We start from the raw sequence: 144179 nt of genomic DNA on the forward strand, positions 1-144179 counted from the left end.
ACAATTTTTATTAATTCTAGTGAGAAAAAAAGCAGTCAGGAACACACTGTAAACAGAAACTGCTTCATCAATACTTCATTCAGTGACTGCATGTGAATGAATTTGTTTATGCATGTCACACTCTGCACTAGAAACGCTTACCACATCTTCTGTGGTGTTTCTTTATTTCACAGGGGAACACAGGGAGGAACGTTATTATTTGATAATGCCATTTGGTCCAAAAGGTCACGAGGATGGGAGGAGAGAGCGAGAAGAAGGAGGAGGAAAAACGAGTAGTATGAGGCAGTTATGGTGGAGTGGTGTTGGTGGTCAGTCCAATGGGAAACCAGGTGCTGATGTTGGGATAGTTTCCATAGTAACTCCTCCTCCTCCTCCTCCCTGTCTGGTTCGCTCCTCTTCTCTCGCCAACACTCCCGTCACACATAAGAACACCCACTGAAACAAGTGCACAACTGCTCGCTCAGACCTCCCATCTTTACCTCATCGCGGGGTTTCTGCGGTTTTGCTTTGATATCTGTTGCTCAAATCAATTTGAGCCTTTGTGTGGTCATATTTATTTACCATAAAGCTGCCTTCTTAACAGTCGTCTGCCTTGGTGGAGCAAATGTGTACATAAGCAAATATCTCAAACAGCAGTCAGACTGTGCAATCCTCTCCAAACAAACACAGCTAAAGATGGTAGATAGCGTACAAAGACAGGATTAAAGATGGAGTGCATTTAACAGCTGAACATCAGTGTAAGGACTCCATTCAGTGTTTCTTTAAAGTGCATCTTGAATCAGCTCCTCCAGTAAGGTCAGGGCTGTTCTTTTTACAGGAGGCGCCAACCTTCAGCTGCCAGTTTCCCAGTTCTATAACTCATTCTCCTTCCAGCACCTGATGAAGGTGTCGGTATGACAAAGTAGTAGTATGGCCAAAGTATGGCTTGTACTCTCAGTTGAAATTTAATAATGCCTATGTCAAGTTATATGTAACCAAAGTCCTTCTAGAAGACATTTAGTGACACAGCAGTCATCTTATTAACTCCCTTTATTTTGAGGCTTCTATCAAAATTATACTATACCCATATTAACAGCAGGCAGATACAGTAGGCCAAGATTTTTTTTAAAATACACTGGACTTCATGTTTAGTATATAACAAGAAGATGTGCATGCTACTGCACAGTTGAAAGGGCTCTAATCCCTTAATAGTGCACAACTAGATGATTGGCTCATATGTTTTCCAGTTCAGCTGTTGATTGGCTCCTTGGGGGCAGAGCGAGGACAACCGCCATCCAGAACTGTACCATAAATTTCTATTGAGGATTCTTTGTTCCATGTTAATAGGAGTGTGGTTTTCAAATAGAGTCATAACATAGATATGAGATATGAACCTCAAAAACAAACAGCATTCACATCACCATCATGCCTGATTAGAACAAAGAAAATCATCTTTGGCTTTGGATATTTGCTTACAATAAACACTAACACTTCACACAAAGACATGCATTTGTTCTTGACATACATGAAGTTTGAACTATTTGCACATTGTGAATGACAATAATTACCTATAGGTGTATGGAAGTCAATTTCAGATGTTTTAATTTTAGTCATTTTGTTCTTGAGCTGGGCTTGTATATAGATCCAGTAGAAGAGAGAGAAGAAGAGCAGCAGCAGCAGCTGGCCCAGGGAGCCCAGAGAGAGCACCTTTGAGCTGGGCTCAACACAGCTGGAGTCCCCTCCCTCCCGGGGATGGGCTGGAAAAAAGTGTTTGCTCTGCATGTGTGTTTGCTGAGGAGCTTGGATGGGATCCCAATCTGTACAACTAGTTTACACCACATGCCCCAAGTATGTGGAAGCCTCAACTTTTGCGAATTTCAAAAGTGGATGCTAGTGCATGTCTGTGCATTACACAGTTATACATAGTGATGAATTAAAACTACAAATTACGCTCATTTTTATATTTCAGGGTTTTTTTAAGCCTCAGTTATCTTACAAACATAAAAATATTTCCATTTTTTGGTGGAAATGTAAAGCAAAAGCACTTTTTGTTGCCTGTTTTGGCATCTGGAAGTGCAACTTTTGTGAGTTTTGCCACTTTCGTCTAAGGTTTCTGTGATTCAGTGCTTTTACTCAGACCAGTGAACAGCCTTGCTGACACTGGATTAGACCCATTTTACCTTCCTTGCATGAAATGTATGGACATAGCCCCTGTGAGCTCACACAATGTTTAGAGAAGTCCTGTTAGAAAGCCTTGTGCTGAGCTTTTTGATCATCTACATATTGGTGTTTTTTTAAACCTGACATGACATCAGAGAAATGGTTCTGACTAAAAAAAAACAAGGACAGTGCATGCCACATCCCCTGGATCTTCCTCCTTTACCCAGGTCATAGAGAAAGGGTGCTGAGGAATCTTTCCCATCGCCTTTGTTTTAAAACCTTGTAGCCTTTTTGCAACCTAAGAAGACCTCCATTATGGCTGTTAGAAAGAATGCAGGTTCAAACTTCATTCTTCAGAGCAGGAAGCCAATCCATCTTTTATACTATCTATGAATACTTGAAATTGTATTAGCATTGTCCAACTTTTCCCAACAGATCAGGGACTTAACACCGCATGCTTCTCTGTGTCTGGCTGCAATATTCCCCACAATCTGACAATGGTGCGAATGGACTTTAGCAAAAGTCATTTGTAGGAATTTTCCTCTGTATAAGAAATGAATGCATACAAAGTCCTGGCACAGTAAATTACCAATTCCATCATAACTTTAGTGCTTTAATAATGTATGGTTGGCGCGCCTGAACTTACCTCACGGCACACTGGCGTGCATGGGCATACCATTTGAGACCCACTGCATAACACACACAAATCATGAGTCAGGGGGATTTCAAACACTGTTCTGAAATATATGCACACCGAGGTTGCTAACTGAAACAAAAGTTGAAACTAAAACTAGTTGTGGAAAAAAAAGTTACACAGAGTGCTTGTCATGTTTCGGCTGTGTGAAGGCAGGCAAAAAGGTGGACCCAAGAGCAGGACTCACAGAGACACAGGTGAACTCAAAACCCTCAGCTTTATTGAGGAAAAGCAGACTGAACAAAGAACTCACTAGACTGGAATGCAAATAAACTAGCAGGACGGCAAACAGAACACACGGGGGGGAGGGGTAAGAGGATGAACAGACGTTAACGACGCGACACTGACACAAAGACACACTGGGTTTAAATACACTGAGGCAGTAATCAAGGGACGAGAGACAGGAGGGGAACACACCTGGGGAAAATCACAACTGACGAGGCAGGGGAAACGTAACCTGAAAACACTCACATAAGAGAAGGACCTTCAGAATAAAACAGGAACCCTGGACAGACAGAGGGACATACGGGCAGAGAAGACTAAGCACAGGCAACCTAAACTAAAAATGAGGGCAAGATAGCAAGACCTAAACCAGAAATAATCATCATCATCATCGGATAGCTAAAGGAACAGAACATAATTATAATCAAAACAGTATCACCAGAGAATAAGAAATGATCCATAATGCAAAAATAAACTAAAACATAAGAAACTCAAAATGCTGGGTCGAACCAACCCAGGACCGTGACAGTGCTGTAAAAACGTATTTGCTCTCCTCCTGATTTATTCATTTTTTGCATATTTGTCACCCTTGTTTCAGAGCATCAAACTAATTTTAATATTAGACCTGAGGAAATACATGGTGCAGCTTTTAAATGAAGATTTTTTTTTTGTCTAGCATGAACAACCTGTTTAAGGTAATGCCAAAGCATTTCAACCTGATTTAAGTCAGAAGTTTAAATAGGCCACTCCAAAACCTCTTTTTGTTCATTTTCACTTGTTTAACATTCAGAGGTGGACTTGCTGGTGTGTTTTGGACCATTGTCCTGCCACATAAACTAAGTGAACTTGAGCTTCAGGCTGGACATTCTCTTTCTTATATAGAGCAGAATCTATGTTTCCATCAATTACAACAAATTCTACAGGTGCTGAAGTAGTAAAGTAACCCCAGACCATCACACAACCACCACCATGTTTGACTGTTGGCATGATGTTCTTCATATGAAATGCTGTGTTAATTTTATGCTAGATGTAGCAGGACTCAAAACTTCCCTGAAAACATTATGCCTTTGTCTCGTCAGGCCACAGAATATTTTTCCCAAAATGTTCAATGTTGTTCAAGTTTATTTTGTGACCTCCTGGATGGGTCGTTGATGTGCTCTTTGAGATATTTTAATAGCCTGGCCACTTCGGGGAAAGTTCACCGCTGTTCCAAATTTACTCCATTTGTGGATAATGGTTCTTACAGTGGTTTACTGGGGTCCCAAAGCTAAAAGTGGCTTTGCAACCCTTTCCAGATTGATAAATGACTTTGTATCTCATCTGTTCTTGTTCCTTTAGATCGTGGCATGATGTGTTGCTTTTGAGATCTTCACTTCGTCAGACAGTTTCTATTTAAGCAATTTCTTGAGTCAACGGATCTGGCGGCAATCAGGCCTCGGTGAGGCTAGTGAAATTGAACTCAACTTTCCCCCAAAATTTGGATAATTAACAATAAAGTTAATTAATAATTTAAAACCGGGAGGCAGTTAATCTGTCACATATAGGGCCAAGTAGATCTGGAGAGCTTTATTCTCTTAATAAATTCAATAATCTTTTTAAAACTGCATTTTGTGTTTGCTAGGGTTATCTTTGTCTAATATTAAAATTTGTCTGATGATCTGAAACATGCAAGTCAGACAAATATGCAAAAACTAAGAAAGAAATACTAAAATCCACTAAAACAAAACATTGTGCTCATAAAACTGGAAAGGAAATGTATTTCTTTTTCAGCTTGTTGCATTTGACAACAACCTGCCCATTGAGGTGTGGGTGCATCTCTTTACCTAGACCCAGGATTTCAAGATGAGTGTGATTCAACTGTGTTTGTTTGGAATACCTTTTGTAAGGTTCTTAAATCTTGACCCTGACAAATACCCTCATTATGACAAATAAAAAGACTAAAACTAAAACTGAAACTAATGAAAAGACAGCAAAAACAAAGTGTTTTAAAACACTTAAAAAGAAAATTGAAACAATAAATTCCACTGTGGGAACAATAACTAAAATCAATTAAAATCAGAAACTGAAAATAAAATAAAATAATAATAATAATAATGCTCAGATTCTTATCTAATATATGGCAGCCATAAATTATTGTTGAACATCTCAGTCTAATGTGCTGACACTATATGGTTGTGGATTTGTTCCAGTTCAGTCACTAGAGCGTGAGATTAACACTCCTGGCACAGTTAGTAAGACACTGGTGGGCTTTAAGGCCTGACACAGAAATGGCACTAGCTCATCCCAAAGGTGTTGGAAGGGGCTGAGGTCAGAGTGTTCAAGGGCCTTATCCACCCTGAAGGTTTCTCTTAACTGGAACTAAGGAGGGTGTGAACAGTAATATGTCCGTGTGGTGTCTGAACACCGTATGTAATCTATTTTCAGATGGATTATGTTTTCTCTGTGTGAGAAGAGAAACAGATTGAGAGAGATCTGTAAACTGACACGGCCTCTTCAATCCGTCCTTCCCCCCACAGTTCACTGAATCGCTGTCTTTACTCTCGCTCCTGTGGCGCCAGTGAAGTAAAGGCCATCCTCACTGTCACTCACGGATTTAATCATTCGGATCTACCCAGGCTCTCGCCTCATTTTCTGCCTCCGGTAATAGCGTTTCAGCTTCGTACGGGCGGTGAGTGCGCGCTGTCCAAGGTGCTGCAGCGGCGCGCGGCCCCGCCCATCCTCTCCTCTCACTCTCTCTCTCTCTCTCTTACACACACACACACATACACACAAATACACATTCACACTCCATCGTTCTCCTGCGACCACGTGACGTTCCCTCTGTCGAGTCTCGCGGAGAGCATCAGACTGCACCTTTTCCTCCTCAGGAGAACGGAGAGGGGGAGAGCGGCATTGAGTCACAGAGAGAGAGAGAGAGCGAGCGAGAGAGAGAGAGATTGAGCGCGAGAGAGGAAAGGGGAGCTAGAGAGAGTGTGTATGAGAGAGAGAGCAATAGCACCTTGTCGCCTGGAGGCGATCCTATGATAGTTTCGTCCCTGTCCGGTAGACCGACTCAGTCTGCCACCAGGCGCGCGCCTGCTCTCTCCTCTCTCGCGAATTCGGGGGAGATTCTCCTCAAATGGAAGGGAAATCGATGAGCCGCGCGCGGCACTGTTGCCACGGAACCACAGGATGCGCGTGAGGTAGGTCGGTTTTCTAGTGTAATATGTGCCTGAGCTGAGGGAACACCGCGGTCGGTTTGCCTTTTATTTACCGGGGCGAGGCTGCCACGACACTATTACAGGTGTAATTCCAATTAAAACAGCAGGTTAACCGTATAAAGAAAAAAAAAGAAGTAATTAACATGTAACCGGTGAGCTAAGCTGTAGTTAACGCCAGGCGCTAAGGGCTCAGGTGATGAGACCGAACCCCCGGTGTAGTCGAGAGGGAGAAAAAAATGGAGAGAAAATATAGCCGCAAATCGAGAATCGATATTTCAACCGCATTCATTCACCCCGTCTATCAATAACTGTGATGTCGCCGCTTTTCGCCTCTCAAAGACTCCGAGAAGACGCTACGTGTAGTCCACTGTGCGTGTGCATTTGCTGCCACTGTGGGGTTGTGCCGTGTGTGCGCGTGTGAATGTGTTCAACTGTTTGAAATGGGCTCTGAAGCCGTTAATTCGATAAAAGCGAGGCGGTTTGAGTCATCCGCCGCAGCGCGCGGTGCTGCTCCCGCTCTTTGTGATGAACCTAACACAGTGTTTGACGGTGCCGCGAGGTAGCCTCGTTAAACCCATTTACAAAATAAACTGAAACACGAAAGCTGTTGATTAAAATCTGTAAGAATACCGCCAGTGTCAGAGTGGGTCCAGCTGTTCTTTTTGGACATTAAGGCCGCCGCAGGTATGGCACCTTATAAAAATCTCCTGCGGCATGATGGGAGCTCTGCTGAAGGAGGTGCTGTTTGTGTATGTATGTATGCGCGTGCCTATATACTGTATGTGCTTGGCTTAAACCACTGCCGTGTGGGCTGCGTGGAAGTAAAATTTCTACGTGTTAATCTGTATGTTTATAAAGAGTTATGTGGGCCTGCTCCTTGTGTAGTGTGACAATATGATGTCTTTGTGTGTATGCGCGCAGAAATGCACGAGAAAGAGTAATCTGAGAACAACAGCGGGATCAGGTTGTGTATGTGTGCGCGAGAGTTTGTGTATTGTATATATGTATGCGTGTGTGTGTGTGTGACCCTGGTTGATTGTGCCGTCTCTGTTCTCTCTGTAGGTCGCTGGAGAGAGTGATGACGCGGCAGTGAGAGACACACATACCTCACTTGCACACACACATACATTCGAACACACACACACATATTTTTTTTTTTGCCCACACACACTTTAAGTCTTGCCCTACTAAGAAAGGGAGGAGGGGGAGAAAATACTGCTATGACGGTGTCATTTCTCTCCATTACCAGTGTGTGAGACACACACACACACACACACACACACTTGCACTTGTACTCCGTGGGGAATTGCCTGCATGGGGGATAAGGCCCTATCTAGGGCACAAAGATGGAGTTCACATACGATTTGTCACATATCTAACACTCACACAGACGTTCGCACAAACACGCACACCTGGAATCTCATATGTCAGAAGATAAGAATAAAGACTGAATGGAGAGGAGACACTGAACATCTCAGAGACGACACAAACAAGAGGCCAAGGGAAAAAAAGATGTCCAAAGCATACTGAAAGGATGGCGGGAGCCGCTGTTTGACCCCCTCCCTTTCCTGGAGCTGAATCCTATAGGAGCCAACCTTTGAAAGGAGCACTTGCAAGATAGAAGGGTCACCTGAGAAACCCATAAAGAGTTCTTCAAAGGCCCCTACAGTTGTCACCATGAGCTGTAGGCTAGAGGGAACACCCCAGCTCTAGCCACTATCTCCTCCCGTGTGTGTGTGTGAGTGTGAGCGTGAGTGTGTGTATGAGTGTAATGGCGGTTTGTGTTTGGGCGGCAGCCCCACTGCTCTTCCTGGGGCTCTGCCTGTGCAGCGTGGGGGGCCAGGCCCAAGGCGAGGTCCTGGAGTTTGGAGGCGTTTCCAGCCAGTGGGGGCGGTTCCCAGTATGGAACGCTTGCTGCGAGAGTGTGCTGAGCTTCAGCCTGCGGACTCACAGCCAGGAGGGCCTGCTGCTCTACCTGGATGACGAGGGATTCTGCGACTTTCTGGAGCTGCTGCTTCTCCACGGTCACCTTCGGCTGCGTTTCTCCATCTTCTGTGCTGAGCCGGCTGAGCTGCAGTCAGGTGTGGCGGTGAGTGATGGGCGGTGGCACGCAGTGCGTGTCAAGCGGGATTGGAGGAACACCTCGTTGGAGGTGGATGGGCGATTGGAAGGATGGGCGGAAGTGAAGAGTAAGAGAAGAGACATGACAGTATTCAGTCATACCTACATGGGCGGGGTGAGCCCAGAGCTACATTCTTCGCCCCTCCGCCTCACCTCTCCTTCAGTGCGGGAACACCCTGCCTTCCGTGGCTGGATCACGGCAGTGAGCATCAACGGCTCACTGGTGACGCTGGACGGCTCAGAGGGCGTCACAGTAACAGCTGGCTGTGGCCCAGACCATCAGTGCCAGAACGGAGGGGTGTGCAATGTGGTCAACGACCAGGCTGTCTGCGACTGCTCCGACACCGGCTACCAAGGCAATGACTGCAGCGAAGGTAAGGCCCAAAATCATGCTGACCCATCATATACATCCCATCCTTTACACATACACATGTACACCTCAAAAGACACATGCACATACGCTTACATATGTGGATTAACATCTCAAAATTTATACCTCTCTTTACAAACACCAAGTCCTTCAACAAAGATATCTATTTCTCATTCACACCTTCACATTTACCTTCAATTTGTGTGTATGGACCAGCAGCCTTCACAAACAGTGCAAGACATGCATACTGATTATGTTTGAGATTGATTTCATACGCCTGCCGGTGGCTCCCAGTTTAAGTGAGCTCCTCCAGAACCCAAAATTAAGCCCACTCCCAGGAAGAGAAGTCAGTGTAGTGAAGCTGGAGAAGAGAGCTTGAAAACAATTTGAAACAAATTCTTGAAAGTCACTAAAATGCCTGGCTGCAGGTTTTGAGGAGCTCAGTAGGTGCATTTGGCAAAACACAATAACTATATAGATCAGTTGTGGACATGGCTGTTGGCTCATGTTGAGAAACTCTAATTGGAGCAGGGCTTAGATGCTGGAAATCAGTGGTTGTTATATGGCCGACACCTGCCTGCCTGTGTTAATGGATTTGCATTGATTCTAAATGGCCTTCAGAGGTACCATACATAGGGTGCTGAATGATGTGTGTACAATCTATCGCCTGCCATTAATTTGAACAGCTTGCAGCCTGTTAAGATGCTCTGTTTGCGTCTGTGTGATTGTGTGTAATGATTTTGTGTCAGTGCTTTTATGCATAATAAAAAAGGAGACAGTGTTGTGTTTATAAAGATGAAAAAGTCAGACTATAAACGCTTGTAAGTATGCCGCAGATCGTTTTATAACTGCTAGAAGACCTTCTCTTAATACTTCCAGTAGTGCCTTTGGTCACTACAAGTGCCAATACATTGGGCAGCGTACTGATGGCTGTTACAAAATTGAAACAGCTGCTTAATGAACTCAGCTACCAGGTTATGGTTATCATTGCAAATTCGTTAATTTCCCCCTTCTAAGTTGTGTGTGTCTTCAGATTTGCTTCAGTTCATTCAGAGATAATTTGCATTCTTAATCGATAGCTCTCTAAAACGAGTCTGTGCTTTTTTGTTTTCAGCACCAGCGATACCAATCAGCCCCCCCCAGCAATTGATTTTTCTTCTTTTTCCTCTTCTTTTTTTTAAATGACACAAATGCATCAGCCAAAAAACAGCCGAGTGGCCTTCTACCATGGCTAACCTTAAACCCCACCCAGCACCAATTTCAACATCACACATCCCCTTTAGCCACCCGTCATATCACACCCTAGCATTTAGTGGACAGTAGGCTGGCTTAGGTTACCATGGAAACAGGACTAATAAGAAGACACGATGAAAGATGCGTTCCTAACCCTCCTGCTTCCACGCCTCAGCTCCAGCCTCCCCCCTTCTGCACTCGTTTGTACCTGCAGCTCCAAATGACTTCAGGCATCATATCTGCCACGCACTCTTTCCACTCTGTTTACACGCATGTGGCAGTGAGTGGAGATTACTGCGTGTTTAATCTAGGAGGCATGTTCACAAATCGGGCCACCTGTCCTACAACAAACAAGGGAGATGCACACAAACGAGGCAATTAACAAACAGTTAATTAAAAAAAAATAGGAAGCATAAGAAGTGAACCTAAACTAATAATGACAGGTTTAGTTGTAAAGTCAACACACTGGGTTCAGGTGTTGCCAGGGTTGCCTGTGTTGTCCACCTCTAGCACCTGGAAAGAAAATAGCCACACACATTCCATAGCAGGTGCAGATGGGCATTTTAAGAAAAAATATTATTCAGTACTTATCAGTTTCAATGGTGTCTTTACAGATTTTGCATTGGACCTTGTTTTCAGTTGTTTTTCTTCAGAACTTTAACAGCTGTTGCATTTTGTGGACTCACAGAAACATTTGATTTCCCCATGTCTCACATGGTGTAGTGGTCTGGCGATGGTCATTAACATCTGTCCATCTATTTTCTTAATTGCTTATTCAAATGAGAGTCATGTTGGAGGGCTGGAGACTATCCCAGCTATCATAGGTCACACTGGACAGGCACCAGTTCATCACTAGGCTAACAACAGAGAGACAGACAACCATTCACACTTACAGTCACACCAATGTCCAAATTAGAATCAGTTAATACCTTAACATGCATATTTTTGCACAGTATCGGCACAGGCAGAATATGCAGACTCCACACAGAAAGGCTGTGTTACCTCCTACCAGCCACTGGTAAAAACAAGATGATAAATAAATGTTTTAAGACAAGAATCAGTGACATAGTCTATTTATTGATTTAGAATTTAATGACTTTGAAATGACCTTATTAACCACTGCAAAAGGCAACATATGGGCTTCTTTTCAATATACTTTTTTGCTTCCTCCTCTCGCATCTCTTTCTCGCATCTTAGCTCCTCCCAGTGAGGATATAAGGTGAAGATGCAAGGACGAGATGCAAGGACAGCGGTGCCGAAGCTTCCATTATACAAATCCATGGATCCATAGTGCCAGCCTTAAGAGCTGCTGGTTACTTATAACAGGCTTCACAGTTGGACGCCCTGTCTAACTGATTCATAAAGATTTCCTAGAATCTTCTATAAGGAACAATTTAAAATTTTACCTTTTAAAGACAGATGGATATGAAAATCTCTTGTTTCTAAATTCATGAAATATGAAAATTGTTTAATACATTGAATTAGCTGCAGCTATAATAGTAATTAAATGAACATTTTAAATCCTCTAATTCATGTATAGAACAGTGCTGTTTGTTCTGAATTGTTACATTATTATTTGCACTAAAATGCGCCATGCGGCTTCATAAAAATGTTTTCGATTGTAAATGAAAAAACAAATTGGGGCTTTGCTTGACGCCACAGCACAACGGTGCATTGCGCCTCAGTATGTGCTTTCTGTCAATCCTGTAAATGACACTACAAAGCAAGCACTGTAAAAATAAACTGCTACATGTGGAGTTTTCCGGGTCATCGGAGGAGAGGGGATGCGAGGAAGCAAAAGTTAGTGCAATTAAAAATCAGACGCAGCGCGGAGAGGGTCATCAAAGGCAATAATGAAAGTCTTGACCACCACTCCTAACATGCCACAGAGATAAAAACGGTATTAAAGCAGGTACGTTTATGTTCATTTGTGAGGAAATAATTAGTCTATATGAGAGAGAAATAAGAAGAAAATTAATTAGCAGCTGTTTTGATGATTAAAAATGAATTAATTAGGAAGAAAATACAAAGAATGTCCCGGAATGTGAGCATTTGATGTCTTTCTTTGTCATATATGAAAGTAAACTGAATATTTATTGGGCTTTGGACCGACTAATAAAACAAGCAGAGTATCTTACCTTGACTATTATTTAACTATTTTCCAATATTTTATGAGCAAAAAGCAATTAATTGGGTGAGTCATCTGCTGATTAAGTAATCATGAAAATGCGTCTAAGCCACTTCTAAAGTAGAAATGCCAAATATTCCCTTGATCTAGTTTCTAAAAAGTGAGAGATGCTGTCTTTTTTGTCATTTGTATCATTTTACATTTAATATATTTATGTTTTGGGCTGCTGGTCAGAAAAAATAAGAGTTTAAAAGCATCATCTTGTGCCCCGGTACTTAACGCCAGACAATTTTTAGTATTATTTAGTAGTTTTGGCATTTTGCAGACTAAATCATTAGTGCTAAAATAAATAGCAGTTGTTGGGCTTTTGTGCTGCACGTGTGTTCAGGAAGTGACAGGTGAAGCTATGATCAGCTCTGTGCAGAAACTCAGTGCTGCACTGAGAATTAGGTATGATCCAAGCCAGTCTAATCCAGTCTGCTGTTCTGCTGCTGCTGCTTAGGGCACAGTGGGAGACAGACAGACAGCAGTGGCACACGCATACCTGCACAAACACGTGCAACACAAAACATACAATCACACAGAGAAACACATTCACACAGTGCACTGGCTCCAGCACCAGCATTAGTCACAATACCACTGAGGTTCCTAACAGCGGTGTAGCTTTACAGGCTAAATAAGAGGTGAAGATATTTTATGTAAAAGCTCACACCAGATACAATATCTACTTTTCTCTGGCACTCGTCGCTCAACAAGAGGCCACTTATTCCTTTTAAGGGGGTGTTTTATATTCCTAGTGTTGGACTCACATTTCATCTGTGAGTGAAGCCAATTGTTTTGGAAAACATGCGCCAGAGTCATGTTTTTTTCTCTTGGCACCAGTGGCTGCTGTTAGTAATTGTAGTCACATAAATTGTAGTCTCGAGTTTGGAGGTCTGCTTAGATGGATGTGCTTCAATGTCTTAAGTAAGAAGCTTTGTAGCATTACATGGTTAAAATAATTTGGAAATTCTCTTTTCAAACTAAATTGCAGCTTCAGAGAAAACATATTATGGTGTTTTACTTTAGAGCTGAAATTTGCTCTGAGACTTGGTATTGTAGCTTAGCATTAAGTTTTGGTGTAAGCAAATCAGTTCAGACTCTTCTCTTTTTATTTTTGCAGATTAAGATTTCAGAGTTTAGGCCTAAATGTTGAATGAAAATGATGTGCAATTGTAACACAACATTTTTCAATGTTTTCATTATTTTAATTATTAATTTGCATAAAATTGCAAAACTTCTGGGTTAAAATGGCCCCCCCCAAAAAGAGTTAAAAATTTCACTGACCGGGTTGCACCCCAAGGCATTTGTAGCTGAGCTGAGCCAGGCTTTCCCCTCATAGCCATGAGGTTTGGCAGATAAGGATATAGTGCAAAATAGCATGCCTTTTATTTGCAGTTTATGCATCAGAAATGGGTTGATACGCTACGTTTTGGGGACATAGTTTTGAGAGGCATTTGCAGACAGTGAAGTTCAGATAACAAACACTGGAAATAGCATAGCTGTTTTTGTGTGCAGCTGCATTTTTGGTTTCTATATTTGGCCAGCTTTTCACGTATAGCGTCACAATTATTAATTGCTTTTGGATTTAATATATTAAATTCTTTGTGGGCAAAAAGAAAAAGAAAAGAAGAGGCAAATTCTATACCCTAAATTCTAAAGCAATCAGTCAAAGGAAAACTAGCTGATTTGTGCAGTTGCTAGAAGGGGGGGAATCAAATGCCTTGATTGATAGGAAGGACAATAACAAATTCTGTGAGGGAGGAAAATGCATCAGTTTGTTATGTGGAGGAAACTGCAGTTAACCAAAAGGGCAACTCAGCAATTAAAGAAAAATGAGAAGGTGGGTTCAGCTGTGTCAAGCATATCAGCAGCAGTTTTTTCATCTGTCAATTTCATCAGTGTACATTAGGCACAATAATTTTTTTTTTAAAAAAGCCTAAAGAAGCTTAACAGTCAGCTCTTGAAGGTTAATTGAAATCTTTTTTGGTTACTTACTGGTAGTAGTATTAAAAAAAACTCACAGACATTAGTTCTGGAAACAGATTTAATGGACTGAGCTTTTCTACTGAAAGTGCAGTTTTTCTTAGCCAGCTAACCAACACACAGACCTTGGACAGAAGAGTGCAACACCATCTTTAAATTCTCAGAATCATTCTTGGTTCAGAGATATAAAGAAGTTGGTGAGGAAAAACTGAGCAGATGATGTGTTTTCTTTGGATAGCCCACATTTTCTGGAGGGCTATTTTGTGTGTTCTGGATCTATAATATTTATTTTTAAAAAAGCTGGCCTCATGCGCTGTTGTTCATTTTGGTGTGACAAGATACCGGCACTGTGGGATATCTCAAACCCCAGGAACCGCAGGCTGAACCAATATATATGCATCAGCAACACTAGCAGTGAGTTACTCTTACGGATTTATAGTTTTTCAAAGGAAATTCTCATTCTAGATGCACTGACACACTTTAGAGGAGATAATTCTCAGTTTGTGTTTAAAATTAAGTGGATGGCTAAAAAAGAAGGGGACTAGAGGCCCAGGTCTCTTTGACTGAAGCAAAAACATGTTAATAGCATCTAAGGTTGCAAATATGTTGATTGTAGGTTGTGAAAGAGTTGTCGCTTTCAAAACTGGGATGATCATTATTTGCGAGTATATGAGCCGAGACTGTGTAGTTGTTTTGTGTAGAGTCAGGCAAAGCCGGGCATAAAGGTTTATCTTTTATATGGTACCTTGAAATTACTGTGTTATTTTGAACTCAGCAGCCTCGGTGTAGCTGCACAATAAAGCTTTGAGATAAATTATAACCCTCTAAAAATTAGAAAAAAATTCAGTTATGAATCTTTAATACAGAATGAACATGCTCTGCTAGAGGAAAATATGAATCCTTAGGACTACGTTTGAAGCTAGAAATAAGCAATTTAGCTGTGGCAGTCTTAGTTTCCGTACACGTTTACAATTACACAGTATCTTCAAGGCTCCCAAATGATCCACTTTTATTCCTGCTCATATTTTTGCAGATTTGTGTCAAGCCTAGAAGTATTTGCAAAGCGTAATGTTGTTATTTACTGTAGGCATTCTCAGCCCTGAAAAAACTGCAGTATATTACATATTTAATACCAGTGCAATGAAGGAACTATTTATGAGGGTTTTGTTCCGGAGCACATCAATATGTCACTTTGGAGAAATAAAATGATTTGAGATACTCAGAATATAGATGTAGTAAGTGAAGACAGTTTGAGCAGAGCCCGTGCATAAATGTAATTACTGTCTAAGTTATTTTGCCCTCCAGTGAAGGCACAGTGAACCTGGCTTGTTAGGCCTGGCCTGGCTTGCATTGTCCTTGAGGGCAAATCACTGTTAGCATGCTAATGGTTCCACCTGTTTCTGCCATGCCACCGGCACAAGGGCAGAGGCAAGGAAACACTCACATGAACACAAAGCTCAAGACTCACACATCCACACACAGGCACCCAAAGTTTAATGTACACAGAAGCACACAGACACACACACTCTGTCCCAGTATTGGACCATGCATGTCCCTTGTCTTCCTGCACTGCTAATCCATCCCTACATGTTTACCCTGCTATTTCACATCATTATTACTGCCATAGTCGACGTTAGTGTGCGTGTGTGTGTGTGTGTGTGTGTGTGAGAGAGAGAGAGAGAGAGAGAAAGCGAGAGAGAAAGCGAGAGAGAGAGAGAGAGAGAAGGAGGGGAGAGAGGTAAAGAGGATGTGGGAGAGATTGCGAGATTGAAAGTGTGTGTTGCATGCTATATGTCGGGGGGCTCCGGGGAGAGGAAGCGGCTACAAGGTAAGTTATGGGGTAAATGGCTCTTGAATCCAAACCTACAGGTAGGACTGTATATTTACACCAACACCCCCTCCCCACCCCTCTACCTGAATACCCCTACCTCCACCCCTGTGTACCCTACAAGTGTGGGTGGGCGTGTGTTTGTTTACGCTCTTAGATATGTGTTTTTGTACCCGCGTGGAGTCGTAGAGAGACTGTTCATCTGTATGTATAGATAAATCTCAGTTTTGGCTACCAGTGCAGCATGGTATCCATTGTGTCCGTGCGTGGACTTTTGCATGTGTGTTGCCGCGGTAACCCCGGACAGGTGTGCATGTACAGTAAGTAGCCATGGTAACCCAAGGGCTGAGCATGCATGTTAATGAATGTCTGTCTCTCTCTCTCCTCGGCCGGCCGCAACACCTTTCCAGAGCACAGCTACACTCCAGGTAGGTTGTACTATCTATCTATCTATCTATCTATCTATCTATCTATCTATCTATCTATCTATCTATCTATCTATCTATCTATCTATCTATCTATCTATCTATCTATCTATCTATCTATCTATCTATCTATCTATCTATCTATCTATCTATCTCAATATCCTGCTCTTAGTTCAAACTTTTCCTCATTCTTCTCGCTTCTTTTTCTAATCGACACCTTTCTTGCTCTTCAGTTAACTCGTAATCATGATCATCTTTTCTTTTTCATCATTCCTCTTCTCGCTTTCACATCTTTTCCATGTCAGTATTACCTTCATCTCTCACTCAGCACATTTTCTGTTATGGAAATACATTAGTCATAGATAGCCAGGTTAAAAAAAGGTAACCAGCCTAGATGTATGTTGGTCTGTGTGGGTATGTAGGGGTTGGATGCTGATATCTGGTAAGTACTACATCTCATGCGCAATCATCTGAAGTGGCTCTTGCCTCGAGGTTATGTAGACGCGCAAATACTGTAAAGTGTACGACCTAGTTTATGGCTATGTGCAAACGTCTGTGTTCATACCTGTTTGTGCGTAGGATCGGTGCCTAGGATAAGTAAGTGTCTTCAAAGCGAGGGTTGTTTTGGGGTTTTTTTTAGAGATTTTGTATAATTTAGATGACTCATGCACTCACAGATACACACACCGGCACAGAGAAATTTAGCCTTCATCAGCATGCCATTGACAAACTCCTGTATCACAAAAGCACATACATGCGCACACACACACCCCATGATCCTTTACTGTGCTGACTGTGCTCTTGTCTTCCTTTAAGGTCTGGCACACCTGATGATTGGCGACCAAGGTATGGCCTCCTCTTACCTCACTTCCTGTTGTCCTCTGCTATACCATCACCCTTCCCTCCCCCTTACCTCTTAACTCCCCCTACACTCCTCCAACACTCCTTGTATCCCTCCCCCACCTCATCGCCACCTGGAGCCGAAGAAAGTTGTCTCTCTAGGCACTGAACGAAGGTCAGTTTTTTTCTCCATGATTAAGACGTTAAACAGTCCAGAGTTTTAATTTAAGCTGAAACGAATGCAATTTGCTGAAACAGTTAGGCCTGAACTATGCCTTTGAAGATTATTTTAGGTGTTAAGTGATGAATCTGAGAGAAACTTCTTCTAAGATATATATTCAGTAGTCAAGGCTGGAGTAACGGGAGGGTGTAGATGGCTGCTGCTTCAGCGCTTGGTTGGATTAGACTTGGCAGGGCTCCAGGTCATGGAGATGGATCTATGGGCCGACTGACCGACTGACAACATGGATGGTTTGATTTGGTCTTTACTATTCACCTCATTTCATTTTCTCTCATCTGTGTGTAAGAGTTTGACTGAGAGGGATGTGAGTGCTGAGTGTGTGTGTGTACGATGTAACCATACATGTGCATGTGTGCTCTTAAAACAGGGTTTGAATCAGTGACTGGAAGCTTTCAGAGAAAGGCACATCCGCACTCCTCCATGGCTTTTCATCTGCTTCCAGCATGTCTCGCTCTGCCGTTGCCGGTGCTCACATGGGCTCCCGTTAATACGTTGGCGAGCGCATGTGATTCTGAACAGATGTTCCTGCAGCATATGAAAGCATTGCTGCTACACCTCAAAACCCAAGTTGCCCAGTGTTTTTGAAGACATCCCCAAAAACAAGTGCCACTGGTCTGCTTGAAAACTGTTCACTGATGACCAAAAAACTCACACTGCCACCTCTTTTCTTCTTGCCCCACCCCCTTCTCCTTCTCCTTCTTTGTTCCTGCCCTCTTACACTCTGTGTGGGACACCACTCTTTGTGATTTTAGGAAAGCTCAGAGGTACCTCCCATACTTTTTTATGTATCTATGGCTAATGAGCTATTCTGGATGGTTTTGAAGTTGAATGTATTGACAGGCTCTTGAATGTATGGTAATTTCAGACTTTTAGAGCTGTTCAGCTTCCAATTCTTATGTGCAGTTGCTGTTAAATTGGAATGTTTCATTTTTGGTAAGGTAAGGTGTTGACGTATGAGTGTGTGTGCATATGCGTGCGTGAGCGTGCTGTTACTTTTGCCTGCATGCGTGCGACTGAATAGAAGCTCGAGCCTACCGTGCTTTTGAAAATCGGGAAGGTAGGTGCTGCTCGATCGGTCGGCTCTGCATGACGCTGATGAATACACTGATTGGCCCACATGAAGACAGGCCTGATCGTGACAGGCTGATCTGCGTCTATTGTGCTCTTTGATTGGATGAGAGAGACGATGTGATGACGGCTGTCTCCCATTGTGACAGGGCTGCCGTGCATTCGCTGAAATGTGCCATTTAATGAAATGTTCATCCTAGCTAGCAGATAGAAATATCTTGAAGAGAACAAATGATGTCTCTAAACATCTATCATGTAAGACATCTCTATTATGACAAGTATATTTCTATCTGGGCTTTTTTTTCTGTGTTTTGATTGCTAAGTAAACTCACATTGCTGAAGTTTCTGCCTTAAAATGTCTGCCGTGAATCATCCAGGTGGCAGTGAAAATTTAATGGCTTCATCTGGCTTATGCTCAGCATTTTAAATCACCTACTTAAGGACAGACATGTATTAACATATGTTTCCAGCATTATTACACAATGTATTCAGTGTATTTGTGTATAGTGGATGCCCTCGCTATTACGGATGTTTGGATTGTGATAGGCTAAAAAGTAAAACTGTTTCTCTTATTTATTTTTTAAACCTTTGAAGCCTCTTTCAGACACTGTACACATGAAAAGGCTGCGTGTGTGTTTGCGCGAGTGTGTTTTTGCTCTGCATACTGAGATGTAAAGGCTGTCAAATGGTGCAGACGAAGCCTAGCTTAGGTTAGCTCAGCGTAAAGAGGCTTTTTGAGGAGCCTGCAAAGCTGAAATGAGTTTCTTTGAGGGGGTGGATTGGTGTGGGGAGGGGTGTCTTAGAAAGATATATAGCATATGTGTGTGTGTGTGTGTGCGTGTGCGTTTGTGTGTGTGGGCAGGAGAAATTGAGAAAAAGAGACCGTGCCTGTGAGAGAACAGCTAAAGGAATGAATGATAGAGGGAGCAGAGAGGGAAATAGGAAGCGAGGGAGAGATAAAGTGAGTCGTCTTTTCTCCTGTGATGTAGAGCAACTGCCTGTATCTGCAAAGGCACAGCGGTGCTCCTGTCTGCCCTCCCAGCCCAGTCATTCACCAAGGGAGATCAGCCCTGATGGGGAGCGCTGGACCTTTCCCCTCCTCCATAAAACACAGTTATCATTCTCCCTGGAAATGATACCCACAGATCACTAATCACTTTGAGTGGGTGAAAATGCACGAATTGTGGAGGGAAGAAAGAAAGGAGGGAGCCAAATTGGATTTTCATAAGTATCGAGCAGCCAAAGGAAGAGAGGGGAAATGGATTTTTTCATGAAAAGTATTGAGCAGCAATAATCTGGATGGAAAATGTGCTTAAAGCCAAGTAGCAGATTTTGCCCTTTTCTTTTCTCTCTGTCTCTCCAAGAATAGACCGTGAAGGGTTCTGGGTGAATGAATGATTGTAGATTCTGAATAGGATTGACGAGTGGCTCTTGGTCATAATTGGCAGCTATGCTTCGTTATGATATTTGTATGTTCTTCGAGCTCTGAAGCGGGCTGCCTAGTTAATAATGGTTGTTTGTCTGCATGTCCAAGTGTTCTCGATATCAATCCAACAATCTATACGCTACACAGACAAGTGGTCAGCCTCGCTTGAAGTGACCTTTAAAAATGCGTGTACGTGAACGGACGGACAAACAGACGCAAACTCACACACAATAACCTTTAGAGAGTGCCCGCTGAGTAGGTGAGTGAGTATGTGTTCAGTGTAAATATGCATGAGTAAGGCTGCCTGCACATATTCTTCACGGTCAGTGGATGAAGGCAGTGGAGAGCGAGGTGTGTTTGTCTGTATGTTAGTGTGTGTCTTGTGTGAGTGCATGGGTGCATGTTCAGGGGAGGTGGATTGTGAGTCATCACTTGTGACTCATAAAGCGTCGGCAATCAAAGCGGCTCATTTTAACACATTGTCTTATGGTAAAAACACGCAGATGGACGCACACTCCTGACTGTGCACACACATGCCCAATATCACAGTCTTTGGATTTCTTTTTAAATTGTCTCTTTTGTGCGTTTCCCCCCCCGCCTCTCCACCCCCTTTTGTTCTTTCATGGATAAATGCGCTTTTTCGGAAGAACGAAAAAAAAGCACACATGTACACACACATACACATACGCAGTGGACGAGCTCCGTGCTGACTCCACCATATGTGGGGTTGGGAGTGGTAGCAGACGCCAAGACAAGAGGAACCAGTCGGTACCAGCAAAGTACAGCATGTCTCCTACCTCTTACTCATCACCACCAACAGCCCTAATAATAAATCATACAAGAGCTGATTATTTTTTAATAAACTACAGGCCTGCTGAAACAAAATTTAAATACATATTTTTGTTAGTCTAATTACACTTGTATAATTTCTCAGCACACTCTCATCTTACTCTGTTATTTTAGGTGGTACTGTTGAAATGCTTCGCCCCTCATCAGAAGATTAATCAGCAGCAGTGTAAATTATTGATAAATGATGTGTTGCTCTTAGCAAAATGCCTTCCTTTTTAGTTTTAAATAATTTAGGTCTACAGATAATGATTACTTATTGATTAATTGGCAAGTTAGTTTTTTGATCAACAGATTCTGGTGCAGTGCACTTTTATTTATATCATGCCAAATCTTTTTGCCAAATCTCAGCAAAAGCCATCTAAGGGCAATATTATAGAAAGAATGTGTAGTGTAGCCTAATAACCTCGACCAATTGGTGGGGCTTCTATTTTTATCTATTTTCTTTTTTTTACCCGTTACATTAAATGAAATAAATAGAAATGTTTTACAGCCCAAGTTGATGTCTTGGATTTGTCTGACCAACAGTGAAAAACTTCAAAATATTAAGTTTACTCACATGTATGACAAAGCGAAGTAGATACAAACTCCATGGCATTACTAGTAGTATAATTAAACAAAAACATTACCAAGATTGGACATTAATTTCAGATTAATTAGCCTAGTTAAACACAATATGTTTTGGTTTAGGCTGGTTGATCCATTGTTGACATTTTACTCCCATGGTGAGTATTTTCCACCATATTATGACATTTTAAAATGATTAATCAGCAAATTAATCATCTGCAAAAATATTAGTTAGTGTAAGCGCTGTCAGGAAGCAGTGAAAGAACAGGCCCTGCGTTTATGCTTTTAGGTACAGTGAACAAGTATCAACTCAAAAATGTAAATTCACTCAGTTATTGTTTGCGTTGGCCTGATTTCTGTTCCTGCGGCTAATCCTAGCAAAGTACAATGAATGAAAGATACTCATCAGACGCACATTAGCCCCTGATGTTGTAAGGCTTACATAATTAACAAGACGGGCAAGTGAGCAGCCTCCAACTCGAGGTGAGAGAGAGAGATGCTTAGTGTTAGAAGGCAAGAAGCTGATGATTGGCTGCCTGCCTTACTGACTGGCATGATTTTGTTTCCTGATGGCCTCATCTTGAGCTGTGAAAAAAGAAACTGTGCGCCCTCTAGCAATCAGCAATGGTAAAGCAATTGCAGCAAAGTTTTTATTGGAAAATTGACAATTATCCCAGATATAAACTCTCCACTAATGGGACTAATTCTGCCTCTACTCTCCACTACTAACACCCATTACGCTACTGTACTACAACACTCATTAATGCTTAACACCCATGCAGTTCTTGTAATGAAAGTCACAGCACCACATACAGTGCTCAGCCCCCACATTATCAGGGAGATGCAGTTACTGAATTCAACATGGGAAATGTGCTGCAATCCCACTACTAAATGTATACTTTTACTGGTAATTATATGCAATTACCAGCTCATTAGCAAGCGTACACATTTACATTTTTTAGCATTCACCGCAACGCTAATAGGGAACACGCAAAGCCGAAGCACCCTATAATGGCCTAAAAATAAAGACATCAAACGGACTCTCCATTTGCAGAGGATGAAGGGGAAAGATAGAGCGGAGGCTGGCAATGAGTATGTAAGGGAGGGTGGGAGGACGGGTGGATGGGATAGGGTAAAAGAGTGCAGAAAAGTGATGGTGACGAAAGATAGGAGCGAATTCAGAAAGTGGGAAAAGAAAGGTGGAAAGAGAAGGTCGGCGACGCACGGGGAGACAGGAAGGGAGATAAGACTGCAGCGTTTCTCAGCAGGAGTGCTGCATCTCTCCTTTGGCTCCCCGACTTGACAGAGCCTCGCATCAGCCGGCATGGTATTCATCAGTGATGCACGTACCTCATCGAACACGCACACTCAGACACACACACTCCATTTTTAGAAAGAAAGAGAAAGAAACAGGGTACTTGGTGCTCCAATTGTTTCTTACTTGTCTTAGCAATTTCCATTGTGCCTGGGTGGGAACCGAGAGTAGCGGCCCAATTGGCGATTCACTTCACTACCCCATCTGGCATTTGAAGTTCATTTCTTCGCTTTTTGCCAAAACGACACATGAACGAGCATACGCACACTCAAAGGAATCGTGCATGCATACACAAACACTCATTTACTTGTGGCACTTGTCTGGCGTAACTATGACAATTAAAATAGCCACAGTGTTCATTAAAAACCCATCACATTACCTTTATGAAAAGAGCTCTTTATGTGCTTGTTATTTGTTAACAACATGCCACAAGAGGGTTTCATTAGGTGCGTGTGTGTGAGAGATGTTAAAGCATGTGTGTGGATCTAAATGCTGCCAATTGTCTGCTTTTTACACATTTTTCTAATTCTGGTGCTCTTCTACTCTACTGTGCATATGTGCCATGTTGTATGTACTGTATGTGTTTGTCTGCATGCCGGTGTGAGTGTGTCTAAAAGGGATGAAACTGACTCTGATCTTATCCAGCTTAAGACAAATACACTGTTCTGCCTGAAGACATTGTCATGGAAACAAGCCAGTTTCCCTGGGTACCAGAGAGAAGGCCAAATTTGAGCAAGACAGAGAGAGAGAGAGAGAGAGAGAGATATGAACACAGATAAAAGGAACAAAAAGGGACAAGATATAAAGGATTGAACACAATGGCAAAAAGTGTGCTGTTCATAGTTTTTTTCTTAACATGGAAATTGAAAAGGATTTCTGATGTACGATATTATTTTTGTTATGCTCTACTTCTTCTATTTCTATCTCAAAGAAATAGCACTTAAATGATTGTATCTTCTCAAAAACATTGCTAAATTTAATATGATTTGCGATAGTCCTGAGATGGACCTTGTTGTTGTTTGTCCAAGAGGTTGTCTGGGGTAGCCATGGCTAGCCCTCGGACCACCGTGCACAACTAATGACAAAGCCTGATGGGGGGGGGCTACATGTAGAGCTGTTAATACATTTAATACCTACTGACCATCTACGTGTTTCTCTGACACATTTAAATGGCAATTATCTTATGAGCCTTATCTTTATCAACAAGATAAATATCTTACACAAGCTCCTATAGTGCATTTCTTCATTGAAGTAATGCCTGAAAAAGAAAAGAAGAAAAAAGACTATTTAGGCTACATTAATTTAACACATAGCAATAAAACCGAGTCATCCATTTCTGTGCCACCCCGGCGTTTGGTTTGACACTGGCCACCCCTATAAAAAATGTCTGGCTCCTCAGTGGCGCCAGCCGTGGGTTCAGACCTTTTAATAGGCTCACTCCACCACGGTGACTGATGAAAACGCTAGTATAACGGTTCTGTTTGATAAACAGCAAACCATCCATCCCCCATTCATCGCTAATGGATGGTGCGTGGATGATTTGCTGTTTATTAAGCAAAGGCAATCAAGCAGTCCTTTGTTTTTAATATTCTAAATAAGTTTTAAATACACTACATGGGACTCAAGGAGACTCATATCTTCTTACAGATTTAATTCTTTGTTGACAAAAGGACTGCTCATAATGATTCTTTTCAGTGCTGTTTAATGTGCTGCTCTTCTTTCCAATTATTCGATCAGAACTAATTAATGGAGTGCTTAATCAACAGAAAGCAATCATTCATCCAGGGAAACAATTAATGAATAATCCAGTATCATAAACGATAATCTCTATAGACATACACCTGAATGCGAATTTACATAAACTGATGGTGGGGAAGATTTTGGGATTTGTTAGATTAAGGTCCAGATTAAGCTTGGGTTTTCTTAACCAATCATAGTTAAGCAGGCTTTGGTAGCTTAGAGATAAATCCAAGAGTTATTGGATTTATTATAATCCATTCTCAAAACCATAATTTATTTTATGAAGACATTTTGACTTTTTATTAGCTTTGCACTAGTATCCAATGACCGATTAACAGGATTGGCTAAACCTTAAGTTTTGACCTTTGACCTCAATAGTTGTGTTGTGAGCTAACTAGTAAAGTAAAGTAAAGTAAAAATATATTTATATAGCACCTTTCAAGATAAAATCACAAAGTGCTTCACAGAAACTAGAACATAAAACAACATCAATCAAAGGCAAGTTCGTCCCTACAGCCCTGTCACTGATTATGATTAACAGTAAAGGTGTGCCGGACTTGCTGGAGTATTCTGAAAGATTGGTGCCGCCACTCAAAACCACTGATCAGTGCTGCTATAGGACAAGAAGTCAAAATTCTCAGTAAAGGAATTGTGGCATTTCTTTCAAAGCGTTCTCCAAAAAGTCTTTTTAAGTTTTTGCAACATCCACATCCGTATAATCTATAAATCTCCAGGCTTCTGCATTGACCTGTCATTGAAATTGCAGCACCAACATTATCACACATTTGTGTCTTCAATCCACGCCAGCAACAAAAGAATGCAAAAGTTTCTTTCTTTTCAAAAGTTATAAAATGCTGCTGTTCACTGTTAGAACGTATCTAAAAATTCTTATGACTGATGATCATGATTATGTAGATAACACCTGGTTTCAGTTGCATCTGATTCTTTCAAGTCAATGAATCACTGCAAAAAAAATAGTTGGCTTTACTTAAAGTAGTGTGAAAATTCAACCTGAAACAAGTGAATTGTGCCATCTTTTAAGGTTTAAAAAAAGCCAACTTAATGCAGTATTAACTCCCTTATTCACAACAGGCCACAGCCTGTTTTATTCATTGGAGCAGGATCTTAATGATATGGTCTAATGCCAATCACTTGTTAGGCAAAAGTGTAAACCACTACACTATGGAGCCACTTCCAACTTAATATAGTGTACGAAGGTAAAGGAGATCTTTTTAATCTTTAGTTATATCATGCACCCAGAGCACTTGCACGAAAATATATGACCATTATTTGTTAAGCGGCAAGTTTCAGTTTTGTGTACCATATACCACAATGTTTCCAGAAAGACTTGTTTTACTGACATCACATTGACTGGGAGTCTCTGCTATGGTGGTCTATTGCTACATAAGCACTTGAAACCACCCTGCATATCCAGAAGAACAAAAAGTGTAAACATGACATAACATAAAAAATGATCACAACATTACTAGATTAATTAGCAGTCCTGTGAGTCTTACATTCCTGCTATTGCAGAAATTATATAAAACCTTCCTATCATCAAAGATTTGCAAAAAATGACAAACATTTAGAAGAAAACGTTCAGACAGGTGTCTATATTGTTGGTGATTTTTCAACTCAATCACAGTTTCTGCACTATTCTTCACTTTTAGGTCAGTATGGTATTTTTCTGTGCTGGTGTAGCATTTTTTTAAAGTGCATATTTCATACTGGGAATAAATGCTTTCAATTTAACAACAACAACAAAAAAGAAATAAGACATCAACATTGCAGACGAGCAATCTGTCACTTGTGTCCTGACAGTAATATCCTCCTCTACAGTATTGCTCCCTTGGCTGTGATGTGATAGCCCAATCGCTTTCAAAGCCAGATGCTGTATATCACCGAATAGAGATGGAAACGGCATTTGCAGCCTTTAGTGAACTCGACTGTATGAATTCTCACACTTTAACTTAATATGGAAACTATGCATATGTTAGCATACATTTACATACATTTCCAATGCTGGTCATCTATCTGTATAGTGTACGAGTGTATAGTTAATCCACCTGTCTGTTATTGAGAAGGGATGCCTTCGTGCAGGACGCTTGAGTTTATGCTGCGTGTGTGTGTGCATGTGTATTTGCATGTGTGGACAGTCTGAGAGGAGCTGATATCAGAACTGCACGGTGGGCTAAAAACGAGGTGCAAGGGAACTGCAGCGTGCTATCTTCAGAATGACAGGGCTGCCATGATTGAGGCTTGCTACACTAGGATTTAGATACACCAGCATTTTTCTGTCTTTACCTCTCTCTAGCCATCCCTCCTTCTCTGCCACTCCCTTTCCTTGTTTCGTCTTTCTTTCCTTCTACCTTATTCTCTCTTCTCTTCCATTCTGCATTGCCCATCTCAATGAGTCTCCTGCTCCCTCTTTTTTTATTCCTTCTCCTTTCAAATTCTCCAATGCATCTTCCTCTTTCCCTGCTTCTTTCCATCCTGCTCCCTCTATCAGGTGCTGTATAATGTAGGCTCCCCCGACGTGCTCCCAGCCTCCATCCGCCATTTTGATTCAGTACAGCTGTCCATGATAATGTACTGTTCACTCAATCACTCTTTCTCTCTCTCGACCTCCTTCTCCATCTCTCTTCCTGTCTCTCCCCCCTCTCTCTGTTTCTGTCTCTGAAACACATGCATGCACAAACACATTCATATTTGGTGTAGCCCCTGTAACAGTGGGTTGCCATGGAAATGACAAATTAGTGTGCGAAACGCTGAGGACACACATGAGCAGAAAAATGCAACACACACTCGCCATGAGAGCGCAAACAGACAGAAACATCCAACTGATGTGTGTTTGATCATTGGAAGGGTGGTACAGCTGCAGCTGGTCTCTGAAGCAGCAACCATCAGATCAGTTATTCTCGCTCCCTCTCTCCCTCCTCGCCTCCCCACGGACTGCTTTATTCATTAGAGCAGTAGCTTAACGATAGTCTTCAAGAACTAATGCCAATCACCTTCCATCTTTACATTTATGCTTATTCTCAATCCTTGCATAGCCTTCAAAGTTCGCTTCATTAATTTTGTACAAGTTCCTTTCATATTATCCTGTTCCTAGACAGACCTCTCCTTCTGCAAATGCAGTCGCTGGAGTGTGTTTTGGACCATTTTGCAACCCACATATATTCACCCCTGACAGCCAGCTGTAGAAAGACTTACTTTAAAGGTTCAACTGATAGCTGGAATCAATTAATAGTGACATATTTTCACAGCTTACCAGGAAGTCGCTCAGTTTATTCCAAACCGTCACTCGTTTTTTGTTCTTTCTTTCACTGTGTATGAAAGTGAAGTAATTGAAAATGCAATACAAAAGCCTGTCTTCCTCTTCTAATTGTCAGTGCTGACAGATGATGGGAGAATCTCAGCTGATAGGCTTTTGCATAACAGTGGCAATTGTATGGTGATTTTTTTAGTGAAGTTTTATACTTGTCGCCTTGTGTAAATTTGTTTTAAGGTGCATAGAGTCTTTATGTAATTGCAGTGGTCTCATTACACCATTAGTTAGAACAAGAATTGAGAAAAGCATATTTTGGTAAGCTGCAGAACATTTTCTTTGTTTATTTTTTTCAAAGTATTTGAGCCAACCACAGGGCCCATAAACCAGATTATTCCTAGCGTCCTGTCCAAGTCTGGATTAACAGGGAGGATTGCATCAGGAAGGGCACCCAGTGTATAATCTTTGTTCAAATTAAACAAGTGAATGAAAAATAAGATTTCCAAACCAGAGCAGACGAGGGCCAGGCTAACAACAACCACTAGTTACTAGGTCACCAATGAAAACTTTGCTACTGAGGAGGAAGACAGTGAGAAGGTGTGTTTGGAGTGTAGAGGTGAGACTACGGACTTAAAATGTAGGTACTACAATATCTGGAGCTTTAGTGTGACAGGAGACAATGTAACAGATAGGGTGTGAAGGAAGGGAAATAGATCATTTGCTATAGTGACCCCTAAAGGGAGCAGCCAAGAGAAGATTTGATTAGTCACCGAGGTGCAGTGGAGGAAGCTGTTTTTGATTTAGTTGTATTTTTCCTGGTAAAAAGACATTTCAGGAAAAGTGTTTTACCCTACTGACCTTCATTAGAGCATATTTTTTCAATAGTTTGCTGTTCAGTTGCTGCATATTTCAACACGTTACAAACCCCAGCAGTGCTGCATCCTTGGTGTTTTTTATTTTATTGATCATTGAGGGTTAAAAGATGAAATTAAAAATAATTGTTGGATCTGTCTACCAACAGTCGGCTTGTGTGAATTACTTACACACGAGAAGTTTCACAGCTCTGTGTCTCTCCAGTGCTCACAGCTGGAGGAATTCAAAAGAGAGCCTGCTTTGTTTTTAGCTAAAAAAAATTGTTGATACAACCACTTATTTTATAAAGTGGTAAATAAAATAGTAAATAAATACATTTAACAGCTTCCCAGTATCCAAGAAAAGAAATCTCCTTATTAATAACTTTGTAAATTCAGTGGTGTAAAATCCCAACGTATTTATATGACCCAAAGAATAGAACATTTTAGAAGTTTAGGCCAGCAAATGTTTGGTATTTGGTAACAATGAACGGCCAATTAATTTTTTTCGACTAAAAAAAAACAAGAAGAATGGATATAAAAACAATTTTTACAGTTTTCTTCAGAAATATCCTTTAATTAGCTTTAAAGTTACCCAAAGCTAATTAACTTTAAAGAGTTTTCTTTTCCCTTCTTCTATTCACTCGTTTTAATCAGGTATAATTTAGGACCGTTATTGCAAAAAGTGACCTCAGAGATAAAGTAAAGCTTAGCTTAGCTGTCCAAACACGCAGCCCACGAGAAACAATTCCCACAGTAGGGGTGGGTGATATAGTCACAAAATGATATCACAACATTTCAAGAAAACTTCTAGTATTTTTGACAAAATAGAAAAAACTCCTGAACATTTTATTGATGCTAGCAGCCTGCATTTAAGTGCAAGTTAATGACGAGTATTTTTTCCATCCTTTTTTCAATTGAGTCTACTGAACCAAAGAGCCAGCAGTAGCAGCAGCCATAGTGCAACAGTGGTGACCCAGCAGTACATTAAGTGACACCACATAAATCAAGCTGCTTTGCTAGTGTTTTCCCTGGAAATTTAAGTAATTTTATGTTAAGCAGGTATCTTAACACTTTTATTGAACGGTAACTAAAGTAACTTGACCTTGTAACTTTTCAAAAGCCGCACAAATATTATCAGATAATAAAACTGGAAAATATTTTCTACCTTTGATGGGTTGTGTCTTGGGTCAAGCTTTTTAAACCAGCTGCTTAAAAATTTCCATCCACTCCATGTGACCTTCCTGTCATGTGGAGTGCAGCTAGCTATGAACTAGCAAGTGCAAATACCCAGCACAACTAGTCAGCGCACCAACAACACATGTGGAGTCATGCGCCTATATCTGGGTTGACGTCCAATCACCAAATGCTGGAATCTCCTACTTGTAGCCTGGTTATACTCAACAGTTTGTTTTTGCATCCAGGGGTGAAACAAGTCGTTTTCACCTTTTGGGGGGAAACATTTTCTTGCATATTCTGCAAAGCACTGCTCATGATCTAAGGTTATTAAAACAGCTACTCTTTTAGATGCTAAATTATGACATGGTGCTGTTGTGCTATGATGTGCCTGGGCTAGTTTGTGTTATGTTGCTATAGCAATGATATCACAATAACGATAGTATTTTAAGATATAATAAAAGATTTAGGATGTATGGCCCAGCTCTATACCAAACTTCTACAGTACATTAATAAATATAAAGTACTAAAAATTCTCCACAGGAACATTTTTATAATTCTCATTCTTAGGCTCTCCTTTTCTTTCCCCTTCAGTTGACTGTTTCTCACTCGTTCACTGTATTCCTCCGTTCTCCGACTCGCTTGTTTTGATCGACAGTGCTTTCCACAGGATGAAGTGTGACATGTGGTGTGTATGTCAGTGTCTGTCTCACTGTTTACTCTGAGCTAATACTGACTCACTCCATTAATCTGAGCTACAGAAGATCCACTCCAACCTGCCCACTTGAGAGCGTGTGCGTCTCTGTGTGTTTTAGGTGTGTCTTCACAGTGAACACATGCATGCACGTCTTCCTTGTGTTTGTGTCACCCAATATGCATTTTCCTGTCTGAATGTGTGCGTGCACGTCTGTTGTGCATGTGATGTAATAGAACGAGGAGTGAGCGTTTGCGGGCCAGAGCTTCCAGATCGATGCAGAGATGCTTTATGTGCTCCTGTCTGCTCTAATGATGTGTCTGTAAATTAGCAACAGAATGGTGGAGCACTACACTGAAACCTAATGGCACCTCTGTAAATTACCGCTACAATGCTGCTGGACGGCTGCGTGTGTTCCCATTGTGAACAACACGCACCCACCCCTTCTCGCTCTGCCACCTCATCTACATTTGGCTCTGTTTGCGTGTGTGTGTGTGAGAGAGTGAGTGAGTATGTGTGATTGTGTTAACATTTGTGGCTGGTCTTTCTGTGTACGTTTGTGTGTGGGGGTCTCCTTTTTCTTCGCTCCTCTCAGTAAAGACTAGCCCGAGGCCCTGAGTTGGTAATAGCTTTTCTGACAGCAATACACCAATATTTACAGAGACCAGCACCCACCCACACCCCCGCACATTTCATGCACACATAAAAAGCATATAGTTGTCTACACTTTCAAACGCTTGAACGCGAACTCGCACGCAGTTTTTATTTTTCTCTTTGAGGCATGCAGACACATACTCTTAATTAACATGCTGGGAGGGAAGGAATCACACAACACAATGTGTTGTTTCTCACTCATATATTGGCATTCACACTTTGGATTTTTTTTTTCATGCAACAAAAGCAAAGAAAGACAATTTGCCACAATTGGCCTTTGAATTGTGATATATTCTCACTTTTTCCTTCTCATTATTCTCTCTGTGTTATATTCACTCAAGTGCGGCCGATTCCATTTCAACATCCCTCTCTCTGCCTCTCACTACCTTAATAACCTATTACACTTCAGTCTATTCATTATATGGCATCTTTCCCCCCCTCTTCTCCTCTCCAGCGGTTCCTCACCAAGTGTCTCTCCTGCTCCAGCTTCACCTAGCGTGTGCTAAATCCTCCTCTGTTCCCCTCGTCATTGTGAACTACAAGATGGTGGTTATGCCAGAGGCTCCACAGAGCAGAGAAAAAGAGGCCAGTGAGATGTGAGGAGAGGAATGGTGGCATGAGGCCAGGAGGGAGGTGTGAGAGCTATAGGGATGGTGGTGAGGAGAACGCTGGAGCAGATGCAGAGGAAGGGTGATGTTTTTGAAGGTGGGGGGAGGTGAAGAGACAGATAATGTCGCCCCTACTTGTCTATGGCAGCACGATAGTATGATCATTTTTGCGGATGTGTGCGTAGGTGTGCATATTTGTTCTGCTGCTGGCTTGCGTATAGAGTAGTGTGTGTAGGTGTGAGAGCAGATAAGTGAATGCGAGCTTAAGTATGATGGATTGTAAAACCTTGGTCTAGTGTCCTTGTGGGTCACTAAGGGTGTGCAAGGTAAGTTGCTACTGGCTGTCTGCCTGTTACTGAATTCTAATTGGCCACTCCTACCTGCTTTGGCTGCCATTATGCTTGCAGGCTGCTCTTCTCCATCTTCATCGTCGGTTTTTGCCATTCACTTTTAAAACTTCCCTAACCTTTGCTGCCGCCACACACACATACGCAGACACATACACATTTCTGGCATTTAACAAACATCATGAAAGGAGCCATGTTGTCAAACAAGAGCACCTCACTTTAGACTGCCAACACAGCTGTTCTCTCAAAAGAGAGACAGGTTTCGTAACGAGTTTGGAATGCTACAGACTCACGACTGTCTCCCTCACATCCACACTGTTTAATCTCTAACCCACATGAATGATCAAAGCTTGTTTACACACCACTCTGTGGTACAATTAGAGGTATGGAAGGAAGTGTTTCTTCCAAGTGCTGGCATCAGTGAGGCTTTGCTTGACAATAACAGCATTTTCAGCATCTTAAACAATATGTTTTGTACTGCATATCCGAATCAAATTTAACCAGGCCCAGCTGAGCTTTGTTTTACTCAGCTGGCTCTGATGAACACCCACCATTTTATCATCTTTGAGCATTTTGTGAAGAGCAGTGTGGGAAGAAGCAACATAGCTTGGAAAATGTACCACTCATTATGATAATGCTTTGGCAACAACGTAATGGTTCCATGCTTCTCTTTCCTCCTCTTCTCCCTCTTCCTCCTCTCCCTTTGCCTCTCAGCTCGCGAGGAGTACGTCGCCACCTTCAAGGGCTCAGAGTACTTTTGCTACGACTTGTCGCCCAACCCCATCCAATCTAGCAGTGATGAAATAACGCTCTCCTTCAAGACACTGCAGCGCAATGGCCTCATGCTGCACACCGGCAAGTCAGCTGACTACGTCAACCTGGCGCTCAAGAATGGGGCAGTGTCACTTGTCATCAACCTCGGCTCTGGGGCCTTTGAGGCTTTGGTGGAGCCCGTCAACGGAAAGTTCAACGACAACGCTTGGCATGACGTCAAGGTCACCCGCAACCTGAGACAGGTAACCAAACAACAGGAGATGGAGGAGTAAGCGAAACAGAGAGGAGAGGAGACAATTTATGTTACTGATAAGGCTTTTGGGAAGAAACATTTTCAGTCATGTAGAGAGGGACATAAAGATAACAAGGATGAATGGAAGTTTTACTGATAAAATGCTTGGTAAATGGCAGAATGAAGTAAAGCACAATTTGAAAATATTTTAAGATGTCAAGATAAAAAAAATACTTGTTCCAGCTTTTCAAATGTGACAACATTGTGATTTTGTTTGTTTGTTTTTTTATTTCATTAGCTTGTTTGTGAAGTTTAGACCTCAGCTGGGGTTTTCAGAAACTTTGCATTTAATGTCTGTTATTGTACAGGATTGTATTCAGGCTATAGGTGCGGGCAACCCAGCACTCCTCATATCTCGTGGCACTGATTCTCTGACGAGATGCACAGAAGCCAGAAGAAGCAATGAAAAAAAAACAAAAAAAAACGTGCATACTAAAAGGCTACGCCAAAACAATAATTTCGTTTGCCTGAGAAATAATTGACTCATTAACCAAATGAAGATGTTTATTAGTTGCAGAATTAATTCTGACTCCTTGTTAAATAGATTCGCTCTGTATTTGACTTTGATGAACCACAGTGCAGGTGTTCCAGGGCCACACGGGGCTGAAAAGACTGTAGTCAGCAGAAGGAAGCTAAACAGTGTAGAAACCATGGTCAGTGGTCTGTTGTCCAATTGCAGTGATGCTATGGTAGTAAGAAAATACCTGAGGTTTTGGTCTTAGTTTACAGTGGCTTTACCAGCAGACCTGCACTGCTCTCAGCTCTAGGTGAGTGCTTTTTCAATTGTGTGTTTGAGTGAGTGAATGACTGAGAGAGTGAAAGAGCGAGGGAGTGGACTAGAGAACATACAGGGTCACTAGCACCCAGGTGCTTGTAACCTACCTGTGCCCTGCCTCTACCGTTTGCCTGTCTGTACTACTAACTTGACTACTAACTTTACTAACCTGCTAGTGAAACTAACCACCATCCATGGAATGATTCATTCTACTAACCTAACCTGTGCCCTTCTCCTAGCGAAACCACTCCAACCAACCTACTAACCTCACCAGAGGCCTTCTAGCTTTCCTTTTTTTGTTCCCGAGGTTGTTCTGTTCACAGTTTTTTGCTTTCCTTTCTCCCCCTCTCCTACAAAGCACTCAGGCATTGGACACGCTATGGTAAACAAACTCCATTGTTCGGTAGATATCATTCTAATTGTTTCTTAGTTTGGGTTTGCCCCGTGTCTATTTCCTTTTGAACCATAGACATCAAAACTAAACCAATAACAGGATAAATGCGGTTGGTAATCTTTTACGCTTAAAAAGCCCACATCCACCTTCCTTGCCAACCACTTTTTTTCTATAAATCCTTTCCCTCCCTTACTTCTACTGTTTTTATTTTCACCCCATCACTTTGTGACTGACATGTAGGCCCACGGTGATTGGCTCATCCCTCACCTGCACGCAAATGACGAGCCCTCCCCTTCCCCCATCCTGCATGGCGTGACTCAAAAACCCTTCCCCTCTCTAATTGGTCCGTAAAGTGGATAGAGAGGTTCCTTCCCTTCTTTTTTTAAATTCTTTTTTCTTTTATTTTTCACCAATCCTCCACTGCATGTTCTCCATGGTGCCTCTAACTCATCCTGTCGTATGTTGTTGGGGTTTTTTTGTATTTTATTATCTATTGTGTCCTCTTTGCCAGTGCTTGCATGCAGAGAGAGGAACAGACTGCATGTTTGTATATTTATGTGTGTGGAATGAGGCGTAACCCATCTAACACCTGTGCGTGTGTGCATTAAATCTGTGTGTTTGTCATCCTGATTCGCTGATCTAACAAACCCCCCCCAGACCACTAACTAACCAACTAACACCATCATCACAATTCACCCTAACAACACAATAACATAACATCATCACAATGACTAACAGCATTGAAATCATGAACCCTGACCTCAGTAACCCAACACAGCTTGGCCTGACACAAGTAACACTTCTGTGGCTGCCAGCAGTGCAACAACTAACAACTACTAACAAGTAAATAGTACTAACACCTTACTGCATAGCACGAAGATGCCTGCGGAGACTTACTAACACCTGACTGGCTGGGCACGTTTGCCTGGCAATGATGAGCACCAGCAGTCAGAGGGAACTTATTGTAGTGGGGAAATAAAGAGCTCACAACCTTTATGGGCAGCCAGACATGGTCAGTAATGTACTGTAGAATATCAGAGAGTGATAATGTACCACTAACGGTGACTTGAGTGTGACAAGATTGGATATCAGTGACACCTAAAAGCCTCTGTACAGGCTATTACACACCAAAATGAGCTGATTAAATTATAAGAGCACCAGTGTCACTTTAGGCAAAGCATTTAGGAAAAATCTTGTTAGCATATTAGGAAATAAATCAAATTGCGTCTTCTGCCTAGACCGTAAAGCAGCTTAAGAGTATGAACCATAAACATAAGTTGGAAAATTTCACTGATATGGGTTAAGTTGGCTTTTCCTTTAATAAACAAGGCTAACCTTTTAGCAAAATCACTATGGTTTAGTCTATTTTTTACCATGCAGTCACAGAGTAATAAACTGCCTTTGAAGTCTGGGTACCGAGAGAATTGTGGCCCTGAAGCTTTGGGTTTCAGCAAAACTTTATTAATCGCATAGAGAATTTACAATAGACTTTTTGCTCTTGATAGGCTGAAGATAGAAGATTATGCCGTTTTAATTCTCAGAGCGCACAAAAGAAAAATGAGAGTTTACCACTACCTGCAGGAGTGAGCGGTATTTAGCAGTTCATAGTTACATATTTCTGAAGCCGGTTACATCAGCAAAGCCAAGAGGCGACACTACTCAGTTACACCACACAGCCAGCACTGATCCAACTGCTGCGAATCAAAGTGGCCAATTCCCAAAACCAATCAGGCCTTCTCCCTGCCAGAATGCATATAGATTGGTTACCAGAGCAACGGGGGCTAATTTGGCTGGTCAGCGCCTAGCTAGCGCTTAGCGCTGCCTTTGGTGTGAGTATATAGCGTGTCCTTTCCCTGTGCTTTGTTGTGTAGGTGACCATCTCTGTGGACGGCATCCTGACCACCACGGGCTACACACAGGAGGACTACACCATGCTGGGCTCTGATGACTTCTTCTACGTGGGAGGAAGCCCCAGCACCGCTGACCTGCCTGGTTCTCCAGTCAGCAATAACTTCATGGGATGTCTGAAAGAGGTGGGGCGCATGCTTGATAGGTAAAAAAAAAACAACCTAATTATTTGCATAGGATAAAACTTTGCATGTGTAAAACGTCTTTCTATAATAATAATAATAATAATAATGGATTGGATTTATATAGCGCTTTTCAAGGCACCCAAAGCGCTTCTAAGTGCTTAATGCTGTCCGCTTTGACCTAAGGTTTAAGAAATATTCATCTAAACTAAAATAAATCTTCTTTTCTTTCTTCTGCCACGCATCACACAAACATTTTTACACACAATATCTTATAAAGCACACATACACCGACATGCTTCCATTTGGCAGACTCACACAAGTAGTCCCAGACACACACGCACACACCCTCCCCAGCATCAGAGAGAATCAGTGATGAGTGTAGTTGAGAGAGTAGATACAGAACTAAGCACTAACATGCTAATTAGGTACGCCACAGAGATGCTCCATCCATCCACTGTGCTTGAAATGGGCCACAGCACCACAGAAACAAAAACTCACACTCTGCACACATGCATGCATGCACAGAAAACACAGTCGTAGTGTAATATTATATGCCCAAATATTTCCGCTGAAACAGTTGTTGCACGCAAATAAACATACGTATGGATACCCAGAGCTTGATACAACGAAACTCCCAAAGACATCCTCATGCCCATCGGATACACACCCTGCCTGAGTCTCCCTTTCATTCACGCAGATTCACACAGAGGCATAAACAAACAACCAAACAAGCCAACAGATGATGTGCCAAACAGAGAGCTATCTGTATCAGTAGTGAATGCACTCTGTGTTGCTTCATTAAGAGTGATGATGTTTAAATGAGGCTGCCGCTGTCAAAGTGAACCCTCCACTGGCACATTTACATATTTAATACGATGATATGATAATCCATGTGAGCAAATTAAGATGTATGCTGCGAATCATCATATGCATGAGCAATCACGGCTGTAACAGTTTTGTGCATTGGATGCAGCACAGGCACAATCCTCCCCATAAACACCCACACCGTAAGACCGTTTGAAGCACTTATTGTGTTCAAGAGCCACCCCCTTGCCTTAAACACACGCACACAATAGCACCTGACATGCAGAAAATTAAAACGCAGAGCCAATGCAGAGGAGTATTTGGTTGCTCACAGGTCATAGAAGGAGGTCTGGATTAATAAAGCGGAGCCTGTGTGCTCATCTCTCAACATCAGAATGCTCAGCACAAGCACACTCTATACACTGAGTCAGAGAGCGGACTGTGTCAGGGAAAGCAAAGAGAGAAACAGTAAAGCAAAGAAAATAGAAGATGTAAAAGCAATCATGCAGGTGGCAGGGACAAATGGGAGTTTGAAAAGATGAAGCTGGAGTGGATGCTGGTCTTTAGGTTCTTGCTTTCATATAAAAAACCCATCAGAACATTTGAATAGAAAATGTGTTTGAATAGGTTAAACATTAATCGATGTGCGCTCAAAAGTCAATCAATCTTACTGTCGCTGAACCTTTTCATACATTTTCCCCCAATGTTATCCTGGGAACTGTCACGTGTGTGTTCCCTTACAGGGAAACAGTCTAGCATCATTGTGTGTGCTAGTACATAATGTTTGGATAGCAGAAAGCAGATAGAGGGATAGTGAGACAGAGACGCAGCGAGAGAGATACATTCCCCCAGCTTACTAATAAGAATTTAGCATTACTTTAATAATTTCTCTATCAGAAATGTTATGTGTGTTGGTTAAAAGTGAAGCAGCATTCAGATATCATTATTTTCTTTCAATCCCCTCCCCTCAAGGTGGTGTACAAGAACAACGATGTACGGTTGGAGCTGTCTAGACTGGCTAAACAGGGAGACCCCAAGATGAAGGTATGCGCTTTAATCAACACGTCCCAACAAGCCAGACAATGCTGGATCCCCTCAAACACAGACACCTTTTTGTAGCTCAACCTCATGTCTCGCCCTGTGAGACTCACACTGTAGCGATGTAAATGGGATTATATATTTGAGAGGTAGCCACAAGCTTTTATCTTTTAGCCATTTCACAGCTGGAATCTGGCTTTATTTCGGTCTCAGACTACAAAGGAACCATACTGGTCCAGATAGTCACTACAGCAATTTAACAACTCAACTGTTTTCTGTACCAGGTAAGTGGGGTGGTGTCCTTTAAGTGTGAGAGTGTAGCAACGCTAGACCCCGTGACCTTTGACACCCCAGAGTCTTACGTGGCACTGAGCAAGTGGACAGCGAAGAAGGCGGGATCCATCTCATTTGACTTCAGGACGACAGAGCCCAATGGGCTGATGCTTTTCAGCCACGGCAAACCCCGGCAGCAGCAGCGCAAGGATCCGCGCACACCTCCAACCGTCAAGGTAAAAAAACATTCTAGGCTAACTGTATAATGTATAATGTATAATGTTGAAATAAATTTTAATGACAGTGTTGATGTTTAGCAGCTATATTTTGGGTCACTATAGTACAAAGTGCAGAAGTTAATATGAGTTACTTTAGTTTTGAAGGGGTGTAGCCAAATAAACAAAGTATTAGGTATTATCAAAGTATGCATTTTTCAAAATTCTGATGAAATAGTACAAAATCCAATTAGCCATCTACAAAATCCATTTATGAAGAACAGAAATTCATTTAGAATATTTTTTATAGAATATTATTGGCTGACCACTCACATACTGCAAGGTGGCTAAATTCATCTCATTAATCTTTTTAGTCTGCTGGATGTTGGAATGATTATCTAGATAGATATGAAGGGATGTTACTTATGAAGAAGGTGGAATGGTCCACTAGTAAGTATACGAACAGTAAGTGGAACAGCGTGCGGGAGTTCAATTGAGCTGTTTTAATGAAGTTTATTCCTCCAACGCACCTGTCGCTTATTAATGTGTACAAAGATTTTGCATCTGAAAATTCAGTTCATTAAAACGGCTACCTTTAATCATCCTCTCTAACAGGGCAGTGACTTTATAATCGTGACTGATATTCTGAGCTTTAGCTGCAGAATTGAGATTTTAAACAAACGAAAGTCCCCACTTCTACAAATTCAAGCTGAATAGTTTATTAATGAGAATTCAAAAAGAAGTAAATTGAACAAATTGCACTCATGTCACACCTGCAACTATAATTTGCATTTTCACAGCTTGCACAAATGTTCCTGTTTGGTTTTTTTTACACGTCTCTGGTTCATCTACAGGTGGACTTTTTTGCTATTGAGATGCTTGATGGACACCTGTACTTACTGCTGGACATGGGCTCAGGAACCACCAAGACCAAGGCCATCGACAGAAAGGTCAATGATGGAGAATGGTACCATGTTGACTTCCAGAGAGACGGACGCTCAGGTACAATCGCAGCTCTTTTAATTCTGAAGCTAATAGCAAAAGTTGAACTGACAGTAGCTGTGCACATTTTGAAGCAAGCAGCAGATTAACATAACCATTTTTGCAACCATCTGCATTCTGTATGTATTTAATTCACCTGTTTCTATTGAATCTGACTTTAAGGGGTTTTATTTTGACTATTTTAACCCAATTCATATACAGCAGGTCTGTCAAGTTTATTGTTCATGTGCTGGTATAATTACACTCAGACTAAAATTAAAGCTTTTGGTGGCCTGTTTCGTATCCAACTGGTAGACCCATTAATGCTACTTGACATCATAATCACATTTGCTCTAAACCTTTCCTTTCTGTCACAATTACTGTCAGTAGGTATGTAAAACATACTTGCACAATGTCTTAAAATCATTTTACAGTTACAGTTATGTGCAAAAGTCTTGAGCCGCCCATCATTTCTTTATACTTTGCTGCTAAGGACCCAGATTCTCTGGTAAGTCTATCGAGTGCTGTGCAAAGTCTTGAACAACACTTCCCCAGGCTTTCTTAAGTTTTTCATTGGACATTCATTGCTTGTTAATTTATTTTTAGTCCAGTTCTTGTACTTGTACTTGTACTTGACCACTGTCAGAGGAATTGTTTTTTTTTTGTTAAGCAATTTAAGACTGGCCTATGAATCACTAGATTTGTTGTGTCTATGCATAACAGAAAAATGAGCAAAGAACCCATTTTAAATTGTATCTTTAGGGATCTTTAGGGTTATTAGCTGCCTGTTGCAAAAATACATAATTTGTTCCAAATGTTTTTAAATTTAATCAACTCAAAATACCAAAGATAATACAATTTGGGAGGCATAAAATAGTATTTTTGCACCAACAAGGTGATTCCCGAAAGAGCCAAAAACTTTCTGTATGGTGCGTACTGTGTTGTAAAAAGTGTAGGGACAAATTGGACAAGTGAGGACAAAAGAAGAGGTGGAAAAAAACTATCTACAGCATCTGAACAGCATCTGACAGTTACGTCAAAAGAAAAGGAAACAAATCCAGATACAGGACCTGTGAGATCTGGCCTTTCTGCCAGATCCATCTACTTTCCTACTCTTCTTACTTGTAATCTGACAAGAGAGAGTTACACTAGTGAGTGTCTGTAATTGATGGAGGCTCTGTCATGGTTAGTGACTGCATTTCATCCAGTGATGTTGGGAATTTTGTTAAAATTGATGGAATTATGGAATTATTAAAACACTGAAAAGTACCATCAGATTTTGATCTACCATGCAATACCATCTGGAAAGCACCTGATTGCCAATGGCTTCATTTTTCAGCATGACAATGATCACAAAAACAAACTACCAATGCAGTGAAAGCATACCTGGATTAAAAAACACACAATGAAACACCATCAGTCATTGATTGCACTCCCCAGTGCCTGTACCTCAACTTTATTGAAGCAGTGCGGGGTCATCTTGACTGAGAACATTGCAAAAGGCAGCAGACATCCAAGGAAGAGGTTTGAAGTGGCCTTTAACCTCTTAAGCCCCAAGCCTACCTGATCTCCTGCTTTTTGCCCCCATATCAGGGGGCATTGGGGCTTAAGAGGTTAAGAAGCCCGGAGAACTATTCCTGAAGACTGCTTAAAGAAATTAAAAGAAAGCTTGCCACTGAGTTAAGGCTGTGTTGAAGAATAAAGGTTGTCATGTCAAACATTTACTTTTAAACTCATTAGAATTGTACAAGCTCTGTTTTTGCCTTACACATACTCTATTTTCCATGCATTTTTGCTGGTGTTTTAATGAACTGGTGCTCCTAGCAAAATATAAAGAAATAAGGGGTGACTTTATACTTTTGCACAGTACTGTACAGTTCTATTACAGATGGGGATGTTTTACACATGTCAGCCTGTTATGAGCATATAGTTATTGCTTGAAACTCTGTGTTAATTACAGAGGTCTGTAGAAGCTGCCTTTCCTCTCAGTGGGAATCTTATTTGTTTGCTCCAACCGCGCGTTACTGTTCCAAAAGGAAATATATTATTAGCAAAAAAAATGTTAAATGTGGCATTTTTTAACTCACAGGGACTACCTGAGGACTGTGTAGAATTTCAATTACTTCTGATTGTAGCTGTGATTTGTGGTGGTGGTGGTGATGAGGAGGAGGAGTACAAAGAGAGGCGCAAGGATGATGATGATAAAGATGATAATGATGGCACTCATAATAGTGGTGCTGGTGGTGGTGATGGTGGTGGTGATGACAGTGGTGATTGTGATGAGGATGTTCACGCTGAAGGTCATAACAATTACTGATACTGTTTTGATGTCTGGCGACGTGTTCAGGAACTATTTCGGTGAACAGTGTAAGAACAGCATACACGGCCCCGGGAGACAGTGAAATCCTGGACCTGGATGACACCTTGTACCTCGGAGGTTTACCTGAGGATCGCGCTGGACTCATCTTCCCAACAGAGGTTTGTGTGTAGATATCATGTGCTATGATAAGCATTCTAGCTCAAATAATTAAAAGAAAATTTCCAGCAAACATCAAACCTTTGATTCCTCACTTTTTCCTGTGTTTTAATATAGTCAGTGTGGGTGTTTAGGACTGGCAGATGATGTCAACGTCAGCTCTAGTAAAGTGTGGCAGTTGCAGACAATAATGAATAACCTAAACTCTCCATATTAAATTTTTTTACCTACATTAACAGAATGTCTGATTCTGCCGGCAATCTACTTACAATATACAGATTTTTTTCTTCTTTTTTTGTAACATTGACCAAGTTAATTTCAATAAAGTCCAGCATTCCAAAGCTGGATGAGAATGTGCGAGAGAGCTGTTAACAACTCGTGTGCAGCCTGTTACTTGTAATCTGACAAACGTGTAGGTTTTACGCGTGTTTCTCCCAGGAAACAGCATGACATCACAGACCAACGAGAAGCAGTGGAAGTTTTCTGCGGTAGAATCGGAGGCGTTGGAGGAGGTGTTTCACAAGTTCATTAAAATACGTCAAAACAGCAAGGTCCCACTTCTTACAAAGAAGCAACTTTAACACCATAGTGGGCACAGTAAAAAAGTGCCATGCAGAGAGGAAGTTTAAAATAGATGCTATGACCTAAAGAGGTACACTAAAAAGAAGTCATTGTTTATAGTGCTTGTATGGTTGGCAGTGATCTTGGGGAGAAAACTGTGTGCTGTCCATGGTCCTGAAATGTGAAAAAACAGCAGGGAGTTTGAATGTCATGAAGCTGATTTTTGGGTGCCACAAAGCCTTAAAAGGATTTATGAAAAATTAATCTTTTGAATTTTAAATCAAGAACCAGAGGGCGAAAAATAAAAGTTTAAAAGAAACATTTTGTTTCCACCTGCATTGAATGCTTTCTTATAGTTCAAGGTTTCAGGTCGTTTTTGATTTCCTCCAGCAGATTACGGAATAATTTGCCATGGCAATCAGCATGTTTTCACTTCTCCTGGCATTCAAATATATTAACACAATTGGAGAAATTTCTTTAACTTGCAGCATGTGCTCTCTGTTCTTGGCAACATCTAGCCTTGTCAAGCACAGAGTGACTTAACGTATCCTTTTATATTTCTTTTGCTGTCTTTCACCTCTTATTGTTAGTAATTTGGTAGTATTTTAACTCCAGGGTAAAACTGACCGTAAGTCTCCAGTACTTAATCAATAGTGATTTAATTTACTGACCACAACTTACTGAGTGAATTTACTGAGCAACAACTTACTGAGCACTTGTGTCTGCTAATCGAAAGGTCGGCGGTCCCTAGCTCTTCCTGCCCACATGCCGTAGAGTATTTACCAAAGACACTGAACTCCAAATTGCACCCACCAGAGTATATGCGAAAGTTAGAAAAACGTAAGGCATAGACTAAAGAGCTGCATGAATGGGTGAATTGGGCTGGTAAAATTACCATTTAAAACATATTCCCAAATATACAGATTATTTGATTATTATGTTCTTGTTTTTGTTGTTTATACTTCTTTCTCCTTTTGGCATGGACATGGAATTTTCATTTGTTTTTCCTGATGTTTTATCAGTTAATTGAGAAAATAACTGGCCTATAATTGAAATTGATTTTAAAAAATTATATTTGGGGAACTTTTTATGTTAACAATAATAATAGGTATATAAAAAAATTATTAAACTAACTTTAAACTAACTTTTGCAACACACACTGCAAGAGTTTTGACAATCCAGTAGTCATGACTCAACACTGGCATCCTCTTCTTCAGGTGTGGACGGCGCTGTTGAACTACGGGTACGTAGGCTGCATCAGAGATCTATTTGTGGACGGGCAGAGCAAAGACATCCGGCGGCTGGCTGAGGCCCAGAGGGCGGTGGGAGTGAAGCCCTCATGCTCCAGAGAACCGCCCAAACAGTGCCTGTCCAACCCCTGCCAGCACAACGGTATCTGCAGGGAGGGCTGGAATCGCTATGTGTGTGACTGCTCTGGGACGGGCTACCTGGGACGCTCCTGTGAGAGAGGTAAGAATAACAGGGTAGGAGGCTGGGGACCAAGAGCAAGAGAAATGCTAGTCTCCTTTTCACAATGGAGATGAGTAAGAGGGTTAATTAAAGTCAATGCACAGCCACATTGGGTGAAAACTTAATAATATGTCATGATGCAAATTGTAGTCATCATGACAGCTTTGTCATTTGCTTTTTTGCCTGAGAACACTGAGTAATGCCAAAGGCATGAGTGACAGATGATGTGGGGTGGAAGCACAGAAGTCTTAAGATCAAAAATAAATCAGCTGCTGAAAATGTTGTGATCACTTGGTTGTAAAAATTTTGGTTATTTGTGACTTTGAATTATGCTTTTTCACTCATAGCAGATTAAATTAGCGTGATAGGTGCATTAAAAAAGGTGCACTCGTAAAATAAAACGGTAGATAAAAATGTGACTAAAGCATTATTTCATTTTTTTAATGCTGAAATCAGATGTCCCGATGTGTTTACCTTGCACTAAATCCCTGGTGATGGAGTGTACGAAGCTGAAAATAAAAAGAGGAGTAGATACTGTATGGATAGGTGAAGATAAAAAATGAAAAAAAAAATGAGTCTGCTAGCTCACCAACAAAAATAATAACGGTGCAGGTTTTCTATCTTTGGCTGTATTTTTTGTTTATTTAAGAATACACATTTTCTGTACCAAAGAAAGAGTAGTGGAAAAGGAGAGAGGGAACAGAGGTCGAGGAGAAGAGGTGGGAAGAAGCAGGGCTGCAGACAGGACTATTGGAGTGCTATGGATGCAGTGACTGGGAATCGATGGGAGAGGAAGTGTGCAGAAAGCAGGGAGCAGGAGCTGTGACAGAGGAAGGTGGACTCACCGGGCTGGAACCGCCATATGACAGCGGGTGAGGAGATGAGGAGGAATGGGAGATGGGAGAAGAAAATCTGACAGAGAGAGAGAGAGTTATGAGAAATGGTATGAGACCAGGGCGGGGGAGAAATGGAAAGCAGGAAAGATTGGCAGAGGGACTGATACAGGCCTGTTTGAAGAAGCGAGATGGGCGTCAGACAAGAAGAAGAGAAGAAATGTTGTTTGTGCCATAACCGCTGATGCGTCTCAAGTGATGATTGTACTATCATCTAGCAGGAGATATGCCCATGCAGACTCACACACAGGCTTTCTGAAAGGAGTTGATATGAAAATGTTTTATTCTATAGGACAAACATCCACAGTGTGTATGTTTATCATAGCAATGCAGCATCTATCGCTCTCTTTTCCTTAGCTCTGTGTATATCTTACTTCATCCCACTCTGTGTGCACTGAGGGGTCACTAACTGGTGGTTCAGTGGATTAAAGGAAGCCCAGATGGAGAAGCAGATGGAGAGAGTGATTGGCCATGTTTATGCCTTCTACCTGCGGTGTCTCCCTCCCTTTTTTCCCCTCCCTCGTTCTCTCTCTCTCTCACTCCTTTGTTCCTCCTCTCTCTTCATTAATGAACAAAGATGCTCGCCACGCTCTGGCTCCGAGATTGCTTTTATTTTTTAATGACACATTTTAATGGCGAGTATAATGGGAGTAGTAAAATGACGAATTTGAATTTATGGCTAAGAATTATTACTTTTCAGTCAAAAAGATGACATGTCAAGATTTTCTAGGATAAATTGTGCTTTTTTAAATGTCAACAGGGGTTGATACTCACATCACCCTGCTGCTAGGGCGGTGTGCGTGAGTGTGTGTGAACCCTGTGTCAAATAGTGGCTATTATATTTTTATTGTTACATTGTGACCACTGTGCAAATGTTAGCAGATGTTTAGCCTGGTTTTTATTTATTGAAATGTTTTTTGGGAGGGGGGGGGGGGGGGTTCAGTTGCAGATAGTTTAGTTCATATTAGTATTAGAGTACAAGTGCTTGAATCCCAGTGATGTAGATATCCTGATCCCAATACCTTGTGTTGGATGTGTCGACAAAGTGACTTAAAGTAGCCTGACATGTTTTTTACTTAACAACTTTGCAAGAACAAATCAAGTTGGAAATGAGGGTAAGAAAGTTAGAAGGCATTGAGAGATAAGCCGGGATCTGATTTTGGGATTTTCGGGGGATCGATGACATGAGAAGAAAAAATGCAGAATGTGGCTGGTCTTATCCTTTACTTATTCTGTTTGTATGGTCCATCTGGTGTGTGCTACAGGCGTCAAATGATGCAACAGTATGTGACACAGCCAGCGTGCATTGTATCGTCAGTCTTTTTCTTTCCCCAGCATGAACGGGCTTCCATACTTTTCTTCTCACCAACCCTCTATCCTCTGTTTGCCTGGTAGTGAGTCAGGTGCTGTGATGAGGAAAATTTAGTCAGCTGTCTCCCTTATCAGAAACGTGTTCATGTGTGTGCATGCGCAGGGGCGGGTGTATGTGTGGCTGTTAGTTATGTTATGTGTGATATAACAGGCCAACCACCTTCTTTTTTTCCTCAAGTTAATGAGGGTTCATTTGCATTTTAGCCAGGAGCTTCTCTCCCTTTCCCCATCCTCCTTTCTCTCTTTCTTGCTCCCCCCCCCCCCCCAGCCCCACTCTCACTTTACTAAACCCCTCTCTGTTCACACTTAAATTCACTCACTTATTCTGACATGCACGCACACACACGCACACTGTCTCTCTCTTTCCCTCCTTCTCGGCTCATCAGTATTCATGACGCCTTCCTCTCTTCCTGTTCTCTTGTTTTTGCCTTGGCTCAAACCGTCTCCCACAGAAACAGGGAGAGTGAAAAGGGGAGAGAAGGCAAAGGAGGAATGGAGTGGAGAGATATAAGAAGAAGGGAAGAAGGAGGAGAGATAAAAACACAGAGGCATGGAGAGTGTGTTTAGCTGTGTATGTAATTGGCCAATAAAAAATAGGGTCCTCAGAGGTAAACAGTTTAGCAGTCGGGGATTGGCCCCAGCAGGAAGCAGGGAGAGAAGATTATGAATATGCAAATGAGTATGCAAAAGACATTAAAGCAGGTTCACCTGAGCTTGTTACATTATGACTCCAGGGTCTGAGATGTCAGTGACGATGGCTAACACATTCAACACCATGCATTCTGATTGAACCGGATAATAGGGCCAGCCAACCAGCTGCGGCTATTTTTACATACTCCTCTCAAAGGCGGAGGGAGTGATGATGAATTAAGAGTGGAAAGCGATGGGATCATTTTGTAGAAAGTTTTTCAACATGTATTGGCGGGGGAACCAGCAAAAGTATAACCACGCAGTAACATACTTTGTCATGTTTAAATCTGATTCATTCAGCGTCAGATTGCCTTTCCCTCCACCCACCTTATGTGTTTTTTCCTTGTCAATCATCCTCATTTTTTCTCTGTCTACCCACCTCACCCTCCTCTGTCGTCATCTCTCTCTTCCTTCTCCATATCTCTTTTTCTCTCTCTCTGTGGATCATGTGCAGATGCAACTATCCTGTCGTACGACGGCAGTAAGTTTATGAAGGTGCAGTTGCCTGTGGTGATGCACACCGAGGCGGAGGACGTCTCGCTACGCTTTCGCTCCCAGCGGGCCTATGGCGTTCTCATGGCAACCACTTCCCGTAATTCCGCAGATACCCTTCGTTTGGAGCTGGATGGGGCCCGTGTCCGACTTACTGTCAACCTAGGTACACAGATGCTCACAAACACATAGAATCTCAAGCATTACTTTAATTACCTGTCACGGGAATGCAGCTGATACTGGCCTCTTGGTAATTTCTTGCATAGAAATGTCATTAACTGTTGATTAATAACTTTTTGTCCCGGTAAACTCAAAGGAGCCCTATTATGCTTTTCTTATTTTCTGTCATATATACATATATACTGTTGCGATGGCCAAAATTTAGTGCTCACCGTTACTCTAGTGTGAGCACAGAAGCCCTACCTGACTGCTTTTGTTTGTGAGGGGCAGCCAATCAAAAGAAAGTTTTTTTGAAGAGAAGGAGAAGAGAGTTAAAATGGATTGTTTTGGGAAATGGGTAAACCGGGGGACTGTGCAAAAGTTGAGTATTAGATAAAGGAACACAAATTTGAAATGTGAATCATGCAGAACTCATTCACTACCTAGAGTAATGGAAAAGTAGAGCACCAGAGTCCGAGGCTAAAAATATATAGCTGGAAATGAGCATGAGATGTCCCTTTTAAATTAAAATTCTCAGTAATTCCAATAAATATTTCAGCTAATTTTGCTGCAAGTATGCACAAGAGATGGATTTCACTGCTTCAGCAGATATGTTGCACAGATTACATGCACACATGCAAATATAAACAGCTAAAGGTTATTGGTTTTGTGTTGAACAGAGGGTCAAGCCTCAAGCTGCATTCTCTGCTCACTCCCAGCAGACCTGTGCATCCCCAACACCTTCAACAAACAACACAAACGCACACGCACATGAATACTTTGCACATTTCGCAGCCTGAGATAACTGCTAAGCACTTTTTCAGCCTCATTTTTTCCACAGTCACACACTTTCACGTGAATTCATTTACATGCTAACACACACATCCTTACAGAGGGGTGCATGTGTTGGTCTCTGGTTGTCTGCAGCCACGTCTTTTCTGTGGTTGACGCCACTCGACACACCAAGGCATCATGGGGTTTTTTAAAAAAAAAGGTACAGGGGCTGAATCTTCCAACCATTTACGGAGATTCGCGCTCTGGATAGGCGACAAAAATTATGGGATGTGTTCAGAGTCGTTAGACAAAACTGACACACATAACCCATCACAGTCTACCCACGCTTTTTATTGGTGACTGAAGCTGTCGCTCAGGCCAGAGCAGCCAATGAGCACACCAGTCATGCTGTGACACACCGCTCTCTTTATTGTGCTCAAGGTAAAAATCCATCAGTCTTTATTCAGATTTTTCCTTTTATTGGCTACAAAATAAAAATCGAAGAAACTGCATTTGCTGCACATTGTCCAGGTCCAGCTTGTGGTCCTGTGACAAACGAGGGGCGTGTGTTTTCTCAGCATTGTGTGCGTGTTTGTATATGCATGCAGGGTGTGTCGATGTGTGCATCCCCAGGGCGTGGAGAGTATGTGTATGTGTGCAGCATTAACCCTCTGCTCTGCTCTCCCTCCAGACTGTATCAGGATAAACTGTACAGCCAGTAAGTGATCCTCCATCTCACCTAACTCCCCCCCCCTTTCCTCTACCTCCTCAGAACGTGTGTGCGCCGTTGTGTGTATGTGCTTTTATAAATGTGTGTGGCTGTTTTTCACGCTGTGTATCATGTCAGTTCATTTAATCTTCTTTCAACATATTTTTGTACCATTTGTCTATGTGCAGATATGTGTGTGTGTGTGTGTGTGTGTGCATGTGTGTATGTGTTTGACGGGGGAGGTGCACATATGCGTGCAATGTTCAGCTACACTGCAGGAGAGGTGCGATTTTTGCTGAGGGCCAGGGTTTTCCAGGTCGGCCATTTTAGCAAAGAGGGATCGATGGCAGAGAGAGAGAATGAGAGAGGATGGTGGGGGTTGAAGGAAGGAGAAAATAAAAGAAAAAGGAGAAGAAGAAACCCGGGCATGAGGTGTTTAAGTAAAATTAGGTGTGCTGATAAATAAGAGGTACGGAAGTAGAGAGTGGAAGCTGGTGGATGAATACAACTTAGAGCTTCAGGGTAATTACTTCTCCTTCATGCCGGAGACAAAAGACGTGTTATCCCTCTGTTTCTCTCTGTCGCACCTTCATCCCGAAGTCTGTCGGGTTGTTTTCTTTGTTTGCTTGTTGTTTCTCTCTAAACTGTACATGAGGGATTTTTGGGTAGTGTTTCATTTAGTGGGTTTTGGCGTGTGTGCTTGTGTGAGTGCCTTTGCATTCTGTAGTCTTTTCATTGCCCATCTGTGTGTCTGTGTGTGTGTGTTTTCTTTAGTGTGTGTTCCTGTTCATGCTGCTGTGAGTGGAGCTGAATCCCTGATGAAGTTTAATTCCCTCACGTGGAGTTTCTCTCTGTCACGACCACAGAGAAAGCAGGAGAGTGAGAGAGAGCGAAAGAAGCGGATGCTCTGTGACGGCAAAGAGGTGGTGAAATGGACGACTGCTGTTGCCATAGAAACCCTACTAGCCACACAGCACTGTTGCTATTCCGCATGTCTGCTGGCCAATTTTAGACCAGTTGTCTCAATGAACATTTCAGTAGGCAGCCACTTTTCTGGCACACCGTGTGCATACAATAAATTATACATATGATATTCAAGGGGGAAGGGGGGAAATGTATTTAACAGGCAGGCGCCAGTGAAATAGTCCACTCAGCAGTCAAATAAAAGCCTCGGCATGGGAGAGATTTGAGGCGTATCCTTCAGAAAAGCCATTTGTTATTTGGAGCTAATGAAATATGAAACACTTTTTTTTTGTTTTGTTTTCATTGTCCTGCTTTTATAATGTCTCGCATGTCATTTGGCTTGAATTATGTTTTCCAAGCAACAATCAGCCTCCCTTATGTTTTTTTTTTGTTTGAGTCATTTCTCATCTTTTGCTTTAACCTCACAGGCTGTTTGCTGACCGCCACAGCCTTTACTAGTAACTCACTGAATGGCTTTTTAACGCTGACCCAGAATAGGTGCGTGTGTGTGTTTGTGTGTGTGGGTGTGGGTGCATTTGTCTCTCCCTCCCAGGTTAACACAGATCACTGCTTCACTGTCACATCAGTCTGCTCATTTTTTGAGTATTCAGTTACTACTCAAAAAAGTCCACGCATACACACATGATAAACTCGCACATACATGCACATACTCTTTCCCTCACTCAGTGCAAGGCAATGATCCATGGTAACAGGATGAGATGCTCATGCCCAGAGCACAGCTGAGTCTCCTCAGGGGAACCCTCTGTGCTCTCCGAGTGCACCAACACACTCTTTTAGTTTCACAATTGCACACACACACATTTCACACCACATCCATTTTGATTGACTTAATTATGTTTGCGTGTCGGCAGCCTTTACATCCACATTTCCTTAGCTCTCTACCAGTGTTCATATGTGTGTGTGACTGTGTGGGACCGTATGTGTGTGCCTGTGTGCCTCCGTGATTGATGTCGGCATGCTTGACATTTTCTGCAGCAGAATTCGTTCGGGTCAGTTTACTTCTCACCTCCCCCGTCATTACCGCCTATAGGTCACTGTACGCAGACTCTCAAAGCAAGTAGAGGGAAGGGGAATATGTGTAAGTGTATGCGTGTGTGTGTTGGGAGGTAGTGGGAGTTGCGCTCAAGGTTGGTGGGGTGCTTGTAAAGAGTAGAAGCAAGGGGACACTGAGGATTGGGGAACAGTCAGCCTGTCAAATGTGTGCAGTCAACTATGTGAAGATATGAGCTGGTAGATGAGCAAAGAGAGAGAGAGACATCACGAGAGGACAGCTCAGCTTCTTTCATTCTGCAGCACATCAGCACCTTGGAGAGCACGCTGATGTTCCACTGTGTGTCTAGCGCCACCATGAGGCTGACTGCAGCATTGCATAAGCAAATCTCCTACATTCAGGCACCTGAACAAGTATAAGTGTGGAGGCGAGAGGGCTGTTGGGTGGTCAAGGGGGTCTGAATTTGCTGTCTGTGCATGTGTGGGTTGTAGGAGAACGTCATGGCGGTGCGATCTGTCCACAGATGGATTGTCTCAGCGTGGGCCTGTTGTGACTCACAGTCTCCAGTCTTAGACACCCCCAACATCCATTTATGTTAATCCTTCTGTCTGTCTGTGTCACGTCATCTGTCTCTCTTGTAAATCTGCAAAGAAGCCTGTCTGTCTATATGTCTGTTTGTCTGGAAAGAGTGCGTTAACACTGAGGTGTTTGTCTCCCCAGGGTATGAATGGCTCCTTCCCCTGCTACTATTAGCTTCCATTTTCTCAGTTTCTGTCCTTAATTTTTTACTCAAACTACCTGGCTCTCTTTTTCTCCTTCTTCTGGTTCTTTCTCTGTATCTGTTTCTCTTTCTGTCTCTCTCCTCATCTTTATGCAATATGTTAATGGTGCTCTGGGCTATGTGTAGGTAAAGGCCCAGAGACCATCTTTGCTGGGTCAAACCTCAATGATAATGAGTGGCACACGGTGAGGGTAGTCCGGCGTGGCAAGAGCCTCAAACTCACCGTGGACGACCTGCAGCCTGCTGAAGGTAACCACAGCAGCCTGACTTATTTTTTGTTTTCTCCCCATAAAATGACACTTTTTTCCAGGTCTTAAGTTGGAGTGTAGACATCCACTTGAATTCTGTGTTGAACATTAAGGGGTTTATTTCTTTTTTTAGAGAGCATCTGTACCTGAAAGCAATCATACTGAATTGTGATTGTGGTCATGATAGTGTCTACTTTTGTATTAGTCTGTCTTTTATTCATAGTGAGGATGTTGAATAAATAATATTTTTAGTTTTAGTGTTGAACAGTTCCACCTGAAACCCACCTTTCCAAAGCCCTCACCTCTTAAGTTTACCCCGCCACCAGGTCAGATGGCGGGTGACCACACCCAGCTGGAGTTCCATAATGTGGAGACGGGCATTGTGACCGAGAAACGCTTCATGCCTGCCGTGCCCTCCAATTTCATCGGCCACCTTCAGGGCCTGACGCTGAACGGCATGCCCTACATTGACCTGTGCAAGAACGGCGACATTGACTACTGCGAGCTCAATGCTGTTATCGGTTATAAGAGCATTGTGGCCGACCCCGTCACCTTCCGATCCCGCTCCAGTTTTGTCACCCTGCCCACGCTGCAGGCCTATTACTCCATGCATCTCTTCATGCAGTTCAAGACGACGTCCCCAGACGGTCTTATCCTCTTCAACAGAGGAGACGGCAATGACTTCATAGTGGTAGAGCTGGTTAAAGGGTGAGCTGGACAATAAGTTGTGTGTGATTTACCTTAAGTCAGTCATCGTCAAATAAAATATAAAATATTCCTCATAAAAGGCAGTTTTACTTGTTCATGTTAATGTTTGTCCTGGAGAAATTTATAATTTGCTATTAAGATCATCCTCGATGAACAAAAAATTAAAATTTCTTGACTTTAAGGTTGAAATGGGCTGTTAAGTGTACGATATGAAAAATGCACAAGTCACGCAGCTCTTTTTTTATTCTTGTAATTAAGCTTCTAAAAGACAGATAATAATGCCCCGGAGCGGATGACCCTGTGTTGTTCTTCATCACAAGTACGATTAATTTCCCTTTTCACTTCTCAGTTATTTAATCCCCTCCCCTCTCTTTTTCTTTTTCCTTCTCTAGCTACCTTCACTACATCTCTGACTTGGGAAACGGAGCACACCTCATTAAGGGCAACTCTAACAGTCCTCTTAATGACAACCACTGGCACAACGTGCACATATCCAGAGACACTAACAATCTCCACACAGTCAAGATTGACACCAAAGTCACCACACAGACCACCATGGGTGCCAAGAACCTTGACCTAAAGGGTACGCAAAAATAAAGGCATTCAAAGTTAGGTACAGAAGCTGACACGAGATAAATCTTAATTATCTCCATTATTAATGAGACCGTATACCGTAATACGCGCACCTCTTTTTGTTTTAAACACAAACTAGCTGTTTTTTGTGGAGGTTGTGTGCCAGACTACTTCTGAGTCAATGAAGTTGGAGGTGTTGTTACCTTGAGCAGAACGAGGCTAGCCGTATCTCCCTGTTTCCAGCCTTTGTAGTAAACAAAGTTCAGTCAGACAGCTCACATTTAAACTGATTTGTTACAGCAGCAGCATGCAGCTTGGCAGACACTCTCTGAGCTCATCACTCCCATTGAATATGTTAAATATAAAATTGGGAAGTGATGAGTAAACATCCCCCCGGAGTCTACAGGTGGATGCTGGGATGGTGAAGGGATTGCAAACAGCAGACAGTGATGTAGGGCAGTAGTGGCACTGACATGTCAGAGGGAAGGTAAGAAATTTTGTAGCTTAAATAGACTACCAAATTGGGAGGGTGTGTTTGGTATATGATGTGAGGAGAGTTATGTTTCATGTACATGAGGCAGCGCAGATCCAGTAGTCTGCCCGAACCAGCTTCTGGAGGTAGCTACTTATTACCATACAGATATGAGAGTAGTGTCTTTTATTATTCTAACTCTAATTAAGAAAGCAATTAAACACTTTTATATAAAAAAAAATTAAAGGGTAAAAACATGCAAAAACAATTAACCTAGTGTAATTTATCAAGCTAAATTAAATTGGTACTATATATAACTAACTGACTAACTGAAGATATTTGGCTGAGCTCACTGAACTTGTGATAAAACTGCTATGTGATTAGATCAATTAGTTGATAAAGTAATTTATAATTTATTGCAATTAAATTATTGATGCAGTCATGCAAAACTAGACAGTTCATGTTTGCTTTGTGAAGCTGCCATTCACTATATTGCTCCTCGACAGGTGATCTGTACATCGGGGGCGTTTCCAAAGAGATGTACCGAGACCTGCCTAAGCTTGTCCACTCCCGTGAGGGATTTCAGGGTTGCTTAGCAACAGTCGATCTAAACGGACGGCTCCCGGACCTTTTGGCTGATGCCTTGGCAACCATGGGACAAGTGGAGAGGGGCTGTGAAGGTGAGGTGCAGACAAAACGGCAGATCTGCTCCAGCCCCGTGTCCCAACTGCTTTTTCTTTCAGTTTTCATTTAAATCATGCTCTCTGTTATTAGCATAACCCACTAACCCAGCTCCTGGCCTGTTAGATGTAAACTTTACTCTCTTTCTTTCCATCTCCTCCTCAGTCTTTCTGCACATTGTGTTTTCTCTCTCTGATCCACTCTTTCAGTAGTTCACAGGCATCTGTGTGCATTGACTAACCATCTAACTTAATTTGCTTGTTTGCTTTTTTGTTTGGCTGACAAAAGTTACATTGATGAAAGCTGACTTGCAAGGTATATCGCTTTGTGCGAGCATGTAAGAGACACTTGTGTGTGTGTGTGATGCCGAGGAAATGTGTGTGCGCGCGTGTGTGTGTGTGAGTATGTGTGTGCGTGCGCTCGCGTGTGTGTGCGTGTGTTTAAAACTACCCAGTGGTGTCCAGTGTTGTGTGGATCCCAGTGATCCAGAGTCAAAGGTCAGAGGAGACCTATCCTCTCCTAGCCACCGTAGTGATTTCATCACAGTAGCAACATTACCACTGCTTGACTTGAGTTGACCACAGCTCCACCACCTTGCAGCATGCTCTCTAACCTCTCTCCTACTGACTCCTAACCTCAACTTCAATACTCCATTTGTGAATCATTTCACACTCTTTCCTCCTTGCCTTGTGTTGAGGGCAACGAAGGAGAGCTAAGTTTAGCACTTTGACATTCTCCTCCTCCTGAGTCGTTTAGCATGAAGCAGGGAGAGAATGATGACCGACTGCTCAAGGAAGAGTATTGAGATGAAGGCCTTTAAACATAACTCTGCTCTCTTATGTTTAATTTCCCCTCCTGTCCTCGCCCCATTCATTTAACCTCACCACCTGCATGCTCTCCACATTTGGCTCTTTTCACTGAATAACACACTTTAGGTTGATTTGTGTTTATACTGGATCCTGTTAGTGTAAAGCTAAAGAATGGGAGCCTTTCCACAACATCCTAGTCTGACTAATACTACTAATAATAACGTCATTACAGCACAAAAAGCCTATTCAACCATTTGAAACTGCAAAGTTTTTCAAGGAAATGCAGTTTAAAAATAACCACACTGTACTCTAATAATGTTGTAAACACATTGGGCTCCACACAAAACCAAATCCATGTGTCTTTTTCTATTTCCCTAACTTTTGCACCCTTCCACCCAACCACATCTGTCACTGCAGGACCCAGCACTACCTGCCAAGAAGACTCCTGCTCAAATCAGGGGGTTTGTTTGCAGCAGTGGGAGGGCTTCACCTGTGACTGCAGCATGACTTCATACGCCGGGCCACTGTGCAACGATGGTGAGTCTTTGCTTTTATGGCCTTTCCCAGGCCCAGGGGGGATTACAGTTTTTTTGGTGGTGCAGACAGCTCAAGTGTAGAGTTTGTTATCTGCTGTATTCAAAGTAGATACCAACTTGAAAAACGTTATCTACCAGCATTTGGATCATGCTGGTTTAATCATGCATTTGCCTTTTGTTAGCAGGTTTGTTATCTGATTTAACCGAGTTAGGTGAATCACAGCGGCTGACTCTCTAAACTGCAAGAAATAAACCTAATCAAATCTTCACTGTGGTGCAGAACTGCAGATGTGAAAATGCTGCAGTCGGATGATTTGCTTTGAAACACCAAATCTCAGCATCATCTTGTGCCTTTTTTCTCAGCCTCCACAGGAGGGCACTGTCAACTGTTGATTTTGATATTGTACAAAAATACCAATCCCTCAACTGGCTGTTCTATAGCGTGTCTATGTGTAACATTAGATTAAAAATGTCTCCATGCTCTCTAGCTTTAAACATTAATTCATCCTCCAGAACCTTAGAAGAGAGATATATGTTGGTTTTTAAGTCACCCTATGAGTCAAACAATTATATGATTTGTTATTTGGTTGAGTCACTTATACAGTCAGCCTCCTGCAGTAATGGTGATAAGTAATTTGGGAAACAGCCTGGAGAAGGACTTGTCAGAATAGAAAAGGCCAGTCAGCTGTGACATTTTAAGTTTTTTGTTATTATTTTCCAATATGCTCCTTGTGTTTAAAAGATTTAGCAAAACATAGATTTACCAGCTGGAGTGGTCGACCTGTGATGGCAGATAACACCATCACAACACACAGATTTACCTGTAATTACATTTTTTTTATCTGTGTCGACCAGCTGGAACCACTTATATCTTTGCCCGTGATGGAGGCTTGGTGATTTACACATGGCCCCCTAATGAGCGTCCCAGCACCAGGGCTGACCGGCTTGCCCTCGGGTTCAGCACTCAACAGAAACATGCCATTCTGCTTCGGGTGGACAGCGCATCCGGCCTGGGAGACTACCTTCAGCTGCAGATAGTAAGTACAACAATTTGTCAAGGGTTATGTGATTTATCATTCTCATGTAGTATTTCTTGTTTGTATTCATTTAGTCAGCTATTGCTACAGTAACCACACTTGTAATTAGAACTGTGTGCATTCAATATCTATTAACAGTATTCACTCTTCATCATAATACGATGGTCCACCACTCCAAATGACACATGTAATTATGGCAAAACCTTTACAGATTGTGTATTTTCCTTGTTTAAACCAAAATGACTTGTTATGAATTCTCATAAGGAAATTATATCCCACTATGAAAGAATTGGACACGTTTATTCCTCCCTTCCAGTAACAGAAGCTATTTGTTTATTGATTCCGGGCTGCATAATTACATTAATTGATTTTTAGTGTAAAAATTTGTGATCATGCATAAAATGGACCTAATATACTAATTTCCAGCTCCTTATTTATATTATAGAAGGCTTCTATGAAGTACCTCAGTTCAACCAACAATCTGGTAATGTTCTCTCTTTAAGTCAACTTTCTTCTGATTGGCTCTCTCACAAACAGAAGGTTTGGAGAGCCACCTGTCCGAGATGACTATATCAGGGATATCCCCCATAAAAGTAGAAACAACTGTCTTTAGCTGAGCAGTATGAAGCTTTAGCTTTGGGATCATGAGGATTCCTTGTTCATAGCCTGACTTCATTATTTGAAACTTAGGCCATGTTTATGACCGTGAACTATTGTAGCAGTATGTATAGGACAGAAAATAAGACAAAGCACAACATGTTCTCTTAAAATGATAATTAAGTATAAATTAAGGCCAACAAAACTGCATTCAGCTGTGTATTTTACTGAGGGTCTTGGTGCCCTCAGTGATCAACCTTGTCCCAGCAAGCTCTCATAAACTTTCACTTGTACAGTCATAACAGGCACATGGACATTATTAAACATCCCAGCATTGGGTACTTGACAAGCGGTGAGCAATACCTCCTAAAATAAATTGTCACATTTATCTCTACGATGGTTGATAACACCTTCACAAGATTTCACATCCTCACAATCGAGCTTTTATTTGTTGCACGGTAAAATATCAGAAAATCGTGAAATATCACAGAGCAGTTTCAGTTTGAAGCATTTGTTTGCTCAAATAGGACTATGAAAATAGCACTGTTACGATCATTAAAATAAGCCATCCATGATTGCTATAGCTGTTATTTTATGTCATCATTGGTATATTTTAGAATATAAAACAACCTTATTTTGGCAGGAAACTGATGTCATCCTCAAGACCAAGGATCTCAAAGTCATTTTACATTGAGGACCACATATGGCTCATGTCGATTTTAACTAGGCTTTATGTTAGTGTAAATAACTTTAATTACACATTTAAGCCCTGAGGTATCTTAATATAAAAAAAAGAGGTGCAACAGTATGTCTCAATCTTTCCACAGGATAAAGAAATTCAGCTGTAGTAAATGGAAGGATGTGTAGAATTACAGAAAAAGTTGGAAAGGTTTCGTTAATTTACAAAAAAGTTATCTTTTTTAACTCCTGACTCATTGTAAAAACAAACAAAAAAACAAAACATAAATTATTGTAGTCAATAGTTAAAAAAAACAGGAAATTTTCTGTCATTTAATTGTCAATCTGTTACTATAGTATAAATGTCCGTGGTCTTAATCATTAGGAAAAAGTGTGAAACTTATGAAAATACAGTTAAAAGTCCAAAATGTATATCCTCCTCCAAAACTGTCCACTGGGCCGGATTGGAGTTTTTCCCTGGCCATTATGTGTGACAATTCTGTCTAGACTATGACTGGAATGCGAAAAACTGATTCCTTTACTGATCCAAGATGAAGTTGGAAAACAGCATAACTTGTCACTAACCTGAGCAGATTTTGATCCAGGTTCAAAGGTCATCTACCAAAAGCCCAGCTCTATCTCAGCATTGATTAAATAGTTTTATCATTCTGAGTAAACAATTGAAGTTATTTGAATGAGTTGCAGCTGCTGGTTAAGCAGGCATGGGCCAAGTACTTAAATTCACCATACTTAAGACAGCGTTGGTTTTCATCGTCCACCCCTTTGTTTGTCTGCTTTCAACTTTTGGTTTTTGGTCAAACTTATCAGGTCCTTTTACACCATTTAATACACAAATACGTGGTCACACACACTCTGCTGTGCATACCCAAAAGACATGAAACTGGTAATATCCTGACCTTTACACATCTGATAAAATGTTGTCATACCTCTCCTCCTCCTCAGGACAAAGGCAACATTAGAGTAGTGTTTAATGTCGGCACTGACGATATCAACATCGAGGAGAGCTCCAAGTTTGTCAACGACGGGAAGTACCACGTAATTCGGTTCACCCGCAGTGGTGGCAATGCGACCCTCCAGCTGGACGACCTGCCGGTCATAGAGCGTTATCCCTCAGGTAGGCCCTGCCCCGCACGTATAGGCCCAACCCTCTGACTCATCACACCACTGCCTGTCCTGGGGGCAGCGCCAGCTATACTTTAGTCCAATTCAACTCACTTTCTAATCAGTGTTTTCTTTCAATGTTTATATTCAAACACTGAGGTTGAGACATATAATTGCAGCTTTGTTTTATGTTATTGTGTTTGAAATGAAATATGTGTGATCTGACATGAAACATGACTTTTTAAACCATAAAATGAGGTAGTTTTTACAATAGCTTGTATACTAGCCAGCTATGTTATGTTAGGCCTGTTAAATAGTGTTAAAGGTAATTTATGAAAATATTCAATACAGTTGTTTTTTCTCACCATAAAAGAAAATAATAACAGCTGGTGCATTTTTGGTCAAATAATAATTTAAAAACATGTCATATTTGGAGATAAATGTTTAACTAGAGTAAAAAATAAGAAAAAGAAAAAAGTGTATTTTGTTGAGTATAGTATTTGTTTTTATATTTGTTGGGTTTTATATTTAAAGTGGTAATCTTAGTTAGTAGTCTTTAACACAATGAGGCTTTAGGTAGCTCATAGCCAAAATGCTAAATGTTAGTTGTTGTGAGGTGTGTGTGAGTATGTAACACTAAACTCAGTCAGTCATATAGGCAGTATGTGACAGCTGTAACATTATTTCCCTGTGCTCTTGCAGATGTTAACCCCTGAAATGTCTCTTTAAATTAAACCCAATGAACAGAGAGTAAGAGTCCGCTCAGTGGAAACGTAGTGAATTCAGCTCTTCTTCTCTTCAAGCTGACCTTAACACAGTGACATGCCAACAATGAGCAGACCATTACTTTCTTTTCATTGCTGTTCTTTTTGTATCCAGCTCCTGTACCAAGTTTGGATGTGCGTAATTACTACTGTGTTTTCATCTCTAAATTAAAGGCAACATTGATAACGAGCGCCTGGCCATCGCCAGACAGCGAATCCCCTATCGGCTCGGTCGAGTAGTTGACGATTGGCTACTCGACAAAGGTAAAAACCCTGATTAAAATTCCTTAAAACTTTCAGCTTAAAAAATACAATTTGAAGACAGTTGACTTATTGTGCACCATCAACTAACATCTAAAAATCTAAATCCATAACTAAGTATTTAAAAGTTGGGCAGCTGTAGTGTGTAATACTGTGTAAACTGTAGTGCCTGTGAACGTATCTTGTTAGTGTGTATCTGATAATATCAGGTTAAAGGGACGATGGAGAGATTTAAATGTGAATAAATCAGAAAATAGAAAAGAAGTACTGATAAAAGATGCTTTATTAAATAATTTTGTTTCCTATCAAATTGTAAACGATAAAGCATTTTACTAAAGACTATATGTTGAAAAAAAATTTGTAATCAAATTAAAGTACATGCAAAGTATTGTGCCATGTAAGAATTATGTAAATTTGAAATGACTAATAGAGCAATTCTTTTTGAAAAAATGTAAAAGTTTTCCTCCTAAACTTCAGCAGAGCTCCTTAAATTAGACTCTAGTCCCTTTAACAGTGAGCAGTGCTAGAGCTTATAACCTGTGCATGCTTCATAGGGCTGTGACAACAGTTCTCTAGATCTCTGTCTCTCTGTCTGCCTGTCTGTCGCTCCTTCAAATACAATGTCGTGCCGCACAGCCATCACCATAGCAACCATCTGTCAGCCCCGTCTTCTCGGGGCCCTCTGACTCCTCTCATCTGCTCACTCTTCCTCCTCCTCCTGTTCTTTGCCTCTTCATCCTCCTCGTCAACTTCTCAGTCTCTTCACCCCCTTCTCCTTCTCTGGTTCTCCGTTCTCACTCTTATCTCTCTCAGCCTCAGCCTTCTCCACGGTTCTCCACGGCTTCGATTTTGCTCTGCCATGCATAATCTATCCCATCCTCTCACCATGGCTTTGGGGTGGTGGATTGTGTAACACTTACTTTGTGTGTATGTACGCACGTATGTGACCACTGGAATGTGTGTGTGTGTGCGTGTGGCTGTATTTGCGTGCGCCTGTCCACCTTTTCTCTATGTGTGTTTGGTTGCGGGTGTTTGTGTGTGTCTGCGTAGGCCGCCAGTTGACCATCTTCAACAGCCAGACAACAGTGCGCGTTGGTGGAGGCGAGCGAGGTGCAGCCATGTTCCAGGGACAGCTGGCTGGCCTTTACTATAACGGCCTCCGCATCCTCAACATGGCAGCTGAGGGGCACCCCCACATCAAAGTGGAGGGGAGCGCGCGTCTTGTCGGCGATATGCCATCCTCCTCGATCACCCCGCAGTCCAGCGCTGCGGCCGGAGGCAACCGTTCAGACTCCGCCCCGTCCATCAGTGACATCACAACCACCACAGCCACTAACAGGAAGCAGGGTGGAACACCGCAGGTCAGAGCACCATCAAGTTTTTCTTTGTCATCTCATGCGAGGAAAACCTATTAAATCCAATCTGTGTGGTCACATAAAGATCTGCTGTTCCAATGTAATTCCTCAGATATCTTCCTTTCGTGTGGCAATAGGTAATTAAAAAGTGGTAATTTGCTTTGATAACTTTCTTTTAGCACTCAGTAAGAGGATTAGCATGCCGCAGCCCACTAATCAAGGATGGAAAGATATAACAGGAAAAGTGGAATTGTTTTATACTCCGCTCAGAGCTCCGCTCACTTTACTCATGGACCACGTTTCATATGCAGTGTTTCACATAATAATAAGAAGCACTGGATAATACGTCAGATTTCTTCTACTTTTGACTGCTCAGTTCATTTCACCCTATCCCTAGCATCATCCCCTTTCACACCAACCCTCAGTATGTCCTCCTCCTCACTACATCTATTAATCTTCTCTGTGGTCATCTTCTTTTCCTCCTGCCTTTCAGTTCCATATTTAGCATACTATTATCAGAGATGGCAAAAATACAAACGTTCTTTAATGTCTGTAAAAGGTAGAGCCTCTGAAAAGTCAGAGGCTCTGAAAACTATTTTTGTGCAAAGCTAAGTGCTATATTAATATAATAATAAAATAATATTAGTACATGGGAATGCAGACTTTTTTCACTTTGCCTCCATACCCAAACAGAAAAATGTGTGCCGTCAGGGTTTAAACTGGAGCTCCAGGAGTCTTTCTTAATGTACAGGCTGTCATCAGCTGACCTGTGCTGCTGCTGCTGCTGTTGTGCTGAGGTTGACTGCTCTTTGTGGGTTTTCACAAATGAATTCAACATGATGTAAGCAGATATATTCAACAAGCTATCTTGACTGATTTCCATCCCCTACACTGACAGCATACTGTTTGTGCTGTCTTTATACAAGACAATATACAGTTAGATGGAGATTGAACTTTAGTGAATAATTCTAAGCATCATCAGCTAAAATTCAAATTAATCTCTGCTACCCTTTATGTAAGCTAACACTGACCAAGTACACCAAGCCACTGTGCTCCAGTCCAGCACAGTGCTTTACATTCACCACATTACAGTAAGCTAAACTTTTTATCCTACACTAAACAGCTGAGTATTTTCATACAACTTTGAATAATACAAAGTTGGATATACCTCAGTTTGTTTTGCAGAACGTTGAAGCTTGAAGCCTTTCAGGTTGTCAGATATCACTGATCTGTCCTTACCTTCAAATATAACCTCTTTTCTTTCTCTCCCATCCTGTCTTTCTCACATCTTTCTCCATCTCTGAGTGAAATACAGTAGCTGTACTGTTAGCGAGCAGACACGCTGTGTGACAAACTGCACACAAACATTTTGTGCGTTGGCTGATATTTGTTGAGCTGATAGAAATGTTGCGTTTGAAATGAATTGCCACTTAAAAAAAACAAATTTACTTCCTTTATCCTCCATTTCCGTAGTGCTAGCTAGAAGTACTGCAATCACAACTTACAGACTAGTCTTACCAGATTAGTCTCACCAAGAATGCTGTTTCAGATCATTCTGGCCATTTAAACCCCTGAGTATAGACTATAAATGATGCATAAATTACTAAAAATTTCATCTATTTGTATGCAATAAGCCCTGATGATGGATACACCCATAGGGTTATCTTTTTTGGGTTATTCCCTCCATTGTGACTCATATCATTTTGGTGTTTGAAGGTGTGCTCTGATGTGAGATGATATCTTCTTTCAAATGTGTTAAATATAAAGTAATGAGCCTATTTAAAAAATAGACTAGTAGAGTATAAATACCTGAAAATATTAAAGTATTTGTGCTTCATTACTTCCCTTCTGCCTGCTATATATTGTCCTGTTAGGGCGTGCATTACCCATCGTAGATTAAAACTAAAATTAACTAGAAGCACAAGGTGGACAATGATGACTCCTCAGGGGCTACTCAAAGGCAGATGAGAACTGAAAAAAAAGTTTTTTTCTCATGCATAGCAGTAATCTGACAGGGTGTATAGCACAAAAAAGTTTCCAGATAAAACTCAGATGGTAAATATTATAATTACAGCGTCAGCTCCTTAGGCCCCTTGGGCATTAGGATACTCCAGCATCAAAGTCTTTCACCTGACTTTAAAGGGAATCAAAGTCTGAACAAGTCTTATCATCTATAAGTCTGCTACAGCCACAGACTGTATATAAAAGTTGGACATAGCCACTGTGATATCACCCTGGAGTTTCCCATTTTTTAAACTTTGATTTGAGCATGTTGGCTATCCTTGGCACTGCAAGATATGGTATTCTGTAGTGCTATTTAACAGCAACAATTGCAAGGTAGATTAGACATAAAATGCCAAAACCCAGTCGAACCCTATGAGCAGCACTTGGCAATAGCAGGAAGGAAGAACTCCCTTTCAACAGCGAGAGACCTCGTGCAGAAACAGGCTCAGGAAGAGGCAGCCATCTGCCTCAGGAGTGAAAGGAGGGGATTGAAGAATTGTCTATTTAAATTAGTCTGTGTTATTGTCTTTTTACTCTAAATATGAGCCAATTTAAAAAAAAAAAACATGTTGTATTAAATAAAACCTTTGACAAGCAGTTTACAACATAAATTCATCAAATGTTCACTGAGGCCATAAATTTATTTATATCATCGCAACCAAGTTAGTCGCCACCTGCTGTTCATTACAAAGAATGTAGTTTTCAGACCTGCAGGCTATGTCCATTTTTGTATGGGGTCTATGATTGCGGCTCATGGGATATATACAAAATTTATTTAGAGTTATTATCCGCAAATAGAGGAAATAATGCCACAAAACTGAAAAGTCCAATATCTTTAAAAAAACATAGTTTTTGCTCCAGGAAATACCATAGGCACTTTTCCTAATTATATTGGGTGATTAATAGGTTTTTATTTGCCCTGCAGTACTGTTTGTTTGTCTTTAATGGACAGAAGGCTCACTTTTTTGCTCCAGCACAATCACAGAAATAGACTAGATGGCAAATTTACCGCTAAGTGGTCCCTCCCTTCTAAATTACTGCAGGAGAATTGTTTGTGCCAGTGGAGGATGTAATAGCTTTCCCATAATATGTAAACTGATGCAAATGGTACAATAGAAACACATAACTGTTATTGTGGCATTTTTATAGCGGCAGCAGCTGAAGAGTCGATGCTAATGTCAGAGGATACATTGTGAGCAGGTACACCGCAGACGCCTCTATTGTTCAGATCACTACAGAGATGTTATCAGGCTCTTAGTGGGCGTCTGTGTGCTGCAGTTCTCCTGTGTTATAAAACTGTGCGCCAGCAGCACTGAAAAAAAAGATTTTATTTTTTTTTTCTAAGTGATACAAGTTGCCATGGAGATAGTGAGCCCCACTACCCGCTGCTTGCTTTCTTTCTCTCCCAGCCAGTCTCCCACAGAGACTAGCTCCTCTGTGTATAAACCGCCAGCTGTTTCAGACATAAATAATAGAACGCAGAGAGCTGTGAGCTAAGCCTCAGGCATCAATAATGGATATGAGAGCTGGAGGGATAGTGCTGCAGAGTGACAGTGCTGTCACAGGGCCTTTCTTTTCACACTCTTCACTGCTCAATTTCTCAATGTGTATGCGATTTAAGCGAACTGTTCCTGCGCCTGTGATTTACTGATGTGAGTGCTGAATCTGGGATGTGGAGCTATGCAGTGCAGTCAGCATGAGAAGTGGGTCAGACCCACTATATGCTCGATATACCGCAGCACGGGCGTTTGCTCGTCTGTGCAAGTCAAATCACTCCAGTTGCCCCCCAAACTCTATTTTTGTGAGTATGTGTGTTTGTCTTGTTTAAGAAGAATCTACAGCTTCCCTATTGAGGCTGCCTAGTGTTGCCTGGCAACCAATCTGGCCTTAACCAAGACACACATAAAACATTGAATCCACACACGCGCGCGCATACACTCAGGTGGATCGGGAACAATAAGTTGTATTGCAGCACGTTGCATCAGAGGAGGGGCAGTGAGAGATGTCTTACAAAGGTGCAACGGGTCCGAGCAATTTGCCGGTTTCTCGCACACACCTCAAGTTTGCGTGTGTCTCTCAGTGGATCTGCCTAAGTTACCCCATGGGTTTGCTCCTGCCGTCAGTGCTTTGTGCAGTAAGAATATGTTATGTGCTTCCTCCTGACGTCCACACTGTGTCGAGGCTTTTTTCGTGGGTTTTTTTTGCGTGTTGAAAAGTGGAAGGGATTAATAATGCATGACAGCTGAGCACCAGCGAGGAGAAGAGAGGGAGAGCTTGTGTGAGTGTTTATGCTAGAGGCTGCGCTGAGTCACAGAGCTCGAGTTTGGTTTTGATGTTCCCTGTCTGTCGGTGGATGTGTGTTTGCGCGCATTCATGTGTTTGTGTGCACCTGTGTTTGATGGGAAGACTGATGGAAGAAACTCGAGGCTCGGAGCTCTGCCCAATTGGCTACAGGAATCAGCTGACCCAGGCACTTCCACGTCTCATGCCTCGCTCGCTCCTCTCCTCTTTCTCCATCTGTTTTTTTTTTCTCTCTGCCTGCATCGCTATCTATACATCTTTCACATCTTCGTCTCCATCTTGCCTTTCTTCTACTTGTTATCGATCTTCTGGTGATACTTTCTCCCTCTTCCCTCGGTTATTTTCGCTTTCCCTTTGCTCTTTCTCTCCCTTCATATCTTTCCATATTTACTCGTCACCCCCCCCCCCCCCCCTCCTCTTCTCCCTCCCCCCTCCCTCCCTGTCTGTGGTTGAGCTCCAGTGATAGGCTGTTAATGCAGGCGGTGTATGAGTCTATCTCACCATCTGCAGTAGTGGAGCTAGCTCCTCTCCTCTCTCGTCAGGATCTCTTCATCAGCCTGCCAACTTCAGCCTGATCTGGTGTATGCTCGCGTGTCTGTGTAGATGTGTTTAAATAGAACTAGACCAATGGAGCATGTTTGGCTGTCATAGAGTTTGTGTGAGTACATGTGTGTGTGATTTCCAGTTGTGAAAGTAGCAGACAAGCTGTTGAATCTTCTGCAAGAGAGTGTGAGGACTGAGTGCAGCTACTATGTGTGAACTAGGCAGTCAGGGAGGCATGGATGGTCGTTGGCACTGTTCGGCGGCTCAGGTAGAGATTTTACTCTTTAAGCATGCAGATATTCTTCTTGTCACGCTCGCTTTGTCCACCTGTATCTATTTTTTCCTCCCTATCAGTGTTCATCTGTGTCCATTATTATGTCAGCATGCTCTATTGATAGACCGTGAAAAGATGGGAACAAAGAAGGAGGGTGAGGCAGAGGGGCGGAGGGGCGGAGGATCCTCGGGCATACACTTGCTTTGGCAGATTTTCTCTGAACTTCTGTGGGTAATCAATGCGATTTAAGTTGTGTTTGGCATGTCCCCATTTTTCTCTTGTGTTCACTGCCTCCCATGCGATAAGTGGATCAATACTCCAATTGACACCCTCCCTTTGAATGGGGTGGTCAGCTGACAAGGTAATGTCACAGATCAGAGGAGGGACATTGTAAAAATGTGCTCCTCGGCTTTTGTTTTAGCTGAAGTCAGGATTCAAATCAGGTGTCTGCGGAGGGCACATAGGTGTCTTTGAATCAATCATCAAGCACCGTGGCTCAAAATTGATCGGCGACAGGTGTCAGGGGTGGTGTGTTTCCTGCGGCCTGATTGGTTCATGTGCTATTTCCTGGCAAAGGCACAGAGGGTTTATTGACTGGCTGAATTCCAGAGGCTAAGCTCGCCCTAGCAGCATTTGACAGTCCAGTGGGCAGAACTGATTGGAAAGGCAGCTGAGGAAAGAGTACGAGTCAAGCATCAGTAACCTAATGTAACTTTTAGGCCAAACTGGACTACAGCAGACTTGTAAGGACTAACAACATACAAGGCCAGTGCAGGCTTTTTCAGAGGTTTCACATCTCCGCTACTCACACCAACTGTGCTCCTACAGGAAGAAGAGACTGTGAGGTTTAATGGCAGTTTAATGAGTTTCCGTTTGCTATTCTTGTCCTAACTTAGACATCTCAGCGCTTTGATTTGGTTTAGATTTCTCCTCCACTTTAGTTTCCACCTCTGTTGCTCTTCTCTCTTTTTTAGCTCCGCTGCTCTCTCGCCTCTCTTTTATTCCGTGGGTTACTAACATCCACTGCAATGCATCACAATCCAATTTTAATTTAATGCTGGCACTGAGCACCCAGTGTGGTTAAAGCACACACACGCATGCACACACACGCTCACACATTTAATATCTCTCATGCCGAAGCGTCAAGGCGGGCGATGTTTAACAGTAGTTCATGAATATGCGGAGCACATTAGCACCGTGTTAAGTAAAGACCGCAGCACTTTGAAGTGCTCCTCCTCCTCTCCTGTCTTCTTTTCTCTTTCTTTCTCCCCAATAGCCTCCACCTGAAATTCCTTTTATCCATCCATCTATCTTTAACTCCCTCCCTCTTTTCTCTCCTTTCTCCTCGCACTCTGGCTGGAACTGCAAATCAACGCACAGGTCCCCGCTGAGGGTGCACACTCCCTTTTTTTTCCTCTTTTTTTTATTCCCCATCATTTCTAACAGCCTGAACTTAGAGTTGCCATGGCAACAAGAGGAGCAGGGACTGAGAGGAAAAAGGGCGCCTTTTCCATTGAGAGGGAGCAAGGCATGGAAAAGGATCGTTCGTTGAGTGTATTAGTGGATTGGTGTAGGTTAGAGGTGGGCTATAAGTAGAAAATCAACATGGTGCTCGTGGAGAGGTTTTGAATAAAAGAGATTTAAATAAACTATCAAACGCTTAGCAGATATCTAATGAAGGCTGGTTTTATTTTTGTCCTCAGCCTCACGTATGAGCATTTGCCAGTATCAGATGGAGATGGCAGAATGCAGATAGAAAGGCCAGATGAGAACAAAGGATGGGGAGGGTTGAGACAGTACTAGATAATAACTAAGCAGTCTCCTTGTGGTTTTAAAGGGATTCAGTGTTTCTCTTCTCCTTCTTCTTTCTTCTTCTCTCCTTGGCACTCAGGTTTTGGCCGCCTGCTATTGCTGGGGGCTGTAACAGGCAGAAGTGTTTATGGTCAACTGAAAACGGGTGGGCGAAAGATTGGTGCTGTGTGCTCACACATACAGGAAATAAACAGAAGGGGTGTGGGGAACTGATGGTTTCTGTCGTAGAAATGATGACGATCATGAGTTTGTATGTATATGAATGTGTGTGTGTGTGTGTGTGTGTGTGTGTGTGTGTGTGTGTGTGTGTGTGTGTGTGTGTACACGTTTGCCAATTTTTCTCCATCTTCTCTTCTCAGTCGACAGACGACCTGCTGGTGGCATCAGCTGAGTGCCCAAGCGATGATGAAGACATTGACCCGTGTGACCCCAGTTCAGGTGAGAAACATTAACTAATATACATGTGAAACTGCCTTTACGCAGCTTTTATGTCACTCATGGGCAAAATACATCCCCCAGGCCCTCTAAGTCTGGCCGCCAACATCCAATAAGTTAAAAAAAAAAGATTAGTTATCAATATACATGCTCAGTATGTGGCCCTTGGAGAGAAAAAAACAATGCTTCCTACCTGTTTTACATCCTCCACTCGCACTGCTACCCATTTTTATGCTCTCCAGTTAATTTTTTATTTGCGCTCAGGTTTCCACCCTCGGGCATTACCTAACACTCTCCATCTCTTCCTATCTTCCCATCTGTATCCTGCTCTTTGTCATTAAAATTTCATTTTTATATATCCCATTTTATTTACCTCCTCCCTCCTTCACCTTTTTCTTTTCCATCCCCTTATCTCTGGACAGCCATAAAATTTGATATTTAAATTCTTCATTATAAATCATTTAATATGGTGTGAAATCTCACCGTACTGCAGCTCTCTCTGGCTGTTGTAAAGTGTCAGAAGTATGTAATAAAACCTGATGTAACGTGCACCTGTGCTCTGGATCCTCCTCTAAGCGATGTGTACTGTAATCTGTTTACGCATTATGTGATGATATGTAAACAGCTTTGGCTCTAAGCTGTAGCTTTCCCTTACCAGCGTGTAGCATTATGCAAAACGCTTGTCAAATAATTCATCACCATGATGCATTGTGTCTTCCAGTTCTCCTCCCACCATCATCGCAGGCAATCCAAATTAATAATGTATAAACTAAACCATCATATAACATCAATTTCCTCCTCTCTTCCCTCACAGCCCGCCCTCCCCTGCCAGAGGTGAAGATGTTCCCGGGTCCGTCTGAGGTGGTGCGGGAGAGCAGCAGCACTACGGGCATGGTGGTGGGCATTGTAGCAGCTGCTGCCCTCTGCATCCTCATCCTTCTCTATGCCATGTACAAGTATCGCAACCGCGACGAAGGCTCCTACCACGTGGACGAGAGCCGCAACTACATCAGCAACTCAGCCACACAGCCCAACGGCAGCGCTAAGGACAAGCCGCTGGGAATCGCCAAGATCTCTAAAAACAAGAAGAACAAAGACAAGGAGTACTATGTCTGAGGCGGATGACTTCTTAAACACAGACATATACGCATACACCTTTATATATATATAACGGTATATGTACATAAATAGATATATTCTCAAAAAGAAAAAAACACACACAAACACACATGACATAGACATGCTGATCTTAATGTTTACTCCCCAATAATCACACCTGCACACATGCTGGCAAGCACAAACATGCACACAAACGAGCCCAGGCACACACACACACTCAAGCACAAACATACACACACAGACTGGCCTGAGGGCATGAGCCCTTACTGTACAGTATTTACCAATGAGCAGAGCCTCTGCGAGAGGCTTCTTTTATGAACATTAACACCATTCCAAATGATTTAGAAAGCACCAGTTCAACTCCCAGTTAAGAACCATTTTGGGTCAGCCTGATAAGAAAAAAAAAAGAGACTCCCCTGCCACAGTTGGACCTCTTCAGTTGGACTAAGAGAGGTCAAGGAAGACTTTAAGTGAAGCACATGGCAGACAGCGTGTTTGCGTGAGAGGCAGAGCACCAGAACAAAGATGTAAAAGCACCAAGACAAGCACCAAGTGTCTCTCTTCCAAGCTTCTTGGCCTTTCTCCCTGTTAGCAGATGGGGCTAGAAGAAGCAATGAGGATGCTGAGGAAACAAGCACACCAATGGTCCAAGTCTACCCCCAGACAGCACGGCAGGAATTCAGGGTGTAGCCAAAGAGAGACAGTGAGTTGCGAGTGGATAGGCAGCGGCAGGGCTGGTGCACCATTAATATAACGGATGGGCTGTGGTTGTTACGCTGCAGCGCTGCTGTTTTATGGCACCCTGAAAATCACAAAACAGTGTAATCAGTGAAAAACTGAAAGATGTTTTCCTGGACAGGAGACTTCAGATGCTACCTACAGGCACCAGTCTTGCACTGTGGTGTCTTGCACACACACACATACGTACATAGACTACATACAAACACACACATGGTAAAATTAAAAAGGATCTACACATGCAGACATACACTTACCTGCAATGCTAAAAGCGCAGCATATCTTCATAACTGACACTGAAGACTATACAAGAAGACATTGGTGAAAAAGACAACGCTCATAATGATAACTGTTATGGCAACGATAATGATGAATATGAGGAACATTTGGGCAGTATAGACTCTGGGGAAGGGAGGGGGGGATCTTATTGCACGTGAATTATCTTACTCCGTGTGATTTATACCGCGTTGAAACTCCAGAGGTTACATCATGACGCACCACCATCATAAACTCACCACCTCGGCTTGAAGTATTTCTGAGTACGCACTTCAAATGGTTTTTCAGTCTGTGGGATACAACAATGATTTCAGTCGCCAAATCGACTCTCAGATCAAATCTTCATCGGCAAAGCGTGACCATCTCGAGTGTGCTGCATGCCCGAGCTGTGCTGTGGAGTGGTGGCGTGTCCCACTAAGTCCAAAGGTGGTAGGTTTGTCTGCAGGTGGGAAAGGAGGAGGGGGATGTCGTGGGTTGCCGTCGGACACGTGCGCCCCACGACAGGCCACGTCCTGTTTCCTAGCCTGATGTCTTACAGGTCACGCCCACTATACCTACGCTAACCAACCACCTTTTATAGCAAAAACCAGCTGAGGAAAAGAAAAACATAACAAAGTAAATGTTACCATGTGTTGCTAATAGATAGAAAAGTCCAGTTCTTGATGCCATTGGCTATACGACAACTTGAGTTGCTTTGATTTCATTGGCTCTCCCTTTTCTCTCTTTCTCTTTGCGTCCTCATGTATTCATTGCTGTTGGTTGACAGATGAATCAATACTCGTGACATGTCCCAATACGGGACAGACAGATGGGTTTCCCATGGGCAATGGCGAATTATCTGTTTATGGACTTTTTGCAGTGTCTGAGCCCTCTGCAGCTCAATAAGTGTAGCCCCACAAGATACAAACAGTGCCATGACATGAACAAGCCCCTACAGTTCTTCCAAGCAATGTAACTAACCAGTCGGATGCATGCAAAACAGACCAGGGCAAGGAAGGACATGAAACAGACTGTGTGTGAGATTTCAAAGTATAAATGTCAAAATTAACTTAACATCTCCCCTTATTCTCGCCATCCTTAACTGGCCTTTTTGACCTGCCTCTTTCGTGTTTCCCTCTCGTTTACTACGTCTCCCTCTCCTCCATGTCTGTTGCTTTCCTTTACCTCTATCTCTGTTGTGTTGCCATCTGAAAACATAGGAGGCGTCTCAACAAGTGGGATTATTCTACATCTAGGTGTTCATTAACCATGTTTATTTTCTATATGTACAATTTTTCTACAGTATTTACTTTTATTTTTATTGTTACGGTTCTTTGATGAACATAAAGTGGAAATTTATTATGAAAAATAGTTTTGAAGATTAATGAGTAAATAAAATATTACCCAAGTGAGCTTTTTGCGTGTTTGTTTTTCACTTCCCATCTGCCTGTGGACATCATTAAAGCGCCTATTATCGCACCCCCCTCAGCTATGATGATATCAGATGACTGTCTAATTAACACAAGTCAAAAGGTAGCAGGGAATCAGAGGGCAGATCTTAGAGGAATAGTTCCCAATAAAAAGAAGATTGATGTCAGGCATGTCTTTTAGTTCCAGCAAACCTTATTTAATGGACATAAGAGACTATCATCAGTCTCTCGTGTAACAAGTACAGAAATTAAGGGCATTTCTGTAAATTCAGAGACCATAAGTTGCACATCTATCCACATTCTGTTTTATCCTTTCAACTTTTGTTTCATCAAATTAAGAAAAGAAAGCAGCTCTTCCTTTCTAGGTCCCACACCATTTTACTGGGATGGCAAATGCACAAATATACCCCACTGCACATACTAAACAGGGCTTTGAAGTACAACTCTGTGCTGTAAACGCAAAGTCTCTGCAGAGTTGCTGTTTGCCGGATGAAAGATCCCTGAGACTGCAGAGCTGAGCTTGCATCCTCAGGTGAAACATACAAAGAGCTGCTATTTCAATAAACACCTCCCCAGTTGCATTATCTTGTTCTCTCGCTGTTTCCCTTGCTTTCTTTTTGTCTTTGCAGAACAGTCTGTGCTCAACAAAAGGCTTGTGTTAGGTTGTAGCCATCTGCTGCTTTGCTGTCCTTGGCCACAGACAGCTAGGACAAAGATAAAGACAGAGCCCTGCAATATTTATGGAGTGAATACAAAATAACGCTGTTTCTCGACAGTGTACAATAATCTGATTGTACAACACACAATCAGATTATTAGTATTAGCAGCAGATAATCTGAATTCTTTAAACAGGTTGTGTCACTGAGATTGAGATCTGTTTTTCAAGTAAGATGACACAGATAGATTGTACATGTTCAGAAATGCAAAAAAGCATGTGCAGAGTGATTGGAGATTCATAAATATAACCTTTTAACAAATGTTGCAGTGAAACAGGAAAATGTAGCTTTGCATTGTTTGTAGCTTATTATTATGACAATGTTAGAATCCAGTTTTTTTTTTCAGCTTCAGTGTGAATAAGAAGCACAGTTAATGACAAGTATTACATTTAAGCAAAAAAAACCAAACAAAAAAACAGGCAATCTTGCAGTAGTGCAACCCTGTAAATAAAAGTAAAAACAATACAGTGTAAAAAAAATACTCACTACTTCACTAGGAAAAATTTGCATTTATTTATTTAAGGTTACATTTTATTTATGTGACTCCAGCTAAATATTTTTGATGTTTATTGTTTTTGCTGAATATTTTTCTAAATGTGCGAATCTAGGGACGTGTTATATGGGAAAAAAAAATAAAAACATGAAAAATGAGTATATGATTGTATATACTCGAGTATATAATTATGTGCCATTTAAGTCTTATTTGCAAAAAAGGATCAGAAGTTTGCTTCCTTAACACATTTTTTTAATAAAATGTCTGTGTTTGTATGTTTGAAGTAAGTTGTACCTATACAGTATTGTGTATTTAAGTATTTTCACCTCTCATTTCTTTATATTTTTTCCAAGAGCCAGACATTCTTGTATTTTGAAGTGGTCTGTTCAAGTTCTTCAGGTTTTCCGTGGGTATTTCAAATAATTTTGGGGGGACATTGACAGTGTTTTCATTCATTTTCAGTCCAGTCCTTGCACCTGGCTATTTTCAGAGGAATGTTTTGTGTTTGTTAAGCCACTTCACACTGACCTATGAATCATTCAAGCATAGAAAAGGACACTTGATTCAAGGTATGAACCAGTGTTGTGTCTACACATAACAGACAACTTAGCAAAAAAATCAATTTTAAGCACTTTGCTACTAGCAGCCTGTCACAAACACATGTTCCCAGTTTTTAGCTGAATCTGTGAAAAATGCCAAAGATAGTGTACAGTTTGACAGGCATAAAACAGGATTTTTGCACCAAGAAAGTGATTATCTAACGTGATTCCCAAAGATCTACTGGTTGAAAACTTGAAAACTTATATCTCAGAAGTTTGTCTCAGTATATCTCAGTTGTGCAAGTGGGTCCTTAAAAATGTGAAGGAGCTGGACAAGTGGAGGACTAAAGAAGTAGTTGCAGGCCTATAAAACTATCTACAGCAGACGAAGCACACAGTCATTAAGAAATATGACAGACCTGAGAGAGATGCATCTGGCGCTTCAGCTGATCCATCTATGGCATCAAAACCTCATCAGAAATGGTCTCAGTGGAAAGGTGGTTGCTTTACTACACAAGAAATGGACTAAAAATCAGTGGTAACAGGGATCATGGAGTGATGAATCAACTTGTTATCAGTATGTACGGAGGAGGTCAGGAGAGACATACAGCATTTAATGTCTACAGTCATCTGTAAAACATTGTGAAGGCTCTGCCACTGTTTGGGGCTGCATTTCACCCAGTGGGGTTGGAGGTCTTGTTAAAATTGATAGAATTATGAGTGCCGAAAAGAACCATTTGTCACAAAAAGGCGGGCTGGTGTGTTTGTGGTGCCGACCCAAAAGCTGATATGGAAGAGACTAAAACTAAGGCGAGCCATTTATTTGGCTGAACAAGAAACAAGAACAAGAATACGAAAAAAGGCACAGTGAACCGGGGCGAAAACTATAACCTAAACTGGGAAAAACAAAACTATGAGACATGAACATAAGATACCTGAAAACCTGACATGAAGGGAGGAAAACAGACACACCAACACTTTATTTTACTTAAAGAAATACCTAAGGGATTTCGGACTCTGTTGAAGAACAAAGGTGGTCACAGACTTTTTGCACAGTACTTAAAGCATAGAGTTTGTGATGAAATGTAGCTAATATCTCTGTTTTCCTAGATGCCCCTGAATATAACAGGATAATGCTAGGCAATGTCACATGTAGTCTGTGGAATCAGAAGGGAAAATGCCATTCCAGCTTAGTTTTTTTCTCTTGCTTTCATCCTAGCTCATCCTCATCAATGTCTGCACACACCTGTGTTGGTATTGTTCAGCTCGTGCTCCACAACATCCTCCACCTCACCATCCTCATACACCCACATTTATATGACTGACTTATCTGATAAACATATTGCAGATTTAAAATTCTCTTCTTGTTTGCTTCATCATAATAACTGTTCAAATTCACCGCCCACTGATGTGTCCCTTCTATTTTTGTTGTGGCCTTGGAGCCAGACCATGACACATGTCATTACAAAAACAGTGGTAAGGCCTTGTTTGCAGACAGAGGTATCCTGTTGACAACATCAGAGCTGTCCGGTTTATGATTGTGGTCTATGGGGAAAATTCTTTGTGGGACAACAGGGGATTTTATTTGCTGCAACACACTGATATATACATTCTCTATTAGATTAACAAAACCCGAAGATAATCCAATTCAGATACCCTCAGAGTCATCCTTAGTATGACTTTTGCACTCATTCTGTGGAATTATACAAGTTACAGGCAATCAAAGTACCTAAGGTGTGCTTTTTAATTTATCATTTCAAGGCATATTTGAGCCCTCATATCTACAAGAGATGGACGCATGAAATTTTTAGAGCCGAATTCATTTTAGCTGCAACCAAATCCATTTTACACACTCCAACTGCCAAAAACCCAGAATCCTGTTTTTGTTAAGCACATTATTTTTTTGAATAACAGTCTTTGAGCATCAGTATGATGGAATATGATGACAGTTTTAATAACAAAGCTGCAGCAATCTGGACACTTTTCATTAGTATTCACTTGAACTTGTACACACTACTACGGTACTGTGTTGGACCCCTTCAGGAACTTCATTCTTCTAAAAAAGTGTTGGAAACATTGACATGATGACTGCACATTTGTCGGCTGCACATCCATGATATCCATGACATCCCAAAGATGCTCTTCCGAATTGAGATTGGTTACTGTGGAGGCCGTTGTCATGTCCAAGAAACTGGCTTAAGATGATTTAAGCTTTGTGACTTGGTCTTTCATCCTCCTGGAAGAAGTCATCAGAAAGTTCACTGTAGCGTAGATATGATAGCAACAATACTTAGACAGACTGTGGCACTTAAATGATGCTCAGTTGATACTAAGGGCTCCAAAGTGCAAAGAAAACCCCCACAGCATTACATCACCGCCATCAAGGGAGCATAAATCTAGGCTTTTATGTTGTTTACACCAAATTCTGACCCTAGTGTCTTAATATTGCTGCAGAGATTGAGATTAATCAGTTTTTCAGTCTTATATAGTTGAATTTTGATTTGATTTGATATACCTTTATTAGTCCCACAAGGGGAAATTTCATTTCATAAGGCTGCCGACCTATTGCACGCAATGGCGGCGCCATCTTACCCTCCGACCATACATACATTACACAAAACATCACATGGGGAAGACAGGTCAGAGAGGTATAACAATGGAAAATGCACCACATGAGGAAAGATAAGGAGAAAAAAATAACTCCCCCCAGACTGAGCTCCAACAGGGAGATCAGTTTGAGAACAGAAAAAAAAAACACCTCTGCACATAGCACATGAAAAAAACTCTTAATACACCAAAGAAACACATGACAAGCAACAGGGGAGGGTAAAGGGTGAGGGACAGCAGATTTAGACAGTACATCCGGGCCTGCAGCCTGTGCGCTGGTCTCCTTGATCCACCGTCAGCATCGGAAGGGAATAAGTGTCGAAGGCGTTTGGAAAGGGAGGGGGGATGAGTGTGTATATGTATGTGTGCGTGTCCAGAGTTTAGCTGAGACAGTGTCCTTCGCCCTGCTGGCTAAGTAAACAGTCTTCCAGCCAACCCAGGTGGTCTTGCATAGAATGGGAAGGAACAGTCTAAACACAGTCGTTATCAGGGTGTTCTTTGTTCGGCTCCAGCCTTGCGACCGCAGCTGGCGCCGAGAGGGTATCCGCATGAAGTGATGGTGCTTTTTACTTTAGTGCGAACAACTCATATGAATTTCAAAGCTGTTCTAACAGTCCAACACTGGTCTCTCAATCTCCCGTTGGAGAGCCGCGAGCTTTCTATGATGTTATCCAAACTTACGTTCCGTGATGTTGTCATTCTTTTTGCTCAAAGAGCAGGTTCTGAGAACTCACGACCGCAGTGCACTTCCCCAAGATGTGATCGAATTTGCGCTCAAAGGTGTTATTCGAGCTAGCCCCTCCAGATGTAATCCAGTTTTTCACTCAGAGGTCTTGTTCTGAGTATTCACGGCAGCCGTGCATTCTCCAAGATCTTCTCCGTGCTGCACTCAATGAGCCCATTTTGAGAAACTCACGCCTCGTCCCATCATTTCAATCCCAGTGGGCAGCCTTGTGGGGGTTTGAACAGCCGGTTCCGCTTCCTTAATTCTTCGATAAGCCAGGGCCAAGCCAGCTCCGATCAGCAAGAACCCTGTTATCATGGTTCCGAATAGGTAGATATCTTCAGGAGTCAGGCTCACCCGAGCCCAGACTTCCCGTTGAGATGGGGTGTCAATTGCATTCAGAGACCAGTTGATCAAATCCATAATTCTCTTTTAGGTTTTAGAGAACAGACTGTGAGAGAGTGTTCCAGGGAAAAGTAATACAGCAGGGAAGCTAAGGGAGAGGAGGAGGAGGAGAGGGTGACCCTGATGACCCTGTAAAAATTTTAGCCTCAGTTTTTAGTTCTAGTTTTGACATTCTGTGCATTCAGAGGTGCTCTTCTGCATACCTTGGTTTTAACAAGTGGTTGTTTGAGATACTGCTGTCCTCCTATCAGCTAAGACCATTTTCCTGAGGCCTTTAACTCAGAAAACTGCTGCTCACTGGATATTTTCTCTTTTGAACCATTCTCTGTAAACTCTACAGAGGTTGTGTGGGGAAAATCCAAGTAGATCAGAAATACTCAGACCAGCTTGTTTGGCACCAACAACCACGTTACGTTCAAAAACAAACTTTCTTTGCAATTCTGGTGCTCTGTTTGAACTACAGGAGGTCATCTTCACCAATCTATACATGCGTAAAAAATGCTTAAAAAGTGCAATTTGTGTTAGATTTCATGGTTCATGTAACCATGTAGGACAAAAACTAGCGACAGCATATGAAAGGGAACCCTTAGAGATGCACGGTGTGCAATGCACTGGAATTGCAAGGATGTTGAAAAAAATCTTCAGGATATAAAAGTGTTTCATCAATATGACTATATTACAAAATGATTTTGACAGAGAAAGAATCCCAGTTAGAAGATTAGCCTGGTATGAAAATGTAAAAAGAAGGGAAAAAAAGAAAAAAATATATTTTTTAAAAAACCTTTCACAGTTACAGTTGTCGTACAAAGAAAACCATCTGATTCTGAGGGCGTCTGGTGGGAGGCACTGATTGATTTTTCAGACACATACACTGTTAAGTAAGGCTCTTTTCTAAAGCTGTTTGTTCAGCATCATCATTAGTCTACCTTTTCATTTTGGCTTCTCACAGTCACAATCAAAAGAGGACATCGACACAATTACAGTGGCTTGCTGTCCCACTGAATCTGTAGCAGACCACAGAAATGAGATTGCCTAAATGGAGTGCAAAATATGTGTCTCAAAAAAAGAATTTTTAATTGAAAACACACACAAGAAAAAGAGCAGGAACTCCCTAATATTTTCCACCTCCCTTACAAAGGTGTCGAGCAATCAGCACCAGATTGATCCACAAATTCAGCTGGAGCGCACACATGCACACAGGTGCTGTACAGCTTCTCCCTGCTTAGTCCTTCATCTCTACTCCCTCCAGCTGTGCTTGTTAGACTCTGCCTATCCTTTCTTTTTCCTTCTCTTTCCTTTTTTTTTGCCTTGTGTATAAGCAAGCCACTGTGGGAGAGTGTATCCTTGTGTGTGAGAGAGTGTGCGTGGTCGTGTCAGGAGCTCAAGGCTGCATTTTTCTTCCTGCTTTGGAATAAATTACAAGGAGCTCTTTTCCTCGACCACATCAAATTCCCACAGTCCACACAAGCACACACGCGCGCGCGCCTGTATGCACACACACACAAAAAAAATGTATAAATACAAAAGATGACAACATGAATGGAGAGCAAAAGCCAAACATTAAAAAGAAGAAAATGTCAAAGGGAAAAAAAACTGTATGGTATTTCTTTTTAAATTACTGTGTGTGTGTGTGTGTGTGTGTGTGTGTGTGTGTGTGTGTGTGTGTGTGTGTGTGTGTGTGTGTGTGTGTGTGTGTGTGTGTGTGTACCTGAATCCTGAATGTCCTTGCAAGCTGGCTGCGTGTCCTGCTGACGTGTGAGGAGAGTGTGGTAGAAAAGAATATTATGTCCACTATTATCGAAGTGTGCTCATCATTTACAACAAATATGAGACAAGAGACAAAACAGATTCACACCTGGTGCCTGTTCTAATTTTTACTGTTAGTTTTCTGGCACGACTCAATGCTTAAATGCTTTAAAAAAAACAAAAACAAAAGATAAGTACATGTAGGTCTGAAACAGTTCCTTACTTGGATGTGAAACTAAAGGCAAAAACAAAATATAAAGGCATATGTAGATATCTAGATACCACAGAGACCTGGAACATTCTAATATAACAGAGTCGTTAAACTAGTTAACTGAATATTCTGCTTTTAGGTTAAACTCCAAGCATCAGCTACAAGCTTTGCCTTTCATATCAGCTGACTGTCCTGCTTTGTTTTTTGGTGTTGGCACCTGCCAGTACGGAGGAGATGAAGAAGACCATGGAGAAGATTCATTCATGTAGTGAAGGACGAAATGCAGAGAGTTGGTGTGACAGAGGAGGATGCTAGGAATAGGATGAGATGGAGGCAGATGACCTGCTGTGGCAACCCCTAAAGGGGGCAGCTGAAATAAGAAGAAGAAGAACGACCAAGAGGACTGTGCAGCTGAAACTAAACTAGAGAAGCTTTTTGTAAGCCTACTTGTAACCAGTAATGATGTAAGGATATTCATCTATACACTAACAGACACTTTATTAGATACAACTGGCTGGTACTGCCTCAATTCTTTGTTGCATAGATTCATCACTCTTCTGTTCAGGAACCTGAACGCTTTTCCATGCGTATACATGAAAAGCCAGGGGTGGCAAGAGGAGCAACAAAACCTCAACACAGATGAGCGCAGGCACTCAGGGAAACAGGGATGATAAGTCAGATGCAGAAAATATACAATGAAGTGGTGTGGAGTTGGGTTGCACAGAGGCTTGCAGATGCACGACAGCCAACAATCAGGGTAAATATTATTTTTTTGATCTTATTAAAGGGTTCTTTACCTACATTTGACATAATAGGATAGGAAAAAGAAAATACACATTCACAGAAGGAAGAGGACTGCACAGTTTTTCACAGCGCATCACTACACTTATTCTTCTCTTGCAGTCTCAGCTCATAGAACACCAGTCATTTATATCTTATCAAGACGTATGCTCTGTTCTGGAAGTTGTTACACAGTAGAAAAACACACATAACTCCACCCAGCTGAGACCTCCTACATCCTCATACTCCCATGAGCTTTTCACACGCCCCCAGCATTCACTACTGCATGACAGAAAACACCAAAACACCTCACATTTCTCTCTAACTGACCTGGCGCTGAACCCCCGAGCGGACAGACAGGTAAAAGTGTTCATATCAAATGTGGAGCGTGGACCAGAGACAATATCAGAGTAAAAGACACAAAAAGAAGACAAACTAGAAAAGTGAAACCACTCTGTGGACCCTGGCAGACTGAAGTGATGTTGGTAATGACACTAATGATGCTGCTGATTGTTACGATAAAGACGGCAGCAGCCTCGGCGCGCGGCTCTGAAATGGACATTAGACCTGGATTTCATCCCAGTTTGGCCAAACAAACCTCGTGCCCGTCTTGCCAGGTCATGTTTGGAGTCACGGCGTTTCCCTCCAACATCTCCAGCGCCCAGTGCCTGTGAGTACATACAAACACACAAACACACAGAGACTCACACACAAAAGGATCCACTGGTTGTGGATCCAGATGTTTACTTTTTTTGCCATCATTGTTAGATTATATTAAACTACCATGCCTAATCATCATCAATGTAACATCATAGTACAGCGCTGTGCGGAATGAAACTTTACTGTATGATACTGTCAGCTGTTTGTTATTTTTCTTTGTGTTTCATCCTCATTTTAAAGAAGCAGACTATTCATTTAAATGAATTAAATTAATGTGATGTAATATTTAAAGTGTAACACTGCTAGAGTAGTGAAGAATTCATATAAATCCCCTGAAAAATAGACAAGCCCATAGAAAGCCTTCAATGGAGTGTCACACATGTTAATAGATTTTATTCCCCATTCTGTTTACTGTTTTTAAGGAGATGTATGTACCAGTTTTCCTCGGATTACATTATTCCCCTTCCCCTCTAAATGAAGTCTACCTGTCACCTGATCACCCTTCTTTTCTGGTAATTGTTTGCAGGCAGTATTTGATAGCATGCTTACACTTTTCTTTCTTTGAGACTCACAAGAGCTAGAAAAACTAAGGAATAGTCAAGTCCAAACCAGCAGAGCCAAAAAGATACCTTTCTGCCTTTATCATGGGCCAAGCTTTACTAAATACATGATCCCAGATATTCAATAATGCAGCTTAAAAGTTTTTCATTCCTTTTTGAGTACCCGCATCTCTCACGCTCCACACATTAAGTTTAAAATAGACCCAGTGATGTAATTCGAGTTTTTTCCTTTCTGTAGCTTGAAAGTTTGCTTTCAAGAAAGCCTGAAACTTTAAACCTGAACAACCACAAAGTACATAAATTATAGCTTCTGCTGTTTTGTAGTCTGAGCAGATTTCCTTATGTGGAGCAACTTTAATTTGTATAATTGGCGACATCCCTCAAACTGACATGCGAGTGGAGTAGCAAATGTGTCTATAAATCCCACCACCCATTCACCATATTAAAGCTATACAGTAGCTATGAAATGTTTACAAATTTGAATCCCATCTGTGAACGTGCATAATCATCCGGACGTTCCTGTCTAATCCTCGCTCATCTGCCTGGACGAGTGGTTCAGTTTTGCTCTCGACTTGACTCGGTTGGTTTCATTAAACATTTAGTGATTCGGGGAAATGCATGCAAAGTTTTTCTGCTCATCCTCGGCACCTTGTAGCGCAGCAGCAGCTACTTACTATTGTTGGCCACTGAGCAGGTAGCCACAGGTTAAAGACCCCCCGCTGAGTTTTCTTGTAAACAAACAAAATGAAGGGTTTAAAAGTCAGAGCTTCCCACCAGGACAGTCTGGGTTATGAGCTTGCAGTCTTTTTCTTTTTCATATGCTACTTTGTGTGTTACTGTTATCAATCAGCAGAATACAGGATGAAACTGGTCGAAGGATTGCGCATTGTGTTGTCTGCACTATAACACGATGATTTCCTTAGCTGCTGCCCAGTTATGATAAAGTCTTGTTTGTACATTTTTTTTAATACAGATTAAGCAATCAAGACATTCATTCATGATTTTGGTACCAGGAAAATGAACAAAGTTCCCATCTTTAGTGTAGAGAAATCCAAGCCTCAGGTAAAGTTAGGGCTGTGCGATATGACCAAGATCTCATATCCCGATATAAAACCTCTATCGTCCTGATAACGATATAAATCACAAAAATGTAACATTTTCTGTAAATTCTGTGAATCTCGGGCAGCTCGTCATGCGGGAAGTGTTTCCAGCTGCGCGTCATGTAGCTGGAGTCCAGTGTTTTAACCGATGCATGAAACGATACATTTTTAGACACAAGTTGTAAAGGCCACAGTTTTCTTTGTGAGTATTTATTACACGGCGTGCTGCGGGGAAAAGCCTGTTCTAATGTTTGAGTCTAAGGTTTATTTTTTAGCACCTGGCGGCTCTTTTTTAATTCTCATCTGTAAATAATCTGCTCTTTCACGTGATTCAGTTTATTTTGAAAAGTCTCAACAGGATCTTGAGCTTTATTGTGAAAGGTTTATGTGGAACATAAACAAGCGGACACGCGATGCTGTTACAGTCGTTGTTGCTAACCACAACGCATAAAAACAGGGGCTTGTCCATCCCTGTGGTTATATAAAATAAAAGAGAAAGAGAGAACTTTAAGAAATTAATATAGCCACTACAGTGACCACCAAAACAATGAAAAAATATTGCCATAAACAGTTTATTTTGCGACACCACGAAACAAATGATAGCATAAAATGAAACATAGACGTTTTTATATTGTCATCCGATATATATCGTTATATCGAACAGCCCTAGGTAAAGGTATTTCTACTTTCATAGTGTCACTTTAACCTGTAGTGCTTGTTTAAAGGTGACATGATTGATCGCCACTCATAGTAAACAGTGACCTTTTGCTTTGGCTGCCTAAACATTTGCAAAGAATCTCAAGGCCTTCCAGAGAAAGAGACAGGGTGAGGTGAAGATTAGAATCACCCTAAGCATTTATTCAAACTTCTATCGAAACGTACACACGAGCAGTTTCTCCTTACACAATCTATCTTTCCAAAAAAACAGAACAAAAAAACATAGCCTATGAGTAAATACAGCTGACACACACTCAAGACAAGGACACACTTGTGGCAGAAGAAGCAAACATCCCTAGAGATGCGCTGCGACCTCCCAGGAGGCCATGCGTGTGTTCTCTTCTGCTCTATATTTTGTTCGAAGGTCAAGGCTCGGGAACAGTGGGGATATTTACAAGTATGCAGTAAGTATGCTGCAAGTATGCTGCAAGTATGCAAGACCACATGCAAAGAGCTTGGGAACTCGTGTAGACTTTCTTCACGTATATTTTGTTTCACGCATGAAAAGAAAAGAAAAATCTCATCGTCACTGAGTAACTGACCTTCTTCAGTGGTCAGTGTGCACACAAAGCCCCTGCGAGCCTTGCGATCAGTGTGAAGTGCTGAAACCTGATGTGAGTGGCTGTTTCTGCATCAACAGGGAAGTTAAGCAGACGCAGATCCGAGAGATTCAGCAGGGCGCCCTCTCCAGCCTCCAGCACCTAATGGAACTGTAAGTGTGCGCCTGTCGATTATGTTTGTTCTTCGATGCGGAGCATAATGTGCTGAGGAGGTCAAAACACACGAGATATGGATCATCCAAACAGACGGGGAATAATTCAGTGGCATTCCTGGCTGTGTAACACAGCCAGGAATGCCACTGTATTCATTCAATAAAAAAATTGATCCCCATATTGGGGATCAATTTTTTTTTTATTGAATGAATAAAATCATTTTTGGTCCACATTCATATTTAACAAGAGCTGGAGTTATAGATATTGATTTTGTACTCATGTGACAATTTGTACACGGTGCCAATTAGGTTATCGCCTTGCTTTCTACATAAATATATTTCTACAATAAACTTTTATCATTAGCAAACAGTGATTTCAAATTAAATTGTTCTTTTTTTCTGCTGCTATGAATCATTTTAATTAGTAGTGATTAAAATATTGATCAAGCAAGGATCAGTTGTTCAGCTTCAAAAGTGAAAATAGTTGCAGGTGCTGACTCTTACATGTTAAAGTGTAAAAGGAAGCAATCACAGGCTAAAAAATGGGCAAATGTTTGATAATAGATTGAACTTTTTAGTTGCCTCTGTTGTGATTTTCATGATTCATCTGCAGTGTTTATTTAAGAGACTTATTGATTTTAAAACCATAGGAATTGCAAATAGAAACTGTGTTTTGCACATATATTTAACCAGGGTGTGTCCTACACCCAAAGTTTGTTTTTATTTTTTAATAACTTTACAGGAAAAATCCGAGGATTCTGTCTGATTTGAGACATCGATTACAAAAAAACCCCTCCTATAATAACTTTTATATTCTTTACTTTTTCTTCTACTCGTCATTACTGCCAACTACAGGACCATATCCGAGAACGACATGCTGGAGAGTATCGGTGCTTTTGCCTTTTCTGGCCTCCCTCAGCTCACCAAAATGTGAGTATACTGATTACTAAAAGCCGCTGACTGCATAAAGCAGATTTTATCCTACATGTTTGTGTTTAGTCTTTGTAATGGAACATGAAGAGCTCCGGCCTCTGAGGAAGATCACCCAAATAGTTGAGAAGTTAAGCATCCGAGGGGTGGCGGAGACAAAAAAAGACTCCAAAGAATGAGTGTGAATGAATAATAGACCACATGATTTTTTTAAAATATATTTCATATTCGTGTGTTTCCCTCAGTTTAATATCTAAAAATGCTGCTCTGAGGAATATCAGGGCTTTTGCTTTCTCCGACCTCCCTGAACTCAGTGAGATGTAAGTATAACTGGCAGGATAATGGCACCTGTGAAACCCCGTAATTGCAAACCAGTCATTTATATTAATGAGAATCTGACTGAAATATGTTTCTTTCAGAATCATAACAAAGTCAAAACACCTGAGTTCCATCCACCCCGATGCATTCAGGAACATGGCAAGACTACGGTTCTTGTGAGTACTCAGTGAGAGTTCAGATTTCTACCACAGTTTGTCTCTCAAAACTGATTGTGAGTCCAAAATAGGTCACGGGTGACAGCCCTACTTCTGATGGCCCGCATGATCAAAGACATTATTTTTTAATGAGCTTGGCTCCCCGGTGTCACCCTTCATCCCCAACATGGGGGGGAAAAAAGTCTTTTTTTCCACAAAATGACTTAAAGGCCATTTCATGACTGCTACTTTAATTTGTTGCAAACAAAAAAAAGTATTATTTTATGTCTTTTGAAACAATCTCAAAGTAGCAGTTTATAAAGAACACTGCAGCGCTCAAATCCCTTACAGACATTCTTAACTGTTACTGTTTGTCCCAATTTGTGAAAACTGGGACACATAAACAGAAATCTGTGACGAAAAAGAATAAAGCGATTGCTTTTTTTAAAGAGGGCCACCTTAGCGCAAGTTTAGTTTGTTTTCAAATAGTTTACTTGGGGGTCGTGGGGATGTTATTATTCTTGTTTCCGGCTCCATATTGTTATTCCAGCTTTGCAAAATTTGTAGTTCAAAATACTCCTTATTCATCTTATGCAGCCTATGGAAATAATCCATTTCATCTTCTATGAGCAGGTGGGTGAGGCTCTAGACCAGGGGTCCCCAAACCCAGTCCACGAGGGCCGGTGTCCCTGCAGGTTTTAGATGTGTCCTTGATCCATCACAGCTGATTTAAATGGATAAATTACCTCCTCAGCATGTCTTGCAGTTCTCCAGAGGCCTGGTAATGAACTAATCATGTGATTCAGGTGTGTTGACCCAGGGTGAGATCTAAAACCTGCAGGGACACTGGCCCTCATGGACTGGGATTGGGGACCCCTGCTTTAGACTTAGAGCCAGACCTGTGTAGGAGGATCATAATAGGAATTCCGGCCCTCTTTAACATCACACAGAGCCAAAAGTAGAAAAAAACTGTCGGAGCAGCCTGAGGCCTGAGCTTTTGGCTCACAGGTATTACTTGACTATATGAAAGGTCCTGGGATTGAAATTGTACACCGGTTGATGGGTGATTTTAAAAGATTTTAAATTGGCTGTATTGGCGCCTACACCTGATTTAGAATATTTTAAATGGCTGATCCTGTTTCCTGATCCACTAAAGGAAACACGAGAAATCAAATCAGAAGTCACTGACTGACAATCAAAGACAAAGACCAAGGAAACACTACATATACATACACACACACACAGATAGGGGTAACAGCTGGTTTCCAGTTGGTTATTAAACAGATGAAAACAATCAGACAGTCTGATGACTGAATGGCAAACAATCACAAAAAGAGGTAAAAGTAGGAAGTAAAACCAAACATAAAACAACATGTAAACAAGAGAGTATTAGACATGAGGGCTACGACTAAACGTGATAACAGCAACAGGAGAACACAGAAAGCAGGAGAAACTACATGCACAAAGAAACATAATAAAACCCACAAATATAGCAGGGACCGAAACACAACAAATGGCATACAAAAACACGTTGGACCTCATTGGTAAACGGTGCCTATGCACCAATCTGTGCATAAACCATGAATATGAATATTTCATGCACAAATCTGTGATTCATCGTAGCCCGAACCCTAACCTTTAATCCAGGAGTTCTCAAACTTTAAAGGGTCTTCATAATGTTGACATCCAATTAGCTGGTTCAGACTTAAAATCACTTATCAACACAGAGTGACTCAGAGATTTATTTAGTATAATTAGCTACCTGGCTGGTTAATAAGCCAGGCTACTCAGCAGTTGTAGCTCAGCGCACCCTGAGAGGAGCAAATGTTTTCATGACAGACTGATGTGAAGTGTCACAATTATATCAGAGTTTCTGCAGTGAAAATGTGGGAGGAAGCAATGGATACGTTACACTTTTGTTATTAGTAGAAAGTTTCTCCATTAGTATACATGTCTCTTTCAAGGAGCAAGACTTTATTGTAATTCTTTAAAGTTATCTTGAGCAAAAGTTCTCCAGGCTTTCTGAAGTTTTTCTTTAGACACTGTTTGCTTTTTTTAGTCATTTTTATTCCACCTGACCATTTTCAGAGGAATGGGTTTTTGTTTTTTGTTTTTTTTTTGTTTGCTTGTTTTGTAAGTCACGTAATGCTAAAATATGAATCATAAGCATGAAAAATTCACCTAACTTGGGGGAGAAACTAGAGTTGTATTTTTAGGCAATTTGTTACTAGCTGCCACAAAAACACATCATTTGTCCCCATTTTTATTACTGAATTTTTTAAAAATGCCAAAGATAGCACACAGAGCAATGAACATAAAACGGCATTTTTGCATCAACAATGAGATTCCCAAGAATCGTCTTTAAGTTATGTTAGGATGGCAGACACATCAGACATCAGTATGTCTTTGTTATTTTTTAATCTAATTTATTACAATGGATGAGACAGTGTATGCGATTTTATCACTGCTACTCCCTGCTTAGTGTCTGCTTTTCAGAGGTTACAATTTAGTAACATGTTCTGGTTAAACCTTTACTTTTACATCACAGGACTATCTCCAACACCGGGCTCAGGATTTTTCCAGACTTCTCCAAGATCCATTCCACCGCCTGCTTTCTGCTGTAGGTCTCAGTACAATTACAAAAAACGATCTCATATACACGCCTCCACATGTGAATTTATAGGCTATTATATGCATACAGAATTAAATACTCCCATAAGAAATCACTCCACTAATCATATATTACTGCAGTAAGAATTCAGCAGTTCTTACCAAACAGACTATCAGGAACACACACCATCTGTCCCTAGCCGTCATCCTTTAAAAATCCATATTCAAACTGTCTCCCAACTGACATCTGTCATCTTCAAAAAGACAGTGGATTAGACAGGCACTGCTGAAGGCTTCCTAATGTTTTACACCTTCTGCTGTTTTTGGGGGGGTTTTTCCACTAAAAAATGTATTTCTACCACTTACTTAGCAATAGTGGTCATTTATCTTAAAGTTTTTGTTCTTTGTACTGCTTAGGGATCTTCAGGACAACAGCCACATAAAGAGAGTCCCTGCCAATGCCTTCAGAGGCCTCTGCACTCAAACCATCGCAGAGATGTAAGCGATTCATCTTTCTTTTTTAGAAACACATCACCCTCACAGATCCGAGTGGGCATTACATGCACAGTGATGAATGTTCCACGAAATGCTCTTTGCCCTCTTCACTGAGTTTCTCCCTTTTTCTATGTTTCATACTCATACTTTTATTGCCTTTTATAAATTTTTGTGCTTTCCTTTTCAGCTGCAGATCATTAATCTAACATAAAATTACATTATTATTTTTTTGCTTTTTGCATATGTCACAGATTGTTTTGTTTTGTTTTTAAAAATGAAAGCATAAGTGTAATTTTGAAGTAGCAGTAATTAATTACCTCTATTTAAGGCTTCTTGATGCTTTCACTCAATCATTTTCATCTGTAAAAAAACTGCTGCTAGTTTAAAAATTAAGATTTTAAATCAACCCACATACTTCCCTACTAGATGTAATAATATAATGTCTTATTACCAACTAAACATGCAGTTTCAAGCCATTTGGCCTCTGAACACTTACAATGAAAGCTTTGTCTGATTAATATAAATAGGTACCAAAATATTTTTTGTCTTATCTCTCCACTATCAATGATTGACCACTCAGAGTTATTTTATGACACTTTACAGGGAATCAATCCTTATGATGGGAAACACTAGACTAAGTAAATACATTAGAAGAGTTCAAACCCCACTTCAGTAAAACAATGTAATAATTTATTTATATAACAATCACAGGGGTCCTCCTATGTTTTAGCTAAGTAAGACTTACCTCAACTTTTGTGTGTTTTAACATTGTGTTATTGAGACAACAAGGTGTGAGCAAAAATTAGATATCAGTAATGTTTCTGTAAAAATTAATGATAGTAACTGCAGCTTATACTAACAGTACCAGTACTGGTACTGTTAGTACTCCAGTCCATCTTCTCAATATTTACCTCTACTTCATTTTTGCCAAATAGCACAACTTTTCAATAGTGCTGAATACACAGACATGATGTGTAGGGCAAAGCTTAGGCACCAAAAGTGATTGGTTAGACTTTGGAAAACTAATGATCTCAGTTAAAACACATTCTTTTATAGTGTATAGCTACATGTTAGCTGTTTTGACATTTACCATCAATTCAGTTCAATTCTATTTATACAACGCAAAATCACAAGGTAAGGTAGAGCTTACAATAGTAGATCAGAAAACCTACATGCACTTCTTCACATTACCACTAAACATCTCCTGCATGATATCTGTTCCTCTGTTTCCACTGACTACAATGAATGAAAAATATGTCATGAGCCTGCAAATGCTACACTGCAGTATATGTAGTAGGCAGAGCAGCAAATCTGCAACCGATTGGATGAAAAAGGAAAAGAATCAATGTACTGCAACAGCCCAGTCAAATTCTCAGACCTCATCCGATAAAGTCATACAGAAACAACTTACCAAAGTTATGCTGCTCAAGGTGATTCTACAAGCCACCAAATTCTGGGGAAGTTTAGTTTTAGTGTTTAGTTTTTAACAGGACTTCAGAGAGTCCTACGAAAACTTTGTTAGCAGTCATTTGGTAGGAACAGATCGAAAATTTGAGTTAGCATTAGTTCAACCATGACAGGTTCCAGTAGTGAAGATGCAGCTTAATTGCTAATGAATTATTGATATCAATCCCATATTACTGAAGCCAGTGTGGCCTTTTTGATTTTAAAAACTTTTGTTGACAGCACTACTTTTACTTGTAGCAGTAGTTTAGCTGTTTGTTTAGTGTGCCTAGATCACCAGGAGCTTTAGCCAGCAATAGGTTAGCTTAAAAGTTAGCTTAACATAGGAGACAGCAGTAGAGCCACACTTCTGTATAATTTACTGTATAACTTAATTTGTAATTTATCTACTAATAAAAATTGTATTTGTTCAGCTCTTGTGGTTTTACAGGGATGATATGTCTGACTATTTCTTGGCTTTAAGTAGCTTATCAGGCAGTCAGGAAGTTACTCTACCTATCCAACAAATAGTCTGGCACATAACCTCGTGTAAAACTGTTTTGATTTGGGGTTTTTTTGTTTTTACACTTTCAAAAAAACAATATAATGTGTTAACTAATGAGTCTTACAGGAGGGAGTAGGTGGGTTTTTTAAACCTTTGAATTGTGCCAGGCTTTGTACTAAGCTAATTCAGAAAGGGTGGTACCAGTTGAAGGAAATAAATGTCAAATTTGCTTTTACATGTAAAATATGTAAGTATGTATCACTAAATGCCACTCACTCATCATTCCTACAGCAATAAATGCACTCTGCAGTCCCAATTACCTCTTATGAACTCTGATAACTGGGAATCAAACTGCAAGTCTTCAGCTTATGAAGAGCAAAAAGTCTACTTTAAATTCTGTGTCTGATAAATAAATATTCGTTCAAATTCAAAGCTTCAGGGCCATCATTGGTAGGCTGTGACTCTCTGCACCCAGACTTCAAAGCAAGTTTATTATTCTGTGACTGCGCGGTAAAAAAGCGAACAAAACCATCTTTGTTTGTGCAGCTTTTATCTACAGAACTCGATGTTCTCCAATTCAGTCAGCAGTGCCAGGCTAGTTGTTATTATTATCTTTTTTTCCTACCAGACTTTGTGCTGTAGTAATCCAGAAGGCTGCTGGCTGTAAATTAATAGAGATGGATAAAAGGATGCAATCAACACTCAGCAAGAAGAAGCTGGATTTTTTTTCCATAAATGCAGGATCCTTCCAACAAAACATTTTGATGGCAGCGTCTGAGATCCATACTGTTAAACACAGAAGAAAAGTAAGAAGCAGAAGAGGCAGTAGAAGGCGACACAATCATATCAACGCTTTACTCCGTGTTGCACTAAAACCCTTTGTATTTGTACAGCTTTACTCACTGAGAACAAAAGAAGTGCAAACACTAAAATTGGCATTGATAGCTAAGTAAGTTTACAGTTGGAAATGTTCTGTGTTGGAGCCACATGACTGTAATTTGGCTTCCCTTTCTAATGACAGACGGCTCACCAGAAATGGCATCAAGGAGGTGGCAAGTGACGCCTTCAACGGAACAAAGATGCACAGATTGTGAGTCACAGGCAGAGACACAATTACAAACAGAAGATTTAAAAAAAAAAAAAAACATACACATTTAACTCCACTCTCTCTTTCTCCCTTGCTCTCAGGTTCCTAAGAGGCAACCGACAGCTTACTCACATCAGTCCCAGTGCCTTTGTGGGTTCCAGTGAGTTGGTGGTACTGTAAGCATGACATTCAACAGTAACTCACGCCTAAATGATTCACCCTGCTCATCATACCTTATTAAAGTCAGAATGTTGGAGAAAGCAGGGGGTGGGAGATGATATCTGCACGGACTTGGAAAATCTTCACAGATCTAAGATTAAAAATAGTTTAGGGTCAGGTGAACATGATGGACTCTACCTGGAAATAGAGATTTCTGTTTATTCCCCTAACAAAGAGACATGTCTACTGAAGTAAGAATCAGACAAATTATTTGTTATTCTTTTGGACTGTCATCACTGTGATGTTTTTTTTCCTTCACTCCCTGGCAGTCACTTGGCAATCAAACAGTAGCTTCTCTTCAGCTTCTTTCTTTTCTTTTTTTTTTATTCAGCTGGCACTTCTCTTAAATCCAAGTGCATTTCATGAAAATTTATATTTTATGAACTGATCAAATCTCTATTACAGACAGCACACTAAGGGGAAGAGAAGAATCTGTTAAAAAGGCAGTTCACCCCTAAATTAAATTAATGCATTTTTCCTCTGGGCTGTGGTGACATTTATCCATCTAGATTGTTTTGGTGTGAGTTTCCCAGCTTTGGAGATATTAGCTGTAGAACTGTATGCCTTCACTTACATGTGACAGAACTGAAAGACACTTGCCTTGCAGTGCTTAAACCATAAAAAATATTATAGTACTGTGCAGAAATCTTATATTTTAGAGTGAAAATTGTAAATGGATGCAGCGATTCTTTAAAACAGTGTAGAACGCAAGTGAGAGAGAGTTTGTCCTGACCTAACCCGCACACTGTGATAACGTTTTGCACCAGAAATTTCACCTTCAGATTCATCACTCCATAAAACCCATCCACACTGATTTTCAGTCCAGTTCTTGTGTAATCTGGCATGCCTCAGCCTTTTCTTCCTGTTTTGCTTCCTTAAGAAGGGCTTCTTGACAGCCATCCTTTCACTGAGAGCATTTCTCATGAGCCTTCAGTGAACAGCAGATGGATAAGCTGAAGGGCCTGATGCGTCTCTCAGGCCCCGTGTCACGTCTTTGCTGGATTTTTTTCCCTCCCATTTCTTATGGACAGGAAGTTCAAATGTTGTTGTTCATCTGCTGTAGATAGTTTTAGGGGCTGCTACTTCTTCTTTTCTCCTCCACTTCTCCAGTTTCCCTCATTTTTCAACACATTGAACACAATAACATGATTTGCCAAGCTTTTGGCTAACAGCTCTTAGGGAATCACCTTGGCTAAAAAAAATGTATTTTATGCCTGTCAAACTGCGGTATTATTTTAGTATTTCTGGTATATTCAGTTGAAGAAATTGGAACAAATGATGTGTTTCTGTGACAGGCTGCTTGTAACAAAGTGCCTAAAGATATAATTTAGAACTGGTTCTTTGCTGAGATTTTTGTTATGTATAGACACGGCACTGGTTCATCACTTGAGTTAGGTGCTATTTTTATGCTTGAATGATTCATAGCTGAGTGTTCAGTAGTTGAACAAAACAACCCAACTTTCCTTGTGAAAATGGTAAGTTTCGAGGATCGGACTGAAACTGAGTGAAAAAGCAGCCAATGTCCAAAGAAAGACTGAAAGTCCTTCTGAAAGCCTGGAAACTTATTGCTGAAGACCACTCTGTAAAAAGTTTAAGACACCAGGAGACGAAATCGTAAATGCAGTGGCACGAGTTAAAATTCAACTCAAGGCCCTTTGTCGCATGTTTTCTCCTACTCTCTCTCCTAGCTTTGGGGTCCAATAAAGGCAGAAAAAGGCTTAAAAAATACCAAGAAAAAATGTCTCTTTCCCAAAACATGGCATCAACAACAAAAACATATTGACAAAGCTTCCTGTGAGCAGGAGGAACTGTTTGCTTTCTGCTGCTTCCATTACAGCTCAATCGTGAATGGAGGCCATTAAGGTTTATCATTATGTCTTATAATGTGAACATGCCCCTCATTACAGGGAAATCCCATCTTCCACCAGGTGATAAGGCCTTTATGTAAGTTCCCCAAAGAAGGTCCACTCTCTTATGTTATCTGTCTTATTTCTTCTTGGTTATCTCTGCCAGGACCTACTCTTTAAAGTCCTTGTGATATGTTAATTTCCCTTTCAGGCCATGTCAACCTTGCGTAGGTTATCTAGGGCATTTTATCCATCTCCTCCACCACCAACCTTTGAACTCTCGGGGGGCAGTCACTATTTTCTATGTTCATCAGTTGAGCTCTGGTTTTTGAGATGTGGTCTTTGAGTAGAGTAGAAAGAAAACAAGGTTTGTTGAGTTTTTTTAAAGTTTGTTTGTAGACAATTTAACTACCTCAAAGAAAGACTCTATTACGTTCGAGAAATGACAGAAATTTTGACCAGAAATGTCTTCAAAACCAAGCAGCTCACACCAAAAGAATTACTTCAATAAATACCACTAGAGCCCAGAGGAAAAGTATGTCTGTTTGCTTCTTGGGGGTGAACTGTCCATTTAAGCATGATATTGATTCCGGAAATAAAATTTTAACTCACTTTTTTTCTCCGCTTGCTTCTGCAGAGACATCTCCGAAACAGCCCTCGCCTCTTTGCCAGACTCGATCCTTGGAGGCCTCAAGAGGCTGATCGCCGAGTCAGCCTTCAACCTGAAAGAACTTCCTCCTCTTCAGCTCTTTACCAAACTGCGCCAGGCAAAGCTGACATACCCATCACACTGCTGCGCCTTCCTGAACATGCACCGAAACAGGTACACGTGCTCTGCCAGTCAAAAGACACCTGAAGATGTTTTTTTGGAAATTGTATGAGATTTGCGGGAAGTTGCTTCTTCACTTTGTTGCAAAGAGTTACCTGGTAGGATTGAAACCACTCTTACTGTTTATTAAATGTGGCACTACAGTGTGAACTGTCTGTGAAGCTTATATTCAGTCGCTTCAATCCAGTGGCTCTCTCACTGTGGGGTATAAAGACTACAAAAAGGCTGGGGAAAAAACTATGAAGTGAAACCTATTTAATTTGATTTTCTTTTGTAAGCGAAAATATAACAAACAAGATTTTTGATGCTGTTTTGGATCATAAATAATAATGTGGGCTGTTAGGCGTGAAGCATTTTTGCCTTTTGAAGTGAGGCATGCCAGGAAAATGTTGGGAGACACTGGGATGAGCCCTTACATGGACGTACACAAATGTGTGGGTTGGTTTGTTTTATGGTCTTTTCAATATCCTATTTGTCCATTTCTGGTTAAATGCCACTGAGTCAACAGCTCAAGCAGTTGCTGAAACAAAACTCATTTACTTTGTTCCTGTGTTGTCCACTTTGTGTGTATTGTTGTGTACTAGATCGGGATGGCACTCACTGTGCGACAACCCCGAGGCTAAAAATAACCTGCACTTCTTCAGGGAACACTGCTCCAACTCCACCTCCATCACCTGCAGCCCAGCCCCTGATGACTTCAACCCCTGTGAAGATATAATGTCTGCTGCCCCCTTACGCATCCTCATCTGGATCATCTCTGTCCTTGCCCTGCTGGGCAACACAGTAGTTCTCCTTGTATTGTTAGGTATGTTATGTAATTAAAAGGTATTTGGATATTTATGTCTAGAACACCTAAATAAATATTTCTCCAGCTCCATCACTGGAACTGACAGATCTTCAGGCCTTTCTGGTTTAAAGTAAACCCAGGAAAACGTTTTAATACATTGTTTACCTTCTCAGTTAATCTATTTTATCAGAGACCATTTCCTGAAACCTGACCAAAGACTTTTTCCCCTAAACTTAACCAAAATGTATGAAAGCGTGTTTCTGCCACTTTATTTGGCTATAATTTAACATTTTTGGTTATTAACTCCATTTTCTGAGTTAGGTATCTCAAACGTTTGACTTACTCAGAAGTTTTAGTTAGTAAATCAAAACCTTGAGATGCGTAATTTAAATATTTGAGACAATAGCCTTAAATTTTGAGATATTTTGAATTTGGGTGCTGTTAGCAGAGAAGGCAGGAGGAACCCAAGCTGTGGCTCTGCTGCTCTGATCAGTCTGCAGTTACACATATCTGTGTGAAATACGCTCGGATGCCCTGTGGGTTCTGAAACCTTTCCTTTCATGTGCAGCACAGGTTTTGGGGAAACTGTAGCCATTCTGAGGGATTAGACACATGGACTAGCCATCCTTTGCCATGGGCCTCGAAAAGCCTCAGGCGCACCTCACAGGACACGCAGTTTCAGAAATGCTCTAACCCAGCTGTTTAGCCATCACAGTTTACTCCAAATTGTCTGGAAACTTCCTTTTACTTGCCCACATTTCACGTTTCCAAAGCAGCGAAATAAAGAAGTGACTGCCCATTTGCTGCTTAACATATCCTACAACCCCATTAAAGGTGCTAATGCCATTGCTACCATGTTATTCACCCATTTAATATTTAATTTTATGGCTCATTGGTACTTTGGATCTGCTAAGTGGATTTTATTGCTGATATTTATTTATTTGTCTTCTTTATCTGTGATCAGGCAGCCGCTATAAGCTGACTGTTCCTCGATTCCTCATGTGCCACCTGGCCTTTGCTGACCTCTGCATGGGCATCTACCTGGTAGTCATTGCAACCGTGGATATGCTCACACGTGGACGGTACTACAACTATGCTATAGACTGGCAGATGGGCTTGGGCTGCAATGCTGCAGGCTTCTTCACGGTGTGTATTCATCACATCACATCACATAGTGACAACGCTCATTCAAGCATGTGTTTGAATTGTAAAGTAGCGTGTCTGTGTGTCATTTACAGGTGTTCGCCAGTGAGCTGTCAGTGTTTACCTTAACAGCAATCACCGTGGAGCGCTGGCACACCATCACGCATGCTCTGCGACTTGACCGCAAACTTCGCCTGAGACACGCTTGCATCATCATGACAATAGGCTGGATCTTCTCCTTGCTGGCTGCACTGCTGCCCACAGTTGGGATCAGCAGCTATGGCAAAGTGAGTGTTAAATTTCGCCACTACATGCTGATACAATTACTACAAGGTGGTACTTCACTCCTTTCTTAAACCAACCATCACTCTACTTTTATTGCTCTACTACTTTTACTACTACTCCTAATACTGTAGGTGTCTGCTAATTTAGCCTCCCAGTCCATAGTTTATATTGTTGAATTATGTCAAGACCCCCGAATACTGTTTATTGTTTTTATTTCTTCATGCAGGTGAGCATCTGCCTCCCCATGGATGTTGAGTCCCTGGTCTCCCAGTTCTACGTGGTCTGTCTTCTCCTCCTCAACATCTTGGCGTTCTTCTGTGTGTGCGGCTGCTACCTCAGCATCTACCTCACCTTTCGCAAGCCTTCATCAGCGCCAGCCCACGCCGACACCCGTGTGGCTCAACGCATGGCCGTCCTCATCTTCACAGACTTCATCTGCATGGCTCCGATCTCTTTCTTCGCCATCTCAGCTGCCCTCAAGCTGCCTCTCATCACCGTCTCAGACTCCAAGCTACTGTTGGTGCTATTCTACCCCATCAACTCATGCTCCAACCCCTTCTTATATGCCTTTTTCACCCGTAACTTCAGAAGGGATTTCTTTCTCCTCGCAGCTCGCTTCGGGCTGTTTAAGACTCGAGCGCAGATTTACCGGACAGAGAGTTCCTCGTGTCAGCAGCCAGCGTGGACCTCTCCAAAGAATAGCCGTGTTATCTTGTATTCCTTGGCCAATACGCTAAGTCTAGATGGAAAACAAGAGTGCTGACTTTTAGCCACATTTACAGGTATGGACTTTTCGCCTTGATTGCATATTATATCGATACAAACAGGCTGCTAATTCCTTAAAATGATGCCTCAGATCATGAATTTTGATTACTACCTGGGAAATTTTTTCTGTCTTCTTAGACCAGAAAGATCTAAGAAAAAACACAAAATTCAACCAAGTGAAAGGCAAAAGAGCTGAGAACTCATTTTTGACAATTTGACCCAGGAGTCTGCAAAACACAGTGATTGTTAAAATAAACAATGCTCTTGCTCTTGCTTCTGTTTGTGCTCCTAATCTGATTCTGTGTTTATTGGGCTTGAGCCAGTGAAGGCTTCCACTGAAGACTGCTCTTCGGTTAATAAATAGCATCCAGAGACCCAGCTCTCAACAGCAGTGATGATCCTCCATATAAAGATGTGGGTCAGTTCAACAAAGAAGTTGATGCTTGTCTCTGTGCAAGTCTGAGATCTCTGTTAGGGATGTACATGTACAAGTGGTCAAGATTAGACTTCCAGGCCATGAGACCAGAGGTGTACAAGTCACAAAAAGCTTTTTATAAAATTATATTTATATGTCACCACAATCTGAGCAGTTCAGACCCAAGAGAAAGCATGCATACCTACCATGTTTTCACCTCTCTTTTAAGGTTACACATAAATCACCATGTTTCAATCATAATAGTATCAGCTGACTATTCAGCACAAAGTAGACACAGTGTTCAGTGGCGTGTCTAAACTTGGTTACCTGAGCTATGCACTGCAGCAATCCATGCAAACATGACCACAAAAGAACTAATTATACACTCACTGGCCACTTTATTAGGTATACTTGTTTGGCTGCTTGGTAATGCAAATACTTAATGAGCCAATCGCATGGCAGCAGCTTGGCAGAGACCAAGAATACAGTAGAGGGGGAAATTTAAATATTTGATTTGCAAAAAGATCAGAAAACTGACAGAAATGATTGGGCATGATATTTGGAGTGCAACTTTGTGTTTTATTACAAGTTTATTGTGTGAAAAGTGGTGGAAAAAAGTATTTAGACTTAACCTAAGTAAAAGTTGTAATTACACTTAAACAGCTTAATAGTTCACAAGTTATATAATCAAAATGTATTCAAAGTGCCTAAAGTAAACACACTCTTTATATAGAATGGCTATTTTTTTTCTCGTCTCTTTAACGAGGCAGCTGTTGATGAGTTTGATTCCTGATGTATTGTTCAATAGGTTCATTTATAAAAAAAAAATACAATTAATGTACAAAATAAACGTTCTTATGGTAGGTTCAGAGTTTGATGTAACTGAGCAAACTGAGTCACAAAGCTCAGATCATCTAAAACTGATTTCTTGAAAATGAAAAGGAGTTCACCACAGTCACCACATTTCACTCCAGCAGAGCACCTTTGGGATGTAGTCAAATGGGAGATCATCATCACAGATGTGCAGCTGATAAACTTGCAGCACCTGTGTGATTCTATCACATCAATATGGACCACAATCTCTGAGGAATGTTTCCTCCACTCAATTCCAGTTGAATTTCTTTTAAAAATTAAGACAGTGTGAAGACAAAGGGGTGTTCAACCTAGCAAAATGTACCTAATAAAGTAGCTAGTGAGTGTAGTTGGACTAAATCTGGGTCAAACAGCTCTTCTAGATACCCATGGGTTCCTTTTAACTCAAGTGACGTGCCAGATGGGTGGCAGTAAAAGAAGAAAAGAATGGAGGGGGGAGAAAACTAATGACTTCATCTACTGTGTAACAAACACCATCCGTCTGGCATCCCGAGATAATCTAACAAACTAAAATGCTCCAGAATGGTTTTTAAGCAGGTTGGATACTTGAGATTTCAGCATATGCATACTGCAAAAAAACATTCATTCAACATTCAGTGCTGTGATTGAATGATATTCATTAAGAAGAACACTGCAGGGATCTGCTGATTAACAATCTCCTCATACACCCAGTCTACTGAACCTCTCAATGTCTACAATTTGCCACCAACTCCGTCTATTTTGTAAGCTACAGACCTGTAATTATCTTTGAAATGTAATTGTGTTTACGTTTTCAAACAAACATCCCATTAAGTGTCACTTTTGAATCTGTTTTTCTGAAGAATATTTCAATGTGCTGTTTTTTACACTATTTTATAAAGTGTTTTATTATATCCTCTCTGCTTGAATAGATTTTGTATGATGAATGTGAGCGTTCGAAGAGGCGTGACAAACAGAAAAGCTCTCTCTCAGACACACACACATATGCGTGCAATAATTGAGCTGTCTTTATCTATGCTGTCCTTCAGAGCATCCAAAGCTTTCAAGGACAAAGTGACCCTCCCAACCTCTGCTCTGTGCAGCAAAGTGGGTGGGTGGGCGTAGGAGGAGAGGTACGCAGCTGCTCTTTCTGCTTATTACGGGGGGATGGATATAGCAGCTAGATAAGCTGTGCGCGCACGCACACGCACACACACACGCACACACACACGCACACACACACAGTAGCAACCCACACTCTCAAGGCTGCAGCTGTAAGAAGGAATCCAAGACCATCTCATTGATATGGATACACTGCCTCCTACATGCCAACATTCAAAGTTAGGGTGCAATTATACACTTTCACCACCAGGTGATGCTACTGGGGCTAGATTTCTGGTGAGTTTACCTCCATCTGTGTGCACAAAAGTCCAAATAAAATCACCAGTCTCAAAAGATCCTACAAATTTTGCTCGATGTTGTCTTACGACAAAAATAAATAAATAAATCATCCATCCATCCATTCGCTTCCGCTTATCCTTTTCAGGGTCGCGGGGGGCGCTGGAGCCTATCCCAGCTGTCATAGGGCGAAAGGCGGGGTACACCCTGGACAGGTTGCCAGTCTGTCGCAGGGCTAACACACAGGGACAGACAACCATTCACACTCACTCGCACATTCACACCTAGTGACAATTTGGATTAATCAATTAACCTATCCCCACAAGCTGCATGTCTTTGGACGGTGGGAGGAAGCCGGAGTACCCGGAGAGAACCCACGCAAACACGGGGAGAACATGCAAACTCCACACAGAAAGACCCCGGCCTGATGGTGGAATTGAACTCAGGACCTTCTTGCTGTGCGGCAACAGTGCTAACCACCGTGCCACCGTGCTGCATATTCTCATAAATAAATCATTTTTTCCTAATTTGCTTTTTTTTAAAATAACTTTTTATTTCTACATAATTTTCATAAAAGATTGTATCAAGTCCTGCTTGAAGATTAATGCTCATCAGACAGTTACCTGACCCCTACATACACTGTATGTCTTCTTCATTTTTATATCATATCATATAATTTTTCAAGTAAAAAATAAATAATTTTAATGTATTTGCACTCAAATTTATGTGCACTAAAAAAAAGTGAGTGTTGCAATACCGAAAGACATGCCGTTATGCTCTCTGACATCTTCTCTAGACAGCACTGGAGACGGTATAACAAAACACCCTCAGTATAAAGCCTTCAAGTTCAAGACTAATCGTTGGCAGATAAACAATGCCCTCTGGTGGTCGTCGTGCATAATAAATATACAAGTTAAAGCGTTAAAGTTGCATTCCACTCAAAATCTGTAATTTTGTCAGTGTCCATTCACTCAATTCCAGTGGGCTTAGAAATGTGGCTGCAATGTAAAGTGACTGTAATTGTACTTGAATTTATGAATGCAAAAGAAAAAAGTGTAGTCAATCAGTCTGCCTTTAAATTTACACCATAAAAATGCAACAATAAATAAATAAATAAATAAAACTAACTGCGCATTGGTTTAAAACTTTTAATTAATAACCAATTTTTCCAAAAAGCTAATTTACAAATGTTTTTTGTGTGTGTAGTGAAATCAAAAAAATATTGAATTCCAAAAGTTCGACTTTTATTTAGAAAAATTCCTAATTGAACATAATTACCATTTAAATACAAACACATCTCTCAACTGACTCGTATTTTCCACCAGAACATCAGCCCATATCAGTTATTTTTACACAAATTCATTTTAATAGCTTTTCTTTTTGCAGTTAAGTCCAGTTTTGTGTGTTTGGTTTACAATTAACCCGTAAAATACACTTACGTGACGCTTGTACAGCCCCTTGATGTGTCCTGCAATGATCAAATCGCCGCTTGACCGACTCCGAACCCCAACAGAAAGGTTTTGGCAAGTCGTTTGATATGGCGCTTCTGATTGGTCGCTGCAGGGTGAGATTATGAGATGGTAAATATTATTGGTCCATCGGACCTTGTGTTCTTTTTTTTCTCGCGATTGTTTCCCGTGTGGGTTAATGGCTCCTCCTGCTACAGACTGAGACGGAGCTGGCACCGAGCGGTGAAACGGGGGGAGCTGTGACACCGACGGAGGAAGAAAAAAAAAAAAACGCGATTACACCCCAAATACTAGCGGGTTTTTGATCGCAATTGTTTGGGTGTAACCGGGAATAACTGCTGTCCGGGTGGCTGTTTGGGTTGCGGGCTAAATTTGGTAGCGGGAGGTCGAGGATAGCAGTGTATTTTTTCCAACAACCAACTCCCCAGATGAACTCCGTCAGAGCCACCAACAGGAGACCCAGGCGAGTGTCGAGGCCGCGCCCGGTGCAGCCCGAGCGGAACAACGGGGACAGAGGTACGCTACTCCACGGTCAAGCTAAAGGTTTCACACGAAGTAATGTCAGGCGTAACAGCCTTTACATAACCCCTCCCTTTTAGCTAATGGTACGTTTAGCGCTCCTACAGGCGTCGGATTCGGCAGGAAACACCGAGGCTTCTCGCTCTATGGCTCAGGCCAGGCCTCGCTTTGTTTGGCTTGAGTGATTGGGGCTAGCTAACGTCGCTAGCTAGCTCACCAGGTTAGATGGTGGTTGGGGGGGGGGGGGTTGTCTTCGCTTAACGTAATGCGTATGTAGCTACAACATTAATAGCTCAGATTCAGGTAACCTCAGCGGGAGGCAAAGGGATCGACTCCAGTCGCTCACACCACAATCTCCGCGTCTGCTCGAGCGGTGCATTCCCAGCTGTCACTACCGTTTCTGAGGGTGTAAATCTGCGGCGTCTTTGGACTGCCATTTTTGGGGTGTAACGTTAACAAAAACATTAGCAGCGAATGAGGGCAAAGCTAACTAGCTACCCCCCTCCCCTCCCCTGCAGCTTGAAGAGGCCACACAGATCAGCTGTGATAGATGATACGGTGGAAATTGGATAAATTCACCGAGTCCATTTTGTGCTCTTTGCGCTGCAGTTTGAAGCTAATGCAGGCAGCAGATTTTAGCACTATCCCCCTTCCTTACTCTCGGTGACTGCTAGCCGTGGTATGATTTGTTTACACGGCGGATTTACCAGCTACGCAGTTCAGTTTTTAGCCATTAGCCGCACGTCTGATCGCCATCATAGGCGGCCCTTAATTTGACAGCACCATAAAAGATGTGTCTGATTCTGCACACACAGGACCGTCTTACAGACAAATGCACGCCGACTGATATCTGTTGGGAATAACTAAACATATAAGACTGGTAATGTGGCTGCAGCGGGTGCATCTGTCATTATCAATCACCAACCTTTGTCTGCCTTGCCAGCTATTACCCAGGCTGTTAGCCTGCGCAGTTGGCATACAGTATGGGATTTAAATGTGCACCACTGTGTCGATAATGATCTGGATAATAAAAGTGTTGCCATTTCTGGAAACATTATAGGTGTGAAAAATTGGTAAAAAAGAGATGAGACTTCTTAAGAAAATGTTGATTTTTATCTTTTTTTAATGTAATTTTTTTTTTAAAATACATGACTCACCCTGCTTTGTAAACCAGCTTTGTTCACCGAGGTGCCTTTCTTGAAAGTGGTGTGTGTATATGTAGAATATGTTTCTGCTTTTCTACTTAGATGAGGAGGCGCCTGCTGCAGCTGAAATGGCTATTGAGGAGTCCGGTCCAGGTGCCCAGAACAGTCCCTACCAGCTTCGACGCAAGACCCTGCTTCCCAAGAGAACCGCCGCTGCCGCCACCGCCTCAGCCTGCCCTAGCAAGGGCCCAATGGAGGTTAGACAGAAGCACTTTTTGAGTAATTTACTGCAATGTTGTGTATGACTGTGAGTGGGAGAGAATGGCTGATTAGTTGTCCTCCACTAAAGGAGCAATAATTTTGTGGCACAGCAGTAAATTTCCTGTTGATTGCTCAGTACTTTCTTGGCATTGAAGTTTATATCCTACTCATCACCTTTTACAGGGAGCTTCAACTTCATCAACAGAGGCCTTTGGCCATCGAGCCAAGCGGGCACGTGTGTCCGGTAAGAGCCACGACCTGCCAGGTGTGTGTTAAATGTCTGCAGCTGGGCAAGGACAGTGATTCATTTTTTTTCCCCCAATCTATTAAATAGCATGACTTAATGTTCTTGTAGTGAAGTGATTCTCATAAATCTTACCTTTTTGATTTTGTGTGTGTGTGTGTGTGTGTGTGTGTGTGTTCTGTATATTTTTAGCAGCACCAGCAGAGCAATATCTGCAGCAGAAGCTTCCAGATGAGGTCGTTTTGAAGATTTTCTCCTACTTACTGGAACAGGACCTTTGTCAGGCAGCTTGTGTCTGCAAACGATTCAGCCAGCTAGCAAACGATCCAATCTTATGGTCAGTGCATTGTTCCCATTTTGCATATTGTAGTCATTAAACAAAGAGACATCCAAGGTATGTTTTGAATGTGGTGTTTAATTATCTAGGAAGCGCCTGTATATGGAGGTGTTTGAGTACACACGTCCAATGATGCATCCTGAGCCAGGCAGGTTCTATCAAGTTAGCCCAGAAGAGCATGAACATCCAAATCCCTGGAAGGAGAGCTTCCAGCAGCTGGTGAGTTATTCATCATCATCACTGTGATCAGTAGTAGTATTAGTAGTGAATGTTGTCCTTTGTTTTTCTTTCTACACATCAAAGTAAACACTGTAGAGTTTTGAACTTTGTGTATGGGTTTGCAGTACAATTTTGCTACTCGGTGTAGTTTAAAAAAAAAAAAAAATGTGTCACTCTGTGGGAATAGTGCAGCTTCATGTTGCACACACAGCAAAACGCATTTAAGAATTGAATCAATATCTCTGAATTTTAGAAGTTTTATCATTTGTATATGGAGCTATAGAAGCGTAAATATCATTTGACTCATAACAATAATGAGCCTGTGACGAATGTTCCTTGCAAGCACAGAAATGGTCGAAGGTAATTGATCAGATATTTGTCATATGTACGTCTGCCCTGTGACCACTGAATGCCTTTTGTGCAGTGTCTTTACTTTTAAAGTCAAGTAAAATTGAGTAGTTAAAGGTTTTAATCTGGTGTCATTACTTTCTGGAAACAAGCTGGAGTGTCAGAATTTCAGAGAAGTGGTTGCCTAGTGCCTTTTATCAACAGGAAACTGGTCAAACTCAATGACGGATAGCTTTTTCGCTGCTTATACACGGCCTGTCAGAACTTCTGTGCAGTGAATTCTTACCTGTAGTTTACCTGTAGGAAGAAATGCCTGTCAAATGTATGATTTGGTTTTCAAGTCACATTGACTTTAGTTATTTTGCTTTTTATAGTTGCTAAGGTTTTTGTAGATGTCTTAGTCCTTGCAGTGAGCTGCTTGTTATAACATTAACCACTGCAGTATCTTGTTGTTGCATCTATTGCAAGTAACTCTTTGTTTTGACACTGCCTATGTTGTCATTCTCTTGTGGTTGGTTTTTTTTTTTTTTTTGGTTGCATGGGGTGTTCAGGTTAATTTTACTACATGATGATTTACAGAACAGGGATCAAGAAAAAAAAAACATCCCCTCTCACTTTTCCTCGTTATTAATAAAATGATTATGCCTCTTACAATTAAACAAGGATTGCTAACCAAAGAGGTCAGGAAAACACTGAGTAGCGCCATTGTTTTGACACCTAGAAAATTATGATTTTTTTTGCTCTGCCGTTTGATGTTGAGGTCCAAGGATCAAGAGCAATATGTACTGACCTTGTTCTTATTCTGTGCTACAGTACAAAGGCGCACATGTAAAACCAGGCTTTGCTGAACATTTCTACAGTAACCCTGGCAGATACAAAGGCAGAGAGAATATGCTGGTAAGTTAAAACTGTAGATGGAGTGTACAGCACAAATATTTCTGAGTTGCACAGGTAATTTAAACATCTGCATGTGTTTCCAAACTGACCTGGAATGAATGAATTCTTTGTCTTTCTCCTGCAGTATTATGACACCATTGAGGATGCACTGGGTGGGGTACAAGAGGCCCATTTCGATGGTCTCATCTTTGTTCACTCTGGAATCTATACCGATGAGTGGATTTACATCGAATCCCCGATCACCATGATTGGTGCAGGTGAGCAAGTTGCCTTCACTGAAAGATAGTTAAAACATTATCTTGATGCCTCTGCTGCATGCACTCAGCATCTCTCTGCAGAAGAAGATGCACTTCAGTTGTGTACATTGTCTACATTGCTTGTGTAATTTTGCATTTGCAAGAGGAGTCAAAGGGTGAAAGAAGCACTTAGGATTTACAACATTTTTCTTTTTTACACAGTACCTAATTTTTTATTTTTTTTTCGCTTCCTGAAAAAAAAAAATTAGACAATGGACTGATTTGAGTGATACTTTTGTGGGAAGATTTAGCCTGTTTCTTTTTTTTTATTATGTTGCTTGATGCATTTTTGTAGCAGTATGCATTTCAAAGTGGTGTCAGTAAAAGTAAAGAAAGCCATCATTAGGCTGCTGTGAGGGGGAGAAAGAAGACTACAGAGCTCATTATACCCACTGCTGTCACCCTCTGAAACAGCATCTCACACCAAAAGTGACATTACATCCACTGGTGCGAGCCACTCTTTGGTGTTGTTTCGGCTGGTCGGGTTATCTTTCTATTTTTGTATCCGGGCTTAGCTGGCCAGTCGAAGACACGAATGTACTATCATGTCAGTTTTTACCGCCATTTCAATATCAGCACAGAAACTCAGATTTTCAGATTATACAGGGAGAGATGTTGCAACAGCTTGAAAGGATGAGACTTTCTGAAGAAAAACCCTTCCCCAATCACTTTGGTTTTTATTTGGACTTCTTCTACTTGTATCCCAGCACTGATGGGGAGGTTTTGTCTGAGGGCTCAGTATAAATGGCGACAGGCTCTGGTGACATCACTGTTTGTACAACACGAGAAGGGGTGGTTTTTAGTTAAAAAGAAACAATGTACATCAATTAACATTAGCACTCAGATGCACCATGTGAAATGTGCTTTTTTTTTTTTTTCTATTTTTATTTTTAAACCTGCAATTCCTAGCAGTTTCATTTCTATAGACTGAATTAAAAAAACAAACACATGCATCTGTGCACTCATCATAGCCAGATGCATCTGAGTGATAACACAAAGAAACCATGTGACATTAAACAAAGATTAGAAAGCTCTCACATAAAGATGAAAGTACATTAGTCCAATTGCATAGATATAGATGGCTAATAACTCATTTGGTTATCTGGTAACTGCTGACTTGTTGGGTTTTTTGTTTTGATTTGTTTTTTAATTACCTCCAAAGAAATAAGAATTACACTGCTGAACTCAGCAATACAACAGTCTCAGTCAGGTTTCAGAATTCATTATAGTAAAGAAACTGTGCTAGTGAAAGCTAAGTATGATGTTGTGGTCTCTGACAGCGGATGCGTCTCCGTGCATGTCTTGTTAGACCTCAGATACCACTGACCAGTATATTTTGCTACAAATACTCAAACATTATATTGTTATTAAAGAAATAGAAATAGAGTGATTTGAAACCATCTGAGTTTTGGTTTTTGTTTCTTTTTTGGGGAGGGCGGGGTTGTATAGATGGGGAGTGTTTCTCACACATTACAGTTAAATATGGAGTTCCTGGTTCTCAGAACCCTTATGCAGTAATATTAGAAGGCAAAGCATACATTTTCATTGCTGTGCAAACAACATGCAGCCTTGTCTATCCATAAAGCCACAAGACACACATCAGTCTGTTTTGTCCCATCTTATTTCTCTTCTCTTATCCTCAAACCTTCAACTGAGTGTAGCAGATGGTTGCCCTTCTCTGAAGCTGGTCCTGCTGGAGGTTTCTTCTTGTTAAAAGGGAGTTTTCCCAACTAAAATGCCAGAGCAAAGTTTTGCCTTGTTACCTGTGTGAATACGGCTGCTTGGAGTGCTAGTCAGAGCAAAAGTGAGATATTTTCAGAACCTATATATGCTATGTTTTCACTCAATCTTCCCTAACCCATCTCTTTGTTTTCTTTTTATTTGTTCCGTTTCTATGGAAGAGTCGTTGAATCAAATCACTCTTTGAACCAAAATTTACTTGCCAAAAATTTGAGAAAGTATGGAGAAGGAAAGGAAATGCTAATGATCCAAAGCAAATTTCATTTTATCTTTTAAACATTAAGAAGGCAATGTTACAGCATTGATCTGTGCGACTTCCTATAGAACCAGGTCACTGGTGTTTATTATGTTACTGCTGACAGAAATAGCAGAATGCATGCTGATGTGTGCAGAGTAGTATTTTCTGTTCACTCAGTGCTGTAAAACTGATAAGGTGAGCCAACAATACTGTGAAAGGAATCCGTGATCAGCTTAAGCAAAGAAATGTAATGTTTTTAAATGTCAGTCAGTCACATGACCTCAGCTCAACTGAGCATGCTTTTCAAGGGGCAGGGATAGCTCAGTAGGTAGAGTGGTGGCCCCATGATCGGAAGGTCGGTGGCTCGAATCCACTGAACTGCTACCCTGAGGTACCCCTGAACAAGGCACCATCCCTACACCCTGCTCCCCGGGCACCCAATGGCGCCCAATCACCGAGTGAATGGGTTAAATGCAGAGAGGAATTTCCCCATGGGGGTCTGTCTTTCTTCCCTGTTAATTAATTAATTTCTTTCCTGTTCACCTGTTAATGACAGTGCTATCATTTAAAGGTGGCTGCAGGAAAGGAGTGGCAAAATATTTCAACATTTGGTGACGTTTGGTTTACAGACTTTAGGCAGCCATCGATTTCACTTCCAAGTATTAAAAATAATGCATCTATTTGTAGTAGTTAGAGTTGCTTTTGTGGCTGTGGGGAGAAAAACAAAATGTAATTGCTTAAATGAACTTAAATCTATGCTGCAACTGTAAAAGACTTCATTGCTGTGCATGAACTGGACCTGGCTGAATGAGGGTGTTAATCATTGTTCTATGCTTTCCCCTCAGCTCCTAATAAAGTAGCAGACAAGGTGATAATAGAGAACACAAGAGACTCAACGTTCGTCTTCATGGAGGGCTCAGAGGATGCGTATGTGGGATACATGACCATCAAGGTAACTGTATGTCTCAGCTTTTACACTTAAAGAGTGATTCGGTATCAAAGATTGTCCTTTAGTGCCATCACAATGCTCTGTTGTTAGGTTATGTAGTCTCAGTGTTTGAGAGTCCAGCTTAGTCTCTGATCTGTTCATTCATACTTAAGGACAAAATTGCGTCCTTAATTGAAACTCATGGGAGTCTCTGTGGCTCAAATAGAACATGTACTTGAGCAAAAATCACATTAGTTTAATAACAAACAACATGGACCCTGTAATGATAATTATGAGGGCCTCGCAGTCATCTACAGCTTGGTGAATGTGGAAAGAGATCATGAGAAATGCTTTACAATGTGGAAAGTTATGGCCTTGTGTGTGACTGATGTCTTTTCATTGATTAGCTGCTAATTAAAGGTGGGAGAGCAATATGATTTCCTGAGGCCCTCTCTACTTCTCTAGTTTCTATAACCCTGACTTATGCACCTGAGATAGTGGAAGTGTCATTTGAGGCACAGCATCTTTGTGTATTTGGTGATTTAGTATTAAAGGTTAAATTGGCTACAAGAAATTGTAAATCTTGAGAAAAATATGGCAGACATATTTTGTCCTTTCTGCGTTAAAAAAAAACGCAAGTATTGTATCATAACAGGATGTTTTAAGGTGCCTTGAAATATCCTGTTATGAGCTTCAAGTATTACTTGCACTAATGCCTCCAGTAGGAGGAGTCCAGTGTGGATGTTGTGGGAGGACAGAAGCTCAATGTGTTGTCAGTAATCGTGGCTCGTTCTAAATTCTGCTGCTTTTCTCTCCTCAGTTTAATCCCGATGACAAGTCAGCGCAGCACCATAACGCCCACCACTGTCTGGAGATCACGGTGAACTGCAGCCCCAACATCGACCACTGCGTTATCCGCTCCACGTGTACAGGTATTTCACACAATTATACCTCCTTGTTACAGGTTATAGGGACGTACTCCTGACCCTGGACAACCTTGTGAAGCAGGACTCGGCGTGTGCCTTGTTGGCATGTGAATATTCAGCTTCACAAATGTGGTGTTTGCTGCAGGACTGAACTATTTTTACATGATGTTGTGGAACCTTTTGTTTTTGTGTATGTTCTGGTCTGAGCCAAGGTTTTCTTTGATTTGAAATCACAGCTGTAGCCCTAATTTTTTTTTTTTTTTTTTTTTTTTTCTTAATTTTTAATTATTATTATTTTTTTTATTTCACTTAACTGATCAGTCTCCAGGTTAGCCTAGATTTAGCATTGGAGGGCTTGGAGATATAAGAGTAAAATTATCAGGCTTCTCAGAAATCTCTGAAAATGTTTTTCTTACTTGGTTCCAGTTTCTGTTGTACTTCTATTTCTCTAGTTGACTATTGGGGCAAATATTTGTGGGTTTCCAAAGGCACTACAGCTACTGTATGTGTGAGAGTAACATGAAGTGATACTTCAGTCTGTGTTGATTGAATGCAAAGACTTTTTTTATTGCACAAACTGCAAGAAGCAGTCATGAATTTAACAGTAATACTACAGCATTTAAATCCTGGTTAAAATTGCATTTGTTCTATTTACTGGTTCATGGACACTAGTTGTGCATATGAACTCAATATGAAATGGTTCTGCATTATTTGTATTTTAGTTGCATGTGTTATTGCTGATCAGGGCACTGGTGTGCTGTAAACACTTGTGTAGTTCCAAAGATCAAGTCTTTTCCTGCATTTCTAATGAATAAAATTGAATTGATTACTGTCAGTCGATTAGAAAACTGATCAGTCTTTAAAGATCATGTCACAATTCTCTTTCCCTCTTTTTGTGTTTAGTGGGTTCAGCTGTGTGTGTGAGTGGACAGGGAGCGTGTCCAACCATCAAACACTGCAACATCAGTGACTGTGAGAATGTAGGACTGTACATTACAGACCATGCACAGGTAAAACGAAAATAAATCTCCATGAATACACACGTACAAATGTTTGGCAAGATTATGTTTCTGACTTACACGTACTGTTTTTTGTTACAGGGCATTTATGAAGACAATGAAATCAGTAACAATGCGCTAGCAGGAATTTGGGTGAAAAACCACGGTAATCCCATCATTAGACGTAACCACATCCATCACGGAAGAGATGTTGGGGTGTTCACTTTTGACCATGGCATGGTAACTACTGTAAATTGTGTTTTCTTACATTTTTCTGTGTAAGCATCACAGATGAACTCACTTGTTGTCTTTTCTGGCTTTCAGGGCTACTTTGAGAACTGTAACATCCATAGAAATCGCATAGCAGGCTTTGAGGTGAAAGCTTACGCCAACCCCACAGTGGTCCGTTGTGAGATCCACCACGGCCAAACAGGAGGCATCTATGTCCACGAGAAGGGGCGGGGCCAGTTTATAGAGAACAAAATCTATGCGAATAATTTTGCCGGTGTGTGGATCACGTCCAACAGTGACCCAACGATACGGTAAGATAATAAACTGGGGGGAAAAGGCAGTGGAAGATCTGTTGAATTCAAGATTGTTTAATAGAATTTGATTTATTCATTTCAGGGGAAATGCTATATTCAATGGTAACCAAGGAGGGGTGTACATATTTGGAGATGGGCGGGGTTTGATAGAAAGTAACGACATCCACGGTAACGCCTTAGCAGGGATCCAGATTCGAACCAACAGCTGCCCCATTGTACGGCATAACAAGATCCATGATGGACAGCATGGAGGCATTTACGTGGTAGATGTGATATCTGGTTGATTGAGATTATTTCCCCAGTGTTTAAAATCCACACCCACAAGTTTGTAACAACCTGTTTTTGTTTTAGCATGAGAAAGGCCAAGGGGTGATTGAGGAGAACGAGGTCTATAGCAACACGCTTGCAGGAGTGTGGGTGACGACAGGCAGCACTCCCGTCCTCCGCAAGAACCGCATTCACAGTGGCAAACAGGTAAAAACAAGAGCTGACATTAATAATCTGATTCTCGTTCGGTTTATTTGTTTTAATATTAGCCAATATCAGCATGTAAAACAATAAATGTGTTAGCAGTACATTTAATATTAAAACCCTGCATTGTAAAAGCTCAACTAAAGAGGATCTTGTTTAAGCTTGCAGCATCTGAGTATTTGTCAGTCTGTACATTTCATTTTTGTATTAAACTGTTCAGGGAAAAGTCGTTGACATTTTCTGCTTTCCTACCAATCTGTATACGTCCAAAGCAAAGATGCCTTATCCTTCTCAATTGAGAATATAAAAATTTGTTTGTAAACATGTAAAACAAAGAAAGGCATCACAACGAGAAGATAAAACAACGTTTTTGTTCTTTGTTTTATTATCAATGATTTGATGGATGATATTTTGAAGGCATTCTTTTTAGGAGTTTTGTGTGAACACGAATATTCTTGTTAAGGGGCTTATTTATGGAAACTGAGACTAGATGGTGATTATCATTAACTTCTAGGCCTTGTACTATGAATCAAGTTCAGCTTACCCACGATATCTTTTCTTTAATTGCCTTCTCTTACCCTAACATCAGCAATCAAGCTAAGTGGGCACACAGAGGTGGTTATTGCTAGATAAGTCAACTCAGTTTCCCAAATTTAGCCCCAAGCATGTTAAATGGAAGGGGTGACACTGTTACCATCTGACCAATCACAGGCATAAAAAGGTGTACAGGCAGCAGAGGAGATAATTTTATAAAAGAACCAACCATAAAGGTACGAGTGAGGGGAAAAATCTGACGAAGCTGTAGCTTTATCAGTATCAAAGCTCGGTCATTATGACATGGGAGGATTTTATGGAATATAATTGATGTGCATAGTTGTAGTTTTTATTCTTTCAGTCCTAATCTCAAACATGACCTCTGCTGGGAAGGGAACTGCCTTCGTATTACAGAAAATTAAAGTTTAACCCTAAAGCTACTGGGATAAGGCCACTGCTCCTTAGTTTCTAGGGTGTTTGTGTTTCACCTTTGTTTTCAAATGACTGCAGTGTTGTTGCCAGTAATCCGAAACTACACTTTTTGGTGTGTTCTGCTCCTGTTTCCAATCTATAATCTAGTTAATTTTTACCTGTAACTATTCTTATTTCTTTCTTTCTTTCATCCTTTTACTTCAGGTTGGTGTATATTTCTACGACAACGGGCACGGTGTGTTGGAAGATAACGACATCTACAATCACATGTACTCTGGTGTCCAAATACGGTAAAGCATATTCCTTTTAATTAATTATTTTTGACTTTGAGAGTGAAAAGTTTTCTAATCAGGAGCAGAAATACTCATTAATACTTATCTTTGACCAACATTATAACAACATTTCCCAATAAAGGAGCAATGTTTGACCAAACATATCTATATGAAGCCGCAAAATGTATTTGAGGCATTAAGATTCAACTTAACTGCAGTGGGTGTTGCATAGTATTCTTAGTACTAAGTACTTTTGCATTCAAATATACAGTAACACCACATTTTTGTTACATTTGTGAAATTGTAGATGGAGGTTCCAGTGTAATTTTGGCAGGTTAAGACATTTTTGGTGAAAGGGAACAAATCTGTCTCACTGTTAAATTTGTTACTTAAAACGGAGGTTACATAGCTCATACTAGGGAGAGATAACTAGGCATTAATGTTTATATCCGTACACTCCACTGCATTGATATGGTAAATGAATTACAATCATTGTTACATCTTTAAAGGACGGGGAGCAACCCAAAGATCAGGCGCAACAAAATCTGGGGAGGCCAGAATGGAGGGATTTTAGTCTACAACTCAGGTCTGTATGTCACTCATTCATTACACTGGGTCTGCCAAATAATGTGCAAATACTTTTTACTTTAATCATGCTGTTAAATTCAACAGGTCTGGGCTTCATTGAGGACAACGAGATCTTTGATAATGCCATGGCAGGAGTGTGGATCAAGACAGACAGCAACCCCACACTGAGAAGAAATAAGATCCACGATGGCAGAGATGGAGGCATCTGCATCTTTAACGGAGGCAGAGGTAACACAGCATGATGCGGGTGGCCATGGGGAGCTTCTGACATGTTTTTTTTTTTTTTTTTTTTTTTTCTCCAGTTTTCTTATGTAGCTGCTATTTATGTTTGATGAACAAACCATCGCCTCTGTTACTATGTGATTCATTTATTTTTTTGCTCGTGTGTATATTTAGCTTATTGTGAAATCTAACCTTCTTTAGGTCTGCTGGAAGAGAACGACATCTTCAGGAACGCTCAGGCTGGTGTGTTGATCAGCACAAACAGTCATCCAGTACTACGCAAGAACCGCATTTTTGATGGCTTCGCAGCAGGTTAGATTTATGGGCGCAGATATCCTCTTTATTTGTACCCTTCCTTTACTCATGGACGATTTCTCATTTCCAGGTATTGAAATCACCAACCATGCCACCGCGACACTGGAGGGCAACCAGATTTTCAACAATCGCTTTGGAGGCCTCTTTCTGGCCTCAGGGGTCAACGTCACCATGAAAGGTAACGTGCTGCTATATGTGCATTAAAGAGTAGCTCAGTCGGGTCATGACCTGGTCAGTAACCTGCCTTTCCTCCTCCAGATAATAAAATTCTGAATAATCAGGATGCTATTGAGAAGGCGGTAAGCAGAGGACAGTGTCTCTATAAGATTTCCAGCTATACCAGTTACCCCATGCACGACTTCTACAGGTAAAGCTCGTCAGAGAAACGCCAGTATGTTTTCTGTCATGTATATACACAAACCCATACAATGAGGATGCCCAAATAATGGGACCCAACAACTTATGCATCCTTAACTTAAGGCTTAAGAACCATCCACACACAAAACAACTGACTCCAAGAAAATGGCTTTGTAGCTTGATGGCTGAATGCTAGTTGACATTCCAGACCCTGGTTACTTGGGCAACCCTCTGTGTAATACTCTGCGGAGGTTTTGAGCTGCTTCTCATTTATTTTTCTTCCAAGTAGCCAAGCTTTCTGTTAATGTTTACCTTATGTGTACTTGTCCATCTACAGTCTTTTTTTTTGCTAAGACACTTAACGCTGACTTATGACTCATTCAATCATAAAAGGGCACTTAGCTAAAGGGATGAGCCAGTGTTCTCTAAATGTAACAGATAAGTTGGCAAAGAACCTCTTAAATTATATTTTATTCACAAAAATACATTTGTCCACCTTTCTTAGCTCTGTCAATGCTTTAATAAATCACTGCACCCATTTTCATAACAGTGGAAAGAAATAAGGAGTGGCTCAAGGCTTTTGGACAGTACTGTTTGGCATCCTGTCATGCCCATTTGAAGGCACTTTGTAATTTCATGCTCTCTGGTCGCTGATGGTCTTTGCCTGTGTGGATACCTTTAATTCCTCCTCAGACCTTTCATTGACCCTCTCACTACCCTCCTTGTCATTTTCTGTAGTTACTGAAATGCACAAAATTTAACTCTGCGAGTAATCTACTAAGCCAAAAGCTTAGGCTTTAGATAGAGTTACTCCATTTTTTTTTTTCTACTCTTGGATCTTTATGATGCAAATAAAGTGTCATTAATATGAGGCATAGATTTAGCTGTGAGCACACTAGCCCTGTGGTAGGGACAGTCAATTAGAAGAAAGTTGTAAAGTGCCTTGTTTTAAGCAGAGAGAGGGATTACTTTGAACATGTAAATCATGCAAAGAATAAATGAGTATAATAGGCCTTCTTTATTTAGAGCTGAAATGATTGGGCAGTTGATTAAAAGCTGATTAGTTTGACTATAGACGGCTTCCTCCCGAGCTGCTGTTCTAGTCCCCAGATTTCTCTTTAAAGTGTGCTCCTGTATTTGACTGATGTTTGCTGATTTTGTTACTGACTTATTTTTATGCCTGGTGCAAAGATTGAATTGTACAGTGAAACTGAGGCAGAAACGATCCTCCAGCTGTGAGGATTGTCTTGAATTTAAAGATCAAATGGTTGAGCTAGAAATTTATAATAAGCAGGTCGCTAAACAACAATAATAATAATTAGTGCAGGGGTTTTAGATTACTTTATTTGACCTTACTGTTATGAAAATTAAATCTGATTTGAGATTTTCCCCTTTGTCTCTCCAGATGTCACACCTGTAATACAACAGATAGGAATGCCATCTGTGTTAACTGTATCAAAAAATGCCACCAAGGACATGATGTAGAGTTTATACGGCACGATCGGTGAGGATTTAGTTTTTTCTTTTTTCACTGTTTTAATATTTAATAACTTTTATTAAATATTGACAAAAATGCATCTCCGTTTCAAGCAAAGAGAGTAGTTCTTGTTCCTGAATGTCTCTGAGGTTTATGCTTAAATCCCTGCTTGTCTGTTGTCTTCAGGTTTTTCTGCGACTGTGGAGCGGGGACATTGTCCAACCCATGCACGCTGGCGGGAGAGCCCACACACGACACGGACACTCTGTATGACTCGGCGCCGCCCATCGAGTCCAACACGCTGCAACATAACTGAAAGCCTCTGGTGGAGTTATTTTCTCCCATAAGCGTACAGACACATGACATTACACACGGCCATACACACATAAACGCACACAGTTACACACACGCATCCACTCGCAGCCATAAGGACCCAGAGAGACTCTGATTGCGGCGCTCTCGGACGGGATCGAGGTAAAAGAGGCTGCAGAGGAAGCAGCTTCCTGCTGCCTGCAGGCATACGAGCTGCAGTGGAGGCAGACTTCACTAGAGGGAGCCGTGGAGCTGAGGGAAGACTCGGAAAGGCCACAAGAGATTCCTTATTGGAGCGTTTCTTATTGCAGTCTATAAACAAATGCGGGAGGAAGAGAAAAGTTATGCAGAGAGGTTCGAGTATTGACGATCTCACAGTTCTTTAACCTCAGCTCCTACCCCTCTTCACCAACACCATCATCATCACCATCGTCGTCATCATAAGAACTGCTGTCAAAGACTTCCTGCTTCCTCGTAGCTGCCATCTCTATTGGCTGCCCAGGCAGTTGTACCTAGGCAACGGATGGGTGGATGTTGCTCTGTTGTGTGTGCGTGTGTGTGGGTAAAAGCAAGATGGTGTGTGTGTGCGCGCGTGTGATGGAGCACTTAAGCTTTTCTTTTTTTCTGTTTTTTTTTTTTGTTTTGTTTTGTTTTTGTTTGTTTTTTTTAATATATGTTCAGATCAGTGGATTTTATTTCAATGCTTTCTCATGTAGTTTTGTATTTTTGAGCAAAAAGCTGACTGTATTTGAATGTCTTTTATTTTATTATATATTATTATAATTATTATTTTTCTTTGGTTAGCGTCCCCTCTCCTGCCCAAACAGCCTGTCAGGCTGCAGAAACTCAGACGTTCCAGTTGTGAAGTTCTTTCTGTGAAAGAGAAACTCGTTTAAACACTAAAAAAAAAAAAAAAAAAAAAGGAAAAAAGAAAACCCTCTAGTATATTAGACTCAATGGCATGTGGAGCAGCTCCACAGTTGTACAAAAAGTACGAGTGTAAATGTGTGTCGTGTACAGTGAAAGTTGTGTGTGCGTGATTATATGTTTATAAATTGATGCAGTCAGTGTTTTTTGTGGAGAGGGTTTCAATAGGAGGTGTCAAGACTCCTCTAAAACTGGAACTAAAGAGACAATCTGCAGTCACATCCCCCCCCCCCCCCCCAAAAAAAAATATCCTCCCCTGTCTCACCCCCAGCCCTGTGTATCGTGGTGACTGTGGCTCCTCATGCAGCCTGAATCGTATGCATGTACCATAACATCTAGACTTAATATATTGTGAAGTATTCAATAACCATTATGTAGATGCTAGTTGGAATCCAAAAAGGGTATACTTTCTTAGAAAGACAAAAAAAGAAAACAGGAAACTGGCCATTTCTAAGAAAATAAAACTTTATTAGATCAGAGGTGTCTGTCTTTAAATTCACTTGCAATAAATGTCTGTTTTTATAAAAACAAAATGCAACTTGAGAACCCGAGGAGATGTGTTATGATGGTGAAAAACTGCCCTGATATAATTTGACTGCTCGCAGCCGCTTTGTCTTCTGTTGCCTGTCAGGGGTTTTGGATTGTCATGGAGCAACGGCGTCAATCATCAGAACCGGCTGCTGATATTTCAGATTGCTGTTTGCTATGTGTAATTCATGTAAATGGAAGATTTATGGCTGGATTGTTTCCAGTGGCCGTTTGGAGACGTGTTGAACTTGCCTACAATGACTGATGGACTTAATATTGCAGCTGTACACAGATCAAAGCCAGAAGGAAGAAAGAGACGAGCTTTGCCGAACGCCTGAATCAGGTTTTCTCTAAAAGCTGCGTGCGTTCAAAGATTGAGGATTGCAGTTCAAAAGTGTGATATAGTCAGTTTCACCGTTTCAGGTAGGCTTGCAACTAACAATTTTGCTATCGAAATTATAGCTACATTAATCATTTGGTGTACAAAACTCACAACAAAAGAGCTGTGGGTTCCCTCTGGGCTGAGGTGGTACTTGCTCTATGATGCTTTTGCATCGTGGGCGCATTGGTATTCACGTTACGAGATTAAGATATTTAAAGAATTTGGGGTTTCTGACAATTTAACAGCATTTTCAGCCTTTACTATAAATGCACCAGATTCACTACTTGTCACAACCCCAAAGGGATCCTCCTGGGATCAAACCAGGGAGCTGTCACTTGTTTGGAAAACGTGCAAACCACTAGACTGAGAAAATCTGCAATCAGTTGGGACTGAATGGGGTTAAGTAGTCAACTGCATGATATCTGTTTGCGATATGCTTATTCAATGTGATAAATCAGTGAAAACTGCTGCTACTGCTTACATACAAATACATATTTACTTACAATTAGAGTCCAGTCATAGCCTCAGATCTGAAACTCCACAAATAGTGATGTATTTGCTGCAGAATAGACAATTTAACCAAGATATATGAGCTACTTGGTAACAATGCTTTTAGAATAGAATAGAATTCAACTTTATTGTCATTGCACATGCACAGGTGCAGGGCAACGAAATGCAGTTTGCATCCATCCAGAAGTGCTTTAGTGATATAGATATATTACAATATATATTAGCAATAATATAGATATGTGAGTATGTTACAGAAATGGGTCTATTATGGTATGTTATAATGTACACGGTATGAAGTATGTTGTGAATATTCTATAACTATAAGTATGTACAGGCTGTAGTGAGTACAAGCTATGTACAGGATATGAACAGGATATAAATATGAAAAACTATACAGAATATGAAATAAATAACTTTACAGAATCTGAGATATACAGTTATACAGAAATGGGAACTATGCAAGTTGTAAACAGTTGTAGGATTAAAGATTATCGAATGTACAGAATGATTATTTACACAGAGCTATACAGTAGTGCAGTTAAGATAAGTGAGGGTGTAGATAGTTTCTACAGAGGCTATATAAAGTGCTAGTGGTTTTATGTAGGAATATAACAAGACCACAGCCAGTTTGCTACCAGCTGAGACAAATTATTTTTGGCACAGAGATGTGTCATAGGTGAGTAGTACTCTTTGGCAGCCTGACTCGCACTGTTTGCAGTATTTGGCGAAGAGCAATTATTTCCATACCTTGAGACCAACTGCAATCAGTCCAATTTAGACTGTTTATTTGGAAACAGATCGCCTCCCACCAGGTGACCTGAAACTGGTCACCCAGAGGTGGATGGTGACCACCTTTGGTTGCCCAGTCACTGCAGCTACTTGCAATCAGTTAATGTAATGTAGACAGATTTGTCCTTGTCGCAAGGAGGTTGCCGCCTCCTAGTGTGACTGAGCCACAGTAATGAGTACTTTTTGCACCACTGTAAAGCTGGATCTGGAATTACACCAGGATTATTTTAAAGGAACAGAGGTGTATAAGACCTGTGTACCTGAACTTAAGGGACTGTCCCACATATGGAAGAGTGTACACAGTCAGTCGGGATAAGTTATGAAGTGCAAAGGAGTCCACTGTCCACAATAAGGTTGTTAAATAAGGTGAGGACTACTTTTCAGCTACTTCCTTGCCACAGCATTAGTGCTACATTTGGCAGTTTTATGCCAGATGCCCTTCCTGACCAGTGACCTTTCACTTGCTAAGTTAATAGTAAATGAAATCTCTATTTTTTATTCAGTGCCCTGATAATTGAAAAAGATCTTGGCACCACTATGACTCCCGAAGTTATGCATCCAGCCAAATTCAGCAGTTTTAAATTATTCCAACAAGAAAAAAAAAACACATTGTAATTGGAGTTAAAAAAAAAAAAAAGATTCAAAATAAAGCAGATGTGATACTGAACAAGTTTTACAATGATGTGCCAAGACTCATCAGTAGCAATCCTACAACTCTAACCTGGATAAGCAGATAAGGAAATTGACGAGTACTGTTAGTCAGCTATCATATGGTATGTATTTAGATGTGAACATTTCTGCAATGAGAGGGGTTCTCAGTGTGATTTACCACCAGAACTAACGTCATTATCCATACTGCATCGAGTCATCAGAGCTCTTTAAGCAATTAGTCTCAATTATACACAGTATTACCCGAGCTGAGCTATCTAACCTCCTGACCAACAGTAGACACACAAGTTACTGGTGTCACGGATCTGCATTAACCTCCTAAAACCCGAACTCTTCCACGGCATGCATTTTTATTTCTCTTTGATATTTGGGCATATTGGGACCCGATGAATGTAAAAACAAATAATTACCAGATTTTTTTTTTTTTTTTTTTTTGTTTCTAAGAAAAATGAGAGCCACACATGAGAATATTCGTTTAAAATTTCAACAGAACAGTAGCAGTATAATGTCCTCGTAAGTGGATATCAGGCGCTTGTAGAGTAAAATTGAGTATTGGTCTAAATAACCCAAAATGTGATGTCCACATATGTGGACGCCAGGTCCTAGGAGGTTAAGCGACAGAGCAATCTCACAAAATAACTGGGACAAGAAAGACAAACAAACGTGTCTGCAGAGTGGCAATAAATCCTTTATTGGAAAACTACAGTATAAGCACTCTAGTGTTCTCCGCTACAGTGATGAACTTTAACTTTGCAGAGCAGACAGCGGGTAGGGGTTTAAAAATCAAGCAGTTTTAACAGGAACGCAGCGTGCGAGGACCTCGCTGATGTATGGGTTATTTTTGGCAACCAGCTTCTGCTTCATTTTCCTGAGCTTTGCCTTCACTTCCTCCTCAGTCATGGTGGCAAGTGGAAGTGACTTCACCTTCTGCAGAAAGTAGTGGATCAGGTTTTCCCCCACCTGAAAAATAAGCAGGGCATGGGTGTTACAAGAAATTCAAACTCTCTCTTCTGGTTTCTGAATGGACCTCAGCTCTACTCTCTGAAACGAGGCGCTTTTGCTGCCTTTAAGTCAACTTTCTTCTGATTGGCTGCCTCTATCTGTAAGAACACAGCAACAAGTGTATTTTTTTCCCCTTCTTTATACTGCTATGCTTGTGACATTCCTTCACCGTGGAGAATAAAATACCCATCTCTTTACAGTGTGAAAATATCAAAGGAGGAAAAGGGCTCAAAGCGACAGTTCTGTTATCCTTCACTGGCAGTAATTAGTAACACTGGGAACAATCAGAGCTGTTTGTAGCAACCAGGAATCTTTTGAGGTGATGACTTTCCTAGAAAGGGATTTCTAGTTTTGAGATTCTTGCCTCAAGTTAACTTTTATGTCTAACCGCAGATTTTCAATAGAGGTTTTATTTACTATGATAAGATAACCTTTATTAATCCCGCACGTGGGAAATTTGTTGGGTTAAGGCTGCCGACCTTTGCCAGCGCAAGGACTGAGCACCTGAGCTTGCACCTTCTGAGGAAGTCTGATGTGGATCTTGACTTGTGTTGTTCATTATCCTGCTGTGGACACCATCCTGTTTTCGTCTTCAGCTTTTTAAAAGATCCAGAGCTTCTGCCACTCTAAAATCCGACTAATATTTCCCCTGTTACGGGGGAATTCAAGTTTGTGCTACTCGATCTTCCTTAGGAAAATTTCTTATCACATCTGGCTCTGCAGTGAAACGGCTGAGATACAACGGAACTGCACATGAAGTCTTGTGAGTAACTAAATTGTCAGAAATTACCATTGTTTCAGTGCCACTGAGCAATCATTTTTCTTGCAGTCAGGCAAACTAGTGCAAAAGATAATGTTAATCTATGTAGGAATCAATAGGCTGAAGTCTGATGACTTGTCCTCTGGGGGCGAAGGCCAGTATTTCAGACTCTCAGAGCCAGTAGATATCCAGGTCAAGACTTCTTTAATGCATCCAGAGAATAAGCTCAACAGAAATGGGGCAAAATGGTGGTACGGTGATTAGTCTCACAGCAAGAAGGTCATGGGTTCAACTCCACCATCTGGCCAGGGCCTTTCATTGTGGAGTTTACACGTTCTCCCCTTGTCCTCAGGGGTTCTCTCTGGGGTCTCTGGCTTCCTCCCACAGTCCAAAGACATGCAGTTAGTGGTGTGAGTGCGAATGGTTGTCTGACTCTCTGTATTAGCCCTCTAGCAGGCTCCCATTCCTTTGACAGCTTCAAGTGTATTCTTATTTATGCCCCCTGCCCTGACTTTTGGTCTCTACACTTCTTTTAATAAAAATCTGCTATTATTAGGAAGACTAGTAGTCTCCATTTGCAGCACAAATGCACATTTATGCCTCTTTACCACTAGTACCAACTGTGCTCGGCTCAACTGTGTTTTTATGGTTGTCCCATTAGGCGGCAGACCCTGTTACCAGGTACGTTTTTTTAAGCGTCTGATCGGGGGGGGGGGGGGGGGGGGGGGGGGGGGGGGGGGGCAAATTCAAAATCGCCATTTATGGTTCAGCGGGAAATCTACACCAAAAAGGAGAAAAGCGTCCCTATATCGCCTAGCACCGCATCTAAATCACAGATGCCTGCTTCTGAAAGAAGATGATTTGTAGACAAATGCATCACTTGTACCAACAATGTAGTGTTTATTAAATGATAAATGTCACTATGGACACCGTCGTTTGGTACCGGGCCGCGAGAGTTGAGGCTCAGGTGTGAAATGTATAGTTTTCAGGGTTTTTATCGGTTTTCAGCGTTATTTTGTTATCGTTTTTATTTATGTTTTCCTGGGTCTTTTCACGTGTGTTATGAATAAATCTTATTTTTTCGGTACCGGTACTAGTTTTATTTTGTTGTATTTATCCGCGACACCTTAAAGGCCGGTCCGTGAAAATATTGTCGGGCATAAACCGGTCCGTGGCGCAAAAAAGGTTGGGGACCGCTGGTCTAGATTATGGTGTTGGTATAATAGTGGAAATCTGAGCCTTACCTGCTTGTCTGTCTTTCGCCTCTTAGCCTTGGGCTCCTCCTCCTGTTCCGACTCATCTCCTGCAGGTTCTTGGAATTCCTCCAGCTCCTCCGCCTTCTCCTTCGCAGCGGCCAGCACTGACGGCGGGAAGCAAGCCAACTCGGCCACGTGGATTCCAAAACTCTGGTCACACACGCCTGAAGACAGAGACGGATCACTCTAAAGGCGCTCTGGGCTGATTATAATCGTTTGTTGAGATTAACATTTTTAAAAGAACAAAGCTGCGTTAACCCCGAGCGAAACCACGTGCTGACCTGGCTTGACTCTGTACAGCATTGTGAGCGTGTTGTGCGACGTCAGGGCTGTGACGTGCAGGTTGTGGACGGTGGGCTGCTGAGCTGCCAGCGCCGTCAGCTCGTGGAAGTGGGTGGCGAACAGGCAGAAGCAGCCGATTTTGGAGGCGATGTGCTCGCTGATGGCCCAGGCCAGACCGAAGCCGTCGTAGGTGGACGTGCCTCTGCCGAGCTCGTCGATTATGATGAGCGACTTCTCTGTGGCCGAACTGTAACAACAACAACAACACAGACGATGAGAAAACCTTCCCGTATCTGCTCATCGGTTATTTGTATAACTATTAATAAAGCTCGTCTGTTCTTACCGCAGAATGGCGGCTGTCTCTAGCATCTCGGACATAAAGGTGGAAACTCCTTTCACCTGGCTGTCTCCTGCACCCACCCTTGCCAGGATGCTGTCCATCACGCTAAGCTCCGCCTTCTCGCATGGCACAAAGCAACCAATCTGAGCCATCAATGCGATCACACCCACCTGCCGGATAAAGGTGGACTTGCCACCCATATTTGGTCCTGCAAAGGTTTGGAAAACATAATGATTTTCGAGGTACTTCCAAGACTTAATAAAAGCTGCGCTTATTACGACATAGGGCTGATTTTTACAGTGATGGGCCTCATCAATGACAGCCAGACAGCCCACATGGGAGAATTTGCCTTTAAATCCACCCTTGACTTAATCTGTGCTTATTTTTCACCTGTTATGATATAGAAGCTCTTGTCTTCCTGGACAAAGCTGATGTTATTAGGTATGAATGCAGTGTCTGCATCCATCTCCATGCAGGGATGTCTAGCCTGCAGCAGCTCCACGCGCCTGCAGCCACGGTCTAAGAGCTGGAATTGAGGCCGAACGAACGGCACAGGAGCAGACACCGATGTGACGGCAAAACTCGCCACGGCGTCCAGCTGCGCTATCACGTCGCTGAGCGTCTGGAGGGGATCCACGTAACCTGACGGTTTAAAACATTTAGAGCCTTAAATGAACCATCGCAGGGGGAAGACCGCATCATGTGCAGGCTCCAAAACGATTTTGTACTTGATAAAAGAAAGACCGCAACATCACCAGTTCCTTGACGTCTATGCAAAAATTCCAAGTGCTGTAGATTTTACTGACCTTTACAGAAAATGTGAACGAAATCAATTAAACGGTCTCACAAAGCAACTTTCATGCAATTATGACATTTCCAGTTTTCACGCAACCCGGATACAATCGTTTCCTATGCTGTTCAAATCGATGCCTTGCTGAGAAGACAGTGAGGAGCATGTGATGAGATTCCTCACCTGAGGCAATGTTGATGATCTCTTTAACGATGGCGTTCTGGGCTTCCTCATACTCCTCCCTGCTTTTGGTGTACTCCTCGTTCAGAGAGCTCAGCTTACTGCAAGCGAACATACATCGGCGTGAATCATCAGATGGCAAAAAACCCCGCAAAAAAACGAGCAGCGTTTTGTGATGCTGACATTAGAGACGCGGTGAGGCACACCTGTTGGTAAAGCGCACACCGTTCTTCTGCACATCCAGCGTGGTGAATTTCTTGTTGTTCCTCAGACTCTTTTCCTCCTTGCATGTGACTCTCAGGTAAATTCCCAGCACGGCGTTTGACTCCAGCTTCACGGTTTTACCCGCCTCCAGACCTGAAACACAAAGTTACGCCAATCTGTTTAAGCATAAAAGCCAAAGTGGAAACCTTCCTTTAGACGGCCGTCACCTGCCTTGCACAAGGATTGCTGCGGCACCAGGTTAGTTAGGACACACAGTCATTAGCCACTATATTAGGTACACCTGTTCAACACCTCATTAACATAAATATCCAGAGAACCTATTTAGGAAACTACCTGTTTTTGTTTTCTTGTAGACACACACACACACACACACACACACGTTTAAATTTCAATTAAAAGAAAAGAATTAGTATTAGGTTATTTATCACTATATTCATGTCATACTTTACAAGTTATTCCTCTAAGAACAGATTCTTTGTATATACCAATTAATAATGTCAAGGTTATTGTTTTATATTATGTATATACTGTAATCACCTAGTTCTCTGGCTGCACTGGTCAGCACGGTCTGCATGCGTTTTTCCAGCACATCCATCTTTTCTCTCAGCTCACTCAGCACCGGATCAAATGATGCCTTCACCAGGTACTCGTGGTGGTCAATCTACACGAAACAAGAAATGAGTCAAATGCACAACAGGCTGTGTGCAAACGGAGGGCAAAATACTTTGAAGCAAATGAAAAGACCTGGTTCATGTCCAGTGTGGTTTCAATCATCTCTTGGTACTTGGTGAAGTCAGTCTGCAGGTCTCCGAGAGGCGAGAGGAATACTGCATTTAGCAGAACCTTGTAGCTACCTGCAACACAAACAAAGTATTAGCCTAAATTTTAGTTAAAAATGATTTGAAGCAGACCAGATCTCAGTTTTGAATTCATCTGATTCAATACATAAAAATAGTTCCATGAAAAACAGCATCCTTTGTTTACACACAGTCAGCACGATGAAGCAACAACAATCTTTGGACTCCAAATAACAACAATTAAGAAACTGTCAAATCAGCTGTATGAAGCAAACAAGACAGCATCCCTGCAGCCTGCAAAACAGATTGTAGAGTGAGGTAAACAGTGTATAAGCTGCAGCTTACCCGTGTATCTCTCCAGAGCAGTGATAAGAGTCGGTATTTGGCTCACAGCCTGGTAGACACGATAACAGTCCTGCAGCGTTGCCGTGTGACGGTGAAACTTCTTGGCCAGTCGATGAAGATCGGGAAACCGCCTCAGCAAATCGTCCTGACAGGTCTGCCTCAGCACAGAGTCGCACACAAAGCTTTCCACCAGGTCAAGCCTGCACAAAAATATCCTCAGTAATTGTAAGTCCTGTAGACTGGCCTCCCCCAGAGCCCGGACCTCAGCGTTATCGAAGCAGTACGAAATCATCTTTGACTGAGAACTAAACAAAAGGCAGCCAACATCCCAAGAAGACCTCTGAATGTCCTCGAGGAAGCCTGGAGAAATACTCCTGAAGACTACTCAAAGAAATCACAAGAAAACTTGTCTAAAAAAGTCCCGTTCAGAATTTCCATGTATGCGGACATATCGGTAAATTTCTGCATCTGTTTCGACTTTTCCTGTCAAATTATAAAAACATGAGGGCTGATTCATAATACCATACTTCTATTCCCTTAAATGCCTCCTTGAAATGTATAATGTTTGTTAAGCTAAAGATGTTTGACTAGGAGGTCTTATCGCCTACAGACCTGGCATATTGCTAAGTTGGATTTGTTGAAGGTACAGAAACCCTCCATCCCTCATCACTGTATTACCTCTCCTCTATTTTAGTTTTGTCCATGAGGGGCTGTTTGATCCACTGGTTGACCAACCGCTGACCCTGCGGCGTACGGCACTTATTCAACAAACCGGCCAACGAGTGAGCTCCGGTGGTGTCGTCAGGTGAACCCTGAAGTATACAATTTGCATGTTAGTCGTGAATTTAACAGATGAATTACAGTGATGCACGGACAAATTGGGAATATTTTTATCACAGTCATACGTATTTGCTACATAACAGGAAAAAAAAACAGGCTCAGTCAATAAAATCAATATGTCACAGCTACTAGAACTTGAACGGGTTGCTGGTTTTCTAAATTTCTTGCTGGTCATTCCCAAATTTGTGCTTTTGATTTCTCTAAATCACATCTTTTTGTTTTTCTAGCACAACAACAACCACAGTTCCTACAGAGCCTGCAACCACAAAGAGCCAAGAAAAGAACACTTCTGTTATTCTGGTGCTTTTATCAAGGTGAAAACTTTGAGGCGTTGACACCGGTCACTTACCTGGAAGAGATTAAGAGCCCTGACGGCGGCGTTGTCCAGCCTCATGTACTGACCCAGGTCCAGAGTGGTCAGGTTGAAGGAGTTGAAGTTGGACTCATCAGAGAGCAGTTCAAGGAAACGCACCACTGCAGCCAAACATGACATTGCCACCTGAGAATGACACCACACAAGGGACGCTATGGTCAAACTTCCCACATGGTGACCTGTTCGTATGCACGGCCTTCAGCCTGAGTGTCATTTAGTCGGCAGGAGCTGTTATGACTGGGATTTTATCAATAATGCTTAGTTCTAAATGTTGTTGTAAAATAAAGAAGAGTTTTTTCAAACCACCACCTTTTGTCAAAATGTTTGTTTTTTCCTGTTGTTCACCTGTTTGTCCAGCTCAGGTAGGGTGTTGCTCGCCACGGTCTCCCCTCTCTTTGCTCTCAGCAGTCGGTTGAGATCCTGGACCATGTCCTTGCTGTTGAACTCAGCTCTCTTCCTATCAGAGACTAGCATGCCGCCACGCTGCACCACCTACACAGACATACAAAAACAACAATATACTCGCATCACAATCTCTGCTTATGCAGCCAGAGTATTAATATTCTTTTTTTTTTAAGTCAGGCCTGGTTTAAAGAGAAGAACACCCGTTTAAAGATTTCCCATTTTGCAAGACTGATGTTCATACTGATTTTTTTAACATAAGTTTAGTAATTACCGTGCCCACATACCTCACGCAGTTTCCTCCCATCAGCGTTAGCTTCCCCCTGGGCGAGGAGACACTCTTTGGGACTGATTTGGACAAGCAGGGATTCCAAGTTGGAGAATATCTCATTGTCTGGAAACTCGCACACTCCCATCGTCCTCTGGGCTGCATCCACATACCCGACCCCAACAACACGCTGCCCATCAGCTCCAGTTGCAAGCCGCACAGCTACGACACCTGCACAGCCCTCTGAGCTGCTTTCCCCACCAAAAAGGATCTCCTCAAGCTGAGTCAAGTTTCCTGGAGAGGCCTGCATTTGGACACAGTAGGTAAGATCCAGAGTTGTTTTTTAAACAAGCAGAAACCACTCTGATATGTCTCAATAGCCAGCACAGTACCTTGTACTCAATCTTCCAGTCGTGCTCCTTGCTGCTCTTGCTGTGGTTCCTGTACACCTCCACTCTGTACTGCCTCACCAACAGCAAATCTTTCACAAAGGCCTCAAAGTTCAGCTTGCTCAGGACCACACTCTCCAGCTTTCGACTCCCTGTTGACCAACAAAAACATGTCAAAATCTTTGTAATGCGCCCTTCTCATGGCACGGAGTGCTGGTGGTTTCAGTACACAAGTATCTCATGTGACCAGGTGGCATTTTTTATTTAGCAGATCATCTGCCTCCATCTCAGCCTGTCCCCAGCATCCTGCTTTGTATGTCCTCCTTCAGTATGTCCAAAAACCTCCTGTGTGGGCTTCCTCTTTCCCTTCTGCCTGGCAGTTCTAATTAAGGATCTTCTGTCTAATACATCCACTATCCCTCCTCTGTACATGTCCAAATCCTTGCCCCTCCAACTTTGTATCCAAAATGCTCAACCTGAGCTGTCCCTCTAATATAACCGTTTCTAATCTTGTCCATCCTCCCAATCACTCCCAATTAATTAAAATCTTAACATCTTCAGTTCTCCCTCTTGTCTTTTTCTCAATGCCACTGTCTCTAAACCATACATCACAACAGGTTTCACCTTCCCTTTCACTCTTGCTGCTACCCTCCTGTCAAAAATCACCCCCGAAACCCATCTCCACCTGCACCACCCTCCTGGTACTCTCTTCTTCACTTCTGTTGTGCACTATCCAGTGCTCTCCATGGTTGACTCGAGGTATTTAAACTCCATCATTTGTCCTAGTGTAAAATTTAGAGTCAGCACAAAGGTACAAGTCATGCAGGTTTTTGTGTTGTATGCTGAAAACTACCATAGAAGATAGGAACTGCAGCTAGCTATAAAGACTAAAACATCTAATATCTGGGTGAAGCAGTTTTTGTTCTCCATGTTTTTCTGTCAGTGACCTCACAGGAAATTTGTAGCTCAATGATTTATCTCCATTTAAACAAAGTGAAAAGAAGCAGTTAACAGCTTGAAAGTCCCTGAGACAATAAATGAAAACACTTAACTGTAAGAGGACCCCTCATCATTTCCCACAAAAACATACTCTGTCCAACATTTAATTAGCCATGGCAATGCTTCTGAACGTACGGGACCTGCTAGGGCTGCAGCTAATAGCAGCCACCTTAGCTACAACCTGTGAAACCCTTTCTCTGGCTACACGTTCACACCAACTAGGTTAGCTTAATAGTAAAGGCACCGAGGCACCCCTTGTCCCCTTACTTGTTTAAAAGCGCCAACTGAAGTTAGTTTAGTGCACAGCTAAGCTAGTACCTGAACCCAAATATTTGATGACCCCGTTCGTTTTGAAAACCTTCTTCGCCGCGAATATGGCGTCCTTCCCGTGAACCGTATAATATTCGTTACGGTCAAATATCCGGAATGTGGTGTCCGGCTTCTCCGGCATGGAGAAAATGAAGTTAAGAAAGCCGTGCTCGGCTGCGCTGTCCATGGACAGATTCTGTTTCGGCTGCACCGCCATCCTGGAATCTCCCGCCACCGCGCAGAACCAAACAGGAAGTTGCGTTGACGAGATGTTCCCATAGAAACAAGAACGCAACCGGGGCCACTTACTGGGAACATTTTTATTCACAAATGCAGACATTTCAAAGCTAAACCACGTATAAACAGATGGTTGAATGATCTTAAACTCTCGAGTAAGTCGCTGAAACATGTAAATGACAAGAACGCCGCTCGCTTCTTCTTCTACTTCTTCAGTAGCTCGGAACACTAATGTTATGTAAACATTTTCGAACCTGACTTAAAACTTCAGTAATCACCGGAACATAAATAATATCGACTTTCTAACTCACATTTCTCAGTAAATAACTCAAAACTGATGAAATCGTTTAAAATGTATTAAAACTAAAAGTTATTACGTCGAAATTTTGAAATGATAACCCAAATTTTCGACTTCCATCCATCCATTCTCTTCCGCTTATCCTTATCAGGGCTCGCCTGGGTGGTGCTGGGCCTAACCCAGCTAGCATAGAGCAAGAGGAAAGGCACACCCTGGACAGGTCGCCAATCTATCACTGGGCTAACACATGCACACCTATGTGCAATTTAGAAACACCAATTAACATAATATATATACTCATATAATTATAATTAACCTCTTATGGATCAGAGTTGCCAGAATTTCATCAAACAAACTCAACATGAAGTTAATAGATCAGTAGATGCTTTTCAGTTACTGGAAACAAATTTCAGAGGGACCCACAAATAAGAAGCAGCCAAAAGTGGCTGCAGTGAAGGCTTAGCTGAGCTTCTCAGGGGAGAAACCGCTTCATGACCACATCCATGGGTTCTATACTTCAGGCAGTCATTTAAGGCAAAGGACTTCTTCCAAGAATATGAAGCAATCCTTTCATTTAAACTTATCGTAGTTTGTCCTACTGATTTAGAGTATCTGATGCTTCTTTCAGCTGCTACCTTACAAGGGGTCAACACAGCTGATAGCGCTGCACAGTTGATTTAGTAGATTTGTATGGATTTTGGTCTTGAACCAGGAAACTGTCTGATGCTAGGCAAATGTGTAAATCACGACATTATGGAGCCCTGTGTAAACCCAGAAACAGTTAATTCAATTAAAACAAGACCAAAAAATAACCCCATTGAATTAAAACCTTATCGACCTAACAGCAGATGCTCTCTATACTTAGACCCTGAAGTGTAGACTGAACTTACTGACCTTTCTAGCGTGAACTTAACTGGAACTAACACTTTTAAACTTATCTAAAATAATTTTAGAAGTTAAAGAAAGTTATACTTATGTTTTTGACTTTTGAACCCTGTATAAATTGAATACACATCTACCAAACAAAAAATGAAATCTATGGATATCTGAGTGTTTGCATGCCAATATTATTATCTAGTAGCTGCAGTGAATGAGTTTTGTGTAATGACTGCAGCTGAGACAAAACAGTAAGTAGAAACAAGCAACACCTTTTCTTAAAACGATAAAAGCCCATCTGGATGGATGGCTACATCGCTTTAATGCTTTATATATCAAGTGGTGCCTTCACACATGTACAAGTTACCCATGGCATGTGCCCTTTTAGACAATCACAGAGGCATAACAAGCCAGATGCTCTTTAGCCTGAAGCATGTGTATTTCTGTGAAAAATGTCTAAATGTGATTCATCAGATAAAATAAGTTTTCTACTTTTCCTCAGTCCGTTGGAAATGGGCTTGACAAACCAGAAATATTTGTGAATTATATATTAATTCCTTGCGTAACTTGCTTTAGGGAACATGGCAGCAAATTTTTTTCTGTGATATGTGCTGTTGATGAGTAAATACCTAATGCTTACCTAATGTGTCGCTTGTGTTTCTTGCTGTCATATTGCTTATAGTGAACAGAACAATTCAGTGATAAAATAAACCAATTTGCACGGGTGATTGTTTCATTCTCTCTGTCTCACACCCAAAATATACAAACTTATCACAATCTGCACACTGACCTAAAGTGACCTTTGACCTACAGCAAGAAAAAGTAAATAAATGTAATAACTGTTATCTGATGATTATCTTACATGTCTTAATTTTATGCCTTTTAGTTTTTAAATTCTTACTGTTTTTAACTTTTATTGTTTTTATTTATTGCTTTTATTTATTCATTCTTTTTTTTTTTTTTTTTTTAGTTCAAATAGCTGTACAGCACTTTGGTTGAAAGCGCTTTATAAATAAAGTTACTATTATTCTTATTATGATTAAAATACTATATCACCATGCAAACAACATTTATTACTTATCAGATCCCACAAGGCTTGTTTGTATTAAATCATTTTATTCATGAAAATAATATTACAAAATTAATGTCAAACCATCCACATTTTTCATAATTAAGACATAGAGTTAAACAGACTGGTTGTAAGTATCTTTAATGCAGATATGTACCTTTGAAGCCCTCTGACATTTTGGGCTGTGTATTCCCAGCAGAAAAAAAAAACAAAAACATAACAACAACATGCTTTTGATTGTGGCTTATCAAGACAGTTCACGTGATTACACAGCAATTTGATTTCCATAAACTTAAAAAAAAAAAAAAGCATGTGAAGTCATGAGCCTCACGAGCTTTCTAAGATTTTTTGTATCAGAGCAACATAACTGGAACAAATCAACTCAGATGATTTAAAAAGGAGGTTAACAAGGTCTCAAGTGACATAAGATAAGGTTTCTTTCTCTTTTTTCTTTTTTTTCTTCTTTGCAGGGGGCGGGGTTGGTCAGTGTTTAACCCCTCTGACGATGCTTCCTTTTTTGACGTACGCACGACTCCGACCAATAGGAGCCTGATGCGCATCCCAGGCAGGCCCCATAAACAGGATAACTACCGAATAGGCCAGCCAGACCCGCAGGGCAACGGAACTTCATCCTTGTTTATTTGTCGGTCCTGAGCAGAGTCCAAGCGCGCCTTAACCATGAGCACAAAAGTCGGCGACATCGTGGAGGAGTTCCACACAGACAACAAGATGTCAACCGTCAACAACCACCACGAGACATCCCGCAAAGAGTTGGAGGACGCGTCTCGGTTACCGGCGCTGGAGACCGCCTACACCGACATCCTCAGGCATCTTGGGGAGGACACCGACCGGGAGGGACTGTTGCGCACCCCGTTGCGCGCAGCCAAAGCCATCCAGTTCCTCACCAAGGGCTACCATGAGACCATCGATGGTGAGTCACCTGGGAAAAAGTTGAGAGAGGATGAGAGAGTGAGTTAGCAAAATGACTTAACTCAGTATTCAGCATCTTTTTACTTATGAACGTTTGGTTGGTCAAATCATGATATTTTAAATCTTCACAGACGTTAAAATTAAAAGATCAAGGCACAAAATAACGGGTAGATCAAGTATTATTAGTATTAAGCATTATTATTATGATTCCAGGATATTGAAAAGATTTCAGATGAATGTTTCCTTAACTGAAGTAAAGATAATGGAATAATTTAAATGCATATGTTTGCTTTTGTATCACCAGACATCTTAAACAATGCCATATTTGATGAAGACCACGATGAGATGGTGATTGTGAAAGACATAGACATGTTTTCACTATGTGAACACCACATGGTGCCCTTTTTTGGCAAGGTAGGTCTATGTGATTGAAAGAAATGTTACATTTTAAAAAAAAGAAAGAGTGAGACAAGAAAAAAAGCTTTCTTACTCATTAAGCATTGTTCAGTGAATTAATTTCAGCATTCAACCGCTAATACTGACCTCCTGTATTTCTCTGATTATGTGCTCTCACTGGCTGTCGTCCCTCTCCAGGTTCACATCGGGTATATTCCCAACAAAAAAGTGGTGGGACTGAGCAAGCTGGCAAGGTAACAGAGTACGCACCCACACACACACACACATTCACTGTACCCTCCAGCTGCCACTGTGTCTGTATGTTTCTCGTGTTAGTGTCAGCTGACTGTGTTCTTCTGTTATTCCAGTGCATTGACCTGGAGGCTTAGAGCCTAAACACACTGGCTATCATCTAGGCCTCTCATCAGACACAAGTCTAAACTCTGCTCGCTCTCGAGCCATGAGAAAATCCTTTTGGACCTGTGGGAATCCCAGACTATTATCACAGCCTCTCTGCTTGTCTCCTTCTCCTCCTGTCCTAAAATATCTCTTTAAATCTGAATATAGTGATGCAGAGTTACAGTAGCTGCAGATGAACTTGAGACAGTCTCACTAACGTTGAACTGTGAATGACAAATTCACAGAATGTGACTGATTCACAAATGACAAGTTATACAGTCTGCTGGCTGGAGAAGAGGCCAGTAGTCAGGGACTGATGCCAGACTGTGTTTATTAATAATAATAATAAATAATAATGGATTGGATTTATATAGCGCTTTTCAAGGGACCCAAAGCGCTTTACAATACCACTATTCATTCACTCTCACATTCACACACTGGTGGAGGCAAGCTACAGTTGTAGCCACAGCTGCCCTGGGGCAGACTGACAGAAGCGAGGCTGCCATATCGCGCCATTAAAAACTGAATCATTATTAATGAATCTCCTTGGCTTTGCTTGTGTTCTGATTTCTGCAGGATTGTGGAGATCTTCAGCCGTAGGCTTCAAGGTAAGCAACCGGCAAATGTGTGCACGCAGTAACAGCATGAAACTGGCATCGTCTAGTGTACCGTATAAGCTGAATTTCTTTGTTTTGTTTTGGTTTCAGTTCAAGAGCGACTGACTAAGCAGATCGCCGTTGGGATATCTGAGGCTCTGCAGCCAAAAGGTGTAGCTGTGGTTATTGAAGCGGCGTAAGTACAAACATACACACACTACCTACCTTCAACATTATTATCTGTACAGCTTAAAGCTGCTGTTATATTGCACAGATATTCATATAGCATTATATGACACAAAATACTGGCCTTAAGCAGAGCTTAGGAGCCAGTAAGCTCAGGAGCTGCAGAGGTTTGATAAGCGCACTTGTGTGTTTTGCAGGCACATGTGTATGGTGATGCGTGGTGTCCAGAAGATGAACAGCCGCACAGTGACAAGCGCCATGCTGGGAGTCTACCTCGAGGACCCCAAAACCCGGGAGGAGTTCCTGTATCTTTCACGGCGCACTTAACAGACATTACGTGCCATCCACTCCTGAGCCACTGTCTATAGTTGCACGTGGAAAGCTCTAGAGTTCCAGGGGATCTGCATCTGACTGCTGCAGATCCAAGACCTTCACCTATCAATCTAACCTCAATACACTGAAACCGTGAAGATTTCAGTCTTACTGCTGATCATCTATTGTTGGAATCACTGTGAACACAACATACTTACTTTGATGGTGCCTTTAGAAGATATTGTACAGTCTTGATTGGCAGTATAGTATATTATTATTGCCAAGTATACAACTTCAGTGCAATATTGTACTTAAGATTTAAAAATTTTTTCTGATGGGACATTCACAGGTGCTCTTGCAAAGTTATTGCATTTGTTATTCACTGGTTTTGCTAATTTAACAAAACTTGTGTCCTTTATAAATACATTTATAAAGTCTTTTATGCATTATGTGGTATTTTAGGATGCATATTCAACGGTTATGGCTGTAAAATGATTCAAATGAGTAGAGCTGATAGAAGTACTGAGTAGATGTTTGTTTGATCAGTGGCCACTGTGACAAGTCAAAAGCAGCATTCTGAAAGTTTTCAGTCCAATTTTGTTCATGTTGAAAATAAATAAAACCTCAAGGGCAACTACTGTTGTGTGTTTGAACTATTCTATTGACATTATATAAGATTGTAAGTATGTAGAGCGTTCATACTGTGGAACAAATAAGATATGATATGAAATAAGACCCACAATTCACAAGACCTTTCAAGAATCTTCAGAAGCAAACACCCAACACACTAGACAAATGGGAAAAATGAAGCCAAATGAGTTATATCTCTCTGCTCTTTGTTGACTACAGCTCAGCAACAACGCTATCATTCCAAATAAGGTGGTGGTCAAACTACATATGTCACTGGATATTAGATTTTGTTAACAACCGCCTAACAACAGCCTGTCAGGCCAGGCAAGCACACATCCTCCACTCTCACTCTAAGTACTCAAGTCCTCTAAAGCTCTCTGTTGAGACCTTCTCTGTGCTCTGTTCACACAACTGTGAACTCATGTAAAACTTAGACTATTGTTTGACACTGATTGGACTAATAACTTTATTTTGATTTAGTCTTGCTTTTTTTAAGTGCAGAGCAAGTTTTTTGTTTCAATTTAGTTTTCATTGTTTGAAAATGTTAACTTTTAGTTTGGAGGGTGCATGTCAGAAATAGAATTTATTAAAATATTGCTTTTTAAAAAAAATAAAAACACGCCTTTTTTAAAGCAGTTGTCTCACAGTTTTGTAGATATCCAGATTGTCAATAAACATATCCCTCAAAACTTCATCAGGGAAATTGTGGTAAAATTTTACCAAACTAACAAATACTAAAACTTCCTCTACATTTTTTTTTTTTACTATATTTTATTTTTCCAAGTTCACAAAACTGTTTCAGTTATTTTAATTATTTTCAAGGGTCTAGTTTTCCTGCAGATATTTTTATATACAGTCATATTCACCCAAAAAGCTACAAGCTATGCAACATGCTTGTGGAGTGTAAGGAAAACTAAAAGACCTAAAAGAAAATAGCAGTGTAGTACAGATAGAGAAACTCCTACTAAATGGGTAAAACTTTTGGAAGACAGTTTTATAAGTCATATAAGAAACCTGTGGATCAGAAGGAGTTGCACCAGCTAACAGATGTATACTCAAATATTCTTAGACTCGGACCACAGGGGGCAAAGCGCACCTCTAACGGGGCTACTTGGAGCAGATGGGACAAACAAAAAAATTTCTGTAGAACTAAAAGAGGTAACTAAGAAGTGGCGCACAGCTAGCTTTAGCACAGGCTCTCACTCGGAAAACTACAGAAACAAAACGAAACCTGGTGAGGAGATTCTGTGCTCACAATCTACACCATCCCAGTGCACAGAGTTGTTAATCCATGTTACTTTTTATTGTAGGTTTGCCATCTCTAAGCTACCACTGCTAACACCAACACTACTTTATGCTGGGGAAATAAATCTCAGGGACAAAATAGAAGCTAGTACTTATTTACAGTGGCGCGCGTCTAGAAAATTTTTGTTGGGGGGGCCAGGTAGGGGCACAGATTTGAAGAAGGGTGGCAGATGTAATTGGCAGATAATGTTTAAAAGAAAATTCTACCAACCGTTAACCATAATTCAATAACCCTATAAACCTAACAACCGAATGCACTTTTAACTCTTATTAGAATGAGATTTTAACCACTACGGTGCAAAATTTTTAGATACTGCGTTGATAAAGTACAAGAGATACAATCAGTCAGTGTTTATTCAGCAGTCAAGGACAGCAATATTTGCATAGTATTTTTACTGACATGTTGTGCACATATGTTTTGGGCAAAAACATTTTTGAATATTAAAATACGAACATTTGTAACAAACAATTGACAAATTAGCCAGTGCCAATGTAAAACTTTATGTCCCTGTTAAAAAAAGAAGATAATCTTCTTACAAACTGGTGTTTGATTTTGAAACAGGAAAAAAGTGGGGAAACAACTGAAAAGACTAACATTTGAATAAAACCTGAAAGCAAGTAAATACTTTATATGCTGCCTTATGGTAAACTTTGGTAATATTGATGTATAAAGAACAACACTGGCTGATGATGAAATACAGCCAGCTGGCATGGTGACACTGCCAGTATTAACCTGCAGGACTGAACTGGGACACAAAATCGGGCATTTTGACTAGAGACCGGCCCACCAGGTATTAAATAATAATAATAATAATAATACATTTTATTTAAATAGCGCCTTTCAAAGCACCCAAGGACACTGTACAACAGATAAAAAACTGGAAATATACACAATGATAAAAATAGAGATAAAAGTTAAAACATACAGAAATTTAAGAATAGGCAATTTTAAACAGATGAGTTTTAAGGGTGGACTTAAAAAGAGAGAATGAGCTAATATTTCTGAGGTCCGGGGGTAGGGAATTCCAAAGTCGAGGGGCAGTGCAACTAAAGGCCCTCCCTCCCATTGTGATCAGACGAGCAGAGGGAACAGAGAGAGAAAGAGAAGATGAAGATCTGAGGCAGCGGGATGGGAGCTTCATCTGTAATAAGTCAGAGAGGTACGGTGGAGAGAGAGAATGAATAGCCTTGAATGTATACAGAATTATTTTAAAATGGATGCGAAATTTGACCGGGAGCCAGTGAAGTTGCTTCAGGATTGGGGAGATGTGGTGGGTAGAAGAAGTCCTAGTAATAATACGGGCAGCAGAGTTCTGGACACGTTGGAGCTTGTTGATAGATTTTTGTGTGAGGCCAAATAATAATGAGTTGCAGTAGTCAATCCTAGAAATAACAAGATTATGGATGAGAATGGCAGTGGCGTGAGGTGTGAGGAAGGGGCGGAGGCGATTAATGTTACGGAGTTGGAAATATGCTGCACGTGTAATATTATTGATATGAGAGTTAAAGGATAATGTGCCATAAAGACTTTAACTGAAAACAAACCCTGTTGTGACAGTGATGTACAGTCTTGTTGGTATATGTATGATTTCTATACATTTTACGTCAGATAAAAACTTTGGTTGTAAGATTTAGATAATTATTTAATAAAAGCTAGATATTTGAAATGAGAATAAGAAAGAAAAGTATTTCTTTGTGCCCCCCCTCTCCCTGTTAATGCCCTACCTGCCCCCCTGGCAAAACTTTGCTAGACCCGCCCCTGCACAGTTACCAGCTGTCAGCTGCTTAGAAAAGGATCCTGGTGTTATTTGTCTCTCAGAAACAGTTCATAACTTCCCTTCAACTCATTCACGTGAACTAAAAGGTAAACCCGTTTCTCCGTCACCTGTTCAGCTCTGATGATTCAGTAAGGACATCTGCTGGTTTCATCCTCATGTTTCCCTCTCACCACATATCCAAACCGACATCATGACCAGCAGCTTTACAGCTGTGGCTCCAGCAAACATCAGCTGATATTAGAAATTAATATTAAATAAATTCTAACAACAGCTGATCAAGCTTAAACGTGCTGTTGTTGTTTAGCGCGACATCTGCTGGTTTCCTCTTTCTGGCGCAAAGTGGGCGATAAACAAACAAGAGAGAAAAGCCGATCAGCTGATCATTGATCAGTTTCATGATTGAAGGAGCAACAGGAGAGGCAGGGGGAGAGAATGAGAGAAGAAGAGGCAGCTGTGCAGCGTAATGACAGAATAAATCCAGCTTTGTGTCTTTTTTTCATTATAGCGAAAGTACGGGACAAACTGAGTCTCTTCTCAGCTCAATACCAAACGTGTAATATTTTCTCTGAATGAGGGACCATTCCATTTTTTTTAAGGAGCCGTTGGCAACTCTACTAACTAACCTTATGAATAAAATAAAGTTCACTATCAGTAACATCATAGCAACCGAACAGCTGTACTGTATAAAAACTCCATCAAGCTGGCTAGAACGCAGTACGAGTTATTGTAACTGACGGTAAAAAGTCAGCACAACGAAAATAAACTCCACCTAAACTTGGTTTATATCTGACCCAGATAGACTGCAGGTCATAACTTTTTTACACATCGACCTGCATCTGGCCAATCCACCACCTCTCATTGTTCATGCCATTACAAAAAAAATAAAAAATAAGTCACCGGGCATATGCCCGGTATGCCCGATGGCCAGTCCAGCTATGTTAACCTGCAACCAAACCTGCAGCTCCATACAGCAATGTTACGACTTAGATTATATCTTATAACTCATAACTCTTATGTTAGCTGCCCTCAGTAGCCTACTGTCTGATATATTCCATGGCTGCAATAATTCTTTAAGTGTTATTTTTTCCTTGGTATTCTAATTTCACCGAAGTTTACTAAACTCAAACTTAATATTACTTACCGGGACATTTATTCTGTCCTCATTTTCTTTCACCGAAAAATTGTTTCCTGCAGTGCTGTGTTTCGTGCTTGGCTCTCCTACCTTTGCTAACATGATGCACATAGCGCAGAAGCCGATGCTGCATTCACTTACACTCGGATATCTGAGCTTCACCGTGAAAACATAATCGTACATTTGATATTTGATTGAATTTTATTGTTTTGCCTTTGGGGTGGAACCTGGGGTGGCCAGTCTGCCCTCCCAGGCCACCCCGCTGGACACACCACTGCTTATTTAGTCTTAACAATAGCCTTGACCCTGTTTCTGCACCAACACAGGTCTAAACACTAGAGAAAGAAAAGTAAAGTTTTTAGTGCCCAGAAATCTGTCTATAAGAAGAAGTACGCAAGACTCACCGGTGACTGCAGCCTTCAGGAGCCCAGGTCGTGTCCCATGCTTCCAGCTGCTCGCCCATGTTAAATAGGCAGCTTCAGGATCGATAGTGCCTGCGTCACCAATAGGAAAGGGGTGCGTAATTATGCACAAGGTAGAACACTGGCTGCTTCATTAATATGTAGAGAGGATTGATCAGGGCTTATATCGGTTTTTTGGGGGGGCGGGGTTTTAACCTTAGATAGGTGGCTTGTCAGAATTTGACCCTGTTGCTAAGCTAAAGCTAAGCTAAAGCTAAAGCTGAATATAAAGTCGGCACATTTATTGTATTTTTTATCAATATTATTATAGATGGGTGTTAATTATCATGGCCTATGTCATCATTAGTAGTTAAAGTCAGTTTTTTATTAGCATGAAAGAATATTGCCAGGATAACATAGGCGGCCTTAAGGTTGGTATATATTAAATGCAGTATTTGCAGCACATACCATATTTATTTGCATGTTCCCAAGTAAAGTAATGGCAATAAGTAGCCTAGAAACACTGAAAATATTTTTAGTTGTGCTATAAGTTGCCAAAGTTAAATAAATTCTCATCTAGTATAAACCTATTTTCTTATTAATATATGAATGAGAGATATTTGTGAGCAACTCAGCTGATTTGGACTTATAAACGCTCTTCAGTTATTACTGTGTTATGAAGCTTTTTCCCTTTCTTAAATACACAGTAGCACCTGTGGAAGAGAGTTCATTACCCATGGTCTTACAGTCTGCCTCAAACTCATAGCTCATAGGCTTGTCTGTGATCATTGTCATTCCCCAGGCCGGTTCCTGATGTAGTTTAAAGCAGGCTTTTTGGCTTTGATTGTATTGTATAGACTCTAAACTTGGGCCTGTTTATAGGTGTATGACTGATATATATTATATTAAAGTATAGTTTTAAATAGGAGTTTAACAGGTTTCTGACTGCGGATCCTAGTTCATAATCTCTGTTTTGTGGACGCCGTGTGTACTAGTGTAAGCGAATCGGTGCACATAAGTGACTTTGTGATTGTGCTACTCTCCCTGAGACAGTAAAGTGAAGTGAACCAGATGTCCTCGGTTCTGCTCTGACGGTGACCCAATGACTGATGCTCTGCCACTACAGCCATGCTGCTAAAGTCCCTAACAGTTGGTATGTTTCCATATTCTCTCTTGTTTTCTCTTTGAATGTCAACATATGATAAATGATAACGAGCCACATCCAGCAAGGCCTCGAACACAATAAAACGAGGGAAATCTTCTCTTTTTAAAGTGTAATTGGCAGTTCCAGTTTGTTCATATATTTAAAAAATATGTGAATGGACAGGACACTGTTTTTTCATTTTGCAGTAGTAAATAGCATGTGCTGTATGTGGGTCCTTTGTGTAGTGGTTAATGGATTCATCTTACACATGAAAGCTCCCTGGTTTGAGAGTAGGATTGGATACAAATCCACCCTCAGGGCGTCACAAGCCCAGATAAATGGGAACGTTGTGCCAGGAGGAGCAGCAGTCTTGCTCATTCACATATTCTCCTTTTTAGCGGTTGTTTTGTCTGGTAATCACCTCTGGGTTAAAATACGAATGCATCCAGACTTTTTAAAGCTAGAGCCACTTTATGTCTCAGTATGGAGACACAAAGTGGCACACCAAATCACCCAGGTACGAGTATGCGACTTATTTAACTTAATCTTATGAATATATACATTTAGCCTGGGTTTAGTTAAACGAATAACATGGATTTGTTAGAACATTTCCCCTGTCCAGAATGATATAACTGTCTCTTGATAATGTTTTTTGTATTTTAAAGCTCTGCTAAACATAGCTATGAACAGCTGACTCATTTACATCAGTCATATCTGAGAGTTACCTGCTGTAGATTACCCAGAAACTAAGGCCGTTTGTATCTTGTTGACCGGCAGTATAAATTAATAAGGACACGTTAAAAAAAATGTGCACATGTTGCTAAAGGCCTGGGGGAGAGCGAGCCCTTTAAATATCAACTGATGAGCTTGTGAACTCTAACCTCTTTTTCGGAAAGCAGTTGAGGGGATGGGGGGGGCAGAGGGGTCACACCTGACCGTTTCCAAATATGATTATGTCAGAATAAACTGATTATTTCAGGCATATGAGACAAATGTGCGTCACGGGCTAAATTTAAACACTTTATGTCTGAAGGCAAGGAGACAAAAACGACCCGGTCAGATGTCCTCATAGTGGAAGCTTTATTTCACATAACAAAAGCAACACGGCATATATTACATACAGAAATTAACATCTTGAAAAGGAAAGAACTGAATTTAAAATACAGGAAAAGTCTGAGAGTGTTGACTGCAGAAACAAGCGATAACGGGTGGTGTATTTAGAGATGGCCTGCGTATGGCCACTGTAACAGCTCCAGCAAACAAAGCCACCTCTCTTTCAGTCCGTTATTCACGTGTGGAGCCTCTCCCTGATCAGCATGCAGTTACACAGACGTCTGTTTGTAGTTCTTGGTGTCCAAAACCTTCTTTCCACACATTGCACAGATTCCTGGACACAACAGAGAGAGAAAAGAACAATGCAAAAATGGTTTAAGCAAGCATCATTATTTTATCAGAGGTTTTTGGCCTCTTTGGGGCAGCAGAACTGAACTGTGAACAGAAAACAGCAGCACCAGCTCCATCTATCAAACTGATGAGTTTAAGTTAAATATTAACTCTCCTGTAACTATGCTTTTTGATCACATCAATTCCTGAGGAAGACCAGAGGTCCTTTTATCTGCAATATGCCCCAGCTCAGGGTTCCAGACTCCAAAAGGCATCTGGTGGAAAATCTGGGAGCATTATTGTTTCTCTAGCGAGTTCTTAATGTCCTGCCGAAAGCATGTTTTTCTCCAATTTTCCCTGTTCAATGACAGAAAAAGCACAAAGGGCAGGCAAATAAGAAATGACAGTAGAGACCTAAAATTTTGCATAATTCTGATGAAGAAGTGCATATTTCCTCAAAGTTTTTTTCCCCAGGAAAATGTGAGGCATCTGATGAAATGACCGATAGCCAAAACAGAAGGTCAAAAGCACAACTTCTCCAAGGCATTATAACAAGCCTATTCAAATGGCGGCCCAGAAGCAACCTGCGAGTGGCCCTGCCTGTGGTCCTGGCAGAAACACAGAGAAAACGCAAAAAATCAATTAATTAATTAATTTAAAAAAATTAAAAATTCCTACAGTGTAGTGTAGACTGTGAATGCAACACTCCTAGTAGCCTAGCAATATTTAACCCACAATACACCTGATGTAAACATATTAAACTATCATCGTATGATGTGACAACAGCATGTCTTTCTCAGTCCAAAAGTGTAAAATTGACAATGAAAACTGTCGGTTTAACCCTGCATGGACTGACAAATACTTATTTATTTTACCGCCAAATCCAAATGCCAAACCTATTTGTTTCATTTGCAG

General features: G+C 41.2%; 6 protein-coding genes and 1 long non-coding RNA gene across 25 annotated transcripts in view; 4 read left to right on the plus strand and 3 right to left on the minus strand.

The window, feature by feature from the left end:
• Positions 1-5833: 5833 nt before the first annotated feature.
• Positions 5834-72273, plus strand: nrxn1a (neurexin 1a). 14 transcript variants are annotated; one of them, XM_040038782.1, is made up of 26 exons: positions 5834-6237; positions 7318-8750; positions 16371-16388; positions 17202-17231; positions 18219-18230; positions 32741-33042; positions 34226-34249; positions 36133-36294; positions 38071-38142; positions 38421-38645; positions 39479-39626; positions 41953-42083; positions 43860-44112; positions 47521-47724; positions 49183-49209; positions 52083-52205; positions 52531-52912; positions 53305-53495; positions 54464-54637; positions 55865-55984; positions 56839-57020; positions 59259-59430; positions 60356-60445; positions 61493-61803; positions 69091-69169; positions 69981-72273. In XM_040038782.1, the coding sequence occupies exons 2-26, from the start codon at positions 8018-8020 to the stop codon at positions 70280-70282; spliced, it is 4467 nt and encodes a 1488-aa protein (XP_039894716.1). In that variant the 5' UTR covers positions 5834-6237; positions 7318-8017; the 3' UTR covers positions 70283-72273. The 14 variants fall into 14 exon arrangements, with proteins under 14 accessions (XP_039894716.1, XP_039894722.1, XP_039894719.1 ...); XM_040038788.1 differs by lacking the exon at positions 60356-60445; XM_040038785.1 differs by lacking the exon at positions 49183-49209.
• An 8916-nt stretch (positions 72274-81189) lies between these two features.
• On the plus strand, positions 81190-100256 carry fshr (follicle stimulating hormone receptor). Its single transcript, XM_040039173.1, has 14 exons — positions 81190-81599; positions 84607-84678; positions 85534-85608; positions 85854-85928; positions 86028-86102; positions 88630-88701; positions 89109-89189; positions 92156-92224; positions 92323-92397; positions 94925-95110; positions 95701-95921; positions 96868-97049; positions 97142-97333; positions 97558-100256. Exons 1-14 carry the CDS (start codon positions 81409-81411, stop codon positions 98092-98094), a joined length of 2103 nt encoding a protein of 700 aa, XP_039895107.1. The 5' UTR covers positions 81190-81408; the 3' UTR covers positions 98095-100256.
• Positions 100257-102387: 2131 nt separating this feature from the next.
• Positions 102388-118234, plus strand: fbxo11b (F-box protein 11b). 4 transcript variants are annotated; one of them, XM_040039005.1, is made up of 22 exons: positions 102388-102725; positions 103976-104130; positions 104318-104399; positions 104571-104715; positions 104805-104934; positions 106096-106179; positions 106304-106436; positions 109299-109405; positions 110202-110313; positions 111211-111317; positions 111408-111545; positions 111630-111847; positions 111933-112113; positions 112202-112324; positions 113492-113577; positions 114069-114145; positions 114232-114375; positions 114571-114681; positions 114755-114862; positions 114943-115051; positions 116447-116545; positions 116705-118234. In XM_040039005.1, exons 1-22 carry the CDS (start codon positions 102638-102640, stop codon positions 116832-116834), a joined length of 2667 nt encoding a protein of 888 aa, XP_039894939.1. In that variant the 5' UTR covers positions 102388-102637; the 3' UTR covers positions 116835-118234. The 4 variants fall into 4 exon arrangements, with proteins under 4 accessions (XP_039894939.1, XP_039894940.1, XP_039894941.1 ...); XM_040039006.1 differs by having other exon boundaries at positions 104574-104715; XM_040039007.1 differs by having other exon boundaries at positions 104318-104378.
• Positions 118235-121301: 3067 nt separating this feature from the next.
• On the minus strand, positions 121302-130916 carry msh2 (mutS homolog 2 (E. coli)). Of its 2 annotated transcripts, none has more exons than XM_040039004.1 (16): positions 130807-130916; positions 128888-129036; positions 128515-128799; positions 128171-128317; positions 127802-127951; positions 127291-127424; positions 126613-126812; positions 126215-126324; positions 126008-126131; positions 125452-125602; positions 125249-125346; positions 124666-124917; positions 124279-124483; positions 123935-124182; positions 123642-123817; positions 121302-121595 (listed from the first exon to the last, which is right to left on the minus strand). In XM_040039004.1, exons 1-16 carry the CDS (start codon positions 130853-130855, stop codon positions 121419-121421), a joined length of 2655 nt encoding a protein of 884 aa, XP_039894938.1. In that variant the 5' UTR covers positions 130856-130916; the 3' UTR covers positions 121302-121418. The 2 variants fall into 2 exon arrangements, with proteins under 2 accessions (XP_039894938.1, XP_039894937.1); XM_040039003.1 differs by lacking the exon at positions 130807-130916 and adding an exon at positions 130202-130457.
• Positions 130917-133123: 2207 nt separating this feature from the next.
• On the minus strand, positions 133124-140922 carry LOC120738183. Its single transcript, XR_005696912.1, has 2 exons — positions 140741-140922; positions 133124-133612 (listed from the first exon to the last, which is right to left on the minus strand). It is a non-coding gene; the product is annotated as an uncharacterized LOC120738183 (long non-coding RNA).
• Positions 133324-136125, plus strand: LOC120738182 (GTP cyclohydrolase 1-like). Its single transcript, XM_040039329.1, has 6 exons — positions 133324-133603; positions 133907-134016; positions 134197-134252; positions 134974-135005; positions 135105-135189; positions 135377-136125. Exons 1-6 carry the CDS (start codon positions 133351-133353, stop codon positions 135504-135506), a joined length of 666 nt encoding a protein of 221 aa, XP_039895263.1. The 5' UTR covers positions 133324-133350; the 3' UTR covers positions 135507-136125.
• A 2015-nt stretch (positions 140923-142937) lies between the features above and the next one.
• LOC120738129 (cysteine-rich PDZ-binding protein) overlaps positions 142938-144179 on the minus strand; it is an 8993-nt gene continuing 7751 nt past the window's right edge. Inside the window, exon 5 of one of the 2 annotated variants that reach the window (XM_040039202.1) lies at positions 142938-143268. In XM_040039202.1, the coding sequence (XP_039895136.1) occupies positions 143204-143268 (65 nt within the window). In that variant the 3' untranslated portion in view covers positions 142938-143203. The other variant, XM_040039203.1, reaches the window with a different exon arrangement.

This window comes from Simochromis diagramma, unplaced genomic scaffold (assembly GCF_900408965.1).
Source record: "Simochromis diagramma unplaced genomic scaffold, fSimDia1.1 OVJJ01000402.1, whole genome shotgun sequence".
NCBI classification, from domain to species: Eukaryota; Metazoa; Chordata; class Actinopteri; order Cichliformes; family Cichlidae; genus Simochromis; species Simochromis diagramma.

Bases quoted from the DNA above. Each gene is read 5' to 3' on its own strand.
- nrxn1a (XM_040038782.1), top strand. From the start codon at position 8,018: ATGAGTGTAATGGCGGTTTGTGTTTGGGCGGCAGCCCCACTGCTCTTC. The intron at 39,627-41,952 runs GTACAATCGCAG...CGACGTGTTCAG, and splicing joins CCAGAGAGACGGACGCTCAG to GAACTATTTCGGTGAACAGT. The intron at 42,084-43,859 runs GTTTGTGTGTAG...CCTCTTCTTCAG, and splicing joins GACTCATCTTCCCAACAGAG to GTGTGGACGGCGCTGTTGAA.
- fshr (XM_040039173.1), top strand. From the start codon at position 81,409: ATGTTGGTAATGACACTAATGATGCTGCTGATTGTTACGATAAAGACG. The intron at 85,929-86,027 runs GTAAGTATAACT...TGTTTCTTTCAG, and splicing joins CTCCCTGAACTCAGTGAGAT to AATCATAACAAAGTCAAAAC. The intron at 89,190-92,155 runs GTAAGCGATTCA...TTCTAATGACAG, and splicing joins ACTCAAACCATCGCAGAGAT to ACGGCTCACCAGAAATGGCA.
- fbxo11b (XM_040039005.1), top strand. From the start codon at position 102,638: ATGAACTCCGTCAGAGCCACCAACAGGAGACCCAGGCGAGTGTCGAGG. The intron at 104,716-104,804 runs GTCAGTGCATTG...TTAATTATCTAG, and splicing joins GCAAACGATCCAATCTTATG to GAAGCGCCTGTATATGGAGG. The intron at 113,578-114,068 runs GTAAAGCATATT...ACATCTTTAAAG, and splicing joins TACTCTGGTGTCCAAATACG to GACGGGGAGCAACCCAAAGA.
- msh2 (XM_040039003.1), bottom strand. From the start codon at position 130,409: ATGGCGGTGCAGCCGAAACAGAATCTGTCCATGGACAGCGCAGCCGAG. The intron at 125,603-126,007 runs GTGATTACAGTA...TTTGTGTTTCAG, and splicing joins CAGTGCAGCCAGAGAACTAG to GTCTGGAGGCGGGTAAAACC. The intron at 121,596-123,641 runs GTAAGGCTCAGA...CTTATTTTTCAG, and splicing joins GGCGAAAGACAGACAAGCAG to GTGGGGGAAAACCTGATCCA.
- LOC120738182 (XM_040039329.1), top strand. From the start codon at position 133,351: ATGAGCACAAAAGTCGGCGACATCGTGGAGGAGTTCCACACAGACAAC. The intron at 133,604-133,906 runs GTGAGTCACCTG...TTGTATCACCAG, and splicing joins CTACCATGAGACCATCGATG to ACATCTTAAACAATGCCATA. The intron at 134,253-134,973 runs GTAACAGAGTAC...TGATTTCTGCAG, and splicing joins GGACTGAGCAAGCTGGCAAG to GATTGTGGAGATCTTCAGCC.